The 126051-nt window shown below is 45.0% G+C and overlaps 2 protein-coding genes and 1 pseudogene across 4 annotated transcripts; 2 read left to right on the forward strand and 1 right to left on the reverse strand.

Moving 5' to 3' along the window:
• Window positions 1-35660: 35660 nt before the first annotated feature.
• Window positions 35661-44410, reverse strand: LOC123775838 (large ribosomal subunit protein P1 pseudogene; annotated as a pseudogene).
• Window positions 44383-97390, forward strand: BOD1L1 (biorientation of chromosomes in cell division 1 like 1). Of its 3 annotated transcripts, XM_087864271.1 has the most exons (27): window positions 44383-44743; window positions 50647-50771; window positions 54551-54741; window positions 55459-56073; window positions 56665-56814; window positions 59145-59311; window positions 60613-60724; window positions 61357-61495; window positions 62502-62574; window positions 64781-70901; window positions 72738-72802; window positions 73636-73720; window positions 77788-77834; window positions 79260-79320; window positions 80799-80869; window positions 81458-81530; window positions 82763-82842; window positions 84490-84574; window positions 84914-84984; window positions 86293-86368; window positions 86561-86595; window positions 87633-87678; window positions 89995-90044; window positions 90142-90226; window positions 90640-90793; window positions 93218-93358; window positions 96042-97390. In XM_087864271.1, exons 1-27 carry the CDS (start codon window positions 44507-44509, stop codon window positions 96157-96159), a joined length of 9273 nt encoding a protein of 3090 aa, XP_087720397.1. In that variant the 5' UTR covers window positions 44383-44506; the 3' UTR covers window positions 96160-97390. The 3 variants fall into 3 exon arrangements, 2 of the variants coding, with proteins under 2 accessions (XP_087720397.1, XP_045627277.2); XM_045771321.2 differs by lacking the exon at window positions 93218-93358 and having other exon boundaries at window positions 96042-97389; XR_015725591.1 differs by lacking the exons at window positions 89995-90044; window positions 90142-90226; window positions 90640-90793; window positions 93218-93358; window positions 96042-97390 and adding an exon at window positions 83726-83811.
• Window positions 97391-119642: 22252 nt separating this feature from the next.
• Window positions 119643-123478, forward strand: NKX3-2 (NK3 homeobox 2). Its single transcript, XM_045771307.2, has 2 exons — window positions 119643-120304; window positions 121815-123478. Exons 1-2 carry the CDS (start codon window positions 119839-119841, stop codon window positions 122342-122344), a joined length of 996 nt encoding a protein of 331 aa, XP_045627263.2. The 5' UTR covers window positions 119643-119838; the 3' UTR covers window positions 122345-123478.
• The last annotated feature ends 2573 nt before the right edge of the window (window positions 123479-126051 follow it).

A 126051-nucleotide genomic window follows, 5' to 3' on the forward strand; every position in this document is an offset into this window, starting at 1 on the left:
AACACTATCTTTAGTTGAGAAATGTGTATTCTTAAAATAATAAACAAAAATTAAACCAAAACCCTTTTTTAAAACATAAGCATCCATGAGCTCTTTTGTTGATTTGATTACTATACATTTTCTGCAAACCTGAGGAGTTGCTTCTAAAAACCTGGAAGAAAAAACCATAACAAAATACCCAATTTGGCACCTATGATCCATAGACAATCTCTTCGAAAGGGAGCACCTTCCACAATGGATCGGGCTGTACTTTTCCTTGCAGGCTGAATGGTGCAGATCCTCAGTTTATTCCTAGAGACAGTGAAGTCTCCCAAAATCATATATGAGAAGCAGAGGTACCATGAGGAGGTAGAAGAAGGCTTTGGTGTGTTTCCTGAACATGCCAGAACATCATTCTCTGCTCTCAACCTTGGTCCTGCAGCAACCATGAGTCTACCACTTTCTGGGACAGTGCATAGCCCTAGAGAATCAATCTGCCTGATTGAATTTTTCCTTATTTAAAAAAAAAAATCAACTTGCTCTTTTGAAACGTCTGCCAAGTGATTTTGTCTCTTGCTCTCGAGTCCACGCTCTGCCAGGTAGCTAACGGTGGCTGGGGCGTCTGCTTCTGGATCTCTGTTTGGCCAAGTTTGGACCATATTCCATTCTTCATCGTTCATCATAAATTAGTTCTTCTGGTCTTTTAATCACCCTTATTGCTGTGTTATAAACTGGCTCCAGGGCAGTAAATCAATTAGAAAATGTTTGTAAAGTGGCTTTAAAAAATAAAAAGTGTGGATAAATACAGCACATCACAGAAATGGGGCAGTGCACTGAACAGGGAATCTGGTGTTCTATGTATGGCCTTTGTGGGCACAGGGACATTCTTCTAATAAATCTCACAGTCATCGTACTATGGTAGATTGATTCATTTCCCCTTTGATATTTTTCTTATTTCCTAGGAGCAAAACCAAATCATATTTCTTTGAGATATTTGCTTGGGTTGAAGGATAAGGACAGCCTATTTTTACAGCAGGAGAGATTGTATTTGGATACGACCTTTCTGATGGCTAAGCAAACAAAGAGATGATCAACGAAAGAAGACTGGAGATTCCATCAGTGGAGATCTTCAGGAAAATAAACAACCAAGCAAAAAGAGAGAGTGCTTGAATTAAGACCAGGGTTAGCAAATAGGCCTCAAGTTACTTTTGAATTTGGATCAATTCTGATCCATTCGTAGCAGCCACCCGTAAAAACGTTTTAATCAAGAATGTGGAGGCCACATCCAGGCTCGGTGGGGAAGTATCACCATCAGTTAGCAATGTCTTCCCTGGGTGTAGAGGAGGCGTGTAGATAGAGGCACGCATGGTACCTATCTGCCTTTATTTTTTTTTTTTTAAGATTTTATTTATTTATTTGACAGGGATAGAGAAAGCCAGCGAGAGAGGGAACTCAAGCAGGGGGAGTGAGAGAGGAAGAAGCAGGCTCCCAGCGGAGGAGCCTGATGTGGGGCTCAATCCCAGAACGCCGGGATCACGCCCTGAGCCGAAGGCAGACGCTTAACCACTGTGCCAACCAGGCGGCCCCCTATCTGCCTTTAGATGTTAGGCAACCTGAAAGCAAGATTTAGTTGTTGGCCTGACACAAGACACCCAATCTCCTGCCGTAGGAGACTCCACATTGCAATTAAATCAACCTCGCGTACACTCCACACTCCGTATGGGGTATGTGGCTATCAGCTAACATGAACTACATGACCATTCAGACGGAGATCCATGCTAAGCTCTTGGAAGTAGGGAGCAAATGCATTCCACTTGTGTCATACTGAAGTTTACAAACATTTACATCTATGCTTTCTTATGTTACACTCACTTCATTTTTCAACAAGTGGACTTTGTGCCTCCTAGGAGTAGTAGTACCTATGAGCCAGACGTAACTGTGAATCAAAAATAAAATATAGGGTAGGCTGGTGATGGGTAGTAAGGAGGGCACGTAGTGCATGGTGCACTGGGTGTTATACGCAACTAATGAATCATCGAACTTTACATCAGAAACCAGGGATGTACTGTATGGTGACTAACATAATATAACAAAAAAAAAAAACATTAAAATTTAAAAAATAAAATAAAATATAGGGGGCGACTGGGTGGCTCAGCCATTAAGCGTCTGCCTTCGGCTCATGTCATGATCCCAGGATCCTGGGATCGAACCCCGTGTCGGGCTCCCTGCTTGGCAGAAAGCCTGCTTCTCCCTCTCCCACTCCCCTAGCTTGTGTTCCCTCTCTCGCTGTCTCTCTCTGTCAAATAAATAAATAAAATCTTTAAAAATAATAATAATAAAATAAAATATAGGCCCTGGCTTTCTGGATTTTACATTTTCATGAAGGATAAGAGGGAAGAAGACATGAGTATGGAACCCAATTTGGAGATGAGGAAACTGATGTTCAAATAACATGTATAACTTGTCCATTAAAAAAAAAAGTGGGGGCGCCTGGGTGGCACAGCGGTTAAGCGTCTGCCTTCGGCTCAGGGCGTGATCCCGGCGTTCTGGGATCGAGCGCCACATCAGGCTCCTCTGCTGGGAGCCTGCTTCTTCCTCTCCCACTCCCCCTGCTTGTGTTCCCTCTCTCGCTGGCTGTCTCTATCTCTGTCAAATAAATAAATAAAATCTTTAAAAAAAAAAAAAAGTGACATGCGGAAGAATGGGACTCTAGCCAAAAATTCCCAGTGTCATTTCTCTCTGTCTAGCCCTGGGCTTCTTACTCCATTGTTTTGCATACTCCCTATCCCAGAGCTGGCAGCCTCCTCCTTCCCCTGCACTGATGACCCTGAGGCCTGCTTATCTCCTCGGCAATGTGGACCTTCTGGGACCCCTTCCGACACCACGAGGGCTTCTCCGATGAAGCCCTCCATGCCACAGACCCCTGATGACTTTTTCAGAGAATGGGGACCTGGGTTTAGAAGGGACCAGAGGGCTTCACAAGCAATGTGGAGTCAAGCCTGACTTCAGACAGCAGTTAAGATCCGAGGTGGAGACGAGAGGGGAAGGCATTGCAATTGGGTGGGGTGTAAGAATAAGAAGTAGGAAGGGCGTGAGCTGCGTGTGAAGGTAGAAAATCACAAAACATATAAGTGCCTTCAGGGAACATGAGTAGACAGGTTTAATTACCAAAGGAAAAAATGTATATATTTAGTGCCTGTCTGCCATAGGCACTGAAAAATTCCATTTAATCCTCACAGCAACGGCATGAGTGAGGAAGGCAGACATCTTCCCTCATCACAGATGGATAACTAATCTTCATCGCTGGTAAGTCATCTGCCCAAGGTCACAGACGAGTAAGTGGCAGAGCCAGGATTCATACCCGGGTCTTATTCCCTCCATAGCCAGCATTCCCTTGTGGTGAGTTCGTGGCGAAGCGTGCAAGGTCCTCGGGTACAGGAGGGTGAGACTGGGGGAAAGAGAAAGCTGACAGCAAATTGGGCTGAAGAAAAGACAGACAGACCCGCTTTGCCAATTTGACAGTGCTGTTGTTACCCACCCTGGCCTGATATGTGATGTATTCAGGGGGAGATGGGATTCAGCTCTCCATCAACAAACCCAAGCCTTCTGTCGCCACGAAAAGGAATCCTGGGTTCCTCATAGGCCCTCTATTTTCTCCTGCCACCTTTTCTCTCTTGCCAATTCCCTCCTGGCCCCTTTGCCTCTTGCTGAAGATACAGCTGGTTGGCTTCTCAGTACTGACCCCTCTCCCTCATCTTTCCTATGGAAGCTCAGCTTCACTGCTTCGCATCCTCCTTCCCCTGTCAGGCCACGTGCATCAGAGAGGCAGGGTGGACCCCCAGTCTCTGCAGGTGGCTCCAGCTAATCTAATCTACTCTAACCTAAACCAGACAAGGGGGACCCATTCCCCTTACCCACATGGACTTAGATGTGAGAATGTGATGCAATTGGGCCCATGAGATATGAGGATGAGTCGGCCTGGAAGCTTCTGGGAGATGGTTCTTCACTTTGAAGGGGTTACAAGGAGGAAATGACCTTTACTTCGTCTGGATATATACTTTTTTCATCTATGTGTGATGCCGAGAACCATAGCAGCCATGTTGCAAACATAAGGGGACCAGGCTAAGGACAGACCAAGGTCACAGACTAGTAAGTGCCAGCGCCAGGATTTATACCAGTTTAACAACATTACTCTTACCGTCTCTTGCCTGACATGTGATGTATTCAAAGGGAGATGGTTCCCTGTGCTGATACTGTGCACAACAGTATTTTTTTGGGGGGGTGGATTTGACAAATAAGAGGTTCTGAAAAGGGAACATGGGTTATAGGGGGAAGGAGACAGAAAAAAACAACATTATAAGAAGGATCACTTAATTTATTAAATGGGTAAGACATAACATCCTTGGAGTGGAAGGAAAAAATAATGGAAAACTTTTTAAATTTTTTGGTTGTTAAACTACGCTTCTGGACTAGGAACCACACAGAAGCTAGACCACAATGATCACGGCTTCAATAGCATGAAAACAGGCCTGAAGGAAATGAGTCACGGCACAGGAGGCAGCTGTCAAATGCACGTTTGTTGGTTTTGTGCACTCTCTGCTATGGAACAGGGGTCGGCAAAGTGCAGCCCTATGGCCACATCAAGCCTGCTCCCTGTTTGTATAAATAAAGTTTTGTTGGAACGCAGCCAAATCCACTTGTTTACATATCGTCCGAGGCTGCTTTTGTGCTGAAATGTCAGTGTTGAGCAATCACAGCAGAGACCGTACGGCTCGTAAAGCTGACCATCCTTTCTATCTGGCCCTTTACAGAAGGTTTGCCGCCCCTGATTTAGAAGGAAGAGACCTGAACTGACAGGCTGAGTATACACATGATATATACATATCACCTACAACTAAGATTTGGTGGCGGACTCCCTTGTTACAGCAAGTGCGGGATAAATAGCCTTTGCTTTTCTCATCTGGCTGATCTCTGTTGATTTCCACAGAACCGAGCAAATCTGAGTCCTAATCCTGGCTCTGCCACTCACTCCTTATGTGACATGGAATAATTCACCTCACCTGGAAAAAAATAAAAATTAAAAGTTAAAGAGGCTCATGGTCCCTGCTCATGGTAGCTCACAGGCTACATATAGTCTAAGGGCCAGATTATCGCCATTGTATATATATCACGTACAAATAGATACGCATGTACGGCCAACCAAATATAAAAACAACTCACCTAAACCCATATGAATTCCGACCCACGATCCAGAGCAACCAGCCCGAGAAACCAATCCATGACCCACAGTCACCAGCTCAGGAAGCCAACCTTCTACCTACAAGTCAGACATGTGGGAAGTGAGATCACGATCTCTAGCCACTGGTCCAGAAAGCCAAACAATAAATCCCGTAACAATCAGCCCAAAACAGCCCAGTCTGGATTAATAACTGACAGCTTTCCTAATTTTCATACTCATTTCCAACAAAGGACCAACCAGAGAAAGCCAAATATGCACTCCACCCGATTACACAGGACACCCGGCTTCGAAGGATCCTGCCTGCAGCTTCCCTGTGCCCACGGGTTCCAATCAGGACCTACCTGAAGCCTTCTTTGTTTCCCACTAAAATGCTTTCCCACTCCTGTGCCTGCCTTCGAGGCTCTGCCCAAACACACGTGATGGTAGATGACTCTTTTGTGATATCAAGTTCAGAGTAAATAGCCTTTGCTTTCCTCATTTGGTTGATCTCTGTTTATTGCCACAGAACTTGGAATCAAAGAATCTTAGTTCTAATCCTGGATCTGCCACTCATTCCGTATGTGACATTGAATAGCTTGCCTCACCAGTTAAAAAAAAAAAAATTAAAGAGGCAGTGTCCCTACCCATGGTAGCTCATAGGCTACAAACGCTGTAAGAGTGAGATTCTTGCCATTCTGAAACTATGTGCAAAGGACAGAGGTAGCTCTGAAGAAGGAGCGACAGGTTGTGTCTGGGTTATAGATCTAGTAATTGGCTAGCATTGATTAATTGATAATCATTGTTATCTTTGGCCTCCATTAATAGAGTCATTGAGAAAATATCTTTCCCCTAAATTCGCAAATTTCTTCCTTTCCAAGCAAACCTGCAAGCCACTCATTTCAAAATATGGTGCAGTCATTTGTTTGAAAATCCAATTTCACAAATGGCTCATCTGTTAAAGTAGTATTTTAATGGATCTTGATTCAAACCTTACTCAAACCTTCTTTTCTAAGCTTTCCATTACTGGAGTCAGTTGAGTTTGTCCAAAGCACCGGTTTGCTTCATGAGTGCTTAGAAATTTCTACAAATGGTACACTTCTGAAAATTTTGGACATCTTTAATCTTTCGCAGAATACTTACTTAGTTTATGGTGTGCAAAACAAAAGACCGATTGTACAGAACTTTCACTAAGATATCATCAAGTGCCTTAGGTGATATTATCATGATTTTATTGTCCATGAGCATTCTACAAATGCCCTTACATAAGTACTAAAATAACCTTTCAAAGGCACAGTTTCCATTAGTTAAAAAAGCAATATATGAATACCTATTTGGATTTTTCAGCTTTAGCCCAAATGCTGTGCAACATATAAGCAAAGCCCATCTTGTAAGTTCCATAACATCCCAGATTCTCCTACTACATGCAAACTGAAAAGTACGCTGGACAGTGTGGGAAGTCCTGGTGTCCAGTCTGGAATCTAGCCCTGACTAAGCTCCAGATAGCAACATCACATCTTTGGATCCCTATTTCCTCTCTTATAGGCTATCACTAAGGTTTGTTTCAAAACGAAAAAGCTATCATCAGAGAGCTCCATGAATTTTAAGAAAGAGTAGTAGAAAATGGCATTTTCCAGGTGCTCAACTGGACAGTGTCCATCTGGAGGAGGCTTAACCTCATGAAATTTTAACAATGTTCACCTCAAGGAGCGCTGGATTCAAAGTGGAATCTAGGGGGCGCCTGGGTGGCTCAGTCGTTAAGCTTCTGCCTTCGGCTCAGGGCGTGATCCCGGCGTTCTGGGATCAAGTCCCACATCGGGCTCCTGCGCTGGGAGCCTGCTTCTTCCTCTCCCACTCCCCCTGCTTGTGTTCCCTCTCTCACTGGCTGTCTCTGTCAAATAAATAAAATCATAAAAAAAAAAAAAAAAAAAACCAAAGTGGAATCTAGGACGACTTCTGTCCAGGTCGTGTTCCCGGACAGAACAATGCTTAGTTAGCATCATCAGCATGGTGATTGAAAAGGTCAATGAGGGGAAGGCCTTGACTCAGCCACTCATGGAGCAAGGGCTGAGCTAGGTTCTGAGGATTTGGAGTAAGTAAGACACTGCCCATGCAGATGCCACAGCAAGTGAGAGAAGTGGTTTGCAAATGAATAGAAAGCATTCACTTAGCTCTGATCTCACCGTAGGACCCTTTTCATAAAGAAATGGCTGATTCTTGTTATCTTCCCAGGTAGTGTGGTAGTTACCAGCAATACGTCTGGAACCATGATTCCAGGGTTCAAATTCCCATTTTGCTACTGACCAACTGTGTGACCTTTAGTGTTACCTAAAAGTCCTCTGCCTCAGGTTTTTCCTTATCTAAAAGGCATGCATAATCTGAAACTAATGATGTCCTATGTTATGTTAGCTAATTGAATTTTTTTAAAAAGGCAGGCATAATAGTCATCTCTACCTCATAGACTTTTCTGAGGGTTAATTAGTCAATATATATAAAGCGCTTTGTAAGATACCTAGCAAACTGTAAGCACTCTGCAAACACTGGTAACTTTCAGTTCCCGTTTTACCGAGCATTGTTGCAACAGTGTATGTGCATGATGACATTTAATCCTAAAGTAGGTTCTGCTGTTCTCATTTTATAACGAAAGTGAGGCTTAAACAATTTAGGTGGGACCATGATTCAAGCTGGTCAGTCTGACTCTAGCATTAGCTCTAAATGTGTACTGTACAATTTGGGGGGGACGATGTCCACCCTCTGCCTTAACCTGCTTTCACCACGCACGTTGCTATTTCACCTTAGAATCCACAGTACCATACATCTTAAGGCATAGTTATTAGAGGGCTATAGCTTCAAAATGCAAGTAATGCAAATATTTTTATTTCCCACAAGAGGGCCAACAAAACACTGTGAGGTTCACCTGATAATGTACAACAATCTAAATTAATAATGATGAAGCAAAACAAGCTGCCATTTATATTTAACCAGTATGAATCGCAGCATGTGAAAAGCACAACCAACAGACCGCCCCGATGATACATAGTAACTAATTGTCCTTCCAGAATATAGTGGGAGTGCCAGCCCGGAAGCAGCCATCCATGGGAGCTTTTTTTTTTAAGATTTTATTTATTCATTTGAGGGAGAAACAGAGAGCACGAGCAGGTGGGGGGTGAGGGTGCAGAGGGAGATGAACAAGCAAACTCCCTGCTGAGCAGGGATTCCCCCCCCCCCCATGAGGCAATTGATCCCAAGACCCCGGGATCAAGACTTGAGCCAAAAATAGACACTCAACTGATTGAGCCACCCAGGCTCCCCCATTCACGGCAGCTTCTTGAGGCTGCCTGACTTCTCGCTGAACCCCAATTTCAGCCTTCCACAAACTCCAGCAGTACCTAATTTCAATTCCTAAATACTAAAGTTTACTATCCCTTAATGAATCACATAAAAAGTAGAAGTGCCTGGCATTCGGTTGTGGAAAGGAAAGGAAAGAAGAGAGGAGAAGAAGGAAGGAATGAGGGAGGGAGGGAGGGCAAGAAAACTCTGGAATTTCGCATCATCTACCACTAAGGAAGAAAAGGATATCCTCCTAATTTGTAAAAACCTTTCCTCTCAGAGTCCAGGGTACAGTCCGGACTATGTTTGCCTTTTCTTTTCACTGGAGCTCAGAACCTCTATGAGGTCACAGTCAACCCAAAAGCAGAAATCCGGTCTGGCTGTATGTTACAGCTCTGTCGACTCTGCCAACCAATTAACAATTCGTAATTAGGTCCAGAGTCAAAATTCCTTAGTCACTGCCCCCTGTGAGGGGAAGTTGTCAGTAAAACAAGACAAAAATATGTCACACTTTCCCACTTGCAGACAGATCAAGTTCGCAGCTGTTAGCTGGAGAGGCGAGGCGAGCCCCCATTACTACACTATCCTACGTCTGAGCACTTTGTGACCGGGCAAGAGTGACATCTGGCCACTCCCTTCAGAGACCCACAGGGCTCTCATTACACCTTTAAGGACAGCACTTCTGTACATTTCTGTCTGTACCCACATCCTCTTCTCTGCCAGCTTGTTTCCCCTCTCACTCCCTGATTTCCCCGAATATCTCTGTGGGTTTTATTTATACAAATTACCTCCCACCTAGTAGGTATATGGCTTAATTTTAGCATGTACCAATACTGAGTTCCAGCCCAAGTCTTGGTGACTCGAAAACATCACAGGTACCACCTTTTATCATTAGTTTCTTTTCTTTCTTATCATCTGCCCATTTGTATGGAGATCCGGAGACCATAATTCCCACCTCCTTTAAAACTGTTCTTTCCTCTAAGTCCCCAGACACAGTCTGCATCTGCGTTCTTCTCTCCAAGTCATACTTACTATCCTCCAGAGCAATTCTTTCCATGACGGTTTCTGCCTTCCCATCGGTATTAGTTTCCTAGTGCTGCCTTATCAAAGTCCCACAAACTTGGTGGTTTAAAATGACAGAAATGCATTGTCTTAGAGCTCTGGAGGTTTGAAGTCTTCAAGGTTGGTTCTTTCCACAGCTTCTGAGGGTCAGTCCGTCCCGTGCCTCTCTCCTAGCTTCTGGTGGTTGCCAGGAATCTCTGGTGTTACCTGACTTGCTAGAGGCATCACCCCAGCCTCTGTCTTCCCATGGCCTTCTTCTAAGGACGCCAGTCATGGGAATTAGCGATCCCTAACTCAGTATGGCCTCATCTTGACTAATTACATCTGCAAAGATCCTATTGCCAAATAAAGTCACATTCGCAGGGACTGGGGTCAAGATTTAATACCTTTTTCAGGAGACACAATTTGACTGAGAACACGATTCCCATTCACTTTTGATCCTTGTGCTCCGGTCAGCTGGACTTCAGAACAAATAACTTGTTCTTTATCCCCCCACAAGGAACCAGCTCACGGAGCCATCACCCATCTCTTCCTGAGCTCAGAATGCCGATCCCACGAGGCAGCCCCATGGACACAACCAGCCGTGCCCCTCCCCCAACTGCCACTCCCTTCCAAGATCAAAATATCTATCAGAAAAAAGTAAGGAAACCCTGCCTGTGTTTCCCCTGTCCTGAAAACCCTTTCTTACTGGTTCTGTTTTTCCACCCCTACTCAGGAGGAGCCGATAATAAGGTACGGCGGGCCCTTGGCCACAACCCAAACATACCCATCATGAAGACAACCGGGTTCCATTTTGGCCAGATTGGGTGGTAAAGAATGAAGACGCCTATCGGACAGACCTGGATGTAGATAAATCCTGGCTTTGCCATTTACCACCTATGTGACCAGAAAGAAGATACCTCGCCTCTTTTTGCCTCAGATTTTATATCTGAAAATGAAGTGACTAATAGTACTAGTCATGGGATTATCAAATGATTACATAAGATGTTCAGGTTGACGTCTCTGATGGGCTGAATTGCATCCCTCCGACATTCATATATTGAAGCCCTCAGCCCCAGAACCTCAGAATGTGACTGTATTTGGAGGTGGGGACTTTGAAGAGGTGATTAAGTAAAAATGAGGCTGTTAGTGGGCTCTGATCCAATCTGACAGGTGTCGTTATAAAAAGGAATTCAGAGGCACGGAGAGACACCAGAGATGCATGCACGCAGAGCAAAGCCCTGTGAGGACACAGCACAAGATGGGCCTCTGTAAACCAGAACCAAGCCTGCCCACACCTTGACCTCGGACCTCCAGCCTTGAGAACTGAGAAAATACATTTCTGCTGTTTAAGCCACCCAATCTGTGGTATTTGGGGTTTTTCTTTTTCTTCCAGCTTTCTTGAGGTAAATTTGACACATAAAAATTGACTACATATTGGGGTGCCTGGGTGGCCCAGTTGGATAAACGTCTGCCTTCAGTTCAGGTCATGATCTTGGGGTCCTGGGATCAAGCCCCACATTAGGCCCTCTGCTCCGTGGGGAGCCTGCTTCTCCCTCTCCCTCTGCCTGCTGCTCCCCCTGTTTGTGCTCTTGCTCTCTGTCAAATAAATGAATAAAATCTTTTTTTAAAAAATTGAATATATTTCAAGTGTACATTGTGATGTTTTGATATATGTATGCATTGTGAAACAGTTACCACAATCGAGCTAATTAACATGGCCATCACCTCACATAGTTACCATCTTTCTTGTGTGGAGGGAACACTTAAGATCTATTCTCAGCAAATTTCACATGTGCAAGACAGTATCAATAACTACAGTCACCATACTGCACAGATCTCCAGAACTTACACATCTTGCATAACTGAAACTTTATACATTTGACCAACGTCTCCCCATTTCCCCTCCCCCCCAACCCCTGGAAACCACCATTCTGCTCTCTGCTGTTATGAGTCCAGCATTTTTTCATTCCACCTATCAGTGAGGTCATGTAGTATTTGTCTTTCCGGGTCTGGCTTATTTCACTCAGCATAACATCCTCCAAGTTCATCTGCATTGACACAAATGACAAGATTTCCTTCTGTTTTTCAGTGAATAATATTCCATTGTGGTTATCCACCACCTTTTCCTTATCCAGTCATCCATCAACAAACACTTAGGCTTTTTTCGTGTCTTGGCGATTGCAAACAATACTGCAATGAATATGGGGGGTGCAGATACTGAGATGATGATTTCATTTCCTTTATATACATATACACCTAGAAGCAAGACCGCTTCTTAATCTTTTGAGGACCCTCCCTACTGTTTTCCAGGGCGGCTCTACTACCTTACACTTCCACCAACAGTGTGCATGGGCTCCGGTTTCCCCACATGCTCGCCAGCATCTATTATCTTTTGTCTTTTGGTAATGACCATTGTAACAGGCAAGGGGCTATGTCATTGTAGCTTTGATTTGCATTTCCCTGATGACTAGTGACGCTGTGCATCTTTTCATATCCACACTGGCCATTTGTAAGTCTTGTCTGGGAAAATGTCTATTCAGATCCCTTGTCCATGTTTTAAATCAGGTGTATTGTTTTTCTTAAACTGTTAGGTCTTTTGAGTTTCTTATATATTTTGGATATTAACCCCTTGTCAGATACATGGCTTCCTGGGCTCACCTTCCTCTCCTTCCATCAAATTCCAAATGTCTTCCAAACCTAGGCTAAAATGCTGCCCCCTGGATAAAAGCTTCCACTGGGAATCATCTGCCCTTTCTCTGCCACATGCCAGAGTCCGGGAAACAGAGTCCGGATCCACCTCCATTTGGCTTCTCCGTGTTGCTGAGCGCAGGCCCTACAGATAAATTCTGTTTGAAATGAGGGAAAGTAAACATAAAGCTGCAGCCTGGAGTCGAGATGAGGAGTGCCAGCACATTGTCTACTTAGGAAACAGCTTTATGTTTGCAACTTCGGTAAAATTCAAAACAGGAAACCCTCACAACTTGAATTCCAAATCCAATGGCATTCATAGGGAAGGAATTCTACCACCACCACCCCCCCCCCAAGAAACATGAAACTGCCAGATGCAGTGAGGGAAAAGCCTTCTTGTCCAGCACCCCAGATTCTCAGCATCTCCTGAGTGGAGAGAAAATGGGTGGCTTCTCGAGGGAACCACAGAGTTGGCTACGGTCCAATGGTCTCCACAAGACTGAAGACCCAAGGCTTAAGTGGCTCTGAAGGGTAATTTAAATGAAACTGAAGAAAGTCTAAGTGTGGCCAGAGACAAGTTGCAAAAGGTAAAACCTCATTGTGCGCTGCCCACAACACACACTGAGGCACTCGGCCAGCAATGGGCATCAGAGACAACAACCGGACCTCATGACTGCATGGCCCCATTGTCTACCGACAGGGCAACTTTGGACAAGTTACTTAACCTTTCTGGGCCTCAGTTTCCACTTATCCAAAAACAGAGCCATATAAGTTAACATTGAGTTCTTACCACACACTAGACACTTTGCCAGCTGCTGTCCATGCAGTATGTAACAGGACTGAACGAGTTCACGTGTTTAAAGCTCCTGGTTCAGAATCCAACACACAGGAAACATGCAAAACAATAAATGGTGGTTCTTCTTGCCGTGAAGAAAGATGTTATCCCTATAGCCTATGGTCGATGGATTGACAGATTTTTCGTTTCTCAAAGTTCAAGCACCAGCTTTGTCCCCCACCAGCTGTGTGGCCTTGGTTACATTTCTGAAGCTTCTCAGTCTCCCTGTCCCTGGTCTTCCAAATGTGCATAACATTCTCTGCTTCACAAGGTCACTGGGATACCCAGATGGGACGTGGAGGTGAAAGGCCTTGAAACTTCATGTATTGTGTGCGCCAATGAGATTATTCTGATTTACTGCCCCCACCGCTGTGTTATTTTCTGCCCCCATTCCCACAGTAAATGGCCATGACTTAATGCTTAAGGGAAGAGAAGCTGAATACCAGCCCTCCCCATGGGCAAGTGCAAAGGGCAAGCTGTGACTCCATGCTATGTCATCCCAGAGGTCTAAGCCTTGCACCCTGCAAATTTAGAGGCCACTAATAAGCCACACCCTGGTAAGGTCAACAGAGCAATATATGGGCCAATGCATTTGACCAATCTCTCTGTCCTCCCCACACCTGTCACACTACTCTGGCTGCAAGGAGAACTGGTCTACTTAGAAGGTAGTTGCAATGACAATGAATGGCATGATAGCCTCACCAAACAATGATGGGGTGGAAGTGAGGTGATTAGAAAGGGACTCATTGATTTTGGAGATACACAAGAAATGTATACTTCTAGCCCCTGCTTACGTGTGCTTCCCCTGAAGTCTTTCCTGACCACACTTGTCAGATACATGGCTCTGAAATATCCCACCTTCCTCATGACTTTCTAGCTCTGTGCCTCAGTTTCCCTTTATAAAATGAAGATAATAATTATACTTCTTTTAGGACAATGATATGGATTAAATGCACCATACAGGTAAATGTTCACAACAGGTATGGCACGTGGTGTTTCATAAATGTTAGCTTTCATCAATAGTCTTACTATGTCCATCTAATCGGTATTTTATTCTAGCAGGTATGATATTCTGAAAGCATTATCTTGGCTTTCTACTTCTTTTATGTAGTTGTTACCTGACTCCCCCACTAGGTCTCAACCTTTATAAGAAGGAGCCTAGACTATCTCTGCACTAAGTGTTTAATAAATATCAGTAGGTTGGATAAATGAATGATTTAATGAGTGAATGAATGAACAGGCAACCCCCACACTCACTAGACTCAGCTCTCATATCCCAACAACATATTTGTAGAATGTTGCATGTTTTTTTTAAGATTTTATTTATTTATTTGAGACAGCTTGAGAGAGAGAGAGAGCACAAGCAAAGGGAGGGGCAGAGGGAGAAGCAGGCTCCACACTGGGCAGGGAGCCCTGCACGGGGCAGATACCAGGACCCCAGGATCATGACCTGAGCTGAAGGCAGACACCCAACTGACTGAGACACCCAGGCACCCCTAGAAGGCAGTTTCTCATGGGAAGTTTAGACATGAAGACATAGGGATACTGAAAAATTGACTTGTCCACATAGGAATGTGGGTGAGCAATAGGCTGGCTCTATGCCAGGCACCATGCAAAGCCCCACTGATTGGTCATTGCTTGATTTATCCAGCCTCGTGGTCGTCCATTCCACAAATAGATGTTAAGTGCCCGTCTTGGACCATGCACTGGGCTCCCTAGCCCCATCCCAAGGGAGGCTGTCTTCAATCCCGGGCTGCACCTCACTGCTGTAATCTCTGTATACACACACGAAAGCAAGACTCAGAGTAGACCTCACAGTTAAAGGAGGGCCAGGGGCCACAGCCACCCCCACCCCCAGCACCCCTGCTGACAAGTCCGAAGCACAGTTGAGTCTTTTCTCCATGTGACACCTGATTTCCTCATAGATGACTGTCACAGCCGGAACTACATTGTCCCAAGGACAAGGCCATTTGGGTTCAGTTTCGTGAGCCTGCAAGTGTAGCTTTGTTTGTTCCGGTGGGGGCGGGGGGAGGATGTCGATAAGCATCACCACGATCCATGACTTACCGTTCATTTCCTAATCAGTCATCACATTTTGTTCAAGCTTAATGCTGACCTGTCGTATTTAACGCCACATTCCGCAGCAAAAAGCTACTGCTGAGATTACGGAGGGAAACCCGCCAGCTCTCGGCCTTGCTGCTGCAGCAAGCAAAAGAAACTTGGATTTTCAGGATATTTTCCCTCTTGATATCTAGGGGTTTTCACTTTGTTCAAAGACTGTGTCCCCCTCCTCTTCCCTCTTTCCCTCCATGGTGCCGAGAAAACTCAAATTACTCAAAGCAGAGCTCTATTCCGCTACTACCGCGACCTGCTCTCCTGGCTGCAGCCCCCTCCCTGCCATCGCACACACACGCATGCGCATACACGCACACACGTTATTGGCCAACAGCACTTTGTGACCTTCGGCCAATCGCCTCCCTCTGCCTACATTTCATCAACCCTAAAATGGGGAGATTGGACCAGATCATCCTTCTCTGTTCTAAAATGACACAATTGGGGCCCCTGGGTAGCGCAGTCGTTAAGTGTCTGCCTTCAGCTCAGGGCGTGATCCTGGCTTCTGGGATCGAGTCCCACATCAGGCTCCTCCGCTGGGAGCCTCCTTCTTTCTCTTCCACTCCCCTGCTGTGTTCCTTCTCTCGCTGGCTGTCTCTCTCTGTCAAATAAATAAATAAAATCTTTAAAAATAAAATAAAATGACACGATTCCAATTTTCCCATGATTCTCAAATGATGGCGTTAGAGTCCTAAATTATCTGAGGTGGAAGCCAAGTGTCGAAATCATCCAAGATGGCTGCATATTCCATATTCCAACCGTTTAGAGCCACGTCATCATTTTGCCACATCTGCATACCACCTATTCTATTATTTACTCAACTGTTTTCCTTTAAGTTGACTTTCTTGCTTAGAGGCCTGTTTTTAAAAGGGACAGCGTATCACTATCATAAACAGAAAACCATCATCTTTTGTCCTACATAGAATCATAACTAAAGGATAATAAAACAACCAAAGAAAATTCTAGCTGGGTACTATTGCCCACCCAAAGACGCCAGCCTGCTACTTGCACCTCCCCCTTGAAACTGCAGCAAAGCTAGTGTGGAAGGTGGCTAAAGTCCTGCTTTCACAAAAGATGATTTCTCCTGGCCCTACTCAGCCTTGAAAAGGGCCACAGCTCTCTCACCAAGGTGTGCTGGTGTTATTTATCACAGAAGCTGGGTGCCATGCCACCCGAGACCACTCTCACATCCCTCACTTCAGGTAAAATGTCTTCACTGTTGTTCACTATTATACTTAGTCCTTGCGATGTTCCAAAGAGTCCATGTCTACATCTCCTTCCCCTGCGGGCACTGCCAGGGAGTGGGGATGAGGAAGAAGGGCTGCTCAAACATACCCACACACACAAGCACAAAATGCTCCAAAACAGCTCAGAAACAGTGAACTGCCTTCTCTGGCTCTTCCCCAAGTCCACAGCTCTGGGAATCGCTGACCTTGGGCAGTTCAAATGTTGCTACCTTTTTTGAAAGGAATCATTGTCAGTGTAGAACCAAGAACAGCTTCCCCTGAACATCTGAGGAGCCTCTGGGGCAGCTTCTCCTTCTCCCTTTCCTCTCTTCAGAGACACCAAGAGGAGGAGAGAGAGCAGGACAGAGACTGGGGGGGCAGAGGCAGGAAAGAGAGCGCGGGCTAGGAGCGGGGGGGGGGGGGGGGACACTGCCTGCGTTTATTCAGCACAGTGTAGGGAAAAAACACTTCAGTGTCTCCTCCTGGAACGCAGTCTGGCACCTACCTCCAATTCTATCATTTTGCAGCCACATAAACTTGGGTGAGCTGTTCATCCTCTCAGACCTATCATCTCGTCCTTTGCAAAATGGCTCCTGTTATGAAGATGTCCGGAGTCCTGGCAAGTACAGGGCCAGCCAGGCACAGAGAAGAACACTCCCCCGAGACTCCTTCTCCTCCTCCTTCAGCTTTTCTTAACTTGGCACTATTCATGGAGGTGCAAAATCTGCCCTCTTCATATTTGTTTGTTTGTTTGTTTGGCCTTCCAAATCCTGGGTCTCATTTGCAAAGTAAAACAGAGAGACAGAGAGGTAGCACACGCTGTGAATTTTCATAATTTAAGGGTTTTCTCCTACGACCTGATTATGGAAAGTGATGTATGGGGGCCAAGTGGAATGACAAGGGAGCAGAGAAGGGGGAAGAAAAGACTTTACACCAGCAAGCCCAATAATCACCCCTTTTTGAATAATCATCAGCAGCCTACTGGAAGCTCCAAGTCCCCAGAAGGTTTTCGGGATGGGAGAGGAATACCATGAATCTAGAAAATGTGCATTTTGTGCACAGATTTGAATTAGAGAATTCTTGGTTGGTTTTGCATCTGAAGTTGGGGAGGTAGCGGGAGGCACAAAGAAATACAGAGAAACACTTCCCCCTGCTGGCGGGATGGTAAATAGCAGCATAGATGTAAAAAATTTCCATGAGCATGGACGTAAAAAATTTCCACTCATGCCCTAAATGTTTGCAAAGGATTCACTACGTGCATTTGAATTTGAATTGAATTTTATGAAATGCATTTTCTCATCTGAAGCTACCTTCAAAGGTTGTAAAAGCGATCAAAGAACAGAGGCCTGCTTTCCAATGATGATGTTGTTCACTGGACATTTTGTTTTCTTTTTTGAACATTTTAAAATCAAAACAACATAAAAGTTACAAATTGAAAAATGTCACCCCGGTTTCTGCCTTCCTTATCCATACTCGGATGTTTTGTTAGATTTTTTATGTAAATATAAGCAAATGTGACTATATAATCTTTTTTCCTTCTTTTTCATACAATACATAGCTACTCAACACTGTTCTGCATATTGCTTTTGTCACTAACCACCCTATCTCAGAGACGTTTCCATTTCAGGACACTGTAAGCTTCCTGATTCTTTCTTCACCGAGCATTTTAAATACAGTAAAAAAATACATTGTCAGTTGGAAAACCATAAACATTGGTTGAGCTTAATTGCAAAATGTGATTTAAAGTGTTTAGCGTGAAATGACCTTTGGCCCCCATTACCCACAGACAAACACTGTCCATGACCCTTTGTAATAAACTTGTCTCCTGCTTAGATTTTTCCCCTAGTGCTCCTGCGGATTAGCATCTCTCGCCTTGGTACCCACCGCGTCCCGTGCCAGATCAGAGCTTTGTCACCACTGAACTTTACAAGCTGGCGCTCCGAACTAAAACGGCTTCATGCCACCAAGATTTCTATTAAAAACCCAGGGTGAAGAAAAAAGCCTTTCGCTTCAGCTGAAATGCTCTCGTAAAGGGCAAAACGGAAAATACAAACATCACTGCCTTTTTGCTGGTTGGATGCCACGGCCATCAGCAACTCCTGAACGTGGCAGTGGGAGCCAGGTTTGGCTTATTGTATTTGAAACAGTTAGAAAATGGTGCTTCCAGGGCAGACAGCAAGCCGGTGAGATTGTCAAGGTCAAAGAAAAACCCAATTATCTATAACAAACACTGACTGTACAATTAAATTATAACAGTCAGAAAAACGTTTGATCCCCTGCAAATGGCTTTTCCAGAAAATTCACCCTCAAATCAGTCTGTGCCATTGATCAGCACCCAGCTGACCAATTTCCTTTTGTCAGCCAGCATCCTGCAACATGTCACTAGGAAATACGTTAGCGCCCATTCACATTTCTGTGGTCCACCTTAGAGGTCACCCAGAGCTGCAGTGCGAGTTCTCATGCACACAGGTATCTTACCATTGAGGAATTGCTTCTCTCTACCCAAGGGCTTTCTCTGGCTAGAGAAGTGTGCCCTGGACAGTCCAGGCATGCAAGGCAGGACAAATGTGCCAGGACGGGAAGTTCCCCATAGAGCAACGCTCAACCAATGAGGGATGAAAATGGGTAGATACATACCATAAATAGTCAACCACCTTGCCTCTTGCTGGAGCGATGGTGACGTGTGTGGCACCCAGACTCTCGGGGGGACACAAGTACGAATGAGCTTCAAGTGCTCACAATAGTGACACATTCTTTATTGGCTTTTTTCCTTCCCCACTCTCTTGCCTTCTTCCTGGGATCACCTCCTATGACAATCTGAGTCCACTCAGGAGACAGAAAACAGAGAAACTTGCTCACAGAGCAAGTTCAGTACAAAGAACCATTAACTATGCTAGAGTGACTATAAGATACAAGGAGATTTTATAAGGCACCTATGGCTTCAGATGAGTACCCATGGAAGAACCAGACTTGGGAGGGGTCCAGACGTCTTTGGAGAAGGTGTGGCTCTGCCCATCGGGGAGCAGAGAAGTCTGCTGCTTTGGCCAGGCTGGGGCTGGTCCAGAGATGCTTGTGAGTACAAGAGGCCACCCTCCAGAGAGCATGTGAGAAAGCAGACAACCAGAAACTGATCTTAGGGGGTGGAGTCAGGGAGCCAACGGAGCCAGGAGTCCATCAGAGACTGTGTTTGTGCTGCAGGCTCTGGTTTCCATGTTGAAGGGGCTGCGCGAAAGTTATGACCGCCTTTGTGGAGACTGCAAAGTTGCCAAAGGGCCACATTTGGGCCCAAGGCTGAGGGAGGCCCTACTGAATGTTCTCACGCCCTTAGCTGAGCTCCATCTGGTACAGAAATGGCAGGAGACCTTCCTCTTCTGCAATATCCCTCCAGTACTCCCTGTTGAGAAGCTTGGAGAAATACGGGAATTCCTGTATCATGGAGCATATATTGAAGGGTGCCTCAGAACTGAGAAGCAATAAATTAACAACATAAACTCCTTCCAAACAAACTACTCATACCCATATCCTTGTCCCGGGGTCTGCTTTTGAAAGAACCCAAATGAGACTTGATTTCAGTCTTGGCTCTGTGACCTCAAGGAAGGAACTTAGCAGCTTAGAGTCCTCACTTTCTCATTTGTGAGATGGGGGTAATAATAAACTGTATCCACCTCCCAGGGTGCTGAGAGAATGAAGAAAACAGATCATATGCGACCCATCTGGAACAGCACGAGTGCTCAAAAGTGTCGTCATCGGAATGAGCCCTGGGTATTGTACGCAACTGATGAGTCACTAAATTCTACCTCTGAAACTAATGACACACGATATGTTAATCAAATTGAATTTAAATTAAAAACATTTTTTAAACGTCATCTTCTATCTTCCCCCTTTTCAACCCAAATTGTAGCCCCAAGGTTTCTTCTTAATATCAGGATGCTCTGATCTACTCAGCCTAAGACATTTTGTCCTTGACTGTGACTCAAGACAGCTTTGCTGGGGAAAGGTTTAGAAGGACATTTGGCCCTGGAAAAGGATTGTTCGAAGCACTGGAAACAAAAGATAAAGCTGAACTCGTGCTTCTCTGCAGAGAAAAGTTCAAAGGAATAATTTCCCCCGCAACGTGATGCACCAATTTCTGTTGGCACTTAAATAAACGAGCCTTACGGGGGTATAATAATAGCTACCAGGTATTGAGAGCTCGCTCTGTGCCAGGGATTTGTATTCATAATCTTGCTTAATCCTCCCAGCAAGTCTTTAAGGTAAATGTTATTTTTCATCTCAACTTCACAAATGATGAAACAAAACTCAGAAAGATTAATCAATTTGCCTAAGATCAGAGCTAGGATTTGAACCCAAGTCTACTTGATTCAGTGACCCAGCTCCAATTGCAACTGTGGACAGAATCTTCATTCAGACCGAGGAGTCAGGAGACTGGGGTCCATGTTTAACCTCCAGTCCCTGTAGGATCCAGGGGGCAGTTCGCCCTTTCCCAAGATTTCACATCCATAGAATGAGGATGGCGATCTTCATGGGGGTAGTACCAAAGATATTTTGGAAATTTGGGGCGATAGTTGGCACTGTGATACGAGGGTACTCACTGGCACTTCGTGGTTGAGGACCATGAAGATAATCCTGCTGGATGAAGAATATGTGTCATGCCACATATATCCCACAGAATGTTCCAGTAGTTGGAGAAGTTATCTGAACCTAGACCCCAACTCCATTTTGCATAAAGAAAGAAAGCATCCTTACACAGTTTTAACAGACAGTGAATTTTCCAGAACCAATCGAGGGAAGATTGTACTTTCTTTTATTAGAAATATTACCGAGAGTTGGTCACCATTTGGAAAATCACATCATCGACAACAGCGCAATTCAAGACAGGAGTTACAAGACCATGAGACCTCTCTCACTTCACTCTGCATTTGTATGGATCATAGGTAGAGTTGCAGGTATCCGTGTGTCTCATTGTGTCTTCTGATGCAGTCACCCCCAGGCATTTGTATATTGAAATCCTCATTACCTTACTATAAATTACTTTCTTTAATTTTTCCTTTGTAGAATAGTTAGAACACCATATTGATTAAACAGAAAAGACCTGTGTAGACAGGTTGCAACATCTGTGAACTTCATTTCCAGATACTTAAAGAGGCTTTATAAAGTATTTGTTTTTAAAATAAATAAATCTGGGGCACTTGGTTAAGCATCTGCCCTCAGCTCAGGTCCTGATCTCTGGGTCCTGGGATCGAGCCCTGCATCGGGCTTCCAGCTCAGCAGGGAGTCTGCTTCTCCCTCTGCCATTCCCCCTGCTTGTGCTCTCTCTCTGTCTTTCTCTCTCTCAAATGAATAAATAAAATCTTTAAAAAATAAAATAAAATAAATAAATCTTTAAAGGGGGGAGGCGCCTGGGTGGCTCCGTTAGTCGAGCATCCAACTCTTGGTTTGGGCTCAGGTCATGATCTCAGGGTCATGAGATCCAGCCCTACCTCAGGCTCCATGCCCAGTGGGAAGTCTGCTTGAGATTCTCTCTCTCTTCCCTTCCCCTCCCTTGCTCAGAAAGTCTCTCTTTCTCTCCCTCTGTAAAATAAATAAATAAATCTTTAAACATTTGTTTTAAAGGGGTGCTCTGGGCACAGGGAGAGAGATCCTGACCTCTGTTCACTAAAACATGACAGCCCCAATACAAAGCCAAAAACCAAAACACACAATATGCAAATATTTTCATGTACTCACAAAGAGCTCCTTAGCACTGACTCTGAGCCAGGAGCTGCTGTGGGTTCTGGAGATGTAGCAGAGATGGAGACCTAAGCCCCTGACTTTGTTAGCTTCCACTGGAAAAGGCAAAGGCTCATATCTACCAAAGTTAAATAGTCACCAAACCTGTGGTCCAGTAATTCCACTAGTAGGTGTAGACTGAAGAGGATAAGAGTATATATTCACCCAAAGGCATTACAAGAATGTTGACAGCAGCTTTGTTCATAATAAGCAAAACCTGCAAATAACCCAAATGTCCCACAAAAGGAGATTAGATAAATAAATTGTGATGTATTCATAACAATGGATAAAAAAAGACAAAGTACTAATATGACATGATAGATCTCACAGACGTTATGTTGAACAAAGAAGCAAGATACAAAAGCAAAATTACTATAAAATGCCATTTTTGTGAAGTTAAAGAACAGTCAAAATTAATCATCAAGGATAAGTATCAGAATAGTGGTTATCTCTAGGTGAAGAGGTTATTGACTGAGAAAGCACATGAGTGAACCTTCTAGAAAGGTGAGAAAGTTCTGTATCTTCATCTGACTGATAGTTATACAGGTGCGTTAAATTACCCAGGCATATTTTAAAAGTTCACAAGCTGAACACTTAAAATTAGTGCACTTTGACAAACCTTAAAGTTCTTAATTTTACCTCAGTTTTTTTTAAAGGACTCTATTTGAACACCCCAGCTTAACAAGTTAGTAACTGCAAATAAAAGGCCTCTGGAATCAGAGTTCTGGGTTCAAGTCTCATTTCCACCACTTCCTACCTTGTGAGAACTTGAGAAATCTACTTAGCCTGTCTGAGCATATATTTCCTCATTTATAGAATGAGGATAATAACTCAATCATCTCCAGTTTGCAGAGAGGATTCTGGACGTAACACCTGTAAAAGCACCTACCACTTACCAGCTATTGTGTTCGATGGCTCTTCATTCCTTCTCCAGGAATTTCACACTCCCTTAGCTTCGACTTCCCCAAAGCAGTGTTTGTGTCCGTGATAGCGACTCGGATGGGCACGTCCCCCACTGTCCCTTCCTGTGCCTGAGGATGTGGCTAACCAGTGACGCTCCTCTTCCCTGCTGTCCCCTAACATCCAGCTCCACAAGGTTCTCCCTGAAGCTGCACATTCCATGAGGGCCGACGCATGAAATAAAACCTATGTACCATCCTGACCCAGGCCGTACTCATCTTTGCCTTGCCTGTAGCGTCTGGTACAAAGGGTTGCCGAGCTTGTGAAAAATGATAAAAGAACTGATACTTATTTAGCATCTAAAGCTCAACAGACTCAGGCCAGGGTTATATATACATAGATGGTACCTCTTAAATCTTCACAAAAATCTTGCAAGAGATTCTTGTTGAGTAGTCAAAGGAAATGATGCCCAGTCTTCCTGAAGTCAGGAGCACCGATCCACAGATCACAGGTGGCTAAGGCAGGTTCAAATCCAGGTCTGTCTATCTCAACACCCAAGGTCTGTCCACCATGGCGTGCCACACTTCATCAACCATGGCGAATCAATGCATGTCTAACATCAGACAATAGACAATTATGGACAAATCATTCAGAATCCAGGACAAGGGAAATAGGCATGCATGATCCCATTAGGAGTAAGTTAAAAAGAGAATATAGGGAATGATTTCATGCCCAGAAGTAAATAAAAATAAGTGAGCCCTGATGGTTACAAAGGAGCAACACAGAATCAACAGTCTGCAACAGTAACAATTTACTGGCTGCTAATTCTGCAGATTTGCTTTTCCAAACATGAGCACATTAGGTGTTCAGCTAATGGAGCAGAGAGCGCCTTGGCTAATCCCAGGTGAAGTGCAGCTACACACTGTCTGCTAAGCCTTGCCTATTTTTCTTGCTTCCAGTTTGCTCTGCTCAATGATGAGGTCATTCCATGTACCTCATCGAGACCAGAGGTGGGAAAACAGCTGGCCCCTGACAAAACAGAGCTCTTTGCTGGGAAAGACTGAGAAGACACAGTGCGCACAGACCCTGTGCTATTTTGAATCTGGAGATACACGTTGTAATGCCTTCTCTCCTGGGGAGGCAGAGGAAACAGGAGAAAAGACAGGGAGGCCTGAGAATGCCAGAACGTTAGAGCCAGGAGGACCCGCAGACACCGTTTTGCCCATTTCCCCAAATGCCAATCATGACCGCCATATTCCTATACCATCTGTGCTATTACTTCCTTATTCACTTCCTTTAAATAAGTCCACTTACTTGACTGTATTGACCCTCATCCTAGGCAATAGATCAATGAAATTATACACTTGATGTGCTAGTTGTATTTTTCCTTACAGATATTAAAATAAATATGGTAACTATGAAAGTTAAAGATGTTCATCCGAAACCACAAGGAGATATCACCTCACACCTGTCAGAATGACTAAATCAAAAACACCAGAAACAACAAATGTTGGTGAGGATGTGGAGAAAAGGAAACCCTCATGCACTGTTGGTGGGAATGTAAATTGGTGCAGCCACTCTGGAAAAAGTATCAAGGTTCCTCAAAAAATTAAAAATAGTTAGAGTACACTTAATCGTGATAAGCAATGAGTAATGTATTGAATTGTTGAATCATTATATTGTATAAATGAAACTAATATAGCATTGGATGTTAATTATACTTCAATAAAAAGAGAAAAAACTTAAATATAGAGCTATAATATTATCCAGCTATTCCACTGCTGGGCATTCATTCAAAGGAATCAAAACCACTATTTCAACAGAATATTTGCACCCTCGTGTTCATTGCATCATTATTTATAAGAGCCAAAATATGGAAATAGCCCAAGTGTCCACTGATGGCCAAATGGATAAAGAAAAAGTGGTATGTATATACAATGGAATATTATTCCATCATGAAAAAGAACAAGATCCTGCCAATTGTGATAATATGGATGAACCTTGAAGGCAGTGTGCTAAGTGAACTAAGTCAGACAAAGAATGAATATTTATATGTGGTATCTAAAAACACTGAACTCATAGACACGGAGATTATATTGGTGGTTACTAGAGGCAGAGTATGGGGGATGAGAGATAATAGTTATAAAGTAAGTAAGTCCAGGGGATGTAATGTACAGCATAGTGACTATAGTTGATACTATACTGTAGATTAAAAAATTGCTCAGAAAGTAGATTTTAAAAAGTTCTCATCACAAGAAAAACAATTGTAACTATTGTGGTGATGGATGGTAACTAGATTATTGTGGTGACCATTTTGTGATATATATGATATCCAATCATTATGTTGTTACCTGAAATTCATATAAGGTTATAGGTCAAGTGTATCAAAAAAAAAAATGTTCAGCCATCTAACATGTAAAATCAATAACGAATCCTCGTGGGAAGTGCACCACTAACATACTGACAAAATATTGCTTAAGTTTGTTGGATTCTAGCCTTTTTTTTCTTTAGCAGCAGAAATTTAGTGGTATAGGCGCCTGGCTGGCTCAGTCGGTAGAGCATTTGACTCTTGATCTCAGGGTCATGAGTTCAAGCCCCACACTGGGTACAGAGATTACTTAAAATAAATTTTTTTAAAAAGTTTTAAAGTGTCCATTTCTAGGAGGACCTGGCTGGCTCAGTCAGTAAAGCAGCGACTTTTGATCTCGGGGTTGTGAGTTCAAGTCCCACATTGGGCGCAGAGCTCATGAGAAACAATTAGTTAATTAAAAATTAGAAGTTAGGGGGAAAAAAGAAATTTAGTGATACTCAGGGCTTTTAAGAAATCCCAGCCTACCCAGTACACAGCACAGAGCCGCTCTGATGAAAGTAGAGTAGGGTGGCCAGGAGCTCCAGCCCTTCAGCATTCACACTGCTGCCACCCCATCCCAAACCCCTGGCCACCCCTTGTAGATCACGCAAAGTGCAAAGAGCAGCATTTGCAACACTGTTCTAGCTCGAGCCTCCTGTTAGAGGAGGAAACTGAGGCACAGGGAAGAGAGCTGATGAGCAAAGATTGCATGCAAAGTGATTGTAGGAAAGATCTTGAGCCCGAGGCCTCTGACACATCTGGGGATCTCTGTACTATCCTATGTCCTGCAAAAGCTTCCACCCTGGGCCAAGGAGATGGCACGTGGTCTCCCTCCTCCTCTCACTCCCTCCACACCTTCCAGTCTGGAACAATCTTTGAAGCATGAGAAGAGGCAATCTGGGCCAAGAAGGAAGGCAGCACAGTGGGTTTGGACAACCACGGCCAGGGTGCCACTGTTCTGAAGGCTCTTTGCACCGAGAATGTGCAACTGATGCTTGAAAGCTTCATGGAAATAGACACAATTCTAATGCACCTGGACCATCTGGGCCGCCTGTTCTCCCCTGACAGACATTTCAGCTGGTTGAAGCATCTAGAAACACACCCACCAACAAACCCAAATCCTACTGCAGAAGCATCAAAGAATAATTTGAGACAACTTGCACACCTCTGTCTCTTGCCTCAACTCCTCCCTTTTCTTCTCACCCCATCCCTCTCTAGCCAGGCTGCTCCATTACCCCTTTCTCAGGATCTTTCTCTCTCAGGGCATCCAGTGTCTTTTCGCACGCGGAGCACGCCGGCCTCTGCAGATCTCCCCGCCCATCATGCTGTTCCATGCAACACAGGCAGCACCGCTCACCCTGCTGGCTATGGAGTCTTCCTCTTCTGAAGGCTGGAGGTGGAATCATAAATAACGAAACCTGAACCATCCTTTTCTGTCTACCAGATTTTAGCTCGATATAAGAATCATCTTCCAGAGCAAGAGGGAGAGAGAGCAAATAACACAGGGCCCGTAGCCTGCCTTTCGGAAGAGCCCCATCGCTTTAGCTAATGTGACTTCTCTCACTGGTGATCCTGTGAGGACCTGTGACCATGGGCTCGTCCTGGTCGGGGGTCAGGACCACTACACTGACGACTGCTCCGGGGCTGTAAGAGGAGGAGAGATGACTCGGTCTTGGGGCATTCGCTGTCCAAAGGGGCAACTCTGATTGGATACTGATTAGCATAACTAATTGTAACAGAGATAATAATAAGACATTACAAGTTGCTCTTCCCACATCTCATTCACTTTCCTCAACTGCCCTGTGAGGTTGCCATTCATACCAACCCCATTTACCTGGACTGGGTTGCCCACAAGAGACTGAATCCTAAAACTGGTTTTAAACTAAGGAAACTGCCATCTCAAATGTTTTGTGTGGTTCCTCATGGTAAAAACTTGAACTTACTTTTGGGACAAGTTGTCGTTCGTCTTGGAAATAACCATTTTGGTAATCCCCCTGGGTTACCCATACTCAAAGTGAGTTCATTCCTACCTGCTGATTTGAGGAAAGGGGCTGTTTTAGTGGAAAGGGTGCTTGGTTTAAAGCTTGCGTTTAGAAGAGAGAGGCTAATAAGTAAAGTGATAATGGATCCTCCCTCATAAAATTTTCTAATTTTTGTTAATTAATTTTTATTTTTTAATTTTTTAAATTAATTTTTATTTTTTATTTTTTTTTACATTTTTTAATATATATGAATCTACACCGTGGGCTAAGAAGCCTTCTGGGAGAAGAGGGTTTGGTATTTACCTACTAATTACATGTATTAGAACACATCTGATGGACAAGGGCGTGATGAGGGAACAGAAGGCAAGCTGAGGACAAAGCAGAAGCGGACACCCCACAACCCCCAGATGGGATGTATGTGACATTCCTCAGGCGCTCCTGGCTGCCCTAAAGCTAAGGAAAGGAAAAACAAATAGTTCACTTACAGAGACCACAATCCTGCAAATCATGAGTCTCCCTCAGTTTGCAAATGTCTTAGCAATCTACAAGAACAAAGCATTTCTATCAATAACCTAGCTTCCACAGGAGAGACTATGGACTCTGAGAAACAACCTGAGGGCTTCAGAGGGGAGGAGGGCAGGGGAATGGGATAGGCTGGTGATGGGTAGTAAGGAGGGCACGTATTGCATGGTGCACTGGGTGTTATACGCAACTAATGAATCATCGAACTTTACATCAAAAACCAGGGATGTACTGTATGGTGACTAACATAATATAATTTTAAAAACATTAAAAAAATAATAACCTAGCTTCCAGAAGGAAATGTAGATACAATTAAATGTCCTTAAAACCTGCAGCCCATTGACAGATACTTGAAGCAGGCAAAGTATAATGTTCCTCCGGGAAGTTCCCAAGTACCTTCCTGTTAAAGCCTTGCTAGGGGGGAAAAACAACCTTAACTTGACAATGGCAAGGCCTCCGGTATCCTGTGAGACTTCCTTAACATATGAAAGTACTTTCTCAACCTCCCTTTTTCCTTACCTCCCCCAACCACATAGTATATAATCAGCCACCCCTCCCAACCCCAGGGCAGCAGCTCTTTCTGCCCATGGATCCTGTCCCCGAGCTTTAATAGACCACCTTTTTGCACCAAAGATGTCTCAAGAATTCTTTCTTGATCATCGGCTCCGGATTCCACTCCACCGACCCTCACCTATATTCCAAAACCACATCAGGTGGATCCATATGAGGCCAGATAATGGGGAGAAAGAGAAGGGTGTCCAAGAAGAAATTCATCAAGAGGGAGGAGTGCGGATTGAGCACCCAAGCACAGGCTGGTGGAGCAGAGTGCTGGTTCTGAGCCGTGAGTGTTGATGCCGTAACTTGTGACACTGCTCTCTGGGTTCCGGGCTGTGCCTTAGGCAATATGGTTGCTCTGGGGTGAAGTGGAAGAGCTGACATCTGAAGGGCCACGGGGCTGGCAACCCAGGCCAATCAGAGAGGAGTCTCCCTAGCCAAAGGTAAACCAAGAGAAGGACCATCATGCACTGTTTCGAGGGACCACTTCTGCTGACCACAGGGACGGCCCAGCTTCAGCACGGGGACAAGGAAGCCCGGTATTGTTTGATGTAGGAAAAGATGTTGGGATTCGAAGCCGATGGCCAAGAAAGAATTCTTAAGATGTCTTTGGTGCAAAAAGGTGGTTTTATTAAAGTACAGAGACAGAACCTGGGGGCAGAAAAGGCCGCCCTGGAGTCATGAGGAGTGGCCCATTATATGCTTTCAAGTTGGGAGGGGGTTAGGGATAGCGTTAAGGCTCTAAGGAATTTTGGAAGCAAGGTTTCCAGGACCTTGAGGGGGCTAGCTATTTTGGGGAAAAGGTCATTTATTACTGTCTATTAAAACCATAGTCATGAGCCCCTTCAGATGTATATCGGTGGGTCACATGCTTTGGGGATGATTGCTAACCTGTATCTTGGAGAGTAGAAATAAAAGAAGTTTCCAAAGGAATCTTAATATGTTACAGTAGACTTACAGGATCCTGGGGGTCGGGCTAAGATTGCCTTTTGCCCTCAGCAAAGTATTCACTTCAAGGCCGCTGAGTCCCTAGAGGAAGGTCACTCTACCTGTTTCAAGGACTTGTTGGTGGGCTATAGGTAGTAAGGAAATGTAGTAATTTTTCTGGGGCCTTTGTTTCCCACATCGTTACTCTTCTCCCCTGCAAAGCACCAATGGCGGTTCTTGGGCCTCTCATGGAAGGCCCCTGAAGACAAGGGGTGGCGCAGGGAAAGAGACTGCACTGCCCACTCATCTAAGCAGGTGGATTGCAGGTGCAAAGGGACCGTTAGCAAAGGGGATCACGTTGTCTTTATATGAGCTGTTGAGGTCCAGGGACTTCCAGGTTACGAGCATATGGGCCAACTGAGGCTTAGAGAGGCTTAATAAGAGGACCTCAGCAATTATTAACCCTCACTGCTCACAGAATTGCCCAGGGAGCTTCTAAGACAAGCTGATGCTGGGGTTGAAACCCAGCCCAACTGAATCAGTTTTTTGGAGTGGACAGGGAATCAGTAATTTTTGAAAAGCTCCATGGGTGAATCTACGGTGTGGCCAGGTTGTAAAGTACAGGACTAACTCAAGATATAGATGAGTAGATGAGGGAGAGAGAGAGAGATGGCCCCATTTTATGGATTAGGACTCTCTGAGGGCTAGAAATTCAAATGAGCAGCCCCAGGTCATTCAGCCAATCAGCAGCAGAATCATATGTCACATCTAGGTCTGTCTGATGGCTGCCCCCACACTGATTTTACACTATCATGTTGCCTTCACAACTGGAGAATGAGAGAGAAAAAAAAAAAAGAGCCAAAAGCAGACCAAATAGAGCAGAAACACCCTCCAAGACTTCAGCTTCCTACCTGTTAAAAACATCCTTGCAGTGAAAGGAGGATTTGCACTGTGACACACAATACGCCTGCATATCAATGGAAAGCCATCCAGGCCAAATCAACATATTTCAAGAAAGCCTTCTTTCTCCCCACTTCTTTGTAGCTGGAAATGTCAAGCTCAAAGCACTTGAGGCATCACTGGAGGCAGGCGCTGCATGAAAGGGAAGAAGTAAGAGGCTGGTGTGGCTTGGAATACAAAGGAATCACACCTGTGCCGGGGCTCCCCGCCACAAGGAGCACAGATGGACAGAGACCGCCACCTTGTGGGAGAAATAGTGCAAGACAGGCTGGTTCCAGGGCCTCAGCCATCACTGGAGATGTGGGGCCTCTGGGAACTAGCACTTTCCTCTGAGTGTCTGTGAATACACTGTGAATTTCAGTGAGAGCTTCATTTAGAATTTCAATTAGAGCTATCATTGACTAAAGCTTACAATGCACCAAATTCTAAGCAAAGCCGTTCATGGGCACCCTTCATGACCCACCCCCACCAACCCCAAACATGCAAACCACGGGGTTGGCGGTATTCTCTTCATGACAGTGATGAGGAGACAGGGCTAGAGATGTGACAGGGCTAGATAATTGACTAGCTCAAGTCACAGAGCAAGTAGTGACAAGCTGGGATTCAACCTTGGGCTTGGGATGCAAGGTGGGGGATGATAGTGACCCTGATTTGCTGTTAGGAATGTGGGGTCCTTTTGACTACAGAACTCTTGGCAGTCGGGGGAAAATGCAGGCAGGAAAATGCATGCCAACCAAAAACCTGTCCTGGCAACTGTCCCACTGTCTTTCTCTGTTCTCTCCTTGGTCTGTAACTGGGCAGAAAAAAGGGTAAACCTGGGGCATTGGAGTGATGTACTGGTGAAGTATTTAAAAACTGACTCTGTTGTGGGGGGAACCCTCATTTGCAGCATTTTCCAATTTCTGTGGTATAAATATTCCCACTGTGGCCAATTTCAAGCTACCGACTTGGCATCAACTACTTCACAAATTTCCTGAAAATTTAACACAAGCTTGTTGTTCAGACTGGCTCCAATACACCTATGGAATGGACTTCAGTCTAAGAAAATAATACTGGGTGGTTAGAAGTAGTGACCTCCCCCATCCGCCAGTCCAAAATAACCCAGAGTATTTTAGCATCCCTTAGTGATCTCATTCAGGTTTCTTCTCACAAGGGCTATTGTGTAATTTACTTTTGTTTTGGCAGACCCACGCGACCTGGTTGTGTGATTGGCATTGCAACACAGAACGCTAATGAATGAAAGGTCTGGGTTCCGTGAGCTGAAAATCCAAGTCAGTGACATCCTAGACCAGAGGAATTCGTTTCGTAAATCAAGTTGGAGAAAAGGTCTTTCCAAGTCAAGACTGGTTCAATTAATGAAGGAACAAATTAGAACCCTTAAAAATGAAAAAGCAGAGTGAGAGTGGAGACGAACTACATATATATATATATATATATATATATATATATATATATATATATATATATAGGCTCTCTCGGTAGGGGAGAGGAGGTCACAATGAATCATAACATACTAGTCTTTGAAAATTAATATGAACTTAAACAGATAATAGGATTTCATCAAAAGAAAAAGGAATATGGTAGGGGATGCCTGGGTGGCTTAATCAGTTGAGCAACCAACTCTTGGTTTCAGCTCCTGTCATGATCTTGGTGTCGTGAGATCAAGCCCTGCATGGGGCTCCTCGTTCTGTGTGGAGTCTCCTTGAGATTCTCCCTCCCTCTCCCTCTGCCCCTTCCCCTGCTCATGCACGTGTTCTCTCTCTAAAATAAATAAATAAAATCTTGAAAGAGAGAAAGATAAAAAGGGAAAGAAAGAAAAGAAAGAAAGAAAGAAAGAAAGAAAGAGAGAAAGGAGTATGGTAACCAGGGATCATGCTTTCCCTTGGGTTCAGATGCACTTTGCGGCTTCTTAGAACACTGGGTTAAGTTTGGTCTTCCTGGGAGGAAGTGCGGTGGAATGCCTACCTGCACAGGCTTTTGGGTGGCAATCTGTGGCACTGATCAAGTCACCTGATGTTTGTCAGCCTCAGTTTCCTCATCCGTAGAATGGTGGTATTTGATGATACCTTCAAACCAGCGTCTCGGATAAATTGAACATTTATCCACATTTTAAGTGTTGGCAAGGGAAAAGACTTCACGAACACTAGTTCAAATGTTTTCTTTGGGGAGAAAAGCAAACGTGATTTAACGAACGCTACTCGACTGGAGGTTTAAAAGATGAATGTGTGGTTTACAGATTATTAGGATAGCATCAGGCTTAAAAGAGCATTGCACCTTTGAATATCTGGTTAAAAGTTATTGGGTGCGTCTAAAGAACACGAGTTAGCAGAATGGAGTCAATCTAACTACCGAGAAGGACTCTAAATCGCATTAAACTCCATCAGAAAAAAACACCAGTGCTTTATCAGGAAGGCTAGATCCTTCCCAAAGGGGCTAAAAATCACATCAGCCAAAAAAGTTCTGCCCTGGATCAGATTTGGAGCGATTTCCTTTCGTGGTAACCATCACACTGGCCTGGTGTGAGGATTGAATGAAGTGCTAACAGCAGTCAACATCCACTGATTGTGTACCCTGTCCCAGACCAGGGGTGAGCGCTTGCATGCATTACAAAATCATGTCAATCACCAGCTTAAAATTCTCCAGGGGGTTTTCCTTGCACTTAAGACAAAACACATCTCCCACCCTTGATGTCAAAGCCCTACATGGTCTGATTCAATCTGCTACCTCTTTACCTCTTGCCCAACATCCTCCAGCTCCAATGACCTTATTTCTGCTCCTCAAACACAATGTAGCTGATTCCCGCCCCAGGACCTTCACACTAGCTGTTCTCCCTGCCAGAGCTGCTTCTCTTCATTTTCTCGTGGCTGGCTTCCCTAGGACGTTCAGATCCGACAAAGACCATCCCTAACCTGCAAGCTGCTATCCCCTCCCACTCTACTGCATGGCTCTACTTACTCTTCGGCAGGGCACTTATCTCTGTCTGATATGTTATTCATGCATTTATTTGTTGACCAGCTAATTCCACTGGAATGGAAGCACTGTTATGACAAGGGTTTGTCTGGCTTACCTGCTTTCTCTCTGACATCTAGAACATTTCCTGACAGGGTGCCTGGGTGGTTTAGTCAGTTAAGCGTCTGCCTTCGGCTCAGGTCATGATCTCAGGGTCCTGGGTTCAAGTCCCACACCAGGCTCCCTGCTCAGCGGGGAGTCTGCTTCTCCCTCTCACTCCCTCTTTGTGCTTTCTCTCTCTCTCTCTCTTTCTAATAAATAAACAAAATCTTTAAAAAAAGATTTAAAAAATCTTCAAATCTTTAAAATATCTTTAAAAAAAAAAAAAAAAGAACATTTCCTGACATGTAGGAGGAATCCAACACATACTTGTGGAATGAATGAATGATCTCAATCACATCATCCCCCAAACCCTATGGTTGCTCTATTATTCTTTGTATTTAACAATTAGGAAAATGGCACAGAGAGAGATGGAGCCATTTTCCCATGGTCATACGGCTAGAAAAGAGCAAAGCTGAAATGCAAACCCAGCTGTTGCTCCAAAGACCCCGGGCTCTACACCTTCATAGTCATGCGTGTAAAAATAAGCTTCTTCACTCATAGAATCTGTTTTATACATTACACCTTTTGTCTAGGAAATTGGAATAAATCTGCCTTTGCTTTAGATTTAAATTCGTTCCTCTGCATTCATTAGTCAAAGGGCTGTCTACTATTTTATGTAAATCAAAATTAAGAAATATGCTCACTTCAGGAGTGAATATGCTATATTTGCATGACTATATTTTTCCTTTGTCTGACCTTGAAAATTAAGCTTACTCACTTACTTACTCATGCCTTCCACACCCCCTGCCCATCCAGTGTCCATCATCACTTTTTAAACCGGGTTCAAGGCCGTCTTCCTACTGAGTGCTTCACCGATGAACTCAGCCCACCCCAGCACCCTTCCATATATGTGCACATTCTTTTCCCTCCCCCCATTTTGCCCTCATTTTTATGTGATCCAACTGCACTTATTTTACTTCAAATATATATTATAATTTAAGTTGAAGCTTAAAAAATATGTGTTGTTTGTACCTGCCAAGCATGTTTTGTCTTTACAATGAGCACTTTGGCTCCGTGAGAATGGGGCCCATGCCCACTGGGATTCCTGTATTAGGCAAATCTACATGGGACCAACGAGACAGTAGAGAACATTTGTTCAGTTGCCTATTACAGAAGATGCGAATATACAAATAAAAATGACTTTTTTCTCTCTGCCTTCCTTGTTGAAATGTTTGAATTTGAGGAACGACACAAATACTCTCTTTATTGCAAAACTCACTGTTTAACCACCACGGTAACTTGTTCAGCATATTTACCACATCAAAGTGTATAGTTCTGATAACCTAAAATAGTAGAAATTCAAGTTTACAGTCAATCAAAAAGAATCCTGACAGCTACTCTGGCTTTTTTTTTTTTTTTTTTCAATTTTTGAGAAATGTGGTTAAGGAGGCATAGAGGGAGAGGGAGAGAGAGAATCTTAAGCAGACTGCACGCCCAACACAGAGCCCGAAGAAGGGCTCGATCTCACGACCCTGAAATTAGGACCTGAGATGCAATCAAGAGTCAGATGACATTCAACCGACTGAGCCACTGAGGCGCCACAGCTACTCAGGCTTTTACTATCATTTTTTTAAATGGTTATGTGAGGGGTGCCTGGGTTAAGCTCAGTTGGTTAGGCATCTGCCTTCTGCTCAGGTCATGATTCCAGGGTCCTGGGATCGAGCCCCATGTCGGGCTCCCTGCTCCGCAGGGACCCTGCTTCTCCCTCTCGCTCTGCCTGCAGCTCCCCCTGCTTGTGCTCTCTCTCTCTGTCAAATAAATAAATTAAATCTTTTAAAAATAAATTAAATAAATAAATAGTTACCTCTCACCCGTTAATTATGATCTCGCTCTTTGTCACAGAAAGAGTGTGCAAAACATTTGAACAAGCTTCTGACTTAAATCCAGAGAAACACAATTGTTGGTTTAGTATTCATCAGCAAAAATAATTACTCATGAATATTTTATTCAGTTTTCTTTAAAGAAGCGAGCATTTGTCTTGTCTTTTTCCAACTAACTTTGACATCTCTTGAGGCGTATTGTTCAGCTCCATGGAAATCAAGTCCAATCTTTGCAGCAAGAAAGTTCTTGCATTTTAAGAGTTGTCCCCACTCAACCCATGGCCTCCCTGAATAACGGAGGTGCTAATATGAAAAGAACAACTCATCTGCTTGAAGAATATCACATTTGTATCAGTGCTGTGATACACGCCAGCATCAATTAGCAGGAGTGTGAGGCCAAGGGGGTTTATGGAGGGGTAAACACCCACAAATGTTGGTGTTCATGAGGTTCCTGTGCACCTGCCACCACTTTTCGCCACCGCTTCCCATCTTAGTTCCCTCCCATAACCATAGCAAGACACATTCCCTACTAAACACCAGGAATTTCATCAGTTAGGGTGTCTTGCAATTTGTTTCACTTAATCAAATGATGACTAGGACAAGTAGCTGGGCTGCAGGAATATGTGGGATATTCCTGGCCTCCCCCTGGAGAGCCTTTCCTGTCCATCTCTCATCTGTGCTTCACTCTGTGGGTCGGCAGATTTTTTTTTTTTTTTTATCCCACAGACTGGCTCTGTCCACGTGGAACAGGATCTGGTGGTTGACTACTCCAGACATGTGTTTACCATGTGGCCACCAGAGAGGGACTGCAATTACCTTCAAATGTCCCAAGGACAGTTCTAATTGGTACAGCTCAGATCAACGGCTTAACCCTGGATGGTTAGCTGTTGTCAATAAACCTCTATATTTTCCTCATTGTCTACAAAGAACATGAGTCACCAGTGTAATCGGTGCCATTTGAATTTAAAGCCAATAAAATTGGCCAATAAAATTGGACGTGACCTGAGATAGGCCAGCTGGCCACCCAGATGGCTCCCAATGGCAATGGCTCAATTGGTTTACCAGAATGTGGGCCCAGCCTTCAGTCTCACAAGGCCAGAAGGTGAGTATCAGGACACAAAGAATGGATCTGAATCCTGGTAGTTTCACAATTAACCAAGCTCTTACAGCTTTGTGCATAAAAATCATTCTGGGGGCTGGAATTACAATAAAAACTTAAAATCACTCATGGGAGAGGTATTTCCACCCAGTGCAGAGATTCCTGTATGTGTTGAACAGCACCTTTCCTTCCTATAGCAAACTCCTTTTTTTTTTTTTTTTTTTTTTTAGATTTTATTTATTTATTTGACACAGAGAGAAGAGAGAGAGAGCGTGCACAAGCAGGGGGAGCAGCAGGCAGAGGGAAAGGGAGAAGCAGAGAGCCCAACATGGGACTCAATCCCAGGACTCTGGAATCATGGCTTGAACTGAAGGCAGACGCCCAACCGACTGAACCACCCAGGCGCCCCCTATAGAAAAATCCAAATGTGAAGCCCAACCCAGATATTACCTAAAGATCACAGAGTCGTAAGAGGAACAACTAAGATCATCTAATTGAACTCAATGGCTGGCACCTAAGGGCTGAAGGGGTTCAGAACAAGTGTCTCCAAAATTTGCCACTTTGGCCTGAGGATTATTCCAAACTAAAGGTAACCAAGACCCAGCAGATTCAGGAAAAGCTCTTTATCTCCGCCTGAGCTGCCTGAGTTTACATGGGAAAGGGAGCCTGTAACAGGAGGAGAACTACCACCAGAAGACACCTTTTTTTTAAGAGTTCAGCTTTTTATTGACATGTTACAAAAGAGGCTTAGTCAAAAAGACCAAAGCCTGTGTCATCATCGGGCTCCTTCGATGCTTCTTTCCTTACTTCCACTTTCTTCTCCTCAGCTGGGACAGCCGTGGTGGAGGGGGCAGGTCCACCAGTTCCCACGCTGCCGCTGAGGCTCCCGGTGTTGACATTGGCCAGGACCATTGCATACACGCCTGCCCAGAAAGCTTCGATGTTTACACCAGCTGCCTTACTGAGGGCATTGATCTTATCCTCTGTGACTGTCACCTCATCGTCCAGCAGATTAGGGGTTGAGAAGATGCAGGTGAGCTCCAGGGGGAGGCCAGGCTGCAGGCAACTGTTGAATGCGTGCAGCCAGGCACCGTGCTGGTCGCTGATGAAGGAGGACCTCACTCCAACGTGGCCTCACCTTCCTCTGAAGGACTGAGCACCTCTGCGGCAGCTGAAGAAAGGGCTAGAACATCCCTTCTTCCCTAAGAAACTTACCTGCAGAGCAGGGCAAGCTTTATTCTCCAAATATCTCTCACCTTCCCATGAATAGCCTTCCTTCCCTTCATATCCCCAGACCACTACCCCTTTCCTTAGCTAGGATGTTCTATAAACCTCTTTTACCTGGCTGCCCTTCGGGTCTTATATGTTCATTGGGCCCCTGTGTGTACGGAATTACATTTGTTTTTCTCCTTTAAATCTGTCTCATGTCCGTTTAGTTGTTTAACCAGCCAAATCACCTAGTGGGGAAGAAGGGAATATTCTTCTGTTCCTACACAGCAAACATATCCTCTCCATAGAGACAGTGCCAATTCTAGACACTTTGGATCCCTCCCTTTCATAGATGTCTGTCAGTCATCTCCTCTCTGAAAATATTCTACTCCGGGGTCAAATATTCTCATTACTTAAGTATGCAATTTCTTGCTTATAATCACGATATTCTCCTCCTCAGAATTTCTACCTAGAATTTCTACCTAGATTCCACCTAGACCTGGATTGGATTTAGGGTATTCAGATAATATCACATAATTTCTAAGGATCTTCCTTTCATTTCTACTTTTCCTAATTTCCTTCCTGGAGGTGTGACATTTAGTTTTCAGGACACCATCTACCATCTAGAATATTCAAGAAACATATATGCACACTAAAGCTATTTTTAAAATAAAGACAATCAGGCACCTGGGCAGCTCAGTTGGTTAAGCATCTGCCTTCAGCTCAGGTCATGATCCCAGGATCCTGGGACTGAGTCCTGCATTGGAGTCCCCGAATTCCTCAGCAGGAAATCTGCTTCTCCCTCTGTCCCTCCCCCCTGCTTGTGCGCACACGCGCTCTCTCTCTCTCTTTTTAAAGATTTTATTTATTTATTTGACAGAGAGAGAAACAGCCAGTGAGAGAGGGAACACAAGCAGGGGGAGTGGGAGAGGAAGAAGCAGGCTCCCAGTGGAAGAGCCGGATGTGGGGCTTGATCCCAGAACTCCGGGATCACGCCCTGAGCCGAAGGCAGCCGCTTAACGACTGAGCCACCCAGGCGCGCCCCCCCCTTGCAAAAATAAATAAATAAAATCATTTAAAAATAAGTAAATAAAATAAAGACAATCGTCAGGAAGACTAACTCTTATAAATGCAAGCTCCTTTCCACCTTTAGAACATGTGGAATATCTTTTATTCAAGCCATCTGCTGTAATGTCACCCCAATTGTCAAAATAGCCAGCCATTCAGTAACATAAATAGACACTGGGTCCTTAACTTCATAATAAATCTTACTTTTGTTAATCTGATTGCTATCATTAGCACAGTTTAAATCTTAAAAGCAAAGAAATATGAAAAAAGTGATGTTACCTACATTAAAGGAGTATCTTCTTATGGAAAAAAAAAGTGTTCACAGTAAAAAGCATGAAACAAAAATATGACAAAAAGGCACTCATTTAAGAGGAAGATAAATGGCCATCAGGGTTCCCCAAACACAGATGAAAAAATTCATATTTTAGAATTCTATCTTGGTGTACCCATCACCTCCCTTCCCCAAGGCCAAGAACAATTTCTTCACAAACTAGCAGCAAATCTGCATGTGTCTTGATGGACAGTTTAATGTTAACTGATGGGCAACATCACAGAATATTTCCAACAGGGATGAAATAAATATCCCATAATAAGTGAACATCTATTATACACATAGTATGTATGCAGTACCATACTAAAGACCTGATTTTCTACCTTGATTATATTCTCATTTATGGCAGACTCCGACCGTTTTCCTTTATAGCCTGATCTTTCCTCAACATGCAGAGCTTCCCCTCTCTCTCCATCCAAACTCCACCCACTCTTTTTTTAAGACTTTATTCATTTATTTATTTATTTTAGCAGGGGAGGGGCAGAGGGAGGAGAGAACCTAAGGTGTTGGGCTTGATCTCAGGGTCCTGAGATCATGACCTGAGCCAAAATTAAGAGTCAGACACCTATGGGCACCTGGGTGGCTCAGTCGGTTAAGCATCTGCCTTTGGCTCAGGTCATGATCCCAGGGTCCTGGGGTGGAGCCCCAAGTCAGGTTCCCTGCTCAGTGGGGGAGCCTGCTTCTCCCCCTGCTTGTGCACTCTCTCTCTAAATGAATAAATAAAATTAAAAAAAAAATTGTGGGGCCCCTCAACTGAGCCATAGAGGAGCCCCACAAACTCCACCCATTCTCAGTGATTCACTTCATCTGGGCTGCAGATTACAAACCACTGTCATTTATATGAGTTGGCTACCCTGTGAACTAAGCATTATCTCCTCTGTTCAGAGAAGTAACTTGTTACCTAGAGAACGGCAGTTCTCAATACAGGATTCCAGCCAGAAGTCTCACAACCACACCTTTGCTGCCTCCTTCCAGCCCAGGGGTTGGCGAACTTTTTCTACAAAGGGCCATATGGTAACTCGTCTCCTTTGCCAGCCACAGTCTCCATCTCAACTCCAGCCTTGAAGCCAAATCAGCCAGACAACGGAAACAAAGCAAACCCAATGGGCGTGGCTACATTCCAATGAATATTTATAAAGACAGGTAAACTGGATGAGGCCTGTGGGGTGTGGTTTGTCTAGTCCGACGTTTCTTAGACTGTGATCCATCAGTATTTGTTGAAAACACAGTCTCAGGCCCTGTCCCAGACCTACTAAATTAGACTCTGGGCACAGGGCACTGTGTGTTGACCAGTCCTCCAGAAGATTTATGACACATGCTAAAGTTTGAGAACCACTGCTCATCTTCCTGATTATCCACACAGGGCTCTCCTGTTAAATAAAGTATGAATAACTAAGGTGACAGATATGTCCCACTTCACCAGAAAGTGTCCCTTATCAGCCTTCCACCCCTAATACCCCCTCCTGATTTCTCTCCCCCTCTGGAATTCCTGCTCCAATACCCCAGGGCTTATGTAGCCCAATCCTGGTTCTCTGCAGCCATTCCTACTGTACTGCGGTCCCAGCCCCATCATCCATTTTCCTACCAGCTAGGTCTCAGCTGCCTTGAATTCTGCAGCTCTTTCCGGTAACACAGGCTCACACAGCCCCCATTTCCAAAGCACCCCCACTCTTGAGCACTCCCAGACTGGCAAGGAATGAGGTGGCTTCCAGTGTCTGCCAAATGTTGCCCTGGAACCACCCCTCCCCCCCTCTACCTTACCATCCCCCCCTGCGCCGCCTCACCTCCAAGTCCTGAGCCCAGAGCAAGGGGCAAATCTTTTAAGTCCCTTCAAGAGAAAAAGCAATACCCCTTCTCACATTCACATTTGATAACGCTCTGCCCAACCGCTATCTCCACCTGTACGGGTGATTTTATACTGCAACAGAACTAGAGGGATAGCTGGGAGCATAGAGTTTGCTGCGGAAAGGCAAGTAATACTTGTCCTCTCCCACACAACCTTACAAAAACTGTTACAAGAACTTAGTGGGCACTTGAATCCCACCTAAAAATGTGTTCTATTGTCATTGAAAACATGAACTTTCAAGGTTTCAACTGGGCTCTGCGTTGATGGAGGCTCATTTAGGAAATGATATTGGTCAGTCTTTTGATGACACAAGGCAAGGCCTAGGGCCTGGTTTGGAGTGCAGAAGCCATGGGGAGGTGAGGAAAGGGAACTGATGCTGCCCAATAAGCCGATGGGCTTCCTTGGGGGTTAGGAGGCAGTCATAAACCAGTGGCCGACCTTCACTGGATTATCCCTCAGAGACAGGGTTTACAGGATGCGGTAGGGGTGAGGGGTTAGGCAGACTGGTCTATAGAAGCGGGGAGATCACAGGGCCCAGACACTTGGCAGGAGCGTCCAAGGATACAAACGGCTACCAATAAGTCGCTGCCCATAATAAATAACTTCTATATTTAGCAACATACTGTACCATTCCCCTCATTCCGGAAGTATTCATAAAGTTTGTTAACCATCGCCTCAGCATCATACCTAGCAAACAAAACGAGACCTCAATCACATTCATTGACAAAAGCATTTGATCCTTGTTGGAGTGTTCGGAATTCAGACAGACAGTGGGGTAGGGGAACAATGGCATTTTTGTTTGTTTGTTTGTTTGTTTGTTTGTTTGTTTTGAAGACCACACACCCTCACTATTGTCAAAAATTATATTACTGTTTCTAGAGAACCAGTCACAGGAGAGATCAAAGCAAAGAGGTCATTGGTAAGAAAGGATGATGCTTAAAATAGATTTTCTTTTCTTTTTTTTTTTTAAGATTTACATATATGCCATTTCCCCTCCAGGTATTCACAATACTCCTCTCTAGGACCTGTCTTCAAGAGTAAAGAAAAGTACCTTTGAACAGCCAAAGCAGTACAGATCAGTGACCCTCATTCTTTTCAATGTAACTAGCTTTTAAGGCTGTAAAATTGTTCAAGTTACACTGTACTAGTATGTGTATACCCAGTATAACTTGAACCCATGGATACAAATAGTTATATCTTTTAGATTCATTGTGTGTTATTGAGTAAGAGTTAACACACATTTTACAAAATCAATTGTGAATCATATATTTAGATTATAATCAGTTCTCACCTTATTACATTTTAAATAATATTTAGGATTGTCTATATGTTATTCACAAACAACTTATTATTTATGTATTTATTTGTTTTATTACTTATTTATTTGGGAGAGAGAGAGCACTTGTGAGGAGGGGGGGAGGGAGAAGCCAGAAGCCACTGAACTAATTTATCTTTTAGCAGCAAATGCCTTATTGTTTCATTATATTTTTAAAGTTAGATCACTATGCGTAATTAAATTTATGGAGTTTTGCTGAATTCTTATGGATGATTCTTGGTTACTCCCCAAAAGCTGAATAAATTTGATGTACGCACTCATATATACCAAATGCCATGCCTTTTATTATACTATACACTTAGTAAATAACATATATTTAGCAACATATTGTATTGCATTGTTGATAATTAAGGGAAACATCATATTTGCATCTTATTTTCACTACTAATTTTGAAAATGTATAAAACAATTATGTCTTACACTATTTTAACCTTCATTGCTTCTAGTAATCTTTTAAGATTCATTCCATGACTAATTTTCTCTCTGCGGTCTTCATTATAATCCTCAAAACTCATGACACTTTATTCGAATTGAAACAATGAAGCCAAACTGTTTCTCACAGAAAGTAAATCGGATTTGGCTAGTTTGATGATGAAAACAGGCTCTGTTAATTAGGGTATATGGCAAACATTTTCCATGCTTGACAAAGTTTCAACTTGAATGAGCTGTATCATCAGCTGCAAAGTTTTGACAAAAACAAAACTGAACTATCAGATAACAAAACAAAATTTAAAAAGGCATTTTATCTGAAACCATTTATGAAAATGAACAATGTCTAGATTTTCCCCAAACTTTTGAATATATCAGATTAAACAAGGTACATCTCATTGAAAAAAAATATCTCATTTATAGTCATTCGATACTTTAATAAAGTCTATTTGGTATATTTCCCAAAAACTGAAAAAGTGGAACAATAAGGACTAGTTAAACAAATCCTTTGGCAAGTCAGGTGGTTTTCAATTCTTCACTTTCAACGAAATTGAAGGAGGGCTGAATTGAGCAGTGAACTCACAGGTCATCAAAACTAATTTTTTGAGATTAAGAATTGAGTGACATTGCTACAATAAAACTCCATCCCCAGGTATAGTACTTGTTTATATGAACACATATGTATTCAAGGCATACAGCTGTAAAAACTAGAAAGAAGAATAAAAGAAAAAAAATAGAAGTGATGCTCAGCCTTCCAGCAATAAGACATATTCACCCACAGACACATGAATTTGTAAAAGCAACAATATCCACTTCACCAAGAAATGCATTTTCCAATAAACTTTACATTCTACTAAATAATTAGGAAAAATACTTATTTTATTTTGACCGTGTACGAACAGTAATTTTAAAAATAACTCAGTTCGGAATCAGGCGATTTGCTTGCTGTCTGTGTAACCTTGGGCATTTTACTCAACGTCGCAGTTTCCTGATTTGCAAATTGAGGACAGTACTAAGATTTAGCTCAGTGTTGCTCTAAAGATTGAACGAATTAATGCATACAAGAAGCGCTTAGCGCCATACCTGGCACATAGTGCGAGCTTTATATTATAAACATTACCTATTACTATCAAAGAAATCGATAGCAAATCCTCAAAACTAAACGCTTGTGGGTTTGTCTTCACCGGCAGCAAGATGCAGGAGGGATGGACCACAAGCACACTCGGAGAGTAAGAGGGGGATGATGCCCACGAAAAATAGGATGTTGAGAGGGGAAGAGAGCCAGGGGGCTCCTGGAGCTACCTGCTTGGAAAAGAACGGGGCCGGATCATAGGCCGAGAGCGAAGACGGTTAGGAGAGTTTAGATAAGCAGTTCCACCTACGGTTCGCTTATGTCTATGGATCTCGACCGCTCCGTGGAACAGGAGCAAGAGCGTCAGGCCTAAACACCACCGTGGATGGCACCCGGCCAGCTCCGCGCGGGCACCCAGTCGGCCCCCCGGCCCGGGGAGTCACGTGGCTCGCACGCCCCACCACCCCGGACTCCAGACCGCGGCCTTTGGCCCAGACCCCGCGTCTCGCTCAGCTTTGTCGCCGCCGCTGCCGCCGCAGCCCGGCCTCGCGAGGGCGCCCGCGGGCGGCCGGAACTGGCCCCTCGCGGCCCCCGTCGCCGCGCTTTCCTTGCTATTGTCACCGCCTTTTCCTCTCTTCCCCTGGTTCCCTTTCACTTCCGGGGTTGCTCTGGATCCGCTGGTTCCGTAACAACATCCCGTTGGCTTCCCTCAGGCGGCGGGACCGGTGCAGCCGCCGCCTCCCAGGAGCGCCCGCCCGCCTGGGCCCGCGCCTTCCCCGGCCCAGGCCTCCATGGCCACCAACCCGCAGCCGCAGCCGCCTCCTCCGGCGCCGCCGCCTCCCCCGCCGCAGCCGCAGCCGCCGCCACCGCCGCCGGGCCCCGGAGCTGGCCCGGGCGCGGGTGCGGCGGGCGGCGCGGGGGCCGGCGCCGGAGACCCGCAGCTCGTGGCCATGATCGTGAACCACCTCAAGAGCCAGGGGCTCTTCGACCAGTTCCGCAGGGACTGCCTGGCCGACGTGGACACCAAGGTTCGGGGCGCGTGGGGGCTGCAGGGTGTGCGGGGGACGGGGAAGACCCCGAGGGCCGTCTTCTCGGGCACTCTCCCGCATTCGTCCATCGGCAGGCTGCGCTTTGACTTCCCCAGCTGGGGCTCCTCCTGAGCGCGCCTCTCCCCAGGTTCGCTGTGCCGCCGCTTCCTCTTTGAGCGGCTGCTGGGCACCAGACGCTGTGCAAGGCTTCGTGCGTTCATTCATTCGCCGATCCTTTCGTTCGTTTAACCGTCTAATGTTAATCGCCTACTACGTGCAGGCACTGCTTACGCGCGTGGAATATAGTGGTGAGCAACACTAAGTCATTGTTCTCAGGGAGACTAGTCTGAAACACTAACGCTTACAGGGCTTTAATCTCGGATAATTTTTTTTCACGTCTCACTTTGTATCCAAGTTATTTTTGCGTCCTCTCTTGAAGATTTCTGGGCGGTAAGAGTCATGTCTTTGTCCTTTGGAAAAAATTTTAAGTGATAATGTATCAACTTATTTGCAATGTGCCTTGCTGGACACTGGGGGGCGGGGGGCAAAGATAAGGAGGCAGACCTGGACAGCGAAAAGGTGGCTTAGGGAGATCGGGACTCTTGTTTCCACCAATGACTGCCTGATTAAGGTAGGTTAGGTCAAGTCATTTCTCTGAAGTGACAAGGGTGAAAGGTTGGAGGAGAGGTGACGGCAGGTATTGAAGGGGAAAAAGGACAGGAAAGAAGAGTGAATTCTGGAGAATAACGGGAAGAGGGGGAAAGGTCAGCAAAGTGCTTCCTTGTATGCAAAGAGTTAGGGGCTGGAAGGGGAAAGATTTTGTACCAAATGTCAGAGTGAAAGGGGTGATAGCAGGAATGGATACACTTAGCTAGTTCTGCAAAGAATGAGCAGAGACCACCAGGAAAGAGCAATCAGTGAGACAGTTGGAAAACAGAGTCTGGAATTATGGAAAATCTTGAAGGAAATAATTGGAAAATTGGGGGGTTGGGCTCCATCTGGTTGGGTCCATCAGATTGGAGTTTTGATGGAGTGAGGGTTTTCCCAGCACATTCAGCTTTTTTGAGGAACCTCATTTCTTGAGAAAGGGGTGTTTGCCGCTTCCACAGATTCTTCCTTGTGACTCAGAGTTCGCCAGGATTTGATGAGAACTGCGCACAATTCGGCTGTCTCCTCTGGGAAGACCCTCTGGACAATCTGGGGACATCTTCTCTTATAAAGACTCTGGTCCACCTGTAGACCAGGAGTAGAATGCACCTGATCACAGTGTTGGGGTTTTTACACCACAGAGAATTCAGTATACTTGGGAATGTTTTTCTATGTAGGAAGTATATCGTTTCCTCACTTTGTTTTGGGGAATATGCAGAGCCATTGAAAATAATCCCTCTTGCCCTCTTTTTTTTTTCCAATGGGAGATTAGACAATTCCAGATAAAGCTGGTTACCCAAATAAAGCTGGTTATTTGTATCCAGCAAGTAGAGATCTCACTTTGCTGTTCTCAGAAACTTACTGATCTGTATGTTATTCTTGTGTACCCACACTGGAAACTTAAATATGCTAAAGGAGGCACTACAATATCTAAGGCTCACCTTTTTCTTCCCCACTAAATGTTATTGTTGCATGTCAGTAATGTCCCTGCCAGATCCTCTCAGAGTGGAGTCTGAAAACCTTTATTGGGGGGAAGGAAGGAAGCACAGTTGCTTGACAATCTAATGAAGCTAGGACTGTCTCCCAAGAAAAACGCACATATACATATTAAAATGCAGTTTTTATAATTCAGAAATGGTCGACTATAGGCAATTACATGTGGTTCAACCTAATACATAGTTTCAAGGAGGTCAATGGCCCCAGAATCAGTTCTCTTGTTTTAATGTTTGAAACTAGAAAAGAGTAGAACTGAAATGATACCCCTTCCCTGGCAGAAGAGGATGCCTGGGTATGGTGGAAATTCTTCCCTCACCCCTCATGTCCTTTCTCTCTCTTTCTTCACTCCTGATGCCTGTCCCCCTCTCTTTTTCTCTTCGTCTTTCTACCTCTGTGCCTGCTGTTTCTGGTTATCTTGCTTCTCTCCCCTGTGATTGCCTTCCTCTTCCTCTTCCTTAGCTTTACAAACAATTAGGTAGATTTTAATTTAATTCAGAGTATTTGTTCTTATTTTATAGCATTTTATACTCCCTTTTCTTATTAAAAAAAAAAAGACTTAAGTTTGAAAGTCTCAAAAAACATACAGAAGCCAAGGTTTTCTTTGGTACAGCTTAACATCCTCCCAGTGTGATGAGGGGCCAGCATAGACCCTGAGACCCCTCACGCAGAGGAGCATCACTTTAATAGAACTGTTGAGTCTCAGGTGTGAGACCGCCTTATAGTTGAGACCACTTGTGGTGTGGTGCTTTTGATCATTGAACCCTGAAGACTGACCTGCCTTGTGTCAAACTCTAACCTGCAGGATATACTCTATAGGATTGTCAGTCACATGCATATTTAAGAGTCAAGACATTCGATACCTATCAGGTGCTTTCCAAGAGCAAAACTGTCATCCAGCCCAGTGTGTTTAAAGCAAGATGAGGAGTACCAAAGTCTGCCGCCACTCCAGAAGACCATAAAACCCTCCAGACTGTCCTTGGGGTCATTGATGGTCCTTAACCAAGATAGGGATCTGACCATAGCAGACCAAATCAACCCTCCTACCCAAAGACATGCCAAGATCTAACTAATGCTGTGGCTCCTCTGTGGTAGATTACTAGTTGCCAGATCCCTGGAGCAAGCCAAGAGGTTACAAAGCTGTTCTGACCCTTTTGCTCTGTGGTCACCCTGGAGAGTAATGAGAGGGAAGATCAAGAGAGGCCCATCATTCTGTCCCAGGTAGGGAGCTCACCAACCAAATAAATGTGACACCTTTCTCCCCAGGTAATAAAGGCCAGCTTTTGGATACTTTCTCAGTTACAATTGGTTCCTGGTCACTGTGATTATTGCCTATCTTTTTCATTTTAGATTTGAAAGGAATATCAAAAACAGAGCATATAAATTTATTCACCCAACAAATATTTATTATGTACCAGGCACTGTGTTAGGTGCCAGGATAACAGCAGTGAATGAAACGTCCCTGCTGTTACGGAACTTGCATCCCAGCAGAAAGAAACAGGCACAAAATAATGTGTAATAGGTTCTATGGAAGAAATAAAGCAGGGTGAGGGTGGGAAGGGTTGTTGATTTTTTTTCAGTAAGCTGTCCTGGGAAGATTTCAGTAAGGTAAGACTTGAGCCATCACTGAAGGAACTAAAGAAGCCATCCAGCTCTGTGGGGCTGAGGACTCTCAGTAGAGACCGCTGCCAGTCTGGAAGGCCTGAGGCAGAACCTGGTGAGGGGGAAAGTGATAGAAGGTAAGATAGGAATAGCTCTCCTGCCCTCGCTTCACAGATCTGACAGGCCTTGGAAGACATTGTACAAATTGGGCTTTCATTGGAGGGGAAAAGCCACTGGCAAGTTTTGAGCCTAAGGGCATGATCCAACTTCCATGTTAGATGGGTTGCCTTTAGGTAATTATTAGCAGTGTCCCCTTCAGTCCTGATGTGGTTTGGATAATAAATTATATGATTGCCCTAATTTTGGAAGATTTACCCTAACTGCTCTATGAAAAATAGACTTCAGTTGGTCAGGAGTAGAAGCAGGGAGATAGTGGCAAATCTAGACTGAGAGATGAGGAGTGCGTAGACCAGAGCGGGAGCAGTGAAGAGGGTGGGACTGGCCAGATTCCAAGTGTATTTTAATGCTAATGATGACAGAATTTGCCTGACAGTGTGAAGCTGGGAAGAGTCAAGGATGGTTCCAAGGCTTTCGACCAGAGCACTGGAAAGGAAAAGAGAAGAGTGAGCTTCTCAGAGGAACCCTGGAATCCAAAATACTGCTGGAGTACTAGGCTTTTTACTGGAAGGAGAATGTAGCAACAGGGAGAATGACCTGTTGTTCAAATTGGAACTTGCTATGGTGCCACTAGAGGGCTAAATACACTGATTGAGACCAGTGATTCCAAGATTTGGGGATACTGGAGAGAATTATGTTTTAGAATCGGGGGGGGGGGGGGCATTAGTTTTAGTTCACATTGATTTTGGTTAAATGGGGGGGGGTGTGAGAAATGGTTGTGAGTGTTTCTTGTAGGTTAGAAAATAGGTATCAGCAAAAGTCTGGACATTGGGAGGGATGAGTGGACCTCACACAGGGATGAAACCTTATCATCTGTGCTGGAGATAGTTATCTAGCCATCTCATCTAAAACTGCTTTTTAATGGCTTATCTGCGTAGCAGTGTGATAAGTTATGTGAAAGCAAAGATTAAGGGAGTAGGAGGAGCAGGCTTCCATTCAGTGGAGAGATAAATCCCCCCCACCCCACCCCAGTACATACAGTGCAAGAATTGTTGGGAAAGTATTATATATAGAAGGAACATGGGGAAGGCCAGGGGAGCCTACTACGGGTGTCAGGATGACATCACAGAGCTCCCCCTTGAACTCTGAAGGTGAGAAGTTTGCCAAATGGAAAACAGAGGAAATGGTAAGGACAGAAGATTGAAAGGCAGGAGAACTTATTGCTGGAGTGTAAGCTTTGAAGGGTAAAGAGAGCTGCAGATGGCAGAAGGTGAAGCTGTACAGTGTCGCTGGAAGTCATTCAGGGATGCACCAACTCAGCTACATTAAAAGCCACATGAAAAACAGAACATGAGTTGCGGGGAGCAGCCTCTAGGAATGGAGTGTCCAACCCTGCTGGGGTGGTCAGACACTCCTTCTAGGCAGTGTCCTTTTAAGAAGTGATGTAATCTGTGTCCTCTCTCCTGCTTCCCTTACCTTAGGGGTTCTCAGCCTCAGCACTGTGGACATTTTGAGCTGGATAGTTGTTCTTTGTTGTTCTGGGTTCCCCTCTGCACTCTAGCAGCATCCCTCCCCTCTACCCACAAGTTGCCAGTAACAGCTCCCTGAGTTGTGACAACCAAAAATGTCTCCAGACATCATCTAATGTCCCCTGGGGTGGAGTGGAGGGCAAAATTGCTCCCAGTTGAGAACCATTCCTTTACATCAAATTTAATGCCCAGTTCTAGTGTTGCCCCTCTGTAACTTCTCTTAGTTCCATGCCTATCAGCCCATTTCTATCACCCCAGTACAGACCTTCAACACTGGAGTTACTGCATCCTTTCCTAAGTGTATTTTGTGTCTCTTTACACTCTCACTGTCGGAAGATTAATCAGAAAACTCAGCTATCACATATCACTCTGCTCATGTGCAGTGGGTTCCTGTTCTCAACCCCATAATCCCAGACTTCTTATATGGGTACCCAAAGCCCTCCGGCCCCCAGCCCCAAGCTGTCTGCAACCTCATATCTCTGCTTTTTTATATTCTTTTATCCAAACAAATTGGATGCCCCCAAATGCTCCTGCCCGCACATTTTCTCAGTCATTGCTCTTTGCTTCTGTTGTTGGCTATGTGTGCAAGGCCCACCTCTCTGATCGCCAGCTGCGTTGGGGAACCTTGAAGGTCCAACTCAAATGCCCTGATATCAACAGAGACATCTTCCTCTGCTCCTCTCCCTTTCCTTGCTCCAAATCATCTAACACTAATATTTATTTGTGTCTTATTTTCTAGTCCCTTTTCTACAAATAAGAGTTACGTCTTTCTTCTTTGTGTTCCTCCCATCTCCAAACATCGTATCTGAGGCTTAAAAAGAAGCAGTATTTGAACGTCTAAGTTATCCTGAACAGCATGGTCATAAGCTGAGAAACTTAGTTGCCACATTGATACTGTAATCTAAACCACATTGACACTGTTAAAGATACTCAAATTCCTGAGGCTATAAATATTGATATTGTATAACATTGGAGATTTTTAACATTTATGTGGTTTTCTTTTTTCCTCTCTAGCCTGCCTATCAGAACCTGAGGCAACGGGTTGACAACTTTGTTGCGAACCACTTGGCAACTCATACGTGGAGTCCCCACCTCAATAAGAACCAGCTAAGAAACAATATTAGGCAGCAAGTGCTCAAGTAAGTCTCAGCAGCCCGTCTGCTGTGTGGAAGGCAGAGGTGTTACATGGAAGTCTGCTGCTGTTTTGTCAGATTTGGTCGGCCGCTTCACGTGATGCGGTGTAATTCTAGGGCGGGCTCTAATCACTGCACATTTCCCCATGTATTGTAGCAGTCTGATTTCTCCTGTAGACCTGGGGAACTACCTGAAGGAGGAGGATGACTGTGACTTAACAAAACCAAACCAAACCCTAGGGTAGAATACTAATAGGTGGTAAGTGCCAGAATATCCTGTACTGTTCATTCACTGCTGTTTCCTTGAACTACAAGATCAGGCTTTTTATTCCTCTTTGACAAATAAAAAGACATTCTAGATCACTGCAGTTAAAATAATTGCCTCTGAATTGAGGCCGTGTCTTGTATCTTCTAATACAGCCCCCCCCCTTTTTTTTTTGCACTTTACTGTGACTTTTAACTCTGCTTTTTAGTGATGAGATGGCCAAAAAAAGAAGGAAAGTGTGTTTGGACCTGTCAGAGCCACTTTTGGGTAAACATAAGATAAAGAGAATGAGAAGAGCTAGAATGTTTAGAGGGACCTTAAAAGAAAGAAAGTGTTCCCAAAAAAGCAGATTTACAATGCTATCTTGTTCTTGAATATAAATATTTGCCAAGACAAGAAGACCTGGACCCTGTATCTCTGCTTCACCCTCCCCGCCGAAGGGGTGACCAAGTTATTTAAAGAGTGCCTAGTCTTCCTCTCTTGATAAATATTTACGTTCAAGCTCATCTTGTAGGATGAAACGTGACTTTTAAACCGTGAAACAAATCCATCTTCTACCTGCCACCTTCTCATACCCTCTTGTCCTGTGGGAAACTCACAAGCCTAATAGTGCGCGTACTCCACCGATAGTTCTGCCTGCAGGAAGCCCCACAGACAGAACTTCCGCTCTGACTCAAAGACCCATGTAGCCCCAGGTAATACTGGAAACCAGGAGTCTGGGGGCTCAGACTGTCTCCTACCGCAGAAGAGAGGAGGGAAATTTAGCAATAGCTTTGTTGTCTACATTTTAGAGGAAGTTTGAGGAACTTGTAAAAGAGCCCAGGACCGAGCAAAAGATGCCAGGGAGGGTTGCATAGTAAGAACTGATGGGAAAAGTCAGCCTTTCCTGAAAACCTGAGGCAGCAGAGGTTTGCTGGGTGCGGGCCTGGGGGGAGCTCACCTCCAGGCTTCCGGGAGAAGAGTCGCCATAATGAGGAGGGTGGGGGACAAGCCTACTGACAATGTCAGGGGCACACCACCGACTTCTCCAGAGTACTCCTGACTACTGAGGGTTTTCGCCGTTTTCACAAATGATTACATTGCTTTAAAAACAGAGAACACAGAGTTTTTTTGGAGGGTTGGGAGGGGAGGTGGTTTTTTTCGCATGTTGAGAGACTGAGTGGAAGGCAGATTTCCTGGTGTTGCGTTTACTCCTTAGCATACAAAACCTAGAAAGGAAGGAAGCGGTCATTTACTCTCTTCTTGCCCCTGTGAAATCAAGCACTTACAATTCTCAGGGCACCAATATAAGACATTTTCACAGAATCTTGTTTGGTGAGGGGTTGCTGTACCCCATTGGTAAGGGGTTCTCGTGACTACTGACGGTTACTGCTGCAGCGTGGGGGATGGGGAGTGGCGTCTAGAGCCATTTTAGAACAGGGGAAACAGCTGTCTCTTGGATAATTTAGTCATTGCTGTTCTTGGGACATCTGTAAATTTTCTTCTAGCTGTGTTATTTTAAATAAAATATTCTCATTTAAATTCCATTAGTAAAGTTAGATGTTACTGATTGTAACATTTTCAGGCTTCCTTAAAGAAAGACACTACAGTATTTAGTTACTATCATAGGGAGGGACTAGCCCCTATAAATACAGTTTCAAATGGTTTTTCATACAAAGACATTGAGAATTACTCAATTGACCATTAGCTCGAACCATCTCCAATTGCCATTTTTGTAGAACAAAAACCAGCTAATATCAGCAATTTTGAATTGATGAACTTAATCATTGATATTCTGACTCAGTAGTATTCTTGTATGCATCATTTGAACAACAAATCTAAAATGCTAGATAGCTCTAAATGGTGATCTTAACTGAACAATTTAAAAGGAAGACAAGGAAGTAGCTTTAATCAGGAAAATACTACCTGCTGGCATTTTGGCCTTGCCCTTGGATGGATACAGGGCTGTGGCTTCTCCTTCTGGTGAGGCAGCTGTGACCACACCACGCTTAAGTAAGCCCACTGAGAGCGGTGTGGTCCTAGGGCTGGCCTTCGCTTTAAGATCAGAGCTGACCTCAGTGGGGGACTAGACTGAAGTAGACGAGGACCCGGAAAAAGGCAGAGAAAAAGGCCGCAGCAGTAATTTTAGGGTGGGTGGGTTTTATTTTGTATGTAATGCCTTTATATTGTGCCTTAAAACATTTTTAAGATTGCTTGTCCTTTTCCATCTGCTACATTTTGAAGGCACCTCTAAGATGTAACAATGTTTGCAGGATTTGCATTTTTTTTTTTTTAAATCTTAGAACTTTAAAAAGCAGGTTACCTACTTTGTGCGGTGTTGAGTCATTTTTCCCTATGGCCCACATAAGTAGAATTATAGTATCCAAGGCTGCAGGGTGCCTCAGGAAATGGAAATCAAATCCATCCTCTACTCCAGACTGAGCTGCACTCAAAAATAGCATTGTAATGTAAAAGCAGGACCGCCTCCCCCATCCTGCAGAGAGAGCCTGAGGCCCGGAAGCTGGAAGGGACCAGCACCCTGCTCTTGCAGCACTATCCAGGGAACTTTGGCTCCTTGGGTGGTTTGTTTTGTTTTGTTTTAGGAAGAAACAAGTTTCAGGTACATTTCTTAAAATCCTTGCCCTCGTATTTTGCTCACACTTTTGTGATTTTCCACACATTTCAGACTTTGTTGCCCCCTTTGCTCCTCTGTCTCTTGTGTATATTTCTCTAAACTCTTTCTTCCTCTTTACTTCTGTGGAAATCAAGGCTCAGTGCAAATGTCTTCTCTTTGTGAAGCATTCCCAAATTATCTTAAACATACCTAATAACTCTTGATTCCACTTTTTCTCTACAGTAGATGGTGTGTTACAGTGCCTGCCATCTGATATTTTAATTGTTTGTGTCTGTTTCTCCTGCCATCTGGGGACCAGGTCTGATTGTAGTGGACCAGTGACCAGCATGGTGCCTGTTATGGAGAAGACAGTAACGTAATTGTTGAATGAATAAATCACCAGGTTTTATAGCAGGAAGATAATGAAAAGAAAGCCAGAAGTCTTAAGTTTTGTTTTTGTTTTTCTAAAGGTTCTTTCTTTTTTTCTCTTTTTTTTGTAAGTTTAATGAAATTACACTCTGTATGTGTTCTTCAGTTTTTCTGGGGAGCCTAGTCTTACAAAAGGCTTACATTTATCTGTTTAAAAAAATCATTTATTCCCGTATGCCCTGCCAAGGTTGGAGTAAGGTGCGCGTTACCTGTAAGTGTGGGCTCTAGGTAGTGTATTGTGTCCAGTTTTAAGGGTGTTTTGTTTTTGTTTTGTCTGCCTTAGTATTTCCACTAGTGATACCAGTGGTAAAAAGTATACCAACTTTCTTGTAATGTGGTATTTCCCACTGCCTATTCTTTCCATATTTTGAGATGAGTGGATTGGGGCAATTTAAGGTTAAACATATATGTAATAGATCTAGTTTTACTTAAAAGTAATTAATGCAAATAATATGAAATTGTTTTTTACCTTTCTGTAAAAATTATCTTGTGTTTCAGATCAGGAATGTTGGAGTCTGGTATTGACCGAATTATTTCTCAGGTTGTGGATCCAAAGATCAACCACACATTCAGACCTCAAGTGGAGAAAGCTGTGCATGAGTTTTTGGCCACACTAAATCACAAAGAGGAAGCAAGTGGCAGCACAGCCCCGGATGATGAGAAACCAGACTCTTCCGTCATTACACAAGGTGCCTTGCTTTTACTCTTGGTCAGTTCCATTGCTTTGCTTCTTGAACTGAGTATCAAGTTAGGGATATGTAGTTCCTTAAAGCATCTCTGTCCATGGCTACTCTAGTGAAATTATATGTATTTTAAATATCGCCTATATTCCTCAACTGATAGAACATTTATTTCTTTATATTAATGCAAAATAATAGACATTTTACTAATGGATTGAGTGTGTTTGTGTATGTGTGTGTTTCAGTAGAGGGAATAACTAAAATAAAGAGAATTAGACTTCTCAGATTTGCATGGTGGCTTTCCTATGATTCAGTATTAGAACAGTAGAGAATTTAGAATGTGCTAGGTATTAGCACTGGTATCCAAAAGTCTAAAGGAATATGAATGGTCCATACAGCATAGGTGTCTTATGACGATGACTATGGCTTGTAGCGTTGATTCAGCAGAGGGGGTTACCTTCTGCATAAATATTTTCTTCCCTTTTTTTTTTTAAGATTTATTTATTTTAAACAGAGAGTGCACATGCACGAGCACAGGGCGAGGCAGAAGGAGAGGGAGAGAATCCTCAAGCAGACTCCCTGCCAAGTGCAGAGCCCCACGCGGGGCTCGATCCCAGGACCCTGAGATCATGACCTGAGCCAAAATCAAGAGTCAGCCACTCAACCGACTGAGCCACCCAGGCACCCCTGCATAAATTTTTTCTAACATTTGTCTTTCCCTCGAAGGTGTCCCAGCTCCTGGACCCAGCACTAATGTAGCCAATGATGCCATGTCAATCTTGGAAACCATAACTTCTCTTAACCAAGAAGCCAGTGCAGCCAGGGCTTCGACAGAAACTTCAAATGCCAAGACCAGTGAGAGAGTATCCAAAAAACTCCCTTCTCAGCCAAGCACTGACGCTAGTACTGAGAAAGAGAGAACTTCAGAGGACATAGCCGATAAAGAAAAATCTACACCCGACTCTGCAGGGGAAGGACAGGAGACAACCCCTAAGTCTGAAGAATTTACTGATATCCCTTGTCCAGTTGAAGAAATTAAAAATCATACAAAAGAAAGCAGTAGTTCAGTTCTGCTAAATAAGGATGTTCAACAGGAAAGCAGCGACCAAAAAAACAAATCAACAGACAAAGGTGAAAAGAAGCCAGAGAGCAATGACAAAGGAGAAAGAAAGAAAGATAAGAAGGAAAAGACTGAAAAGAAATCTGATCACTCAAAAAGGAGTGAGGACCTACAAAAAGTGAAAGAGGAAAAGCAGGCAAAGGAAAAAGAAGTAGAATGTTCAAAACTCCCTTCAGAAAAGAACAGTAATAAAGCTAAAACCACTGAAGGGACAAAAGAAGGTATATAGAAACTTGCAAAATCCACAACTGTTTACACATCAAAAGTGTCCATGGGAGGGAAGGGTATCAAATTTGCCTTCAGATTTTAATAACTTTATTTAATAGTTGTGTTTCAAAAGCCTGAAAACTCATATCCCCTTTGCTAAAAAATGAATAAACATTTGTATATCTTGTATACCAGTGTACCAACTCACAAGGTAAATGAAGAGAGAAGCTATGAACCTTATAATTTAACTTGTAGTTTGTGCACATACATTTTTCCAAGCAACTTAATTCATAGTTGCATGGCCTAATCTTTAAAATATTAGTAAATATTTCACTTTCTTAACATTTGCTTTTGTGTATGTCATTTACATCATAAATTAGTAGTTATTTTTACAGAATACTAGTTTGCCTTTATATTTTCTTCAAATAGCTCTGCCTTGATACTGATTACAAATGATGAGAGATTTTTTTTTTTTTTGAGAGATTTTTATTCCTAAAGTTGAAGATCTTGAACATTTACAATTATAAATGTAATTTAGGAATTGGGTGCTGAATATGTTCGTGTAACAACATGATTTATCTTCGTGTTTTATTTCCTTCTTGAAGATTGCTCTTTGATAGACTCTGATGTGGATGGACTTACGGACATCACAGTTAGCTCTGTCCATACCAGTGACCTTTCCTCTTTTGAAGAAGACACCGAGGAGGAAGTTGTAATGTCTGATAGCATGGAAGAAGGAGAGATTACATCAGATGGTAAAACATTTTACTTAATAATGCCTCTGTGAAGCTTCCCACCAAGGATTATTTGTATATTCAGATGGCTATGTCGGGAAAGACAGTGTGGTATAGTGGCAAGGGCATGGGACTTTGTAGTTGGAAGATTTGTTTCTGAGTCCCAGCTCCAAGGTTGTCTGTCTGAGCAAGCTTGGTAAGTTACTCAACAGGCCTTGGTTCTCCATCTTTTAACTCCATTCCTCAGGTTTATTAGAAGGTGTAGATGAAACAGTGTATATGAAGATGCCGTATGTGTGGGTCTATGTATCCGTGGGTTTGTATGGGTGTTGTTGAGGGAGCACAGTCCACAAGACTGCCCTTACTTCTGATACCAGTTGCAAATTTGGGGTCCCCAAGCCCACCCTTAGGTTTGATAGTTCTGTAGAAGGACTCACAGAACTCACTGAAAGCTTTAAAATTTATGGTTATGGTTTATTACTGCAGCTGAGGGACACACATTAAAATCAGCCAAGGGAACAGGCACATAGGCCAGAGTCCAAGGAAGTTCCAAACATGGAGCTTCCAGTTGGCCTTTGCCTGTGGAGTCATGGAGAGCATTACTTTCCTGCCATTGATGTCAGATAGTATATATGGCTAATTGCCAACCAGGAAAGCTCACATAAGCCTTGATGTCCAAAGTTTTTGTAGGGGCTCCATCATGTAAACACAGTGTTTGATCTCAGTCCCCAGCCCCTCTGATGGTCAGGCTGGACCCATGGCCCAAATCTCCCAACCCAGATCATACTGTGAGATGGTTTAGCTTGACCCAAGACCCCCAGGCAAATGAACACCTGTCTGACATCCCAGAGACTTAGAGATTACCTCCCGGAAGCTAGACCACAGTCTTGCTTTTTTCCAGAGCAAGACCGTACTTCTCTTTACAGTTTGTTTTTCAGCTAACCCTTATTAAGCACTACTGTATTCCAGGCATTGTGTTAAGTTACCACACTGCTCTGCGTACTAGCTTCTGTAATCCTCACAACAACCTTGGGAAGTATGTCCAAGTGAGGAAACAAAGTCACCAAGAGAAAGGCTCCAGTCCAGGGTCACGCAGCTGTTTAGCTCCAGTGCCAATTTCAAACCTGAGTCCAGGCTTCTAACCAACATTTTCTGCTGCTCCATATCACATGATTAAGTTCTGCTTATGACTTTTTCTAAAAATCAAATATTTGCAACTACTTGTAAGGAGCATCTTGTAAATTTGCTGTTGGCTTTTGGATTTTCTAGAGAGAAAATCCTAGAGGAGAAAAAGTAGATGCTTTAAATTCCACGGATATATTTTTCAGTCTCTCGCATTTTGCATTCTTAGTAGCCCAAGGACGATCAGCTCAAAAAGCAACATCAGCACTCAACCGCTTTTCGTACCTCCTCGTGAGGTCAGTTCTGTAGGCTCTATGTAGGATGAATGCCAGTCATCCTGTGCGCGCCCCACTTTCCAAAGCTGACTAAAATTCTCATTCTAGGTGCTTTTGTGGGGCTTTCCAAGTTTTTTTCCTGGACAGAACTAGGTTTTCTATGTATGAGATCCAAACAGTAAGAAGGTGATTATTTTGAGAGTACTAAATGGTAGGAAATGAAAACCTTGTTTACAAGTTTTCTCCTTGCTGTGTCATGGGGCAACATACCCATCTTCCTAGGGTAGAGGTGTTTTATTAATTGTTTTTAAGATTTTACTTATTGATTTGAGAGAGAGAGAGCATGAGCAGGGAGGGGGAGGGGCAAAGGGAGAGGGAGAAGCAGACTTCCTGCTGAGAAGGGAGCCCAATTCGGGGCTTAATCCCGGGACCCTGAGATCATGACCTGAGCCAAAGTCAGATGCTTAACTGACTGAGCCACCCAGGCACCCCAAGGTAGAGGGGTTTTAGTATATACTTGGTGTAGGGCCAGTTATTGACTCTTGACTCTTGCATCATTAAAATCTCAAGTTTAAAAAAAGAAACTCAAGCCCACTTTAAAGTGTGGCTTTGAGTAAATTTATTCAGTTTTACAGTGGTAGAACATTCATACCAAGTCCACTGACATACAAATGAGAATTAACTATTTGTCAAGGAACCATAACTGGCGATAAGATCTGATTTTTCTTCACTTTCTTTATGTGTGAGAAGCTAATTGTAAGAAATATTAAGATATGGATTACAGCCTTTAGAAATTTGTATTTCTGATTTGTTGTATACTGATATTTCCAATTGGACCTGCAAATACACTTTAACTACATGGTACTGTTTTTGCCACTTGATGTTGGTCAAGCATAGTGTTGATTTTATTGGTCCTTCACAGAAGCACTGCCTGTTCTATTGGCTTTCTTCCAGATGAGGAGAAGAACAAGCAGAACAAAACAAAAATTCAAACCAGTGATGCCAGTGAAGGAAAAGCAAAAAGTGTGCGGCACGCTTATGTTCACAAACCGTATCTTTACTCGAAGTATTACAGTGATTCTGATGATGAGCTCACTGTGGAACAGCGGCGCCAGTCGATTGTAAGTCGCACTCGATCTGCTGCTGTTTTAACCTGTTCAGCTGGGTTGACACACTTGGCTAGTCTGTGTGCAAGGTACTGGGCAGCACACCAGCCTGACACATTGGTTCTGCCTTCAGGAACCTGTCATTTAAAGAGGCAGACCAGACGTAAACATGGGACATAGGTGTTTGTGTCATTGTGATCAACAGTGAAAACTTGGTAATGAATGGTTCACAGCATGGACGCGTTTGAATCCAGTGTAGATCGAGCCATACAAAGAAGATGTACAGCCATCAATGTAATATGAAGAGGGGTGTGCAGTCTCCATATTTTCTGGTTACAAGATGTGTCCTTGGATTATTAATAGCTCCTTAAAGAAAAAAATTGCCACCTCATCGTATGTGTACATCGGTTTTAAGATGACTTACAGTTTTAGAAACATTAAAATATGGAATTGCACATCTTAGAATGAGGAAATATTATTACACAGAAAAATTATTCGAAGGAAGTAGAAATGCTAACAGATAGTGGCTTATCTCTTGAGAAACTTGCTGCTTCTGGAGCTATGCCTATACTTAGGGTTTTTGGCACTTTGAGACTTTGAGTTCTGAGTGGGAAAGGGGTGGTGGGAGTACCCCACAATGACTGGATTCTTGGGTTTTTTAAATAGGAAAGCAGAAAAGTCCCACATTCAAAACCTGGGTCCTGAGAGCATAATCAGCAAGTTGTATTTGTTGTAGGACTAGCCTGTCTCTTATATGTACACAACTTTCTCCTTTAAGGATAACTTACAAATTACGGAGATTTGCCTGTGTATACTTGACATTCACATATATTTTCACACCTATCTTTTTTTTTTTTGAGAGAGAGAGAGAGCGGTGGGGCAGGGGGCAGAGGGAGACAGAGAGAGAGAATCTTAAGCAGGCTTCATGCCCAGCGCAGAGCCCCACACGGGGCTCAGTCTCACAACCCTGAGATCATGACTTGAGCCAAAATCAGGAGTCGGATGCTTAACTGACTGAGCCACCCAGGTGACCCTCACAGCTCTCCTTTTAATTAAACTAACTGGCTTATTAAACCACCATTTCCCAAAATGATACCTTCCCATTCTTTTCAAACTAATGGCAGTCTGAAAGAGTAATGGAAAATTTTCACGTCTGTCCCTTATTCTTCTGGTAGCTTCCAGATTGTGTAATGAATGTGCACTTTTGTGAAGCCCGTTATTTCATAAGAACATTTGAAGGGCAAACATATTTTTTTCAGTGTTTTTGCTTTTTCTGATAGTCGGTCAGGATAATTGTGAATATTTTGTGGTTTTAGGCTAAAGAAAAAGAAGAGAGGCTTTTAAGAAGGCAAATTAATAGAGAGAAACTTGAAGAAAAACGAAAGCAGAAAGCTGAAAAGACAAAGTCTTCGAAAGCTAAGAGTCAAGGTATAGGAGGTGTTAACTTTAATATTTTGAACTATCTTATATACTGCATTATTTTCTAGGTATTCATATTATGAGATGATTACAAAAACGATCTAAATTGCATCTCAAAAAACTGCTGTATTAAAAATTAATCTATTTTTAAATTTCCTTTTTAATCTGATGTGTTGGATCACTTTTTAAATTATATTTATGTGTCTAAACATTCTCTCAGGTGCCTGCTTATACAACTCACATGTTAGCAATTTGTTTTCCAGTGATTGTGGAGTGAATTATCACTGGAAAATAAATTGTTAACCCATGAGTAATCAAGCCTTGCTGGTGATATTAGTAGAATTAATCAATGCTTTATGTTAACTAAAGTGTCAGATGTTTATCTGGAATATTTCATTGAACAAAACTGAACTTCTGTGGGCACCGATCCTGTGTAATATACAAAAAACATACACACATATATATGCATTTGAAATAAAAAAGGTAAGACTCCTCCATCTAAAATATTTTTATTCCAGTACAACTTAAGGATATTAAAGCCATCTACCATTTTTACAGTGATAAGAAAATCTTAATGAAAAAGAAATATTACACTGTTTATAAATTCTGTTCTGAAATATAACTTATTGTTTCTTTCCTAGGCAAAAATAGTATAGACTTAGAAGAATCATCAACTAAGAGTGTGGAACCTAAAACCCCCAGAATTAAAGAAGTCCTTAAAGAACGGAAAGTTTTAGAGAAAAAAGTAGCCTTAAGCAAAAAAAGAAAGAAAGATTCGAGGTACGTGTTTTATCTGGCAGCATTCCCATTGTAACATTCCCCCAGCATGCTTTCAGAAGAGAGGCATTGACGGGGACGGTAAAGAGCTATACCTTGAACGTGTGTGTCATTATCACATGTTTATGAAAACCGTAGGGTTTCACTTCTCATAGCATAATTCATTGTGTTAATAACTGTATTTCAAAGTAGTGTATTTTAATCATTTTTGGTTGGGGGGGGTCCCCAGAACTTTTTCATAATCTGACAGCAGTTTTGGACTCTCCCCAGAAAAATGCACATGCATAAACACAGTTGTTTCTAGAATTTCAGAGAGTTTATGAACCCTCTAGAATAATCAAGAAGTATCTTCACTGAGGACATTCAATAACCCCTTATTTACAATGACTGCATCCATTTTCCAGGTATGCTAGGCATTCTCTTCAACAGAGCTCATGCATCTCCCCATAAACCAGAGGGCTGAACCAAATTCTTACTTATCATTGCATTATCATAGTTAATTCTGTAAGAATTAGAAAGCTGAAGAGACTCTGAAAGTGGCTCTGAAGTCCTTGGAGCCATGGGCTATAATCAGAATGCAATTATGGACATTTGTCACAGACTTCAAGGTAGCTGAATCAATAATTTGCAGAACTCAGTGAGAGGAGTCTGCTCTGTTTTCTTATTGTACCTCATTCCTGTTGATCTGAATAAATACGACTACCCTGTTTACTCAAAAGATGGTAAGACTTTCAAAATCTAATTGTAGCCCATAAAATACTCATCTTCAAGCAACAAATCAGGAATTTTTTTTCAAGTATACTTTACTTCAGCAGCAAGAGTAAGTCTGTGTCACATTCGGGATTATGTTTGCTTCTGTTGAATAAGATAGGAGTTAAATTGATGTATCATTTATGGATCAAGTGTTTATAATAAAGGGAAGCTAAGGTTTTTTTTTTTTTAACCTTCCTGAGAAATTCTTACATTTGATTCAAATAAAGTTCATGTATGACTCTTTCCTCCCACTTAGGGCTGTTGAAGAGAATTCTAAAAAGAAACCGCAATCTGAAGAAGATTCCAAAGAAACTCTCAAGACAAGTGAGGTGTGTCTTAATTGATAAAACCCATTTTAAATGCTCTTTTGTTAAATACAGACCATTCAGTCCTTTGGAGTAACACTTAGAAATGCAATTTGATCTTTTGCAAGTTAAATTAAAAAATCCCTCACCTTCAGCATTCTTGAACCCCCACCCTATTATGGCCTGAATTCCTCTTTTTGACCAATTGATTCATGTCCTCTTTTATCCAGGTAACAGCTACTTTTTTCTACTTTCCTTTCCCTCATCCCCCCACCCCCCACCCCTATTTCTTATATTGGCAATAACAGAATTGCCAGTAATGATAATGAGAAAGAAAGGGAGGTGGGGAGGCACCTCGGTGGCTCAGTTGATTAAACATCTGCCTTTGGTTCGGGTCATGATCTTGGGATCCTGGGATCAAGCCCCACATCGGGCTCCCTGCTCAGAGGGGAGTCTGCTTCTCCCTCTGCCTCTCCCCCTGCTCATTCTCCCTCTCTCTCTCTTTTTCAAATAAATAAATAAAATCTCTCTAAAAAGAGGGGGAGGGGGCTAAAATCCCTCTGCCATAGCAGACCATCCATTTCATTCTCTTGGATTCCTCATCCACAAATGAACAGAATTTTGTAGAGTGGATATAATCTTCCAAAATTATTTCCTAATAGTTTCTAATTCTAATTAGCTTCTAATAAGCTTCTAGTTGTAATATTTAATGATTACATAGTGTTGTATTGAATAGACATACCATAATCTAAGCATTTCCTTAGAGTTGAGCACTTAGATTACTTCTAAGATCTGATCAATCTAAATAGTAAAAATATGTTCAGTGAATACATTTCTTTCCCCTGTTTGGATTATTTTCTTGGGATAAACTTTTGCTTTCACTGGGTTTAAATCCTTATTTACCCTGTCATATTTATAATCCTGAGGCCAATTTTTTTTTTTTTTTTTGAGTAAGCTCCATACCCAGCCTGGGGCTCGAACTCATGACCCTGAGATCAAGAGTTGCATGCTCTACCAACTGAGCCAGCCAGGCGCCCGATACCCAAACTATGTTAACGTTTCCAAGGGAAAACTAATAATTTAGTCATTATTTATTCATAGCCAATAGATAATCTTGATTTCTTTATTCGGAAATTAGAGGCATATTTATGAGTATATCCAGATGTTTTAATAGCATATTTTAAAATATTTAACTTCATTCTGTGCTGAATTTCTTTGAAAAATTATCTCATAAAATTTTATTCACATTAATTGGTTGGAACTTACTGTAAAATTAGGTTGATAAAATCCCTGTTCTTTCTTTGATGAATTTAATTTTAAAGTGTTTTTTAAGATTTCGCCATGTCCTACTCCCCAAGTCAGTAGAATTGCATTAATCTTTGTGTTAAATTGTAGGAAGGTGGAGTGATTAACTGACTCAGAGACACAGAGATCTTTCTGAGAACTTCAGCCCATTATTGGAATAAGAGTAATTAACAGGGGGTAGTCAGTGAGACTATACTAAAGTGTGTTTTGTCAGCATTCATTCATTAATATTAATAATCTCAGTGCCGTACTGTGGGGCAGGGGGGAAGGATCAGATGCGCTGGTCCATCAGTGTCTTCCTTTGGATACATAAATATAGGCATGATTTATATGTGATACGGTTACTATTACGGTGAGTTATTGTGTGCATTTGAAACTTCTTAAGTAGAATGTCCTACAAGTACCCTGGATTCATGAGGTTTCCATAAATAATTCAGGTTCCTAAGTTAAAATGTAGGAAACCTTTATTTCAGTATAAACTTTTTAAATTGTCTTCATCGGTTATTATGCTTTGGGACTAAAAAGAACATCAGATTGTCATTCATGCAGCTTGTATTTATTAAGGGCTACTGGGTATTAGTGAGCTTTAACAGCTTGGAGTTAAAGGCCTCCCAAGTGCATGGACAGGTCTCAGGAGAAATAACTAGTCTCTGCACAGACATCTGTGATGTAGTGGGAAGAGTCCTCAACTGAAAATGAAATCCTCTCAACTTGTTGCCTGGGTCTCAGGTTCTAGAGTCCCGCTGAGCTTCAGTTTCCTGGCACATAAAATGAGGTCACCAGTACCTACCACAGGCTGCTGGCTGAGATTAAGTAACATGTGACACATGACTGCATTCAGTATATTCAGTGTACCCAAATGTTAAGTTTGAATATAAAAAGTGATTTTAGTATTGCTCATATTTTAACTTTTATTTTCTTACAGCATTGTGAAAAGGAAAAGGTGTCTTCTTCAAAGGATTTGAAGCATGTTCACGCAAAAAGTGAACCAAGTAAACCTGCCCGGAGACTTTCAGAGTCTTTGCATCCAGCTGATGAAAACAAAAATGATTCCAAAATAGAAAGAGAACATAAAAGACGCACATCTACCCCTGTTGTGGTGGAAGGGGCACAGGAAGAGCCTGATATGAGAGATGGGAAAAGGCAAGCAGAACGGTCAGAAATTGGGACAGAAGAGCCCCAGAAACAGAAAAGCACACTTAAAAATGAAAAACATCTAAAAAAAGATGATTCTGAAACACCACATGTGAAAAGCCTACCTAAGAAAGAGGCGAAATCCTCCAAAGAGAAGCCTGAAAAAGAGAAGACTCTGTCAGAAGACAAGTTGTCTACGAAACATAAATACAAAGGTGACTGCCTGCATAAAACAGGTGATGAGACTGAGCTTCACTCTTTGGAGAAAGGTTTAAAAGTGGATGAAAATATTCAGAAGCAAAGTCAACAAACAAAACTTTCTTCAGATGATAAAACTGAACGAAAAAGTAAACATAAAAATGAAAGGAAATTATCAATTTTAGGCAAAGATGGAAAGCCAGTCTCTGAATATATTATAAAAACAGATGAGAATGTTCGTAAAGAAAACAACAAAAAAGACAGGCACATATCAGCTGAGAAGACTAAGGCAGAGCACAAATCAAGAAGATCAAGTGATTCTAAAATTCAGAAAGACTCCCTGAGTTCCAAGCAACATGGAATCACATTACAGAGAAGAAGTGAAAGTTATTCAGAGGATAAGTGTGATACAGACTCAACTAATTTAGACAGTAATTCAAAACCAGAAGAGGTGGTTCACAAGGAGAAGCGAAGAACAAAGAGCTTACTAGAAGAGAAACTTATGTTAAAGTCCAAACCAAAAAGTCAAGGCAAACAGTTAAAAGTAGCTGAAATGGAATTACAAGAAAGTGTCCCAAAACAGGCGGCCACTCCAAAACCAGATAAGGAGAAGAACACTGAAGAGATCGACCCAGATAGACAGCGAAAGTCTAAAGTTGAAGACAAACCTTCTGAAGAAGCTGGTGCTGAAGTTGTAATGGACAGTGCCGCGTCCTCCGCACATGGTACACAGAAGGATTCTAGTCACAGAACCAAGTTACCATTAGCAAAGGAGAAGTACAAGGCTGACAAGGATTCAGGCTCCTCCAGACCCGAGAGAAAGTTATCAGATGGGCACAAAAGCAGAAGCTTAAAGCACGGTAGTAAGGAAATGAAAAAGAAGGAAGAAAATAAATCAGATGACAAGGATGGTAAAGAAGTTGACAGTAATTATGAAAAAGCCAGAGGGAATAGTTCAGTTATGGAAAAGAAATTAAGTAGAAGGTTCTGTGAAAACCGAAGAGGAAGCTTATCCCAAGAAATGACCAAAGGAGAAGAAAAATCAGCAGCAAACTCCTTGCTAACTCCCAATAGTTCTTCTGTTCAGAAACCAAAAAAGAGTGGTGATCCCACTTTGATGCCTGAACAAGAGCCAATGGAAATTGATTCTGAGCCAGCTGTTGAAAATGTATTTGAAGTATCTAAAATCCAAGATGGCAGCAATAATAGTTCTCAGCAAGACATTGACTCTGAAAATGTTATGAAACAAAAAACCACTGTCATGGTTCAAAAGGATGAATTAAGAACTTCGTCAGTAGATTCAAAAACAGCAGCTCCAGCCTGTAGATCAGGACGTGGACCAGGAGTTGTTAGTAATTCTGAAAAGCACGCTGACCATAAGGGCGCCCTGACCAAGAAAGTTCATATCCAAAGTGCTGTGTCTAAACTGAACCCTGGGGAGAAAGAACCCATTCAACAGGGAACTCATGAAACAAATACAGACTCTGAAACTAGTCACAGACTCTTGTCTCGAGCCCCATCAGAAAATGATAGGGCACAAAAGAATTTGAAAAACACAACCAGACCCACCGAAGAACATGTTGCTCAAGGAGATGCTGGTCGTGAACATTCCCCAAATTTAGATCCTTCACCGTCCTTAAGTTCAGTAACTGTGACGCCTCCGAAACAGTCTCGTGATGCAGATGTAAGTCCTTTGATTGACAAAAGGACTGTTTTAGAAGGTGGCACAGCCAGCACCTCCCTTGTGGAGCGCTCTGATATTCCTAACCAAAGTTTGACCGTTAGGGAATCAGAAATCCTGAGGACAAGTGACAGCAAAGAAAGTGGGGCAGTTTCCACAGTAGATACGCTGGCAAAAGGAAGCATGGATAGCAGAAGACACATTCCAGAAGGTTTCCAGACCACTGTGCTGCACACTAAACAAGGAAACGTAAATGTGCCTGTTGGTAGCAAGTTAACAGACACGAATACGGAAAATGAGAATGTGCCCAAAGAAGGTAGCCTGACGGACATGGCCAGGAAAGAGAGTGACTTCAACACAGAGCCCCGTTCAAAGCAGACAACGAGAGTTGTACTAGAAAATGGCAAAAAGCATGGCACTGCTGTTGACCCGGTGGTAGGCATGAGTACAGAAAAAGATGCTGAGACCGTTGAACTTAAATGTAGTAGTGGCCCAGGTGAAATGGAAAGCATATCAATTGTGGTAGAAGGAAGGATGGAGAAGAGTGAGGTCGGCACCAGTGCTGGAAGTAACGGTGCTTCCTCAGTTTTACAGCAAAGGAATGGAAAGACTGTTGATGCGACAGCCGGGTCTGGCAGAGCAGAAAAGACTTCTTTTGCCAGTAGTACTGCAGGAAAGGACAAAAGTGTTTCCCTAAACACAGTAAAGGCAGGGGATGCCACAACCACTTCCTCAGAAACAGGAGAGGGTGAGGTGGCTGTGCCCTGCACAAGCATTGAGGCAGACGAAGGCTTCATAACAGGTGCATGCTCTGGAAATAATCCTCTTCACACTGGGGCAGAAGCCAGCGAATGCACTGTTTTTGCTGCAGCTGAAGAAGGTGGAGGCATTGTCACAGAAGGATATGCTGAAAGTGAAACCTTCCTCACGAGCACCAAGGAGGGAGAGAGCGGAGAGTGTGCTATGGCTGGATCTGAAGAAAGGGCAGTGGACCCTGTGACTGCTCATGAAGTTACAGCTGAAGACAACGTCAACAGTGGTGTGACAGAAGAGAAAGATGATGCTGTCACCAGTGCCGGCTCTGAAGAAAAATGTGATGGTTCTTCACGTAGCGAGTCGGAAATGTCTGAAGGAACGGTTACCTTTATTAGTGAGGTTGAAAGCGATGGTGCAGTGACAAGTGCTGGGACAGAAATAAGGGAAGGCTCCTTAAGCAGTGAAGAGGTGGATGGATTCCAGAGAAATCTGATGAGAATGGGTCCCAAAAAAGAAACTGAGGGGACTGTGACATGCACCGGAGCAGAAAGGAGAAGCGCTACCTCTGTTATGTGCTCAGTAACAGGCGCCAAGCGACAGGAGGAGCACGTAGTTACAGGTGCAGCCGTGGCCCTCGTCAGTAATGACACACCACCAGGGACCAGTGCCCCCCAGGAAGGAGACACTGCTGTGAATGACGGGGCAGAAGGCGAAAGTGCTGTCACCAGCACAGGGATAACAGAAGAAGATGGAGAGGGGCCAGCGAGCTGCACGGGTTCGGAAGATGGCAGCGAGGGCTTTGCTCTAAGTTCTGAATCAGAAGACAACGGAGAGAGTGCAATGGACAGTACAGTAGCCAAAGAAGCCACCAACGTTCCATCAGTCGCTGCTGGGCCATGTGACGACGAAGGAATTGTAACCAGCACCGGTGCAAAAGAGGAGGATGAGGAAGGTGAAGGGGTGGTGACCAGTACTGGAAGGGGAAACGAAATCGGGCACGCATCCACTTGCACTGGGACAGAGGAGGAGAGCGAAGGGGTGTCAATTTGTGGAAGTGCCGAAGAAGGTGACGGTCAGATCGGTACCGCAGCAGGGCACGTGGGAGCTGAGGCCGGAGCCACCGTCACCAATGCCAATGAGAGCAATGTTGACAGCATGAGTGGTGCCGAGAAGAGCATGAAACATATGGAGATCTGCTCCAGCGCAAAAGGGATCGTAGAAAGCAGTGTGACCAGTGCAGCGTCAGGGAAGGGTGAAGTGGCACCAGTTCCCGAAGGTTGTGAGGGCCCCATGACTAGTGCAGCTTCAGGTCAGAGTGACAGTTTGCTCACCAGAAAAGAAAAAGTTGATGATACCACAATTTCCACTGGCTTGGTGGGGGGTAGTTACGAGGTACTTACGTCCAGGGCAGTCCCAGAATGTGAAGCTGGTCACACATCGCTCAGCGGAAAAGAAGATGAAGGTATCATCACCTCAGTGGACAATGAAGAATGTGATGGCCTTATGGCCACTACGGCCAGTGACAGTGTTACCAACCAGACTTGTTTAGCTGGGAGTAAAAGTCCAGGCAAAGGCTTGATGATTTCCACCAGTACCACACATGACTACACCACTCAGTTAAGCACAGTTATGGGGGTGGAAGAAGGTCATTCAAGCGGGCTGAGAACCATAGAAAATATGGAAGGCACCAGAATAAAAATGGAGGAATTTGAGGCCCCCATGCCCAGTGCAGTGTCAGGAGATGAGAGCCAAGTCCCTGCTCTGAGAAATGAAGAGAAGGATGAGTGTGCCATGATTTCCACGAGCATAGGGGAAGAGTGCGAAGTGCCCATTTCCAGCGCCACGACCATCACGTGTGCGGAAAGTCAGCAGCCGGTGGCTGCCGTGGAAGAAAGCGCTCAGGGCCCCGGCTTGGTGAGCACCGACGATTTCGAGGGGCCCATGCCCAGCGCACCCACAGTGGTCGAGAGCCCTCTTGCGTCAACCAGCAAGGAGGAGAAAGATGAGTGCGCGCTCATTTCCACCAGCATAGCCGAGGAGTGCGAGGCTTCCATTTCTGGCGTCCTCATAGAAAGTGAACAGGCGCGACCCGCCACCGTCCTGGAAGAGAAAGACGGGAGCGCCATCATCTCCACCAGCTCAGGAGAAGATTGCGAGGGCCCCGTGTCCAGCGCAGCTCCTCGGGAGGACGTCCAGCCGTCGGCTGCTCAAGCAGAGGAGGTCAGCGACACGGCTATGATTTCCACGAGCACCTCCGAAGGCCGCGAGGCCGTCATGATGGGCGCTGTCCCACAGGACGACGAGCCGCCCGGCGCGCCAAGGATGGAGGACCCGAGTGACGCCGCCATCATCTCCACCAGCACCGCGGAGTGCGTGCTGGCGCCAGGCGGCCTCAACAGGCAGGAGGAGAACCCGCAGACTGCGAGCAATGCGGACGCGAAAGAGCACCGGTCGGCCGCCAGGATGAGCAAGGGCGAGGCCCCGAGGCCCAGCCTGATGGCCGCGAACAGCCGATCGTGCCCTGGGCCGCTGGTAGGGAGCAGAGCTGCGGGCCCCGAGGAGGGGCGCCACGGGGCGGCAGGCAGTGTGCCCTCTACTGCGAGCGGCCAGCCAGGTGCTGCGCGAGCGCCGGAGGAGGGGCGCGGCAAGGACCATCCCCGCGAGTTGCCGCTGGCGGGGAAGGGACAGAGTGAGGGCGATTTGCGCCTCGTAAATGCGGCAGAGAATGTGTGGCTGAGCTCTGTTCAGAGAGGACAGGGGAGTCGGGAGGCGGCTACCGCAGGGCACGGCACATGTTGGGCAGGGAGGAGTGTGCGGAGGGGAGCGGACTCGCCCGAGGATCTGACGCGACCGGAGCAAACGGCTGGGCCGACGGCTGGGGACCCCTCCCTCGGGATCCGCCGCTTCCCCTCAGTAAGTCCGGGTGCTAAGAAAGCCGATGACCTGCCACCTGCCAGAGACGCTTCAGCAGAGCCGTCCTCCCCTGAGCAGTCCTGGCCCACGGCCCCCGTGAACACCACCACCGCTGAATGTATTAATGGCCGAGAATCAGAAATTGGCCCTTCCTACGTGCCAGTCCTTCCAGCTGCCCACGATCGAGCTCTGTCGGCTCCAAACTATGAGCAGGGCTTGACTATAAAGAGTGATCACAATGGCAGACGGCTGGTTCAAGGGTCCAGTGAGAAAGCGGGAGATGGTAATTGCATGAGGAAACCATCCCAGGAGGAAGGAGACCTCAAGGTCACTGTTCCTCCTGAAGAAAAGTCACATGACATAGGTGAGAATCTCTCTAATTGCACATTTTAGCATTTTACAACCATGCTTTCATGTAGAATACATTGAAGAGTCTTCCAAAAGATGATTTTGGTTCCAGAATGTCACAAAATAACTTCTCAAATGGGAAGGTTGAGCTTAGAAACGGGTAAAAACTGAAAACCTTAGACCTGTTTCTCGTGTGCCAGGAGAGCAGAGGCAGGACGCTGGGAGTCGGGAAGTCAGCTAGCCATGGGCAAGTTGCTAAACCTTTGATCCTCGGGTTTTATGTCAGTCAAATTGAACGCTGCCTTACAACAGCCCTGTGAAATGAGTATTATTTTTATCACCCTCATTTTTACAAATGAGGAAATGGGTTCAGAGTGTTTAAATAACTTGTGTGGTACCTGGGGCCCCTAGGAAAAAAGTTACCTCTGAGCTTCAGTTTTCTGTTGTATAAAATGGGGATAATAGTGCAACAACACATTCCATTCCTCTCATTTAATGTTATATTGACCTGCGGTATGTGTCATTTCAGTTAGACTGGCTACTTATAATCAGGGGAGCACATTATTTCTTAACTGAGTTTTTTGTTCAGGTAAAACGAGTTTCTGCTTTGGAATTGGTTTAAAAGAGAAAAGAAACATGTTCCCTCCTGGCAGATTTCAGAGTGTCGATCTTGCTAGAAATACTTAATAATTTTCAAATTGAGCTTTGGGCTCAGTTATTCATTATGCCATCCAACTTGGGACACTGTGCCGGCTACTACTGTGCTAGGCTCTGGGAAAGCAAAGGTAACGATTCAGAATGCGGAGCAGCTGTGAGTCCAGCCTTGTATTTTAAGTAGGCGGTGACACTCTGGTGGCGGGTGCTTAGATGCTGTGAGAACTCAGAGGGATGTCATGGGCGAGACTTGAAGGGGTCAGGGACATTGACTTCTATACTCTGGCTGTATAAATTGTAGCATCCTGGACTTTGAAACTGAAACAGACCTTGGATGTCATCAAATACAGCTTCAGGAAGCTGAGGCCAGTAGATTGAGTCCTGTTCATTATAGGGACTTAAGAAAGGGGGTGTTAAGAAGTGTTCCAAGGGTTGAAATAAGAAACTTGAAAATTTTCCATTGAGTTTAGCCTGGGTAAATTGAATGCTCTGCAGATTTTTATGACTTAACCATTGCTACAGTCTGTTACTCCTTCCTCCCCGCCTTTGTTTCCCTGAAGGAGCAAAACAAAGAGGTTTTAGCAAGGAAAAGCCTGCAGCCTCTTAGAGAAAGGATTTTCTTTGGAGGCTTCTGTGTGGGCGGGTGAAAGAACTGGAAACCACAGTCACAGAGAGACAAGGGGGAGAGAAAGAAAGGACTACAACAGGGATAGGATTGAGTCTCCACCAGAGAAAATGCCATTTTCCTTTTGTCTGCTTCACAACTTCCTAACTTGATTTTCAACTTTGCTGTGTCAGGGTGAAGCAAGCAAAGTGAGTCTGTTCATAAACATTTTCTTTGTTGAGAATATATCTCGGTGGCCCAGAATATGTTCTTTTAAGGCCAAACTTGATACAGAACACTGTAGAAAAATATTTGGAAAAGTGATGTCTCCAGAAATGATCTTTTGTTATTCTTTCTGGGCAGCCGTCTTAACAGCAAGAAACAATTTCACCTCCCAAAAATGAGTAAATGACCCCTGCCTTTCATCCACGATTTTTCATCTATATTCCTTTTATTGTTTTCTACTGACAGCAAAATAAAACAGCAGAGGAACGGGTCATGGCATGGTAGATAAAAACATCCTGTCACCTTTTGATTCAGCTTGTATTTTGTAAGCAAATTCTTAAGTTGGTTTAATGGTTTGAATTTCATTAGGCAATGAAGAGTCTCCATCGAATGTTCTGGGAGGACAGGCACTGAAGAGCACCTTGAAAACTGAGGTATGGCTGATAGTTCAGTTACGCTGAGCTGTAGATGGCGTGAGTACCATTTCACCGCACGCAGACGTGTACGTCCTTAAGCATCACGTGGCTCCCGTTCCCAGTGTACTTAAGACACTTACACATTGTTATTGTCATATCCTGAGGCAGGAAAGCTAAGAACTTCAATCATCATAGTTCCATTTCCTCCCAGACACCAGGAGTCACCCTCAGTCTCTTCCTGTCACCCCACATTCATTTCTCCTCTGCAGTCTGATGTCATGGCACCTTCTGAGCATATGAGAGACAAGGTAGCAGTGAACATGGGGACTATGTATAGTGCAGAGGGGACTCAACTTACCAGCAGGAGCCATGGGTACACAGACGGGAGGGCTTGCAAGGAAGACATTGTAGTGGGGTTTTACAAGTAGAGTGGAAGTTTCCCAGAGGAGAAAGAAACAAAAGAGCCTTGCAGGCAAAGACGTGTGTTCTGGACATGGAGCACGAGGGTCAGTTGTCAGCCGTGGGCACTGCAGTGATGCAGGGCGTGCTGTGGAGAAATGCAGACCTGACGAGGGAGGGGACATGATCAGTGAGGGTCACGTGTGTCATACTAATTTGGAGTTCTGCTGTAGCAACGGCAGAACCATTGATGGATGAAGTATGAGATTGAATTGATTTGTTTTGTTTCTGAAAGTTGGCGTGTATTCATCTGCAGTTTTGCACAGACTCAAAAGTAATCTTTTGTGTTGTTACAAGAATGCTAGGTGTTTTAATTAAGTTGAGTTAGTCTTGCCTTCTTGTTGTAAAAACCTCAGTTAACTTAGTTTTTTATGGTGTTTTGGACTTTTTAGACATTTATACCATCAGTGGAAGAGAAAAACCATGAAATTCTAGCAGCACCAGCAAGTCCATGTGGGAGAAAGCCAGGTGGAGTAGGTAAGCTCCTTTCAGCGGTGGTTCACATTGTTTTCCCGGCCTGTAGTTTTACCTTTTGTTACAGCTTGAAATCAATAGCTGAGGGGCGCCTGGGTGGCTCAGTCGGTTAAGTGTCTGCCTTCAGCTCAGGTTGTGATCCCAGAGTCCTGGGATCGAGTCCTGCATCAGGCTCCCTGCTCAGCGGGAAGTCTTCTCCTTTTCCCTCTGCCCGTCTTCCTGACTTGTGTTCTCTCTCACTTGCTCTGCTGTCTCTCTCTCTCAAATAAATAAATAAATCTGTAAAAAAATAAAATCAAACTAATAGCTGATTCATAATAAAAGACAGGCTATGTGAATTTGCCTCTCACTTTTTAAAATAGGTTGGAGAGGATTCTTTGCTATTTCATTTGTAGCATATACTTGTCATCATTCGTCAGTCGATTTTATGTAAAGCAATTGTTTAAATCTCTTATCTCCAAATAAGTATGGGAGAAAGCAAGTTGCTTTAGAGCAAACTCTTGCTCTTTCCCCAAAATGTGTCTCCATGCACCTTCCTGCCCTTCCATGTGCTGTCACACCTCCTTTCCAGAAACTAGCCTGCAGCCCATGCACCCACTCAAACCTCTGTCTGTTGGCCCTTGGACTCTAGCTGGGCCCCGGTGACCACTGATGCTGCTGCCAGCTTGTACAGGCTCTTTCCAGTCTCTGTGCACTGTCTTCAGGGTCCACTTCAGGTTTTGTCGGAGAGAACCTCAGCATCAGAAAGGATTAACGCAGCAGGTCCCAAACTCAGGACCATTTTACACTCTTAAAAATTATTGAGGATCCCAGAGAACTTTTGTTATGTGGATTATACCTGTTGACGTTTACCGCATAAGAAACTAAAACTGGGAAGGTTATAAGATACGTATTCATTCAATATAATTAACTCACAATAGGTTAACATAAATAACAGTTTTTTCATGAAAAATAGCAAATTTTCCCAAATGGCAAAATGTAGGAAGAAAAGTGACATGGTTTTACATTTTTGCAAATCGCTTTAAGTCTAGCGTAATAGAGAGCAACTGGTTACTCGTGGCTGTTTCTGTATTCAGTATGTTGCTGTTGTTATCTTGGTTGAAGTATATGAAGAAAATTCAGCATCATACTTCACATGGTTGGATTTTAATAGCCTTTTCAGATAATTTTGGGAAATCACATGGCCTCTGGAAAATTGCATTGTGTACTCATGAATTTAAAAGGTGAAGTATTAATAACATTTTAGTATTTTGATAATAGTTTGGACCTTGTGGAGCCCTTGATGGAAGATTTCAGGAGCCCCAGGTGTCCTTGGACCACACTTTGAGAACCACTGGCTTAGGGAACTAGAAATGAGAATTGTGACAATGGACAATTATTTCTGGTTTGTATTCTAGTCATTATTGTACCGTCTTTTCTGATCTGCACATTAACTAAGGGAAAAAGTAATAGGAACATTAGAGCATGTGACCAAACTTATGCCATTTCTTTTTTTTTTTTTTTCAGTGTTAAAATGTCCATGTAAGCCGCGTAGAGCAGTCAGGGTGATTTTGGTTACAAGTCACAGAAAACCCTACAAATGTTTATAGGAAATGTATTAGCTCACTGTCTTAGGCAATTTAGGCTGTTAGAGCAGAATTCCATAGACTGAGTGCTTAAGCACCAAATATTTATTTCCTTTGGTTCTGAAGGTCGGAGGTCCAAGTTCAGCGCACCAGTATGGTCGGGTTCTTAGTAAGGGCTCTCTTTTTGGTTATGTTCTTGTGTGTATACATGCAGAGAAAGATCTCCTTATTTCCATAAGGACACTAAACCCAGCACAGTGTCCCACCCTCACGATATTTAAACATCCCAAAGGCCCCACCTCCAAATGCTATCACAATTGGGGATTTAGGGTTTTGATATATGAATTTTGGGGGGACTCAAAACATCCAGTCCATAGTAGTATTCACAAAATTGCAAAGTTCAGGCAGAGCATGATCCAAGAACATGATGTCCCCAAAGACCTGTCTTGCAAAGACCCAATTTCTTCCCTTTCTCTCAGCCCCCAACAGAAGTAATTCCTTACTCATTTGTAAGCCTCTAGAGAAATATCTTTGTCCTGTCATTCCTGGCCAAAATCCCAAGACTTAACTCTGATTCAGCTTAGGTACCTTTGTCCACCCTAAACTAATGATTGTGGCCAGATGAATGTACTTGCTGGTTGAGTTTTAAGTAAATCAAGTGCTCTGTTCCTGGGGTGAGAGTAAAGTTGGTGTCCTGGAAACACTTCGTATCCCAGACCACAGTCTAAGCTCTTGGGGAAGGTGCTAGGAGAGCAACTACATGTTTACTACGTGATGACCTTGGCTTTTTAAATTATTCCCCCAACAAACATTAGAAATCGAGGTAGAGAATGCAGTCCCTGTCTGCGCTCAGGGAGTTTGCAGAAATAACGTGCCAATGAGGAAGGTGCTCTCTGTAATAAAGATATGTTCATGTCTGGTGGGGTCAGCCTTGCTGGGGAGGGCTTTGGGGAGGGCCTGGGTTTAAGCTGAACCAATCTCTCTCCCCTTTCATTATAGAAAGTAAGACACATAGAAGTGCTTAATAGTTTCCCACTTCTCATGATACCCACCTTAAATACAATTCTATATTTAAACAAAAGTGAAATCATAGTATTTATAGTGTTTTTTAATTTATTTTTTTTTTACTCGGTGTTACCATATACAGATTGACTTCATTTGTTTTAACAGCAGAAAGTAGTCTGTAACGCGTTTTCCCATTTGTTAGATCTTTAGTGGTCTCCAGTTTTTATAGTATTTACTATTATAAATAGAGCTGCAAGGAACTTTCATATGCATGTAGTTATGTGTTTCCCCAAGTATTTCCATAAAAGAATTGAAGTGCCAAAGAATATGTAAGTTTTGAATTTTCATAACACTTGTCACTCCCCTTAAGTTGGAGCCAAATATTGAAGGATGAGTAGGTATGCATTAGGTGGACAAGGCAAAGGGAAGGGCAGTTTGTAAGGAGTGGTGTGTATAATCCTCACCCAGGACTGTCTTGGGTGGTCAGGGCAGGGACCTTCCAAGGCAAAACCATCTGAAGGGGTGACCTTCAAAGTATGTGATCTCAAGAGCCTTAATTATCAAGCAGTCCTGGAAGACCACCCCAAGGCCTGAGAAGCCATTCATACTGACATGTTAAAACCTTAACGATGACTAATTTATCCAAAACCTAAATTTATCAGTTAAAACTTGTGTATATGTACTAAAGTATAAATAATTGGGTGCCTGGGTGGCTCAGTTGGTTAAGCGTCTGCCTTTGGCTCAGGTCATGATCCCAGGGTCCTGGGATCGAGCCCTACATCAGGCTTCTTGCACAGTGGGGAGTCTGCCTCTCCCTCTGCCTCTCCCCCTGCTCATGCTCTCGTGCTCTCTCTTTCTCTCTCAAATAAATAAATAAAATCTTTTTTTAAAAAGGTACAAATAATTAACATCCCATGTGTTAATTGTCAAGAAGGTAACATTTTTGGATTCTGAAGTCCTTTGTTCCCACAGTATATTCCAGATGACTTCACTGTGTTTAGGTACGATTCAATAAGAGATCTACTTACGTAAAAGGAAGTTGTTTAAAAGAAAAATGTGTGTTCTGTCATTGCTGAGTAGAAACAGTAGACCTTGTACTTCAAGTTTCCAGAGAATATAAATAGACCATTGCTGTTTGAAGGAATAGAATCTAACTTTTCACTTGATGGCATTATTTTTAAATGAACCAGTGTCACTTTGTAGCTGAACAGTACAGCAAAGGTCTACGTTTCTCCTAAGCTTCAGATCACCAAGAGTGTTAAATAGGTACAGGGGTTTAATGGACCACTGCCTTTACAAAAATGCAGGCAGCGTTAATGTCTGTTGTTTTTCTGGTGTAATGGCAGGCACAGGTTGTAGAAAATAAGTGGTCAGAATTTTATAGTTCACAAAGCCAGTTAGGGACATAGTCCTGCTTTACCTTAAAAAATTATAAATTTGTTTCTCTGTGGTTCAGAAACAATATTCAGTTTCCTTATTTCTCATTTTGTTTTTGAGCAGCTGAACTACGGAGGGAGCCTTTCTTGGTGAATGAGTCACTTGATAACGTAAGTCACCATAATGGTTTGGGTTTTGTTGTGGGGCTTGGTGTTTTGAGAGCGAATGGAAAGGGGGCGTCTAGCAAAGGGGTTGTCTGTGCATTCTTGAGGAGACAGGAGGCTATTTGTGGCGTGCTCTCCGCTCTAGTGCGACATAGCAGCTGAGATACTCAGGCCAACATGCAACTGTATCCACTAATGTCATGAATTTTAGTTGTTTCCCCCGAAAAAAAGGGGTCACTCTGAATTCAGCAGCACTGCACTCTAGTGGCTCCTTAGGCCAATATCTTGAAGCATTTCAGGAAACAGAAGAAGGCCCAGATACCTCAAACTAGGAAACTCACCTCGGAATTACTAATGAAATCCTTCAAAGAACTGTGAACTTTCTATTTTTTGTTATTGTAACAAGTTCGATAAGTGAATTACAACATCTGAAATTATCCTGGTGTTACAGACAAAAGATTTTATTTTGAGAACTAAAGTTCACTTTGGTTTCTGGAAAGCTTTTCTGAAGATACTAAACCGTGATTGCACGTATGCATATTCTTTCCCAGCTGTGGCTGTGCTTGAAAGAAGTTTTATGTTTTTCTTAATGCACAGGGGACCTGATACCTTATCAGGAGAGAACATTTTGTAAAATGCTTGCGAATTGCAAAGAGACACATTCGTTCCAATGTCCCGAGAGAACTCGGGGGAGCTCTGCGCACTGCCACACGTCAGAGGGCTATCCTCACCCCCTTTGAACATCCTGTTTTATAGCTAGAAACTCATACGCAGGCAGCTGAGTAAGAGGAAAGAGAAAAGCCCACTTAGTTTGGTTCGTATTTACCCTCCAAAAGGATTCCAGATGTGGAGCCAGTTCTCCTCCTCATCTCATTTACCTGAGGCCCCCAATATCACTGGCCTTTCCCCAGTCGGAGAGTATCACTGGCCTTTCCAAATATGCATGAAATTCTGTAGCTGGGATTTAGAATGTTGTTGGATATTCTGACTTTCCCTCAGTTAAAAAAATAAAATTACAGTCGACAAGATTTGCCAAAGAGAGATGATGACAGAATGACAGAATCCTTTAGCATTTTTGAGTAAAGAAAAAAAAAATCATGAGGGATCATTGGATGGGAAGAGAATTCATAGAATTCAGATTTTTTTTTTTTTTTTTTTTTTTTTTTTTACTTCTTACACTTTTGCCATAACCATTTTAAAGACAAGGAGAATAAAACACAGTAGGACGATAATTTGTTAAACCAAAACTTCTTCAAAAGGAAGATGCTCTGTGCTCTTCAGCTTCTGGGTGAAATTTAAAAGAGCACGTATTCCAGCCCATTTCCATATTCCCACAAACAACCAGGTTATGTCAGTTCTCTTATTTGTTTTTTCTGCCTTTAAGACTTTGGTGATATTATCCATAAATAACCTTTTCTGTGATATATTTAGGTCAAAAATTCGGGCTCAAGAGCAAATGAAGAAATTCATAGCAAATCTCCTAACAAAGAAGGTAAGTTAATGAATTTCATAGTATTAATGTTGGTATAATTGTAGTTCCTATTTGTTGAGTGCCTTCTATCCACCAGGCCCTATGCTAATTCACAAATTTTCTCTTACTTTGTTCATATCATTTGGTAGGTACTAACAGCATCACTTCTCTAGCTGGGGAAACCAAGGCTGGGAGAGGTCCAGGGCCTTGTTGAAGGCCCTGTAGCTTATAAGTGGTGCCTTGCCATAAATAGCTACTAGAACTTCACAGTGGACTTAATGCAATGTGAATACAAAATGTGTAGCTGCCTGAGGTTTGCACTGTAGGAGACATTCCGTGCTGAGCACTTGTGTTTACGTCTGACGGACAGTTTCCGTTCGCTAAAGCAGGTGTGTCACATTTATATGGGTCTCCTAGGAGTCGGGCCTCGTTCCTTGAAATCTGTGGAGGCTGCCAACTCCAGAGGGGTAATTCTCCTCTCAGACAGAACATAGACTGTTGTCGATACTTTATTCCAAGAGTGGGGAAAGAGGTCTTTTTATAATAATATATTATACCATATTTCAAACCAAAGTAAAGTAGGAGTAATTATAAACACTCATATACTCATCACCCAGTTTTGTCAGATCTTTAAAAATTTACTATATTTGCTTCATATGCTTTTTAAAAAAAAATGTTACAGATATAATTGAACTCACATACGCCTCGCTGATCCCAGTCTCTCTTATTCTGCTCCAAAGGGAACCACTATTCTGCAACTGCTGTATTTATTTACATAAAAAATATGTTGCCTGCTGTTGCATGCTTTAGGAAAAGGGTATCACATTAGACAAACTGTCTCCATCTTGTTTTTTCATTTGGCATTATGCTCTGAACGGTTGTCATGTTGACGTGTATAACTCTAGTTACTTTATTTCAGTTGCTGTTTAGTATTCCATTGCGTGAATATACCACGGTTACTCTGTGCTTCTGTTGGTGGACTTTTGGGTTTTTTGCAACTTTTCCCAGTTGCACAGAGTGCTGCCGTGCATGATCTTGTGCTTATGTCGTGTGCCTGGAACTTAGGTGTGGAATGGCTGAGCTGGTAGGCACCACTTCAGCTTTACCGAACGTGCCAGATTGTCCCCGGGTGGTGTACCAGTTGTGTCTCTACGCCTTCTCCTGTATTTGGTATTACCCGACTGGGGAACGTTTGCTCATCTGACAGCTATGGGGTAATACCTGCTTGGTTTCCTTGGATACGTCTTCACACTGTGTTGCTCCATGAACTAGAGGACCGTGGCTCTGAAGTCACTGTGTACGGTCCAGTGACCTCATGCCTCCATGAACCCATTTACTTACATTGTACGAACGGGAATCATGGAGCTTACCTGATTGCTATGAGGACCCCGTCGCAATGACTTACAAAGTGTCCTTCCCGCTGCCATGCACACTCCTAAAGTAAATATTGGAGTGAATAAATACTTAACTTTTTTTTCTTTTTTGTATTTATTAATCAGAGAGATGCAATGGCAGAAAAGACAACACAGAAGCCTTAAGAGATCACAGTGTTGAAGCAAATCCTAAAGAGGTGGGTTTTCATAAGAAACTCAAGTATTTCATGTTTTATGCGTAGCGCTTTGGGTGGTAACAAAGAAAGGCTTTACTTCTTTGTATGTGTTAAAAATTAAACGGGTCTCCATATCACTTTTATCTGTTTATGCTCTTGTGTAGGTAATTATTGGGATGTGTCCACATTGTACTGGCAGGAGGGGTAAATGTTATTTCTTACACTGCCTTTCCTCAGCTCTTTGCTGGGCCAATGAAAGAGGAGAAGAACACTACCAATTAATTTAGGACATGCCACTGATTATGAGACATAGCTTGACTTCAGAGATGGGAAAAAGAGAAATATTTTCTTAAAATGTATTTTAGAATGGTTGGAATACAGTGACTAACTGGAAACAGATTTTAATGTTTTGTATAGATTTACATTCAAATCCGAAAAAAAAGACTCAACCTTACAAAATAAGTCTCATCCAAATCTAGGGGCCAAAATTGTATTCTAGATTTTTTAAAAACTTATTTCAAAGACTAAAGCTAATAAAATGTGCTGTCATTTCAGTAGATTTGGTTCCGGATTCTATTGACTTTAATATATAGTCATTCTTGATTCCAGGTTGAAGAAGGAGAAAGGCAGATGCCTAAAAGAAAAAGAAAGAGGCATTATCCCTCTTCAGAAGATGAACTGGGTATTTAGAATATATGTTCCTTTTTCAGACATCTTTGAAGATCATATTATTTTTACATCCACAATATTAGGCCAATATCATAGAACATTTTTAAGAGGAGTAATTGCTTCCTTGTACAATTCTGGAGTCCAGTTTGTATCCAGACTGGCTTGACACCTCCAGGGTTTTTGCTGAACTTGATTTAGAAACTACATTGTAACCTGCAGGTGAGCCAACCCTGGAACTCACACAATACCGAGCTCCCCCCGTAACCTACCTGTGCCTAGGACCCAGCCAGGTACCACCGAACTCCTGATTTTATGTCATAAACAGACACCCCACAGAGCTAGTGAAGCACGTTAGTAAAGGTTCATGTAATAGTCCTTCCGTGGTTCATACTGTTGATTTTCCCATGATCTATAACAGCGCCGTCCAGCAGAACTTGCCACAGTGATGGAAATACTCTACACTTGTTCTGTGTAGTGCAGTAGCCACTAGCCACGTGTGACTCTTGAGCAACTGAATGTGGTCGGTGTGAATGAAAGACTGGATTTATAATTGCATTCAGTTTTAATTTAAATTTCAACAGCCACATGTAGCTAACAGCTGCCATATCAGATGGTGTAGACTTATACATTGATACCTGACGTGGAATACAGTCGTAATGAATATTTATTCAGTAATATGTGAGAAAGAATGGATAAATACTTTCATTTTTTCGTTGGGAGTATGTAATTATTTTTTAATTCTCGAGTTCATATTTTAGGTACTATTGATGTTATTTTACACACATTCATAGTAACTATGTGAGTTAGGCATTATCACCATTTTATAAATAAAGAAATTAAGATTCGGCAAGATTGTGACTTTATTCTCACCAAGTAAATCTGATTCCTGAGCCCATGGTCTCAATCACTAAGCTGTACCTTCTATGTGGTAACTCATGCAGGGAGTTAAAAGTATCTCTGGGAACTCTGTATGCCTAAAGCCCTTTCCATAGAACCTGCTGGTTTCTTGGTGTCAGCTAAGCGTTTGTGGATTTTTTGTTGTGTTTTGTTTTGTTTTGTCTTGCCAGGGCCACAGGCAGTGTTCAGTGCTTAAATCACATGACATAAATACATTTAGAATAACTTTTGGCTTCATTGTATCACAAGACTAAAAAAGAAGTCTTAAACTGTCTTAAAATAGAACTGTGCATTTCATTTTTCATTTAGCTTTTATTCCTTTGTGATTCTGTCCAAACTGATTTACAGATGATAATCCAGATGTCCTAGATTCCAAAATAGAAACAGCACAGAGGCAGTGTTCTGAAACTGAACCACAAGATACAAAGGTATTCTTTCCACGTATTAATTTTAAGTTTTGGGGGTAACCTAATTGCATCACTGTGAACACTTATTATAACATTCTTTTTCATTCTAGTATTCTTTTTACTTTACGTATCTTTATAATCACTTTATTATAAAAAGTGTATTTTTTACAGTCCTGCAAAAAAAACCCTAATATTGCACTTTATAATTTTAAACTGTAAAATCACAGTTTATGTATAACTATTACTCAGGTTTCTGTTCAGTGATGTCATTGACTTCAGGCTTCTAGGTGCTTCCTTCCAAAGTGTCCGATGCTTTACCGCAGGTGTGCTTGCACCAAAACACTGAAACATAGTGATATGTATCACTTGAAAGTTTTAGTACCCTGCCTTCTCTCTCCTTTACTTCCTGCCCCTAAAATATAAGTAGTCCAGTCCAAGGATTGGCCTCTCACTGCCTTTTTTTATACGGTCTTGTTTTCATCGGATGACTCAGGGAGGTGGCTCAGAAATTTTTATTTCTGCTCCTGCTCTCTGGGCCCACATCTCTCCATTTCCTGGTAGATACCTCTTCTTCAGCACGCTTCCATTTCTGAGACTTGGTGCTGCTCATTGTCTATTCCAAACTAGTTCCATCTCCTTTTTCTCTCTTTCCCTAATTTATTTTTTTCTACCATGTTCCAAAAGTATTTAAGTCAGCTTATAAAAATATATGCAGTTGAATTCTAGCTTGCTAAAAACCAGTTCAGAGTCTCTGTTTTCCACCAGTGACTGATGAACTAAATAAAAAGTAGTAAAAGAATTTTAACAGCCAAAGAGAGAGTCATGTATCGTCATGAATTTCAATTGGTTGTGGTGAAGGAAAGAAACAGGATTTTAACCCCATCCTTCCCCCTGCCCTATCTAGAACAAGAATCCTGAGACAGTACTCCTAAATTTGGAGAGAGGCAGCAATATTGAAGGGGTCTCTTTTTATTTTCCCTTCAACTTCATGTAAGTTTTTTAATGCTGAATTTAAGTAGAATATACAAATCATTTTCACTAAAAAAAAATCAAATCTAGATAACGTTTTCAGTGTTTATAAGACAGAATTCTAATTTTATATTTTAATTTGTGTGGGTTTGTTTTTGTTTTTACGTATATATTAGTATTACAGTACAACATTTTGATACTTCATGCTGAAAACTGTTTTGCAACTCAGAGTGAATGATTCAGCTGTTGAGAGATCATTGCTCTAAATCAGCCCAGCTGAATACCCCAAAATTCTCTTAGGCACTTTCCCCCTTTATCGCTTCCCCCTAATCCCCTCCTCCACCACCCAATAAAGAAAAGAAATCTGTTGCAAATTCCTATCAGTTCCTTCTTTGGAGTTTCTCTCAAAAAGATAAAATCCAGGATGAGGGAGGAAAAGACTGATTCTGTTTTGCAGGGAAAAGAATAATGCCCTTGTCGCTTTATGGTTGAGCTTTATCTCATGCTGTTCTGCCTTCAGAATTTGTTTCTCCTTGTATAGCCTCACTAACTGCAAAAAATAGTTAACTTTTTAAAAATTCTGCAACAAACTTATAAAAAGCAGTTACAAATCTGTTTTTGAAATAGAAAGGAAAACTTTGGGGAGGACAAGTGGAGGCAGGGTTAAGAAGCTTCTTCTGTCGTTCCACTTCTCCACAGGAGGAGAACGCTGGAGATTTGGAAGAACTACCTAAAACAAGTTCTAAGACAAACAGCACTGCTGCAAGGGCCATGGACGAGAAAGGTGAGTAATATACGGACTTAGATAAATTGTTTTGAGACGAGACTCCTCTCTCACCAGGCTTCACGGCCTAAACCACGGCTGACTCGTTTGCCCTCCCTCGAGAATACACATCCTATTCACAGGGCTTGGGAATCATTTTGAATTTGGATCTTAACTCAATCCAGAGTGTGCTTCTTATCAGTTAGCCCGACTCCCACTTGGTAACTTCGGTGGTGTAGGCCTGTGGATGGCGCGTGTGTGCATATGTGACTGGGGCCGTGCAGGCCACCTGGGCCAGTGTGGCGGCCATGCGGCCGACTGTGGTCCCCGGCCCTGAACCGAGCTCTGCTGTCTCTGCAGACGAATACAGCGGCGAAGCGGCTGGCGAAAAGATGGAGCAGAATGACGATGACAACATTAAATCTCAAGAGGTAGGGGATGTCTTTCGTTTCTTCCTATTCAGATATTTTAAGTACTAACGACAAAATGTGTTAAATGCTATTACCTAAAGTTTTTGTCAAGTGCTTTTGAAGTACATGTTTTTAGTGCAGTGGGACACCCTTTCGTACTGTGCATTTTATCAGTGTCAGTTTGATTAATTTTGGTCTCTCCATTTTCATTTCATCCAAACATTCGTATGAGACCTAGTTCTGTCAAGACGCATGGGATCAGCCCAGAGCTGTACCTCAGTGTTTAAGTCACGTTCCTGTCCTGGCAGTAGGGCACGGCCAAGCCAGGCAAGTGTTTAGGTCAGAGAACGGGGCGGCTAAGCCCTGGCGTCTGGACAGGACGAAATGGGAGCAGCACAGCGGGGTGTGCAGAAGGCCTACAGCGGGTGCCCAGTGGGACCCAGTTTCGTGAGGCCCAGTGGGGGATTCCTGGGAGGCTGCAGGAGCAGGCCAGCCTCTAGCCCTGCCCCCTCCCTGCCTCGGGATTTGCAGGGAGCCCAGTGGGGGCTGGAATCCACTGGCCTGAGACAGGCCCATAAATCAAGGGAAACAACCTATACACCAGGCACACCTAGATAACCATTACCAAGTTTACCTGTCTGATACCTTTTTCTTTTTCAGATTTTATTTAAATTCAAGTTAACGTTTAGTGTATTATTAGTTTCAGAGATAGAATTTAGTGATTCATCAGTTGCATACAACACCCAGCACTCATTCCATCAAGCGCCCTCCTTAATGCCCATCCCCCAGTTACCCCATCCCCCCACCCTCCCCCACAACCCTCAGTTTGTTCCCTAGAGTTAAGCATCTCTTCTGGTTTGCCTCCCTCTCTGTTTTTATCTTATTTTTCCTTCCCTTCCCCTGTGTTCATCAGTTTTGTTTCTTAAATTCTACCCAGTACAACTTCTTAATAGTTCTTTTTGTCACTTCACACTTCTGTATGAGAAGTTAAGCAGTCTCCTTTATTTTTCATAAGGGATAACATTTGGTCACAAGCGACTAGGACTAAATCCAAATTTAAATGTACATGCATACCGATGGCAGAAGTCAGAGCGGACACGAAGTACTCACTTCCGTTACCTTGTCATCTCTCATTCCTCACTACCGCGTAGATTCATAATACAGTTCTCAGTGTTCATCAGGTGACGGAATGCATGGCGAGAAATGAAGCACCGGTGTCATGTATTTTTTTAAGTGACAGAGTTGGGATCCGAGACCTCTGAGGAGGGAACTCTAAATCTCATGTTAAAAATTTTTATTGCCTTTTTTTTTTTTTCCTTTCCCCCTTAGGAAGATCAGCCAGTAATTATTAAAAGGAAAAGAGGAAGACCTCGTAAACACCCCTTAGAAACAGCATTGAAAACAAGTAGGTATTTGTTGTGTTTTTAGTTCACATGCAAGACCTTTTCAGGGGCGCCTGGCTGGCTCAGTCAGTAGAGAGTGGATGTCTTGATCTAGAGCCGTGAGTTCAAGCTCCATGTTGGGTTTGGGGCCAACTTTTAAAAAAAGACATTTTCAAACTGATTTGTAAGTGAGATTTTTATTTTTTATTTTTTAGAAGAAGACTGCAAAACAGATACTGGCATTGTCACTGTAAGTAATTGTAACAGATGAGAACTCTGGGAGTATTTGCCCTTGACCTGGATTATTTTCCACTACTTTATTTTTTTAAATATTTGAAAAGCATGAAAAGAATCCCTTAAATAAAACACTGAATAACCATTTAAGTAATATTTTAATTACTGATGTCTTTACATAAACAGACTATTCTGCAGTCTGATCCCATCCTCACTTGTGAGTTTGCTTTTATAAAAATTATATAAGGACTTGCCTTCTGGTGGTCATCCTTGATTAATATAGAAAATAGTTGTTTTATACGGTTTTTAGATAATGGCTTCTTTATGGAAACCTCCAGTATGTCTCACCTCTTACTACTCTCTGTGGAGTTCCTTTCATAATAAAATGTACATTGATTTCAATGCAGGAAAATCCTCAGTGACACTTTATCTTTGTAAACATTCTTTGTCTTTGGCCCTGAAGTGTATAGTCAACAAAATCACTGTATCGAGACTTCATTGCATGAGTTTCAGTGACAGCATTATCAGAAGGTCAGACGTATGTCCAGTGTCCTACCAAAAGCAAATGAGGTTCCAGCCTCAGCTCTGCCCCTTACTTCCAGAGCTGTGACACTGGGCTGATCATGTGACCCTCCTGAGACTCCTATTTCCTCGGACATGGAGCAGCATAACAATACCTGTAGTACCCATCTCGGTAGAATTATTACGAGACAGCAAAACCAAAGCGCCATAGGCGAACGCATTTGCCAGCCTGTAAGACGGTGTGGGGAATATAAACAGTGGCCCGGCCACATCACCTCGCTTGCTCCTCTCTCAGCATCACGGCGGGGTGGCTGGGAAGAGGTGCGCGGCAGCCCTAATTCTCCTGTGGAGAGACATGTGTTCAGAAGTGGGACATCCATATTCGCTTGGTATTCTCAATCAGGGGCAAAAAATAGGTTCCATATACTCTGCCTACATAATAAAGGTCCTAAACCTGCCTTGGAGAACGAATGACTTTCTTGGTGATGATGACTAACTGCTAAATTCAGTTTTTTGTTGGTTTAAATTTAGGTAGAACAGTCTCCACCTGGCGGCAAACCCAAATTAACACAGACAGGTGTGTACCTAGAGCATTGCTCTGCGTGGGGTGTAAGGAAGGGGAAGGGGCAGCTGGCTACTGGGGAAGGTTTTAGACTTTCATTGTTTCTCAATGAAGTGGGTTAAAACCGTTGTCCTTGTAGCCGTGGGAGACCACAGCTATTGGCTTTTCTTGTGATCTGAGCCCGTCTTGGTTTTGGAAGCCTCCAGAGAGGAGGGTGAAGGCAACAAAAAGTAAAATAGGGACGACGCTGCTGTGTCCAAATCATAATTTACTGGATATGTTTAAGGGAGAAGGAGACCAGCCTGGGAACTAGGCACTCTTACCGGGAAGACGGGAATTTACTCAAGAGCCTATTGTTCTCAGGAGAATTTTGAAAGCAGCCTGTGTAGCTTCCAAAGCCAGAGTGCAAGAGATAAAACTGTTTCAGTTATTCTTGTCCTCATTCCAAGGAGAAAAATACTCCAAAATGTTGACAATGATTGGCTCTGGGTGGTGGGATAATGGGAACATTCCATATTGTTACCATTGCCTGAATTTTCCAGCATTTTTACAATGTGTATATAATAATTTCATGGTTAAAAATATTTTTACAGAAAAACAACAATACCAGGGCGCCTGTAGCTCAGTTGGTTAAGCATCTGACTCTTGATTTGGGCTCAGGCCATGATCTCAGGGTCATGAGATCGAGCCCCGTGTCAGGCTCTACATTCAGCAGGGAATCCATTTGAGATTCTTCCTCCCTCTCCGTCTGCCCCTGCCCCCCCCTCCCCACAAGTGCTCTCTCTTACTCTCAAATAAAATCTTAAAAAAAAAACGCACACGTTCTTTTGGTGGGTTTTAAAGGATTGGCGTAGGCAAAAAAGATGACTGGGACAACTGTTTGGGATAAAATAAATGGCTGGTTAGATCAGAAAAGTACATATTCTATCAAGGTAAAGCAAATATGTAATTTAGAAACCTTTCCACATAGTTAACTGTGTGTGATCTTGTGATTGTATTTCAGTTTTTCTTGTCTCTCAGAAAATTAAGGTTGATTTATTATTTTTTTTTTACAAGGGGAGATTCTGCCTATGATCGGTTTTTAGCCAGTTTTTATTCATAATTTTATCATATTTTGAATCCATACGACAGGAAACCTTTATAATTTGAATGCCCTTTAAGGACTCTAATTTGAGCTGTGTGATTATGTTTTGGGGTTTGGCAGCGATTTTCCAAGTCTGGGTAATGATGACCAGTTACGACAGGCTTCTTCACTGTCGGCCTCCTCGGTGTAACTCTTCCGTCTACATCAGTGTACTGAACTTGCAGAAAGGGTGATACGTGGACCTTGCCACCAGTGAGAAGTACCTTTGGGTTGTCGAGTGTCTAGGAAGCATCCCCATAACTTTTACTTCAAATAGTGCATTGAAGTAAACTTCATTTTTTTCCCTTGTCAGAAAACTGTAACATCTACAGAAAGCAAATATATAAAGAATAGGCCTACACAACCTAAAATAGGCTTAAATATGTACTTTTCTAATTGCTCTGATGTAACTGTTTTTAGTCAAGAGAACTCCAGCTATCGCACTACTTATTAGTTCTGTGACTGAACACATTACTTAAATCAGGTTACTTGAGTCTCGTTTTTCCTAACTACCAAATGGGGGTCGTAACAGAGAGGGAGCTACGTTGAGAGCTCAGTGAGATGTGTAATCCAGATCTGCGTGTCCTGGTGTGGTTTGAGGGCTCCCCAAATGTCCCTTTCCTCCTCCCTTTCTGGGTACAGAGCATTTGATCTGAAAGGGACCCTACAGGTGGTCTAACCCAGGTCTTTATCTTACAGATGAAAAACTGAGGCTTGAGGAATTTAAGTAATTTTTCCAGATCGCATAGGTTATTTGTGACAAGTCTGAAGTGCAAATTTGGAGGCCCTGACTTGCATTCGAATGTACTTTCTTTCTTTCTTTTTTTTTTTTTTTTTTTAAGATTTTATTTATTTATTTGACAGAGAGAGAGACAGACAGTGAGAGAGGGACTACAAGCAGGGGGAGTGGGAGAGGAAGAAGCAGGCTCCCAGCAGAGCAGGGAGCCCGATGCGGGGCTCAATCCCACAACCCCGGGATCACGCCCTGAGCCGAAGGCAGACCTTTAACGACTAAGCCACCCAGGCACCCCTCGAATGTACTTTCCGCTAGGTGTTCTGACTCGAACTTTGCTTGCCTGATAAAAAAATAATGATAAATTGTAAGAGTGCATTAATCAGCACTGGTACGTTCAGAGATAACAAGCCAGACTGTTGAAAGTTAATTTTACACTAAGAGAGTGTTAATGCAGAGATTTTCCTTTTCTTAGATGAGTCCAATAAAGAAACCAGTACCCAACAAGAAAGAAGTGTAAGCAACGTAAGTCTCCATGTTCTTGTCAAGGTGTGTCCTTTAGGGATCAACTTAGTAAATGTTCAGCTAACCACCCCTTCCACTTTAATTTTATTGCTTCTAGGATGATAGTGAAGAAAAAACAGTAGCAAGTGTGCGTCGGAGAGGAAGAAAGCCCAAGCGTTCGCTCACTCTGTCAGATGATGCTGGTATGTTTCTGGCACATTCTTAATTGCGGGGTCTTATCATTTCAAAATCACCTTTTTAAGAGTTTTTCTCTGGATGAGGAGAAATCCAGTGGGGCACAGCTAGTATTAATATTACATAAATATGTGTGAAATGGCTCTAATCCCATGTCAGAAATGGTACATCCCAGATGCTTTTCTGAGTACATGTGAATTTTTCATGAATGTTGGCTGTGAACTGCCTAAGTAAACTATCCCAAATGTGTTTGAGATTAAGTTAAACAGTCGTGAATTGCAAGTGCTGGAACAAAAGGAAATGGAAAACCACTTCTTCTGCCTCCAAGTCCCTAATACCCTACGTTCTAAACTCCATGACTCTCCTTTGGAAGTGTCTTGGGGAATTGTACAGTCCAGGTGTTACCCTTCTATTTGAACAGAATCTTCAGAGCCAGAAAGAAAACGCCAGAAATCAGTTTCTGAAGCCACTGAGGACAAGAAGGACCAGGAGTCTGAGGAGGAAGAGGAAGAGGAGGAAGAGGAGGAGCCCTCGGGAGCCACTACGAGGTCCACCACCAGATCAGAGGCTCAGAGGTAACGGGGCAGCAGAGAGCTTCCAGAGGTCTCCACCAGCTTCTCCATCAGACAGCAGCTTTGGCTTTCATGGGATTCTCTTTTCATTGACTCCCTCATGCTGCAGCCTAAGCCATTTCCTTCTGTTTTATCTTCAGCAGAGAGCACATGCACTTAGCCCTCGGACGCGGCAGTTCTTCTTGGAGAAACCCACCTTCCGTCTTAAACTGTTGTCGAGGGTCACATCAGAGTCTTTGCCAGGTTCTAAATGCCTGTTTGGTGGGACCCATACAGTTCCTGTACAGATACTTACCGAGCCTCAGGACGTGTCTCAGATACCATGCCGGGCCTGTGGGTGAAAGCAGACCCTGTGTATAACACGGTCCCTGCAGGCAGCACGCTCAGCTCCATGCGAGAGAGAAGGCAGGCGTGCCCATCACCGTCGTAGGACGCGTGTGATTCCACAGTGGAATAGGCTGACCATGTGAAATGGCCCATATGCAACCATTTTTTACTAACATAACTTAATTTCATGTTGCCCAGAGTTTATTCTCCCAAACCCCAGTATAGCCAGAAGCCCCTGGAAAAAAGAGTGCCATGGTCAAATGAGTTTGGGGAATGCCGGTGAATTCCTTCTCCTTCCTAAGTCACAGCGCACGTTAAAATGTTAAGGGCTCGGCATCGTCCTAAAGGAAAGAAATCTGTCTAACTCTGGACAAACATCACTTGCCAGTTACACCCCCACCCGCACCCATTAACATCAGTCAACGTTCTTTTTCCCACTGCGCATTCTGAGCCCTGTCGCATCCGTTTACGGTTTATTAACTTACTAGAGCAAGAATATTTTCCATTTTCAAGGGGATTCGCAGGCTATTAATTTGGTATCGTCTTGTGTCATTTCATTAGCCAACATTAATCAAACAGTTCAGGGACATTTATTTCGAGAGTATCACTTCCTATGCCCGTCACCACAGTGTAACAGTAATAATGTCCTGTGTTCATATAAAGACTTAAAATCAGCCTATTTCTGTTCACTTCAGACTTGCCCATTAGTAGCCATCCATACCACGGTTTGGTTTCTCAAAGACTCAGATTTTAGAGCCACGAGACTTTAAGAGCTCCCACGGCTGAAGGTAAGGTGGTGGTCTCGTATTTGTTTTTAGATGGAACAACTCAGATAAATAGAAGAGACAGAATCAAGTTTCCTGCTCATGGGAGAGGGTCGGGCTCTGGAGCGCCCCACCCCGCCACCCCCACCTCCTTAAACACTCACGCAAAGATCGTCCGGGACAGTAGGGCCCCACCTCAGACAGTTTTGTAGGCCTTCTTGGTTGCTGTCTTGGAGTGAGTGTCTAAAAGTAGTGGTCAGGTTTGCCTTTTAAAATTCATTCTCTGAAAACAAATCTTATTTGACTTAGGATTCTAGAATCACCTAGACTGTCAGCGCTCTTCCTTAATGTGCCTTAAGAACTTTTGATTGACAAATGGATCCTTTTCTCTTAGTTTAGATTCCGGGGCATCAGTCGATTGGTTCTCAGGCTCTGGCATCTTCCTCAGTGCAGATTCTTGGGGTCAGCTGGGGTCTTCATGGGTCAGTGCTGCTAACCCATCAGCGCCTCCCTGTCTGCACAGCAGCTCCCCTGCAAAGGCCTTTCTGCTTGCGGGCTTCTTGGGGACAGGGAAGCCTCCTCCTCGGTGTTCTCGTCCTTGTGTCCGGTGGAAGCTGGCCTCCCTGAGCGTCTGCTCGTGTTTTAGTTCTGCTCTTGGGCTTTTCTTCAGCATTTCCCTGAACATTGGAGGGCAGCTTCCAGGCTTCTCTTATTTTGATCCCTCTCCTCATCCTGTTTGCTCTCCAGAATTTATCTGCTCTCCTCTCTAAGGATAGCATGGACTGGTGAACTCAGAACAGGCTTGCCCCACCTTATCCTGGGGGGACGTGCTTCGGTGCGCGCCCAGTCTCCGTTCCCTCGGCTGGACCCGCACACCGGCTCAGCCAGTCCTTTCTCTTGCAGTCTGGCTGGCGCACCTGCTCTTCCGTTCCCTGGTCCCGGTGCGGTTTCCTGCGTGGACCCGTCGCGGGGCCTGACCAGCCAGCCTTGTGGCCTGTACTGTCTTGTACCGTCTCGGCCCCTTATTCTACTCTGGGGAGCGCTTTAGGGATTGTCCTCTTGTCGGCCGGTGTATTTTTTATCATCACGGAGTCGTCTGTCTCTAAATCGTGACAAGATGCCCCGCACAGTAAAAGCAGAGGCACCGTCATATGCGGGCAGTTAGATGTGGGTGCCATCAGACCTGCTTTGTACCAACCGTCCAGAAAACCTGCCATTTTCTGCTTTTCATCCCTGTTCTTTGGCTCGCCCGTGAAGAGCGTCGTCCTTTCTGTGGAGGCCCCAGGCCTGGCATGCTCAGTGTGCGGCTGCCCGATGTCTCTGTCATCTGTTTCAGAAAGCATCGTGGCAAGCCTTCTGCACGTGCAGCGTCCGCACTTGGCAGCCCAGAAACCGTTTCTGCTAGAAATCGCCAAATATTAGCAAAGGAGAAGTTCTCTACCAGTGAAAAAGGTAGTAAATCTCCCCCAGTAGGAAGGTAAGTCCCTGCTTACACTTGAAATCATTTTTAATCCCCAGAGACTATTTTTGGTACAGTAACGTTTTCTTCCCAAGTTCCTTTAAAATTTTTCTCTTGCCAAATAACTGTCTTTTGGGATCATCAGTTTCCCAAATGGAAACCCACTCCAGAAGGCATTGGAGGGGCTGCAGAAGGCGCTTCGCCACAGACTTGCCCTCGGGCTCTGGGAGCCCTGCACACCGACTCCCGGCCGCCAGCACCAAAGACGAGGCGTGTTTCTTCCTGAGTGGTCGCAGGTCCAAGTACTTGGCCAAACCAGCACAGCATGGCCAGTCGCGTCACAGCCCAGAGTCGCTTCGGTTTTAGCCAGAGTTTTGAGAGGTGATGGGGTGACTGGTAAACAGCCGCTTCCGGCCCAGCCCCTGGCCGGCTCCCACCATCCGCAGCCGCGTTCATCCTACCGCTTCCCACAGGCTGCGCTCAGCCCTCCTTTGCGGCCTTGGCTTGTGCTGGTCCTTGAGCGCCCTTGCCGCCGGCCGCCAGCAGGCCAGGCACTGCCATCCGTCACACTCCGTCCTCAGGAGGCCCCGCTGCTTCAGTTCCTCTCTGTCCTTCTCGCGGCACGTCCAGCCGGCTGTGCACAGGGTGGCGGTGTATGCCCTCTCTGAACTCTAAGCTGCGTCCTTGAGATGCGGGTCTTGTACTTTCTGTACATGATAGCATCAGCAGATAAAAAGACTTCACAGGGTACAAAAGCCGTTGTGACATCTCTTACAACAGTCGATCTTCCCAGCATACGGGTAGTGCATGTGTGTGCTCCATCCCCGTCTTCTAGAAGGGGAAGCACACTGAAGTGCCAGGCATCTTTCATATGGATTCTCCCATTTAATTCTCATTAAGGGAAATGTAGTATTTATCCTTATTTCATAAGTGAAGGAAGGAATCTCAGGAAGGTCTGGTCCATATTTCTCAAAATGGAATTGCGGAGCAGTCGGGGAAGGTCGGCGCTAAGATTCTGCGTCTATAGGTCTGGGTAGGACCTGAGAGTCTGCATGTCTAATAGCTCCCGGGGGGTGCTGCTGCCGCTGGTCACAGACCACATGTTGGGTGACCCCCCGAGCTCACACGGCCCGGAGGAAGCTGCCGTCCCCTGCTACGCGGCATGTGGCACAGCGCTGGCGTGCCCGCTGCTCGGCGAGGAGGTGTTCATTCAGCGGCCAGTGGCTTTCCCGACACGGCCTGAAACGGGAGATCGGCAGACACTGCTCTCCAGCCCCTCTGCGCACATGCAGATTTGCTGACGCTGCGTCCTGTACAGCAGTCTGTGACTCAGTCCGAGTTTATTCACTTGTGCTGCCAAAAGAGCAATAAGCGAGACCGGTCTTTCTATCAGTGCAGCCCCATTGGTCTGTCTCCTGCAAGTTTGATTTTCCAGGCCTTGTCCTTCATGGATAGAACTGTGGCTGCTTGCTGACATGTGTCTTTGTGCAAGGTGCTGGGGAGAGGAAGAGGAGTAAGACCTAGCAGCTGCCCCAGAGAAGCACCCTAGTCGGGGAGACGTGTGTCCGTGACTTGCACGCCTTTCTGGCACCGCCCACATGAAAACTCTGTTTCGCAGTATATTTGCGGAGTGCTCACGTTCTGCCGCTATCACTGCAACAAAATTCTCATGATCCAAATTTAATAGAAGTAATACCAGTGGTATTTTCTGTTGTGGTCTATTTGCGTGTTGTTTTAAAATAACGACTGCAGCCTACAGTTGGGAAAACCAGCAGGCTCATCACAGTGGTAAGCACTCTGGTGAAGACAACGTGCCGCGGGATTTCCAGAGAGCAGCTTGCTCCGTGATGAGGAAGGCTTTCCAGAAGGACTTGCTTTGGAACTGGGGCTTAACGACAAGGACATGTGCTGGGTGGGAGGTGTGGGGTGATTCTCTAAAAACTCACGTGCCAAAGCATGGAAATGTGAAAGAATGTCCTGTGTTTGGCAGTGGCCATACTTTGGCAGGACCGTAGCCCAGGCTGGAGCAGAAGTCAGGGCAAATTATAAAGGACTTCGTGAATTCTCGGGACGACTTTATCCTGAAAGCCTCAGGTAGTCAAGAGGATTATACGTGTAGCAGATAAACAGGACAGTGACTTGATTCATTGGGGTTTCCAACAGATAATTGTGGCAGATGGGAGAGCGGGGATAGGCTGGTGGCAGGGAGGTTGGCCAGAATGCTGCTCTGAAATTCCCGTGCCTTTTCTAGCATTGCCGGCTCTCCTCCGTAACATTGTCCCATGAGACGTGATCAGGCACCACCTGGACATTGTCCACGGTCCTGCTGTGCTCCTGCTGGTCACCTCACCTTGGGACAGCACGTGGAGGACTGGCTGTTGATTGTTTTGTAGATAAAAGGACTAGGACCCAGAGAAGAAGGTAGATTTGACCCAGGCCGGCACCGGGAGTGTGACCGAGCTGGAACGGGGGGAGCACAGGCCTCCGAGCTCCTCCTCTCGTGCCGTTTGGGTGTGAGCTGGTCAGCAGATGACCCGTTAGCACAGTTCTTCTAGAGTCTCCTCTTCCTATATAAATGTGACCCAGGTTTTCTCTTCCTGGCTCTCAAGTGCAAAAACCTTCCCTGTTTTAAAGAACTCCCAAATTATCGAAGCCACTCCTTTCAGCTCTCACCGCTGCCCTGACTTTTGTTTTACTGCAGATCAAAGGCCCAGCTCTCCCCTTCTAGCAAACGCAAGAGGGAAGCCAGCCCCCCCGGAGCCCGAACCAGAGGCCAGCAGAGGGTGGAAGAAGCCCCTTCGAAGAAGGCCAAGCGGTAATCCTGGCCTCCGCCGCCCCTGGCTTGTCGGGGACATAGCCGAGAGAAGAGAATCAAGCCTCGGGGCCATAGGCTTTTTTTTTTAACCAGGGAAAGGACATGCATGTGCTCTAAGTTCCTAGGTGCAAGCTTTTTCTTGTTCTGTTTTCAACAGCTTTATAAACTATTGTTCATAGAAGATAGTATGTACATTTATTTCAGATAAAGGAAAATAAGTTTACTTTGTATCTGAACTCAAAACAAAGTAGTTGTATATTTTAACATTTGAAATTGGGATTTCCCGATGTGACACATCACTAATGCAAACCCTTCCAGCCCATCAGACATCAGGCTGCCTACTGGTAATCCGTGTACAGTATATAAACATGTAAAAATAGGTTGTATTTTACTCTATGTATGATGCTAATCAATGAACACTTTATTTATTTTACAGAGAAAACTTATCTGTGAACTTTACTATATATCTGTTTATTTTATTTTATTATTTTTTTTTATATAAAAAAAAGGGTTTTAAATGCTATGCAGTCATTAGTAGAAATGTTTTAGGATCCTGCCTGCCTTGTTACTCTCTGAATATGATCTGGCAGGAAATACAGAATCTTCTCGCATGTATCCAAGTGAAGTAGTTAAGCTCAAGAAAGGGTCTGCATTGCTTCTCCGCTCACACTTGTGACTGTTTTAAGAATGTAACTTGTTTTTAGATTATGCTCGCATCTGTGCCTTGACTTCCAGCCCCAGTGGCGTGAGAGGTTCTGGTTCAGGTAGAGTTGCGTCCTGTCACCTGCAGCAAACATGCCTCTGTCGCTGTTCATTCCTCCCGTCTGTGCTCTTCCGAGGCTCTGCCCATTCTCTTCCCATGTTGTCCTTTTCAGTGAAGGGAAGTGCATCGAGATTAGGTCACTCCTGTCTTTCGAGCTTCAGGATTTTATGTTGTTTTATACGCGATTATTTCAGGATAGAAACTGGCTTTATTGCCAGATTCTTTTTTAAACATGTTTTAACTCCCATATGAACAAACTGTCCAACTTAAGTTTTTCATAAAATTAAATTTTTCTTAAGATCAAATTTGTCTCTAGCAATGACATGATGAGTTGCCAAATAATTGAGATTATTTTAAAACGTTTTGTTCATATTGTTTTATAATTAAAATTTACATTCAGTGTGTGTGAATTTTTTTTGACTCTTAATGTAAGGTGGATATTTCTGTCATTTTACATGGTTTCTTACAAGATTTTATATATAAATTATAAAATGTTTCCAAAACTTGAGTGGTAAGAATTTTTTTTCTGTATTTTAAATTTTCTTCCTGTGGGAACCATTTCTTCTCTCCAAATACTTGGTCTTAGAGATGTTCCATTTTCACGGTCAAATACGAGTCCGCGATGGCCTCTTGGTAGAATTGAATGTTGGACCTGGAAGGGACCTCGGAGACAAGGAACAAGGTGAATTTAACCAAAGCCCAAAAAGCTGAAGTGATTTTTCTTAAGGTTTGTCAGGAGAAGCCAGTGTAGGTCCCCAGGCTCCAAAGTCCTTGACCAACAACGTCTGCACTGTGAGTTTTAGATTGGCTCGCCGGAAGTGCATACGTGAAGCTGTGTTCTCAGCATGAAAGCAGCGTGTTCAGTTCAGTTACGCCTGCTCTGGGCATGACCTCACGGGGACTAAGCAGTTGGGTTGTGAGGAAATGCTGCCTCTTAATAAAGCTGGAACTAAATATTGACGCTGGAATATGGAATTTTCTGGCGGGAACTCAACTAGACCGTTCGGCTTCCAGTTGTCCTGAAACCCAGGTAGGAAGGAGATGGCGTCCCGGGGGCACGGGAACTACCACAGTTCTTGGTCATCATGGTAACTTGGTCCTGCTAGTATTCAGTGGAAGGAAGGAGGTTGGGAATGCCCCACCTTCCACAGTGCACACGACGGCCCTTGCCTCCACAGAAACATCGATGTCAATGTCCACAGCTTCCCCCTGCAGACACCCAGACACTCCCAGACATAGCCACACTTGCCACTGCCCGGTCTCAGCTCACTGCTCCTCCATGAACAACCCAAACAACAGCACATGTGCTTTCGCCCTCGTGGACCTGGGACAGGGCTGGGATAAGCCGGCAAGAGTGCCCCTGATCGCAAGTGGGGGGCTAATTCCTCTTCGGCTGAAGCTGGTAGCCCACAACCACAGTCCTTCCCTCCCTCCTTCGGGCCTCTCCACAATACATCCCTCGGCCACCGATGCCACCGCCACCCGCTCGACTTCTTAAAGACTAGAGCCTGCTAACTACGGCTTATCCTCAGCACCCCAATTAGAAATGGCCATCACGTGGCATCCCTCTTCCCGACAAGATCTCACACTCAGGGTGGCTGGTGGCAAAGTTGGGACTGAACGCTTCTGAGCCCCAGGTCAGGGATCTTCGTGCGAGGCCCCATGGGAGGGGGCCCTGGTGCACCTCAGCGGCAGGCCCACCGACCTAAGGACGGCCGTCTGGTGGAGGTTTACCCCAGACGCCCTTGCAGCTGACAAACCTCCCCGAGCTGAGACTGGGGGTTGATGATTCGAATTCAAAAATGCTGAAAAGGATTGCTTTCTGTATTTACTTTTTCATGTCTTTTACTCATCCCAGGTGCACGAGCACTTGACATTTCCCAAAATGACTGCTTCGCTATCATTGTGCGATTAAATAAGAACTAGGCGGTTTTCATTCTCCATGGACAGACGCTTCTCTCGGGGGAAGGAAATGGTTTGCGAGCCAGCATCTGCCCACTGGTGAACTCCTGTGCCACACCCAGCACCAGGGGCGCGAGCCTGAACCCAGCTCTCGAGGGGTGACAACTGCATGAAGCGGACAGCCGTGCTGCCTGATTGGGGTCCAGTCACGGGGCACGGCGGGGAAGAAAATGTCCTGAGGGAAGCCAGATGAAGGGGAAACTCCTGACACACAAGAGGAAGAGCGGGTTGTTTGGTTTGGTTTGGTTTAGTTTGGTTTGAAAGTATAAAATAGAGTTTTCAGCAAGGTTAGAACCTAAAGAAGAGAACATTTCGGAAGCTGAGGGTCAGGGAGAACTGGAGGTAATGATGGACGCGATTTTTACCACCAATTCAACCTTCCAGAAACTTCCTAGAGAAGCTCCATATAGATAATCACCATATAAGCTCTGCGTCACACAAAACACTAGTCCCAAGAGCTACTCCTCACACCGCAGCCCTTCTGAGAAAGTCATGGGACACATTAGTAGTACACATAAATTTCCAAGAAATCAGGTTAACTTTTTCCACCCTTATGAAACCTAAAACCCCTGCTTCCTCACCCCAACACACACACATTCCTGCACACGCAAACTTAATTCAACATCCTTGGAAGTTGATGATACACAAAACTTTGAAAACTACTCACTTATAAACAGCCCTGTGAAGGAACATCAGACCCCCTGCTTTTCAGTTGGGAGAGGTGAAGCTCGGGGGTTACAGAACTCGCTGTTAACACACCCATTACACGTAGCCAGGACTGGAACCGAGATGCCGTGCGTCTCGCCAGAGTTCTCTCCACAGAGCGGCCTTGCCAGTGCCTGCCGTGGCAGGATCCATGTGACCTGGGGGCACACGTCGGCTACAGTTCCATCACACTCTCTTAGTTGTATGCTTGACTTTTTTGTTTTTTAACAATGGTACAAAATCTGAATGTTGCTAAATAATAGTATTTTTGTTCTCTAATGTCTTGGTTGTAGAAAATTAAAAAAAAAAAACAGTAGGCAAAGATGAAAAAAAATCACTTAGAAACCCACAAACCGGATATATTATTTCTTTGATAACCAATTCCTCCAGACTTTTCTATTTACTTATGTGCAAAACTCATATACTATATTTCATCTCATCGAAGATGCTGTTGACTATAAAATGTATCCTTACTTTATACACTGCTAAGAAAAAAAACAACCTGAAAGTATGACACAAAAATTAATCACAGTCTCACCAGATGCATGAATCCATCATATTTACTTGCTGTTGCTTTGGAAACTCTCCTCTGTTCCAGGGGATTGGATGGTTCCTCTCGCCGTTAGCTGTGTGACCGGGAACGCGCTGGATAATTCCTTTGCACGTATCTCAGGAACAAAATGCAACAGCCTCCCCTGCCCTGCAATATCTTCCTTTCTTAGGTCTTCGAAGACAGTTGGTTGTTACTTTGCAAGAAAAGATGAGATCACAGGTATCTCTCCAACAGCGAGTATTTGCCTCCCTGATACAACATGTATTTCTTGCCGCCAGGTTCCTGTGACTTTCTGAGTACACGGCACCTCTGGTTTGATGCCTAATCATAATGAAATCTTCTCAAAGACATCTTAAGTGGTGTTTAAAATCAAAGCGCATAGAATCAATGGTGCACATAATTAAGCGACAGCAATATCAAGAGTTAGAAACAAGAACCCATGTGACAATGACAACTATGGCCTAAGTGCTGCTTGTTCAGTAGCAATTTTAAGATACTTTCTAATCTCACAGATGTTAAAACGTGGGAGGAAAAAGTGTGCCTTCGAATTAGTGAAATATGTAGATAGATTTTTTAGAAAAACAAGATTTTACATATCGACCTTTTTATACCCTTTTAAAAATATTATACAAATTTACAGAATATTTCTTATAATCAAAAGGATAGAGAGCTTTTATATATGTATATAAAATATATGTACATACATACATATACAAGTAGATAATAAGAATATTATATATCTAATACATATGATATGTAAGTATGGATATATCATACGTGTATGCACAAATCCAGTTGTTTATATCATATATATCGTATGATATATATATCATGGTGTGGTGTGTGTGCGTGTGTGTGTCTGAGGGGTATTTGTGACACAGATACACAAAGGTTATTGCCCCGAATACATATATGTATCTCATACGATATATATATCATATATATAATGTGTGTGTGTATATATATACGTACAACATATGATATAAACACCTGTTTTTGTTAAATCCTATTTACCCACCCTTCAGCTTGAGACAGACTAATAAGAACACCTTGGAAGCTTCTGCATGTCCTCAAGGTTACCAACATTCTAACATCGTTTTTAAAGATTTTATTTTTTTGTTTGACAGAACGAGAGAGCAGAAGAGCACAAGCAGTGGAGCAGGAGAAGCAGGCCCCCCCCGCTGAGCAGGAAGCCCGATGCGGGACTCGATCCGAGGACGCTGGGATCCTGACCTGAGCCCAAGGCAGTCGCTTAACCAACTGAGCCACCCGGGCACCCCTGGTTACCAACACTCTAAATACAAGTTTATCATTTTACACATATTTTAAGTTGTGAATGTTTTTACACTTGACATAAACAGAATCGTATTTTAAGGATCATTTGAGACCCACTTCCTCGTCTACACTGCGTTTTGAGAGTCCTCTCTGGCGACGGGGGGAGCTCCAGTCAGAGCGTTTTCGCCGCGGTCTCGTGTTCCAGCGGAGGCGGGACGGCCACAGACTGCAGCCGTGTGGTGGCCTGGGCCTGGGCTCGGTGTCGCTCCGCCGAGTCGAGGGTGCGGGGCGCGGTGCACGAGTACGTGCTGGGCAGACCTTCCCAGAGCTACGAATACCGTTGCAACACGGAAAGCTGTAGTGTAGACACCCGGAAGTGAGCGGAAGGACAAGCTGGCGGCCGCCTGAGGAGGCCCTCGGCCCGGGAGCCAGAGGCCCGGGTCAGTCCGCCACTCTGACGGCTCCAAGATCCATACACCCCATTTCCCCCAGCAAGACGCAGCCGGCTTTCTGCTCCAGGGCAACACCTGCCCATTTCTAGGGTGAGCATGTTTTCGCCTTTGCAAGGCAATGTCAGAATGTTCCCAAGTGTTTTTACCGCCTCGTACTCCTACCAGCTGGGTCCTTCTCTCCTTGGACATTCGGTCATCTCACGACTTCTCGACTGTTGCCTGTTTGGCGGATGTAAAATGTCTCACTGGGGTTTTTATTTGCGTGGCATTCAAGAAGGTCGAACATCTTTTCATGTATTCATTTCCCATCTTATTTCCTCTGCTGTGGAATGCATGTTCCTGACTTTCGTTCGTTTCCCCATGTGGCTCTTTGTGTTTTTCTTATTGATTTGTGAGAGCTCTTTATATATATATTTTTATAAAGATATAAATATAGGGGTCCGTGGGTGGTGCAGTTCCTTAAGCATCCCACTCTTGATTCTGGCTGGGGTCTGATCTCAGGGCTGTGAGATCGAGCCCCATGTTGGACTCAGCACTCAGCCTGCTTGGGTTTCTCTCTCCCTCTCCCTCTGCTCCTCCTCCAATCAAATAAAAAAATAAATCTTTGAAAAAAGATACATATCACTAGTATTCGGGGCAATAACCTTTGTGTATCTGTGTCACAAATAACACCCCTCAGACACACACACACACACCACACACACGCACACACAGGCACACATACACGTATTGTGTGGTTTATCTTTTCACTTTCTTTGTGGTAATTTTGGTGAACCGTTTTTAATTTTAATGTCATTGAATAGAAACTTCATTTTGTAGCTAGCTCTTGTGACTTCAGATCAAGATCAAATAGATATTCTGAAAGTTCTGATGTTTGCCTCTCACATGTGGGGTATGGAGAGGAAAGCAAGCGTCGTATTAGTGCGAGGTTCAGGCAAGCCAAGGATGCAGGAAATCCAGCCAAGTTCTCCCAGCCCAAAGCCAGAAGGCATCTTGCTGAAAACAGCTCTCCACCTACCGTCTCCTGGGTCACACTCCTGGGTCACACTCCTGGGTCCCACTCCTCCAACCGGCCGCCCCCATCCTGGGGTCCCCTAACCGCTGCCCCGGGGGGTCCTTCACTCATCTCTTGGATCCCCTAGCCTGTAGCGAACATCGTCATCCCCTTGTTTACTGCCCTCTTCCGACGAAGCAGCGGTAACATTCTGAGAAATGGCCTTTGTAATAACATGAAGGAACAGCTGTCAAATCAGACTCGTACATCGGAGCTCTTACCCGGCATCAAGTGTTCCCACTCAGGTCAAGGACACATACAGTTGCTGGCTCAAATGAAGCACGGAGCTCTGGGCCAGAGCCTACTTCCTCGGCCCTCTCTGATCAGCACACGCATGTGCCCCGATGAGCGCCGGTCTCTGAAAAACACCTGCAGCTCCATTACTTGCACAGAAGGAAGACGTTTCCGTCATGGAGCAGCCGTCCTCAGATGCTCACGGAGCTTGTGTGATGTTTTCCAGGGAGCTAGGCCCATAAATCATAGGTTCCAAGCGGGGATTGTTTGTTCGTTGTGTTGTTGCTATCAGCAATCCTGGAGGGACCAGGAACATGCTGCCAAAAGCAGTCCATAAGTATCAAGTCTCCCACTAGCCAGCACCATCACTTGTCTGCCGGGGGGGCCCCTCAATAGCAGCTTTACAAGAATTTCTAGCTCCAGGTCACCTTCTTTCTTTCTCGGGGCATCTCTCACTATCGGATGAAAGGCCTGATGTTATTCGTAGTCTTCCTATTATGTTAGAGCCAATCAGTGTTTTTAAGATTTTATTTATTTATTTGACAGAGAGAGAGAGAGGGAACACAAGCAGGGGGAGTGGGAGAGGGAGAAGCAGGCTCCTACTGAGCAGGGAGTCCGATGCGGGGCTAGATCCCAGGACCCCGGGATCATGATCTGAGCTGAAGGCAGACGCCTAACGACTGAGCTGCCCAGGCGCCCCAGAGCAAATTGTTTGAGACCCGTTTCATCATGGTCCCGTCAGCTACGAGAAACCACATCAGTTACTGTAATGAATAATTCAATCCAGGGAACTGGCTTCGATTAACAAGCACGAGGGTGACACAGACAGAATGCAGAGTAACTTCAGAAAGCAACTGTCACCACGGCGTGGCTCGGGGAACACAAAGGCAAGTTGAGTGTAGCAGGAGACAGGAGAAGCCCTGCAGAGCTGAGGGGCTCAAACTCAGAGGACTGCTGCTCGCGGAGCACTGGCCTCTCCCACACGGGACAGGGAGACCCGTTCCAGGAAGTGGGGCAAATTGGAAACTGAAGCCAACTGTGACCCATCAGCGGCCACCGCTGGGGTGAAGAAATATTGCAGAGGTGAAGAAAAATTGCAGGGGTGACACTAACCAAAGAGTGAGCCAACAAGAAGCAGCAAACCCCTTCCCCAGCTTCAGCCTTTGTCTCTTTTGAGTGCCTCCAATAACAGATCATGGAGAGCCAGCGGGCCAGGGAGAAACCCCGGCTGCAGAGGGCTGGTCCTGGCACCACCAAGCGGACTCGAGAGGCGTGGCTCAGGAGCTGAGAAATAATAGCTTAAGCATTATCAACAATAGCCAGGGGCGCCTTCCTGGCTCTGCCTTCGACTCAGGTCATGATCTCAGCGTTCTGGGATGGAGCCCCATATCGGGATCCCTGCTCAGTGGGGGTCAGCTTCACCCTCTGCCCTTCTCCTGCCTTGTGCTCTCTCTGTCTTTCAAATAAATAAATACAATCTTTAAAAAAAAATAGCTAAACTATGGAGAGAGCCCACATGTCCATCAACAGATGAATGGTTAAAGATACGAGATACACACACACACACACACACACACACACACACACTGGAATATTACTCAGCCATCAGAAAGAATGAAAGCTTGCTGTTTGCAATGATGTGGACGGAACTAGAGGGTATTATGTTAAGGGAAATAAATCAGTCAGAGAAAGACAAATACCACATAATCTCGCTCATATGTGAAATTTAAGAAAGAAAACAGATGAACATATGGGGGAGTGGGAAGGAGAGAAGGAAACAAACCATAAGAGACTCTTAACAATGGAGAACAAACTGAGGGTTGATGGAGGGAGATGGGTAGGGCATGGGTAGGTGGGGGATGGGCATTAAGGAGGGCACTTGTTAGGCCAAGCACTGGCTGTTGCATATAAGTGATGAATCACTGAATTCTCCTTCAGAAACCAATATTACACTGTATATTGACTAAGTAAAATTTAAATAAATAAATATATTTTTAAAAGAAACAACAGCTTAATACTCAGCACAGGCCACGCTTCTGACTACTCAGCCCCCGCACCCTGCTATACATCCTGAAATTTCCATACGGAACAACGGGTGGCTTGCACGTTTCCCTCACTCTCCAGCAGGCTCAGCAATGCACTTAGGTCTGCAATCCAAGTGTGAAATTCATCTAGCATCTGGGTGTTTTGTTGCAGTCGGGCCTTGGTAAATTCCTACTACCGCATGCTTTCTGAAGTGGCGACTCCAAATGCATGTTTCAAATCCTCCAAAGAAATCATTTGTGTCCTCATTCACTCAGTTTATATCTCCCGAAGGATCAGCCTCTCTGTTAGCTTTTAATAAATGTGTTCCCTCTGACCACTAGCAGAATCCGTGCAATGCTTTTTTAAAAATGTCATCTTTTCAAAATGAGTTTATCATCCAAACGCAGAGTTGTTTTTATTTGCGGAAACCAATCTGTCAGTCTTCAGCAAGCTTTACTTGAAATAGTCAACATTTTTTCAACCCAAAGGAAGTACTCAAAAAGAGCTTGCCTTTTCCTATTTTTGGCTCATGTGTCCCTGTTTACCCTCAAACATTGTTGTTCATTTCATCTCTGTCGTCTTGAAGTCCTCTGGTCCTTTCCCCAGTAAACACTATTGGAGTTTAAAAGGATATAGCGCTAAGTGAAATAAGTCAAGCAGAGAAAGACAACTATCATATGATTTCTCCCATCTATGGAACATAAGAACTAGGATGATCAGTAGGGGAAGAAAGGGATAAAGAAAGGGGGGGTAATCAGAAGGGGGAATGAAACATGAGAGACTATGGACTCTGAGAAACAAACTGAGGGCCTCAGAGGGGAGGGGGGTGGGGGAATGGGATAGGCCGGTGATGGGTAGTAAGGAGGGCACGTATTGCATGGTGCACTGGGTGTTATACACAACTAATGAATCATCGAGCCTTACATCGGAAACCGGGGATGTACTGTATGGTGACTAACATAATATAATAAAAAATCATTATTAAAAAAAAAAAAAAGGATATAGTGGGGAGGGAGGGTACCTGGGTGGCTCAGTTGGTTAAGCATCGACTCTTGATTTCAGCCTTTTCGGCTCAGGTCATAGGATTGAGCCCTGCTGCCTGCTCTGAGCTCAGCGGGGAGTCCGCTTGAGCTTCTCTCTCTCCCGCTGCACCTGCCCCCCCACCGCCCCGCTCACACTGTCTGTCTCTCTCTCTCTCAAACCTTTAAAAAAATTTAAAATTAAAACTAAAGGATATAGTTGGTCATTTTGGGCTCTTAAAAAAAAAAGTAAATCTGACCTTTAAGTGAAATTCATGTCTCAGTAAATGTGTCCACCCTCCAGCCCCCAGATCTCTACTTCCTTGAATCTGGACTGATCGTAGAGCCCTGGTTTGGACACAAGGTACCTTTGCTTTTCTTTTGTGTACTTCACTAAGAATCCTTTCTGAACCTACAAGAAGCACTTGTCTCCAGCCCAGTTCACCTGCATTTGTGCAGGGATTTCTCCAAAGCCGCCTCGAGCTTCTTCCTTTGACAGTTCCCAGGACAGCTCCGTCCCATCTGTTCATCTGACTTTCCATTAAGTCCTCATGCTACCACGGCATCCTGTTTTCCCCTTCCTGTTTCTAGCCACACTTACTCAGACAGAATGACAGTTTGCTGTAATTCCTTCACATAAATCTCCCCGGTGAGCTTTCTCCCCCAACCTACACCCCTTTCTCCGAAAGCACAGCCTTCTGGCCCTTTCCCCTTCGAAGCCTGGTCCAAAATATCTCATAATGGAAATAAACATCTCCAAGTTAGGCCTCAGAAGATGATTTAACAACAACAGAAGAAACTGAAATATGTTATTTGTGCTAAAAACCTAGGGGAACAGCTATGTAACGGAGGATGACGGAGAACTAATACGTTTTTCAGAGCAGGCATTCTAGTGCAGCGGCCATGCTCTGCGTGACCTTGAATAAAACCACTTGGCCCCTCTGAGCCTCAGGTTCCTCATCGGTAACTAGAAACTCTGATACCTGTCCCATCGGTCTCTAGGATAAAAGGACACCATCCACTCAATCAATATTTGCTAGGATCCCCTCCTGGCATGAGTCATTTAAAATGTTGCATTTATCAGATTCCTCCATGTGGCCGAATATGGCTTTAGACTGGTGATGCTCATTGCTGCGTGGGATCCTATTCTGGGACTAGATCATACCTGATTTATCCATCCTATTCTTATTTTTTTTAAGATTTTATTCATCCATTTGGAGTTTATCTTTGTGTATGGTGTGAGAGAGTGATCAAGTTTCATTCTCTTGCATATAGCTGTCCAATTTTCCCAGCACCATTTATTGAAGAGACTGTCTTTTTTCCACTGGATGTTTTTTCCTGCTTTGTCAACGATTAGTTGCCCATAAAGTCAAGGCTCCATTTCTGGAGTCTCTATTCTCTCTCACACCATACACAAAGATAAACTCCAAATGGAGGAAAGACCTTGATGTGAGACAGGAATCCATCAGAATCCTAGAGGAGAACATAGGCTGCAACCTCTTTGACATCAGCCACAGCAACTTTTTTCATGACACATCTCCAAAGGCAAGAGAAACAAAAGAAAAAATGAACCTGTGGGACTTCATTAAGATAAAAAGCTTCTGCACAGCCAAGGAAACAGTCAAAAAAACTAAGAGGCCGCCCACGGAATGGGAGAAGATATTTGCAAATGACACTACAGATAAAAGACTGGTATCCAAGATCTACAAAGAACTTCTCAAACTCAATACACGAGAAACAAATAATCAAATCAAAAAATGGGCAGAAGATACGAACAGACACTTTCCCATGAAGACATACAAATGGCTAACAGACACATGAAAAAATGTTCAACATCATTAGCCATCAGGGAAATTCAAATCAAAACCACATTGAGATACCACCTTACACCAGTTAGAATGGCAAAAATGGACAAGACAAGAAACAACAAATGTTGGAGAGAATGTGGAGAAAGGGGATCCCTCCTACGTTGTTGGTGGGAATGCAAGTTGGTACAGCCACTTTGGAAAACAGTGTGGAGGTCCCTTAAAAAGTTAAAAATTGAGGTACTCTATGATCCAGCAATTGCACTACTGGGTATTTACCCCAAAGATACAGATGTAGTGAAGAGAAGGGCCATATGCACCCCAATGTTCATAGCAGCATTGTCCACAATAGCTAAACTGTGGAAGGAGCCCAATGCCCTTCAACAGATGACTGGATTAAGAAGATGTGGTCCATATATACAATGGAATATTACTCAGCCATCAGAAAGAATGATTACCCAACATTTGCAGCAACATGGACGGGACTGGAGGAGATTATGCTAAGTGAAATAAGTCAAGCAGAGAAAGACAATTATCATATGGTTTCATTCATTTATGGAACATAAGAAATAGCAGGAAGATCAGTAGGAGAAGGAAGGGAAGAATGGAGGGGGGGTAAACTTAAGGGGGAATGAACCATGAGAGACTGTAGACTCTGGGAAACACACTGAGGGCTTCAGAGGGGAGGGGGGTGCGGGATTGGAATAGGCCGGTGATGGGTATTAAGGAGGGCACATATTGCATGGACCACTGGGTGTTATATGCAAATAATGAATCATGGAACATTACATCAAAAACTGGGGATGTACCGTATGGTGACTAACATAACATTATAAAAATTACTATAAAAAATATATAAATAAAGATTTTATTCATTCATTTACTTGAGAGAGAGAGCGTGAGCCAGGGGAGGAGCAGAGGAGGGGGGAGTGGGAAGGGGAAGAATCTCAAGCAGACTCTGCTCTGAGCGTGGAGCCCAACACGGGGCTCGATCTCACGTCCCTGCGATCGTGACCTGAGCCGAAACCAAGAGTGCAGCGCTTAATTGACTGAGCCACCCAGGCACCCCTATCCATTCTATTCTTCATGAGCATTTGAGTGGTTTCCAGGTTTTTGGAAACTAGAAAACAGGGCTATGGACATCCTGGTATATGTCTCCAGTAAACTTGTATACGCATTTCTGTTGGGTCGGTTCCCTTTCAGTCTTTTTCATTAGGTCACAGAGAAAGTCTCAGGTTGGTGCTAGCGTGTTGCAACATCTCCTTGGCACATGACAAGCTGTCCCTGTAACAGAAAGCCAACCTCAGGCCCCCAATCTTCAGCATCCCATTATATCTAGCTATTTGACTAACACTGTTTTATCGGCATTCCGTATTTTTTCAGATTATATTCGGCAGGAGGTTACTGGTGCTCCATTTATTTATATACTTATACATAAATTTATGCTATGTATACAAAGGTTCTTTTGAAAAGAAACATTTTTTCAAGTTTAAAAAGTACATCATTTAAATAAAGATGTTAAGTAACTCATGATTATAGGTGGCTGCAGATGGCAAAAAAATGTGAAAATGGGTATCCAACGACCGTAATGTAGGAAACACTATTCTAAAGAAAAGTCACGCTTTCAAATTAAACATCTTTGTCTACCATCACTGGATGGCAACTTGCCCAGATAAGCTGGTTTAATTAAAGACAGAGTGTTCAGGTCAGGTGCCCCAGCAAATCATTCTACAGCACTGGGTTTCCTTGCCTCCAGGAGGAAAAGGTCACAACGGGTGTGGGTGGGAGGGTCCCAGAAGGACTCAGAACTAAAGCAATACGTGAGCTGAGCCCAGCAGGTGGAAAACAGTATCTTAAAAAGAAAAAAAAAGAAGTACATTTTCCTGCTTCTGTGTTCTTTGCCAGACCTTGTGGGTCAGTGGGATCTCCACACGACGAACAGGGCAGACAGTGTGCAGGTCGGAGAAACAGGGGCCGAGGTTGGAGGGGTTTCATGGGAACATCACAGCATCACATGGCTGTGTTAGGAATTAGGAAAAGAAGGCAGCCAAGCACCCCTGGTCATCAATGCCTCCATCCATCGCTGTCACCCTTGACCTCACGTCACCAACGACCTGAGCACCTCTGAAATCTTGACGAAGTCCCCAAATCTATAGCCACAGCTCTTTCCAACTCTTATCCCTGATATTTAGGCTCCGGCAAGTATCTTAGTCTTCCAGGACTTCTAAGCCGTCCCCCCAAATCTATCCGCCACCTTCCTCTTGTCCTTATTTTTGCCTTAATTCAGCTTAGCCTCCTTGGTTCCCTGATTACAAACCCTTCCCTGTAGAAGCCTGAAGCCCCTGCTGCTCTTGTTCTCTCTTTGTGGCCCCACAAGGCCCTGCCCTCGGCAAGCCCAACCGTCTACCCACTCTACGCTGGTCTTTTCCATGTTTGGCTTTTGGGTGTGGTTCGTTTTATTTTGCCCAGAGCAGGGGAACGTTGCTGGACAGAAGCACACCTCTGTGCTAACCGGTCACGCTTTAAGTTCATGCATGTGAATCCCAACTATGCCCTCAGTCCTGCTCAGCCGTTCTACCGTACCCTGGTATCTTCCTTCCCCATTGTCCAAAGTGACTACTTCTCACCTCCTCACTGCACCTGCCCAGTCCTCCCTGCCCCACTGTCCATATTAATCTTGCCCATACTGATTAAGAGAATGAAATCAAGTAATAAGCATAAAGCACTTGGGGGCACCTGGGTGGCCCAGTTGGTTAAGCATCTGCCTTCAGTTCAGGTCATGATCTTGGGGTCCCAGGATCAAGCCCCGTAACAGGTTCCCTGCTCAGCGGGGAGTCTGCTTCTCCCTCTCCTTCTGCCCCTGCACCTGCTTGTGTTCTCTCTCTCTGTCTCTGTATCAAATGAATAAGTAAAATCTTTATTTAAAGAAAAAAGCATAAAGCCTTGAACAGTGCCTGGCTCATAGTAGGTGCTCAGTAAATGCCAGCCATGGTTATTATTACTTGACGGCCAGTCACCTTGATAACCACCTTCCAGCGTTCTCTTTACCAGAGACTAGCCCCTCTCACTTTCTCAAGGGCTTTGCTTCTGCAATTTTCTCTTCTCTCCTGCACTATCAACTGTCCCTCCTTATTAGATTCTTTACACCAATAAATAAACATATTCTAGCATCTTCTATCTAAAATGAACACTCTAGATGTAGGATCCCCTCCATTCTCATCTCACTGCTCTGTTCCCCTTCATGGTCAAACTTCTTTAAAAAGTTGTCTATAGCCACTGTCTTCACTTCTTCCCCTCCTGAACTCATTCCAATCTTGTCTTCTTTCAGTTCATTCCCCACACCCTGCAAGACAGTGCCTGTCAAGGTGGCCAATGACTTCCACTTGCCAAACCCAACTGCCATATCTCTGTCTCATGCTACTTGCATGCAGTATGCTACATAGTCAATCTTCCTCATTGTGCCAACACAGTCTTCTCTTGGCTTCCTCACATACCGAACTCTCCGGATCTTTCTATTGCACTGGTGACCCCTTCTCAGTCTCTTTTGGTGGGTCTCCCTCCACTGCTGAACCTGTGGGAGAACCCAGGTTGGAGTTCTCTCTCATTGGTCTACAATCATTTCCTAGGTGACCTCATCCAGTTCTATCCATGCTACCTACTGTCTGAAGACACTCAACTTTCTGTTTCGGGCACTGACCTCTTCTTGAAATGTTATATTCACTGGCTGCCCTCGTGCCAGTCTACGAAGCGCCTCAGACATAATACATCCCAACAGAACACTCTCCTCCCACCCTCACTCCCACCAATCTCTCAGGTCTGTCCCAGCGAGGTGAGCAGCAGCCCTAGTCACCAGAGCCCAAGTCCAGGAGATAGCTTGAGTCACTCCTTTTCCCTCACCCTCCATCCGATCCACTGCACGCTTCAGGAATACTGCCAAACAGCCCACAGAATGGTAGAAATATTTGCAAATTATGTATCAGATAAGAGATCAATATCCGAAATATTCAGGGGGCTAAAACTCAGCCACCACTACCACAAAAGTAAACACTCCGATAACATGAACAAAACTATCTTCAAAGGAGATACTAAGATGGCTAATAAGCACATGAAAACAAGCTCAATGTCCCTAATCACTGGGGAAACGGGGATCAACAGCACAGCGAAGCATCGCTTCATACCCAGTAGCGTGGCTACTATCAAAAACACCACACCACACAACCAAAAATAGTAAGCGTTGAAGTGAAATAAGTCAAGCAGAGAAAGACAAGTATCATATGATTTCTCTCATTTATGGAACATAAGAAATAGGATGATCGATAGGGGAAGAAAGGGATAAAGAAAGGGGGGGTAATCAGAAGGGAGAATGAAACATGAGAGACTATGGACTCTGAGAAACAAACTGAGGGCCTCAGAGGGGAGGGGGGTGGGGGAATGGGATAGGCTGGTGATGGGTAGTAAGGAGGGCACGTATTGCATGGTGCACTGGGTGTTATACGCAACTAATGAATCATCGAACTTTACATCGGAAACCGGGGATGTACTGTATGGTGACTAACATAATATAATAAAAAATCATTAAAAAAAAAATAGTAAGCATTGGCCAGGCTGTGGAGAAAACGGAACCCTTGCTCACTGTAGATGGGAACGTAAAATGGTGCAGCCATCATGGAAAACGGTATTGGGATTCCTCAAAAACGTAAACGTCAATTACCATATGATTCAGCAATTTCATTTCTGGGTATACACCCCAAAGAACTGAAACCAGGGTCTTGAAGAGATGTTTGTACACCCATGTTTATAGCAGCAGTATTCACAATAGTGAAAATGTGTATAAGCAACCCGTGTCCATTGATGGATGAGTGAATTGTTTAATATGTACCATATACACATACCATGGGATATTATTCAGTCTTAACAAAGAATGGACATTCTGACGTATACTACAGCATGGATGAAACATGAGGACATGATGCTGAGTGAAATAAGCCAGTCACCGAAGGAGAAATCCTGAATGATTCCATTTATGTGAAGAACTTAGAGCAGTCAAATGCATAGAGACAGAAACTAGAATGGAGGCTGCCAAGGAATGGGGGTTGTTTCATGAGTACAATTGAATGAGTTTCAGTTCTGCAAGGAGAAAATGTTCTGGCGATGGATGGCGGGGACGGTTGCACAGCGTGAATGTACTTAGTGACAGTGAGCCGTATATTTAAAAATGGCTAAAGTGGTAAATTTTATGTGATGTACATTTTACCACGATTTTTTAGAAGAAATTATTAAAAAAAAAAAAAACACTCCTGGGGGGCATGGCTGGCTCAGTCAGTGGAACGTGCAATTCCTGATATCCGTGTTGTACGTTTGAACCCCACGTTGGGTGTAGAGGTTACTTAAAAATAAAATCTTTAAGGGGAGCGTGGGTGGCTCAGTCAGTTACGTGACCAACTCTTGATTTCTACTCAGGTCATGATCTCAGGGTCATGAGATCAAGCCCCACCTCAGGCTGAGCTCAGGAAGGAGTCTGCTTGAAATTCCCTCTCCCACTCCTTCCTTCCCCCACTCTCTCTCTCAAATAAATAAATAAATCTTTAAAAAAAATAAATAACATAAAATCTTTAAAAAAAAAAAAAAAAGGAACACTACCAAGATAGATGCCAAATCTGCCTGTTCCTTCCATCTCCGGCACCTCCTAACCCAAGCCACCATCTCTGCCTGGGATTCACTAGCTTCTAGCAGGTCTCCCTGATTCCCCACCTGCCACCCAGAACCTTTTTGTTCCAGAACAGCCAGGTGAAACTCATATTTAGTTAGCTCTGTGCTTACAATCTTCCTACAGCTTCCCATCAGACTTAGAATAAAGTTCACGCCCTTGACTGTGGCTTACAAAGCCCTGTGCTGCCTTGTCCCTGACCACTCTGCCCCTCCCACTCCACTCTGGCCACAGGAGTGTCCTGTCCCCGTCCCTGAGCACGCAGACTCTCCCCACCCTGAGCCCTGTGCACTACTTTCTCCCTCGGAAAACCTTATCCTCCATATCTCCTTCTGCTGTAAATCTCACTCCATTTAAAGCAGCCCCAAACCACCTTCTGCCACGTCGGTCTGCTTCTTTCTCTTCCCAGCACGAGCACCATCTGATGTTTGCTCCGCTGCTTTAACTAGACATTGGTTTCTGGGCGGTATTCCTCTACTAGCATGTCAGGCTGTGGGGAGCAGTGCCTCACAGCACCTTCAACCCCAGAGCCTAGAACAGCACCTGAGACAATGTGAGTGTTCAGAAAATATTTGGTGAATATGAAATGAATGAAGGGAAGAAACTAGAGAAAGGGAAATAAGTTGGAAATTTTTGCTAGGAGAAACTGGCATAGGGCTTTGAGGGCCCCCAGGATAGGTACTTAGAGACAGGAATAGGATAAAATCCGAAGACTGCACTTGTATTTTTAAGCATCTCAAACTGGGCACAAGCAACAGCACATAACATCTTCCTCTGTATCTACTCAAACCCGCTCCTTGGACTTATGGGCCCTCCCCTCAATTAAGCATCATCATCCGCCCACTGTCCGAAAGTCAACCCAAATGAGAAAACAAAACCTGAGGGACAAGATGGGTTTGTCGGTAGTGCCTGAACTTCCTGATGTTCTGGAGGAAATACCCCATTAGTCTCATGAGGAAATTAGTTTCATGAAGAAATAGAAAAACCTTCCTACGACCCCAGTAAACACACAGACAGCGTGTGCCCTAAATCATCGTCCACCAGGAGCCTGGTGGAGCCACTCAGCATGTGGAGCCAGCAAACAGGAATCAAGAAGCTGTTAGGTCAGGAGGTCTCTGCGCTCTCCCCACTGCAGCCACTTCTATTCTAAAACTTGTCCCTAACATGTCCTGGGGGGCTCCCCTCTTCCCCCTGGCCTTGAGGGTGGGGAGTCTCCAGCGGGGGTCCGGACTGTGTCTGCGTGAGTTTTTTAAATGGAACACCTCTTCTATTACATCACTGACAACGTGAGACTGTGAAAACATAGAGCCAGGAGCAAAAACATTCCTTTTTGTGAAACCAACATGTTCTTTCTGCCTAAGGGGCTTATCACGGTTCTTCCCTAGATGGGAACACCACACAGCCCTCAGGGGTGCCCGCTAGGTGGCGCTCGTCCTCCACTGAACCCAGGCGGGTTCAGGTGTCCGTACAATTCTTTTCAAACCTGAGAGGTGATCTTCACTCCGGGCTTTTAACAGGTAAGAAAACAAAGCTCCAAAGTGTCTTCCGTGAGGTCGTATCACTGCATCTTAGAGCCTCAAGCAAACTCAGGTCCCCATATTCCTGAACCCAGCTAGCTTCCATCACCTGGCCGTCTCCCTCTACACACGGTTTAGATTATTGATTAAAATAATAATGACGTTTCTTTCTTTGTATGTAACAAGGTTTAGGTAAGATCTGCAGGCCTTAGAGTCCTTTATTTTCAAATGCTCGGAACAGTAAAAAATCGTCATATTTGTCTGCCTGGATCCTTTCTTCGATTTCCTTAAGTTCTGATCTCCTTTTCTGATGAATGAGTAGCACAGAAATGGGTAAGGAAGACTGGGAAATATTTAATAAGAATAAATGTGAAGGTTTGAGAAAAACCCCACTAGAGTAGAAAACCCAACTAGATTAGCATTAGACAAAGTCAGATTTAAATCCTGATTTAGCCACTTACTGATGGTCAAGTCATTTAAACTCCTTGAGTTTCAGTTTGCTCATCTATAAAATGGGGATAATCATGTTTTCTACTAACCACACCTCCAGGGTTGTGTAGATTAAATAAAGCAATAGGCTGTGGCTCCCGGCACATTGTTGGTAAACAACATTTGTTTAAATACAAAACCTCCTTGGCCCATAATAATCCTTCTCTACTCAGTCTGAAATACCTGGACCCTGTTCGTGAAAACCCCTGGTGGGATCGGGACACGGATGACTTAGCAACCCAGGAGCCCGTGTCTGCTGGCGGGAAAGTGGCATGTAGCTGGAGGTTTGGGGCGCTGCGGCTGCTTCCAGTGCCCTCAGGAGCCTGCGGATGGGGACAGACGGTCAGTCCCGGGCTCGGCCTCTACCTAGACCTGGCTCCCGCGAGCCTGCACCGCCTCCCTCCTCCCGCCTGCACGCCAGTGCGCGCCGTTCAGCAGCGCCTGAGAGCACACCGGCTACAAGCCCTCGTTTTGAACGACTGGGAACCTTGGCCTAGAGAAAGCAGGTGACTTCAGTCAAGGTCATCGGCGTCTGAGGGCCAAGTCCCGCGTGGCCTCCCCCTGCACAACCGCTCCGGGAGTGGCCTCGCACTCCCTGGGACCTCTCCCGGCACAGAAAGCTGTTTCCCACTACCCACGCCCCCGCCCCGGCCCGGCTCCGAGACCTAGGACCGCCTGGGGCGCAGGTGGCGGGCGGCAGGGGCTCGGGCGCGTGCGCAGCAGCTTTCGGCGCGCGCCGGAGGGCCGGGGTTTCCCCCCTCCCGGCCCCCTGGTCTCTCCCACCCGCCTCCTATCCTGCGCCCGCCGCCGCCCGGGACTTCGCCGTCCCGCAGCGCTGCGGCCCCGGGCGGTTCCTGGGGCGGGAGGGCGCGGCAAGCTAGGGGCGCGCAGGAAACCAAACTGTGGAAGAGAAAGAAGAGAGGGGTGGGAGGCGAGAAGAAAGGGAGGAGAGAAAGAAGACTAGAAAAGAGCGGGACGAGGGTTCGGGGAGCAAGGCTCGGGCGCGGAGCTCCCCGGCCGCCTCCTCGAAGGCTGGCCGGCTGCCGGGCTCCCCGGCTCCGCCGATTCCCGGGGCGGGCCCAGGCCGAAGCGCGGCGCCGACGGGAGGTCAGGCGCGGTCAAGCAGCCGCGGGGTTCCAGGAGCTCGCGGCCACGCCCGGGACAGATGGCCCTCAGTGGGCTGCTAGCGGGGCCCCGCAGCGCCCGGGCGGACGCGCCCCTTCCCCCGCCGACCCCCAGCCCTCCGGCTTGCGCTGACCTGCCGAGCCCTCGCCACACACCCCAACTCACCGGCCTGGACTCTGCGCGTGTCCGGGGCGATCTCTGCCTACCATCCCGTCTGCTCACCGTCCCCCAAAGCCTTTCCATCCCCACCCAGCCCCGTATTAGCAGCTTGTAGTTGTAGTTCCAGACCAGGGTACTTACACACCTTCGGGCCCTGCCTGCAGCCACTCACCAGACCTACAGGTCGGCAAGCGCTGCAGTTGCCCAGAGATGACACGAGTCTCTCTCACCTTGTGCCTGCTGAAGACTCGGAATGCGCGCACTCTCTCGCACTCTGCGCACGCACAAAAACGGACAACTCCAAACCACGGAACTGCAGCTCGAATGCTTCGACCACCTCTGCTGAAGACGGTGGCAAAGGGCATATCCTACTGTGACTTGGGTTTCTTTTTTAAAAATATATTCTTTGGGGGTCAACTAAATAGCAGTTACTATTTTCAAGTAAGTCTTTGTATAGCCCCCAAACTTACTCTAGTGCTAGGTCGTTCAACCCCCCAGAACATCTCCATTGCCTGTGTGTGCGGAACTCTATTATTCGTCCACACCAAGCCCTCACCCCACAAAGGCAGAGCTGTCTGGGACACACAGTTCACACCTGCCCATCTCTCATCTTCTGGGCGACCTGCGTCAATCTCCCCCTGGACTCGCTCCCCAGAGAATAACAGGGTGGTGGGGGAGGGAGGTAATTTAAAGAGTAAGTAAAGGTCAGCGGGAGAAGGAAAGGACACGCTTTCTTTTGAAACCTCAGGAGCATTCTGTTCTGTTTCCCTCCTGGCCTGAAAAGCGTCCCGTTTCTTTCTTATGCCGGATACTGACACCATACCTTTCCCTCAAAAGTGATGTAACCCTAAAGAGCTATAAAGGGCAACGATCTCTTTCAAGTGTGAATTTCTAACGCAAGTACATTACAGGATCTAAACTGTAGTGTATTTGGGAGGCAAAAAAGCGTCATGTAGCTAAAATGCTGGAAAGCAGAGATGCTGCAAAGCCCTCTCCCCACACACACTGAGCTGAAAACCATGAAGAGTGTGTGTATTTTGCACAACAAGCACCACCAAAAAGAAAGCAACAGGGGAAAAGGCTATGTATTTTAGTGACACCAAAAACACGTTTACTAAACTAAAATCACAGTTCTTTAAGCTTACTTAATGGTTCAAGTTGTGTCTTTAGTGTTAGGTTAAACCTTTGGTAAAATTTATGGAAGACAGCAAAGTATGTTACTTGAGCAAATTTTTTATTTAAAAATAAATAACGTAAATAAGTAACAAATGTTTTCATACCACAATATTTGTGTTTCTTAGCTTGGTTCCTTCTATTACATAAAACAATCCATTACTTATTTTTTTAAGAGAATTTAATGTCCTCTCAGTTCAGGAACATGACTAAGGTAATTCCCATAGAGCCCTTTAAACAAACACATATCTTTTCTAATCTTATTCCACTCACAAGTAACAGAATATTTAAAGAACAAATTGAAATATTTTTTCCCTCCTTCCTGGTGTAAAATTTAACAAACTCCAATTAAATGCAGGATTAACCGTCCAGGGAAATGACCGCGCAATTTCCAGAAACTCTCCCAAAGATGACTTCTCATTTCTCGCCTGCCTTTAGTTCTCTTACTGTGCCATCTTTCTCTTTTTAATTCCTCCATAGACATCGAAACAAATAAAATAAGGTGAAGGAAAAATATTTCTAGTGATTTTAATTAATTGATTATTTCCGTGGAAAGAATTAGCAGTGAGGAAGCCGCGAAACTATGAAGGTTAAAAAAGAAGCATTTCGTTCTAATCTTTGAGCCTTCCTAGAAAACAGAAAACTGCGCGCGCGATTTACCAAACTGCGTTATCTTGGATTTCCCCCCTCCCCACGCTCCCACTTCCAGATTTCGACTCGACTATTAAATATCGTGTTCTAGAAAAGTGCAAGAAGGGGTGGATACAGCTGCAGAGATAAGAAACGTGATTTCTCGGACACCGCGTGTGGGTGGGTAAGCCTCCCGCTTGCTGGAGGATGCTTGGAGGACCAGGCTTGGGAGGAAAGGGGTTAAGTCAGACCCTGACTTTCTCCGCGCAACGTGCCCAGTTTTGTCTGTTAAAGTCAACGTCGCCCAGCTGGAGCCAGCCAATAGGCGGCCGGGAGGGCCCTGGACAACCCAGTGAAGGGGCGTGGCCTGAAGCTGTCACTCAGCGGTGAGGAATGACACCCGCGCGGGAGGGGGGGGATACGGTGGAACGCCGGGGAAGGAAAGAGAGAAGAAACAGATAAAACCAGAGCAGGGGGTAAAAAGGTGCCCCGCGCCTCTCGGAATCCAGAGGCCGCCGTCGTCGCCGCCGACGCTGGGGGTGGGCTCCGGAAGAGCCGGACCAACTGGGAGGGAAAGGACGAACCAGGAGCGAAATCCTGCAACCAGGGAAGAGACCGAGGCGCAAAGAAAAAGTGACTCCGGCCGTGCGCCCCGGAGGCGCTCAGGAGGGGACTGAAGCCGCGGTGGGGGCCCCACCGATCCGCCCCCAACATCCTCCGAGGGGGCAGACCCCGGCCCGCCCCTAAGGGCTCGAGGCGATGAGATAATCCAGCTGAGCTGCGAAAGGAGAGCGTCTGTCTCTGGATTGGGGGGGAGGGGGTCTCTGGGAGGAGTGGGCCTCGGAAGTGGGGGTGAGGGTCGGCGCTGATCCCGGGCCAGAGGGGGGCGGGGGCTGCTGGGCCGCGCAGGAGTGGGCTGCAGGGGCCTCGCGCGCCCGGCTCACTCGCGCTGCAGCGGCCCGCGCGCTCCGTCCAGCTCGGAGCTGCCCCGCGCCCCAGCCGCCCGGCCGGCCGGCCGCCCTGGCCCACGGCGCAGATGGCTGTGCGCGGCGCCAACACCTTGACGCCCTTCTCCATCCAGGCAATCCTGAACAAGAAAGAGGAACGCGGCGGACTGCCCGCGCCAGAGGGGCGCCCGGTACCCGGGGGCACCGCGGTGGCAGTGGCTGAGGCGCCCGCTGTCTGCTGCTGGCGACTCTTCGGGGAGACAGACGCGGGCGCTCTGGGGGGCGCGGAGGACTCTGTGCTGGCGTCGCCTGCCGGGACCAGAACGGCTGCGGGGCGGACCGCGGAGAGCCTGGTTGGTTGGGACTCAGACTCGGCGCTGAGCGAGGAGAACGAGGGCGGGCGGCGCTGTGCGGACGCGCCGGGGGCCAGCGGGGCCGGCCGTGCAGGGGGGACGCTGGGCCTCGGCCAGCCGGTCTGCGAGCTGCCCGCCGCCAAGGACCTGGAGGAGGAAGCCGCAGGCCGGAGCGACAGCGAGATGTCGGCCAGCGTCTCAGGTCTGCCGAGGCTTCGCGGGGAAGGGGGCCGGGCTGAGGGGTTGGGCAAGGAGGGCAAACATGCCGAGTGGGGTGGGCCTGCTGTGAGTACCCTGCGCCCTGGGGCCCCGTGGCTGGCCAGGACCCGAAGCTCTTTGCGCTGGCGCAGGCTGCTCTAATCCTTCGGGAACTGAGCCCGAGAGAGAACCCAGAAACTCCTCAGAGTCCTGCGTCCTGCGTGAGGCTGAGACGTCCTGGGGCAATTGTGCCCTAGACTGGGCTAAGAGAAAACCACTGCACCCTGGCTTTAAGTCCATCGCCAGTGCTTCGGCCCTGTCTGTGTCCAAATCCCCCAAATGAGCGTCAGGGAAGAGCCAGGGGCCCAGAGACCTCGGGTAGCCAGTGCCCTGGCCCCTGGCCCATAGAGCAGAAACGCTCCCAGCTCCAGGTCCCAAGGCGCGGCCCTCCGCTGGAGGTCAGGTAGTGAGGGGTACCTCTAAGTGGAACCTAGGCGCGCATCTGCCCAGCCTGGGCTTTGGGGGGAGGGCTTATTTAGCTTTCCGAGACCCCAGGGTCAGGGGGGCTGGGATGGGCTGAGGACCCAAAACCCAGCTGAAGGCAGAGGGGCTTGATGTGTGTCACCGCCAAGTAGCAGGGAGAGGAACGTCCTCTGCCAGAGCTGGCGGGTCATTGGGAGGGAAAGACCCCCACACCCCCTGTCGGCTGGTCGCTGCTGTAGGCCTCACGCTGGCGCCAAGTAAATAGTATTCGCCAGAGGCCAGAGCTCTGCACCTCTCTGCTAGGGTGCTGTGGGGAGATCCAGGAAGAGGCTGAGAGGTGGCGTCAGATTAGGGTGCAAGGACTCAAAACAGGGGCACCTCTCTCTCTTCACCCTCGATCCCTAGCCTGCTGTCATTTCCTTGGAGAGAGAGAGAGAGAGAGAGAGAGAGAGAAGCCCAGCAAGGCTTTGGAGCAGCCTATTGCCACAGACCTTACACAATTCGGGGTGGTTGGGGGCGGGGAGGGGGTGGGTTAAGACTCCGCATACTTCTGTCCGAAGATTCGGTCCCCCATTTTCCCCTTATGTGCAGTCGACACGTGTGTGCTGCGACTGTGAGTGTGTATGAGCGTGAGTGTGCCGGAGGCGAGTAAACCCAGGGAGGGAGCAATCTAGAACCCCAGGGCTCAGCGCTGAGAACTGAGAAGGTTGGAAGTATGCTCAGGCCCGGTGCTGCCAGGTTACCGAGGGGAGCCTGGGGCCCAGTGAGGGCCTGGAGCTGGATCTGACCCACGCAGCACTGATACAGCGGCTGAGTCCCCTCCCTGCGCGGGACAGGCCTAGATGCAAGAAGCTAGAGGAACAGGGTTCTGAAACTGGCCTTCAGGACCCGTAGCTTACAGACCCTCCCCAAGCGCTCGGCTGGGATCAAAATGTATTTCCGAACCCCACCCCCACCCCGCAGTTGAGGCCAGACCTTGCTTCTCCGCGGCGCTGACAGCCTGTTGTTTCTGTTCCCTCTGGGGTCCGCAGGCGACCGCAGTCCAAGGGCCGAAGACGACTCTGTTGGCCCCGGAAGCGCACGCGTGCCGGCTCTGTGCAGTCGAAGCGGCGGCGGCGGTGGACCCGCGGGCGGCGCGGAGGAGGAGGAGGAGCCCGCCGCGCCCAAGCCGCGCAAGAAACGCTCGCGGGCCGCCTTCTCCCACGCGCAGGTCTTCGAGCTGGAGCGCCGCTTCAACCACCAGCGCTACCTGTCCGGGCCGGAACGCGCCGACCTGGCCGCGTCGCTGAAGCTCACCGAGACGCAAGTGAAGATCTGGTTCCAGAACCGTCGCTACAAGACCAAACGCCGGCAGATGGCCGCCGACCTGCTGGCTTCAGCGCCCGCCGCGAAGAAGGTGGCGGTCAAAGTGCTGGTGCGCGACGACCAGAGACAGTACTTGCCTGGCGAGGTGCTGCGGCCGCCCTCGCTGCTGCCACTGCAGCCCTCCTACTACTACCCTTACTACTGCCTTCCCGGCTGGGCGCTCTCCACGTGTGCAGCCGCCGCGGGTACCCAGTGAGCCGACCTGGGGCGAGGCAGCAAACGATCCCCGCGCCCCAGCTTCGGACGGCCGCGGAAGGCTGTGCAGGTTGTGCTCTGTACGAGGGCGCCCCGCCGAGGGGGCAAGTGGAGGATGAAATCCAGCCCAGGCTCAAACTCCAGGAGTGCGCCCTGGCAGCGGGACTGAGTCTGTCCAGAGGGGGCGCCTTTTTCTTATTTGAACCGAGGCACCCTACGGCCTAGGGGCCTTGCTCCCCCGTTGCTTGCCTGGAAGCTCTTGGACATTATTTATTATCACAACAAAGTTGGATTTGGATTGTATCTGCCAGGAGACGGCGTTTCCCAGGAGCAGAGAGAACTCCTGGGTCCACATAGCCTGAATAACCAGAATTTCAGGCTGGCTGGGAGCTTCGTGCACTAGGCCACAATAGTTCATGGTATCCATGCTACCAATCTATGTTTATCTACATATCTATTTTTTTGGAAATTGCATTTGTAACAAAGGGGTGTGGAACCTTGACAGCCCCAAGGAGCCCCGAGCGATGGGGGTTGATTTGAACCGTGAAAGGTTTGCTTTTCGGGCCCTCTGCTCCCACCCCTCCCCGTGTCAGAGCTCGGGTGGGGACGCCCTGTTGGGTGCTGAATGTAAAGAAGGGAGCCTCTGAGCACAGGGCAGGGCAGAGGCCCCTGAATCTTTCCGAAGTCCAGGGCCGCCACCAACTGGGAACCCAGAACGGGGAAAGAGCAAACCCAGCAGCCCTTGGAAGAAACATTCTTTTATTTCTTTTTATTTTTTTAAAGGAGGTTAAAACTTGTAGCACTTTTCGGTTGTTTGTATTCAAATAACGGTTATTTTTGTATTCAATGTGAATATCCCTGACCAGCCTTTCCCTGGCGTCCCCCCAGTTCCGACGCCGGGCCCTCTGTCTCTACCGACCATCCTCCGCGACTCCTGCGTTCTGACCCAGGATTCTCCCATCCCTGACCCTACCCCTGCGGCAGATGGTCCTGTCAACCTCCTAGCTTTTTGCCTCCTTAAGGGCACTGTGCACTCAACTAGAATATTAACTTTAAAAAGATTTGTGAAGTTTGGAAGCTCTGTTCGCTTTATCTTTCTTTTTCCTTTAATTTATAAACTTTTAGTTTAACATGCCCTTCTGGACGCCGTGTTTTCTCTGAGCCTCTCTCCGTCTGGCTTTGGGGAATCCAGTGCCGTAAAAATGTCTGGGGCTTATTTTCCCAACCACTCTTCAGTCCTGGACCAAGGATCCCTCCTCCCGCTAGGGACCAGCCCAACTGCCCACGCAGCAGAAAGTGTTTAAACCTGCGCAGCTCAGGGAATTGCGATGTAGGGGACTTGGCAAAAGTCACAGCTGAATCCCACTGAATCAGGAGCAAATGCCCAGGATTCCCTTTCTTTCTTTCCTTTTTTTTTCCTTGTGGGATTGGTCGCAGAGTCTGGAAAGCATCCATAGCTGAACCCACAGCCAATTTCAACCCCTACCTAACCTGCTGACTCCTCCACCTGTCCAAGTCCTCTCTGCTTTTGATTTTCCTAGCATTTCTGTAAGTGACCCGGTCTTCATTTCGTTTGGAGAATAAGCTAGCAAAAACTCGCTGAAATTCTGAAGGCTATAATAAGTAAGCCTATAATAAGAGGTCTCTGGGGGAGGGTCAACTGAGCTTTGACCCCGGCAGGGTGCAAACGGCCCTCTACGCTATTCCAGAGCGATTCTACTTACTGTCTGTGACATGGCCTCATTTGATCCACACGGAAGCCTAAGGGGAAAGAAGAGGATGAGTAGGGCAGGGTTATTTATTATTTACATTTTACAGATGAACACAACCCACCCCCACTGCACACTCCCCAGCCTGTCACGGATTGGCCAGAGCAAAATGCTTACAGCTTCAGTCTCCTCCCGCTGGGTCCGGGAGGAGCAAGGAAGAGTTAACGCCACATCGCAGGCTTCGAGGCCTTGGGTCCGCTGGCCGGAGCCGGAGATGCCAAACCCAAGCCCCAGCTACTTTCAATTTTATCCCGACCAGAAAGGACTACCGGCCTTTCTCCCTGGCCTGAAAACTCTTTCCAGCTTCAGGACCCCCGGGCCTTTGTATCCCAAAGTCCGTGGCCAGGGGTCTGCGGCCCCTCAGCTCGGCGGGGCGGAGAGTCAAAACAGAGCGCTTTTAGAGAACAATCCCTGCTTGTGGAAACAGCACAGTGCGCAGGGAAAGGCAAAGGCCTGCGGGGTATGCACACCCTTGCCCCCAAGTCCAACCACCTTCTAAATGGTTCTTGCAAGCATTTTGTTTCTTTTTAGCATGTTTAAAAAATTCCATTTAAACTTCTTAATTAATCATGAATGCATTTTCCTTGTAGAAAGTTAGAACATTTCCAATAATGCTAGAATTCCCTCCCTTCTTCTCTGCAGAGATCGCCACTACTGAGTGGTTTGGGGGTAGGGGGCTTGATTTTTTTTTTTTTTTCCCCTTCTGAACCGGCATGTGGTTGTGACTGTGGCCTAAGAGGTAAGTTTGTCCTCCATCCTTGCGGGTTTGGAGTTGAGGGAACTAGGAATTTTCTTTCGAGTAGGCCGGTCAGTGCCCCTTCCCTTTCTCACCCCCTCTCCGCTCCCTGCCTGGGCCGGTTATGCTGGGCTGGCTCCAGACGCCCGGGAAAAATGACTCAAAGGAATTCAGTTTGCCCCAGATTGTTGCAGTTTCACTCCGAGCTGCCCCGCGGCTGGCACTGCATCAGCGCCTTGAGATCTAATTCGTGGAGTCGGAGTCAGCCTGCAGGGCCAGCCCGGCTTCGGGAGATTTTCCCCCCCGGCACTTGGAGACCTGAGCTGGGTATCTTTACCCAACCATAGACACGGCTCCTGTTGGAAATCTGCCGTACTACTTTCTGAATTTCCTCTTCCTTCTCCACTCCCACCCCTGCCTCTTTTTAAAAAAAAGATGAGAAACAGTCAGTCCGGCTCTTTGCCTGCCTTGCTTCCTGACCTTCCTCTACCCCTCTTGGCACCCCTGGGGCAGAGTGCTCCTTGTCGGCTTCCTTGGGGCCTGACTTCCCAGAGTAGCTGCCAGCTCAGCCTTTGGACCTATTCATCTTTCTCAGTCCTTTTGGGCTCTTAGCGAATCTCAGAGCTGGCCTTGGGGATAGTTGGGTACCACCTGCACACTTAGATGGATAAACCATGCAGGGAGGAATAGCTGGGAAGGGGACATGCTGTGGCCTGCCCTGTAATCGGTCCCAAGGATTCAGGCTCAGCCCACGAATCTTGCTCTGGGCAGCAAATTTGAAATCGATCGGCTATCAAATGTCGCGAGTGTGTGTGTGTGTGTGTGTGTGAGAGAGAGAGAGAGAGAGACTCAAAACCTTGGCCTGTTGGCCTTGACTCTCCCAAGCTGCATCTAACTCCACATGACTAGGGTGGAAGGGCTCACGGACCCAAAGGAGTACCTCGGAGAGCTGGGTCAAGCCCTGGGAGTTTGGGAATGGGTTCCATTTCAGGAAATAGTTGTCTTCTGGGCCATAGAGAATCCCCCGTGCACTCGCTACTCCTCCGCGCTAGCCAAGGGGAGGGGTTGCCGGTGATTCTGACTTCCTTCAAGAAGGTCCGAGGAAGGCTCAAACATGATGTGCCCTTGCCTCTGAGAGCCTGGTCCGGATCCCCGATCCCTGAGGGGCTGGGCCCCTAGAGGGGCGGTGTCTGGGGGCTTCCT

Source organism: Ursus americanus, chromosome 8 (assembly GCF_024610735.1).
Source record: "Ursus americanus isolate L20-20 chromosome 8, mUrsAme1.1.p, whole genome shotgun sequence".
NCBI lineage: Eukaryota > Metazoa > Chordata > Mammalia > Carnivora > Ursidae > Ursus > Ursus americanus.

Coding starts and splice junctions, on each gene's coding strand:
- BOD1L1 (XM_087864271.1), top strand. CDS start 44,507: ATGGCCACCAACCCGCAGCCGCAGCCGCCTCCTCCGGCGCCGCCGCCT. Junction 62,575..64,780: donor AAACTCTCAAGACAAGTGAG/GTGTGTCTTAAT, acceptor ATTTTCTTACAG/CATTGTGAAAAGGAAAAGGT. Junction 77,835..79,259: donor TGAATGAGTCACTTGATAAC/GTAAGTCACCAT, acceptor TGATATATTTAG/GTCAAAAATTCGGGCTCAAG.
- NKX3-2 (XM_045771307.2), top strand. CDS start 119,839: ATGGCTGTGCGCGGCGCCAACACCTTGACGCCCTTCTCCATCCAGGCA. Junction 120,305..121,814: donor GATGTCGGCCAGCGTCTCAG/GTCTGCCGAGGC, acceptor TGGGGTCCGCAG/GCGACCGCAGTCCAAGGGCC.